Consider the following 137,312-nt stretch of genomic DNA (forward strand, 5'->3'; position numbering starts at 1 on the left):
TTTATTGGCTGTCCTTGTATAATACAAATCTGCAAGTTTAGATACAAAAAAAATCTGGAAATAAAAGATAGAAAAGTACCCGCCAGGCACCCCCTTCCTCTTCTCCTGGGACCCCCTCCCCAGCGGGCACCGACATGAGGTAACAGAGCGTCTTCATCCCTCCCCCCTCCCCCTCTCCTGGGCCCCCAATCAGGCCCCACCCCGTGAGACCTTGGCCCTCCGGAAGACACGGCCCCCAATGGGGGAGGGGGGCAGGACAAGCACAGCATTGGCAGTGAACACAGCGTGGGCAGAGAGGAAGCCCTTAGCTTGTGCTGTGTGGGGGGACGGTCCAGGCTTGAGGTGGGCCCAGGAGTGCCCCTACGTGGACATCCCTCCTCCATCTTGCCCAATACTGGAAGGTGGAAGGGCACAACAGAAACTGGGGGAAGTAGCTTGAACAGAGGGCATTCCGTGACTGGGGCTTGGGAAGGGGTTTCACCAGCCTAAGTCCGGCAGTGAAATGGTTCCCTTAGCCAGGCTGGGTCCATCCCTGAATTCCATCTTGACAAAACCTAGGCATCACAATATTGGTTCCGTAGTGGTTTGTGAGGGGTAGTGGAGAGAAGGGCTTAGAGGGACCGTTGAGGGGCGCAGCTCAGGGAGCAACACCAGGGAAGAGGCTGGGCCTCCCCTCCTGAGTGTGGTACACCTGGGTCTGATGGAGTGGGGGCAGGGCAATTTGGGCTACAGTTCAATCTCAAAAGTCTTCTGCAAGTCACCAGAGAAGGGGTTGGAGGGTTTTTCCACGGCGGGTTTGCCTTCTAACGCTGCCCACTGTGCCTCAAAGGGGTCCAACTCAGGGGCAGGGGCAGGCGCTGGGTCTGGGGGCCAGGGAGCCCCGTTGGGGCGTGGACGGGCCTGGCCCCCAGGGGCACTGGGTGCAGTAGGTGGGGGGAAGGCCCCGGCTTTTCCAAGCAGTGTGGCAGGTTGGGGCTGGAGCTGAGCGGCTGAGCAGAAGGCGTTGGCCACCATCTGTGAAGGTGTGATACCCACCACAGGCACTCGGGGCATGGGTGGGTACCCCAGGCCTGGGTAGGCGGGCACAAACGGAGGTTGCATGTGTGTGGGTGGCAGAAACACAGCCACCTGGGCAGCTGCAGTGTCAAAGGGCCCCACTGGGGCAGAAAAGGGTTGAAGGGTGGGGGCCATGGTGGGCATTGGTGGCACGGAGGTGGCTTGTTGCTGCTGCTGTTGCTGCTGCTGCTGTTGCTGTTGCTGCTGCTGCTGGGCCTTAGCCACCTGGGACACTTCCTCCAACCACCGTTCGGCCTCTGAAGGTGTCCGTTTGTGCCCAGGCTGGAAGGCAGCTGCCGCGGGTACGGAGGGCTCACCCCAGGCAGAAGTCCCTGGAAAGAGGGTAATGAAGGGCACAGGTTATCATGAAGAGTCCCAGGCTAGGAGTAAGAGTGGGACCAGAGCCAAGGTTCTTTCTGCGAGGCCAGTGTCTCTGAATCCAAGCCCTCACCCACTGTCCTGACCTTGGGCAGATAACGTAACTCATAACAGGCTTGTGGTGGGGAGATCGTATAGGTCTGAGTCCCCACAGCCCTTGATGAAAAGGTGTAACTGGATCAATGTTTAACACTCACAGTCTTCTGCCCTGCACCGGCCAGTGCTGTGTCTCATGGTAGAAATTCTAAGTACAACCTTAATTCTAATGTTTCTTAAAAAAAAAAAAAAAAAAAAAAAAAAACTACGTATTTATTAAACTTTATCTTCAAACACGCCAGAAGAGGGCATCAGATCCCATTACAGATGGTTGTGAGCCACCATGTAGTTGCTGGGATTTGAACTCAGGACCTCTGGAAGAGCAGTCAGTGCTCTAACCACTGGGCCATCTCTTCAGCCCTGTTATTTTATATGCATTGGCGTTTTTTTGCCTGCATGTGTGTCACTGTGAAGGTGTTGGCTGAAGTTAAAGACAGTTATAAGCTACCCTATGGATGCTGGGAACTTGAACCCAGATCCCCTGGAAGACTAGGCAGTACACTTAGTCGCTGAGCCGTCCCTCCTGCCTCCGTTCTACTGTTCCTCGTATTGTTGTCAGCGGCTGAGACCCTATGACAGCACGTGCCTTCCTCAGACCGCACCGATGCAGGAAGATCCTCCTGCCTCAGGTTTGGACTTTGCTAAGTAAGGTTCTGGGGTCACTTTTTTCCTTTAAAGATCTGTCTATTTGTTGTATGTGAGCACACTGCTGCTGTCTTCTGACACCAGAAGAGGGCGCCAGATCCCATTACCGATGGTGCTCTTAACCACTGAGCCATGGCTCCAGCCCCCTGGGGGGCCACATGTTTAAAGTTTAAGACTTTGAGAAACTCCAGTGGAGAAACACATGTCTCTCAGGTGACCCGTCGCTCTTAAACAATCTTGCAGGGCTGTGGTGACCCCATGGCTCCAAAACGACATGGCAGTATGGAGTCACAGGGTTTCTAAGTTGACCTTGGGTCTGGCGTGGTCCTGCAGCTTCAGCAGGATTTCTACTTCCACATCGACCCCCAAGTCCCAAGGCGATATAGCGGTTCCAAATCGGTCCCACACCTCTGAGACAATCCGCAGGTCCAAGGTTCTAACCCTGGGGCATTCCAGATTCCCGGGATTCCCAAGATGGCCTTTCACAGGCAAGGGATTGCAAGAGAGCCAGCGGAGAGCGGCTCCGCGGAGGGGCTTACCTGTGGTGGCAGATGGTGGCCCTGGCGCTGGCGCTCCAGCACTGGCGAAAGACGAGCTGATCTGCGTGCACAGAGCATTGATGCTGTCACTGTCACCCGAGCCAGGAGGCTCCATCTCAGGCACTGTGAGGTCACAGAACAGTGGAGGTGAGCAAACAGCCTTGGCTGCGACCCCGCCTCTACTACCCATGTGACCCACACTCCTTCTCTTCTGGCGGATGTGGGTCACTAGGCAACTGCGTCACTAAGATAATGGTACACATGGATGTGGGTGACGGGAGAGCAGGTGAAACAGTGAGAGCCCATGTGGCATCTGGTAAGTGATGGTCACGGGAACCCCAAACCAGGATCTCAAGATCTAAGTGACTCCAAGCTGAAGAGACTCTGAAAATTATCAACAGTGTGCATTAACCAAATAGGGTATTCTACCACACGCACAGCAAGGGCATGGACCTGAAGGGATGGATGCTGGCCACGCGGATGCTCACAGGCCAGGATCATATATCCTACTTGTGGTAAAGGAACGAGCCCCTGGCCACCTCCTAGCCTAACACATACATCATCATGGTGGAGATGAAATTATGCCAGCAAGAGACCTAGAACAGGCAAGGGGGTCTCAGAGAGCCTTGGAGGAACAGAGACACCATTCAAATAAGCCACAGCCTAGCATGTATGTGGTGTGCAACAGACTTCGGTGGTGTCTTCAAGGGCACAAAGTACGTGTGAAGTGGGGACCCAAGCGGTGGCATTTGTAGCTTCGTGACAGTGTCTAGGATAACTAACTGCATGAACGCGTGCAGATTCAGATGTGTGGTGTCTCCTGAGGGTCTACTTACGCAATGCGGATATGTTTGTGTGAATCTGCATGTAGGGGTCTTCTGGTTTTTTTTTTTTTTAAGATTTATTTTATGTATGTCAGACACACCAGAAGAGGGCATCAGATCCCATTACAGATGATTGTGAGCCACCATGTGGTTGCTGGGAATTGAACTCAGGACCTCTGGAAGAGCAGTCAGTGCTCTAACCACTGAGCAACCTCTCCAGCTCCAGGTTTTCTGGGTTTGTGTGAAGCTGAGAGTATGGCAGTTTAAGTGTATAAATCTGGGCACAGGACTTCTGAGTACATACTCTGGTATATGTGTGACGTCAGAGTGCACGTGATTTCTGCGCACACGTAACTCTGAGTCTGTGACTTCCAGTGTCTGTGGAGGGTATGGCAGAATGTGAATTTTCTGTGTGAGCTTGGGAAACGATCTCAAGCACATGCTTGGCAACCGAATGTGTGTGTGTGTGTGTGTGTGTGTGTGTGTGTGTGTGTGTGCGTGATGTCAGGCTGTGTGCAGACAGCAAATATGCAGGTATGTATGACAGCCGTGGAGAGCTGCCGGACATGGGAGATGTCAGTATGCACTGTCACCCTCCCACACCCATCTCCACAGCCACGAGAGCCGAGTTCCACAGGTGGCTTTGGGAGCAAGGATCAGACTCACGGCCTTCAAGACCTTTGCACAGCCCTCTTGTCTGTTTCCCTATGGCAGCAGCGTGGCATTGTACCAAGCCTTTCATCACCCTGGCCCACAGCACACATTTCTTCCACAGACATGATCTTGCTAGGTAGCCCAGGCTGGCCTTGAACTCATGACCCTTCTGCCTTTGGGGTGCTGGCATGTACCCACATACTTCACTCAGATATTGCTTTTAGATTATAACACAGAACACCTCTTTCCGTTCCCTGGCCCATGACAGACATCAATAATCAAACACAATGCTCCCCACCCTCCCACCTCCATGATGCCCTTTGCTTACTGTGCCCATTACTTGGACAGATCTTCTAAATCCATTGTCCAAAATCTGGAAGGTTCCTTTAGGCAAACACAGAACGTACTGTAGCTTTCTTTCCTGCCCAGCCCATGGCAAATGTGCTAATCCACGGTGTAGCCCACTACTGGACTCCTTAGGATCTCTTTGTTCACAGCACAAATCAGGATATTATGATGTATGCTATCCCTCTACTCTCCCTGACCAAGCCAGACATTGTTAATCTATTCCAATCCTCTCTTTTTCTGAGCCAGAGCGATCCTTCTAACATTCATTTGATACATGTTATAAATCTATTGACCAAATGTTTGGAAAGGTTACTAAATGATGGTGCTTTCATCCTGAACCAAAAAAAAAAAAAAAAAAAAAAAAAAAAGGCATCCACGTTGCCTCTCTTCGTGTCTTTAAAGATTTATCCATTTTATGTACATGAGCATTCTATCTGCATGTACATCAACACGCCAGAAGAGGGCACCAGATTATAGATGGTTGTGAGCCACCTTGTGGTTGCTGAGACTTGAACTCAGGACCTCTGGAACTCAGGACCCCTGCGCTCTTAACTGCTGAGCCATCTTTCCCTTGCCCATGGTAGACTTGCCTGCCTGAGGCAGATTAAAATGTGTGCCACCTCGCCTGCTTCCCTTAATAACAGCAGACATTATTAGCTGATCTCGACTATACTACATTTCCATTTCTATCCTTCACCCACAGCAGACATGACTTATCATCAATCATGATTCGTGCTAGCGCTCTTTTATGTTTTTTGTGCATGACCGACATTGTTAATGATCAGATGTTCCACATGTTTAACCTTTTGCCCCCGGGCAGACAGTACTAATCAATCACAGTGTATACTTTGATGCTCCTTCCTGCTGACCCCAGGGCTCACCTGTGCCCTTCACCTGGAAGTCCGTACGACGCTGCAGTGTTGATGGCAGCTCATTCAACCGTAGGCTCAGCTGACGTTTGAAAGGTGAGTTCTTCTGGCTGAGGGCAGGAAACCCACGAAAGGAGCCCTGGCGAACCAGCTGCTCCAGAGGTGCGTGGCGCCGGGGGATGGCAGCAGCAGTGGTGCCTGCAGCCACTGGGGTGCCCGCCTCTCCCTTCTCACCAGGGGATGTGGTGGCCGGCGTCGGAGAAACGTGCCCAGGCTGGGCAGGGCCAGGAGCCGCAGCAGGAGCAGCTGCTGCCTCTGCTAAAGACATAAGGGACACATTTGCTAGTTTCCTTAACTAAGGCATTGAAACTAGGCCCAACAGGCCTTGTGTTTGGAGTGCTGTGGATGGAACCCAGGGTACTGTTGTCTATACTAGTTGAGCAGTATAGACATATGGGGAGCTACAGCCCAGACCCAGACTGGTGGATTCCAAGAAGGTTCTTTGCTTTTACTTTCTTCCCTAACACCCACTGGGACAAGGTTTCTCTGGGCAGGCCTGGCTGTCCTGGAACTCAATCTGTAGACCTGGACAGTCGAGAACTCGGAGATCTGCCTGCCTCTGCTGGGATTACAATGCACCACCCATACCTGGCTAAGAAAGTACTTTAACACTGAGCCACGCCTCTGGGCATGTGTTCTACACTAGCCACGCCCACAACCCATCCACCGGGCATTCTAGGCAGGGGCTCCACCACTGAGCCACGCCCCCAACCCCTCCCTGGGGGATTCTACCCAACCACTGAACGGCCCCACCTAGCCCTCTTAGTCCCGCCCCAGTGCTGCTTGTCACCCCACACATCCTGTCCTCAAAACAGAATATTCACGACCCTGAAAAGTTCATGATTCCCACCAAGCCAGGACCACTTCCTCAGGAGGCCACCGGGGAACCGTCCTCTAGCCTGGCTCTCCATGTCTAGCTTTCTATCCGGCTCCATCTCCCTGGGCTGCTCTCATTCCCCCTTAGCCTCTCTCCTTTCCGCATGAGTGACCTGGCGCCAAGGCAGCATCTCGGGACAGACTGGAAACAGGAAACGACCTCCTTCCCATCTCAGTGCTGTGTGACTTTAAGAAGTCCCCTGCCCTCTCTGGGCTCCTGTATCCCTGGGCTACCTCCCAGAGGCTCCCCTGAAAGGTCAGTGAAGCTCTGTGTGCGTGACGGGTTCTTCTGCCAAGCTAGGTGTGCTAATCGTGAAAGATGGCGCTCGGTCCGGGAGTCGGCCGGTAGCACCATGAGGGTGAGAGTCAGCAAGGCGGACCTCACTGTAAACTCCCCTCTGGCTCAGTGAAGTGCTTTCTACAGCGCAGAGTCCCTAGAGACCGGAACTGCTTTTTCCTACAGTTCCCTTCGTAAATTCAGAGGCGCGCCACAACAACTATGGCATCTGACAACATTTGCCATGCCTTCTTAAAGAGTTACTTCTTTTTTAATCTTACTGTTATTTTATTTTATGTGTATGGGTGTTTTGCCTGTGTGTCACGTGTATGCAGTGTCCTGGAAGGCCAGGAAGGGGTACTGGATACCCTGGGACTGGAATTAGAGACGCTCGTGAGCCAACGTGTTTGCCTTGAGAATGGTACCTCGGTCCAAGAGATAGAGGTTACAAGACCCGAGTTTTTGGTATTTTTTTTAGACAGGGTCTCACTATGTAGCCCTGGCTGTCCTGGAACTCGCTCTAGATCAGCCTGGCTCTGCCTCTGAGTGTGGGGTTAAGGGCTTGAGCCAGCGCATCAACTGGTTCATTGACTCCCTAACTTAGTTAACATAACGTGCTATGGCGAGCGCCCCGCCCCCATCTCCATCTACCTGCAGAATGCGGTCCCGAGAATTCCTAAAACTGAGATTTGCTCTGCAAACGTTACCCATCTTGGCCGCTGGCGCCCTAACTACAGCTCCTCTGCAGGGATCCCTAGATGCACACCTGCGCCCCCTGCTGGCGCGCAGCACCCACCTTTCTTCTTGTCCCCAGCCTCGCGCTCCGCAGGCCGCCCGCCCCCCGACAGGCGGAAGGAGCCCTCGCGGGCAAAGCTGGTGCGGCTGGCGTCGAAGGCGGCGGTGACCCCGCACTCTTTCTCCCGTCGCTGCTTCCTCTCCAGGCAGGCAGCGAACGCGCAACCCACGGCGTGGCTCAGCCTCTCACCCTGCAGGAGAGGTGGCCTGGTTAGAAATGTTGGCCAGACGTGGGCGGGGGGAGAGAGATGTCCGCCCCCTGCAGGCTACAGCCAGGGGACCCCAGCTGAATCCGAGAGGCGGATGGATCTCTGTGAGTTTGAGGCCAGCCTGGTCTACAACGCTAGTTCCAGGACAGCCTGGGCTACACAGTGGGCCCCGTCTCTACAAACAAACCAAAAAAAAAAAAAAAAAAAAAAAAAAAGATATAAAGTGATGAGATCTCCCATGCTGACCCCTAGCCTCTACATATTTGTACACACACACACAATATAACCACAGAGGTACAACGTACCTATCCTGGAAATACAAAACATTGCTAAAAAGAAACTAAAAACTGCCTACAGAAAGATATCCTGTGTTCCTAGACCAGAAGAGTTAATATGGGTAAGAGGATAACATTCCCAAGAATGAGATACAATTAATAAAATCTCTATCAAAACCCAGTGGTGTCTTTGCAGAAATGGAAAGGCTGGTTTGGAAATTCACATGGAATTCTGAAGGATCTAGGACAGCCGTGCCAACCTTGAAAATAAACTGTCTGTCGTGGCTCATGCCTTTAATCCCAGTATTTGGGAGGCAGAGGCAGGTGGATCTCTGTGAGGTTAAGGCCAGCCTAGTCTATGTAATGGGACCCTATCCAAACCAACAGGCAAACAAAAACAAAACCCAGAATGTCTCCACAGATAAAAATCTATCTATCTATCTATCTATCTATCTATCTATCTATCTAATCTATCTATCTTAAAGACAGGATCTTAATAGGTATCCCAGAGTGGTCTGGAAGTCAGTAAGTAGCTCAGGGTAGTCTTATAGTCCCAAGTTTCTTGAACCATGCCAGGCTTAACTGTACAAATTGAAGGGGCAAATTTTATGTATTTGGCTTTTTTAAAAAAGATTTATTTATTTATTATATGTAAGTACACTGTAGCTGTCTTCAGACGCACCAGAGGAGGGCATCAGATCCCATTACAGATGGTTGTGAGCCACCATGTGGTTGCTGGGATTTGAACTCAGGACCTTTGGAAGAGCAGCCAGTGCTCTTAACCGCTGAGCCATCTCTCCAGCCCCCATGTTTGGCTTTTTAAAAAATTTAAAAGTTAAGCTAAAGAAGTTCTAAGAATTTCCTTAATAATATTTTTAAAATCTGCTGCACCTGGTGCTTTATGACTGAAATCCCAGCATTTGTTCGAGGCTATCTTCAGCTACATAGGGCATTTGAGGCCAGCCCGGGCTATATGAGACTCTCTTTAAAACTCAAAAGCAGGCTTCTCGCTGAGCCTCACAACACGGTGTTCTGGTCTTTTGTGGCGCTTGGCCAGGTGGCCTCCGTCTCCTTTGGGTCCCAATCGGGAAAGCCAGTGGCCACTGTAGATGTTATTGATTAGAACAGGGCTTTAGTGGACAGACCCTGCCCTCGGGTGAGGACACAGGCCATGACTCTCCTAAGTAATGCAGCTCACCGGCCCCATCCTCAAGACCCCACACAGTGCCCGCCAGACGGACGTACAAGAAGCTTGAGAGATGGCAGATGCCAATACAAAACGGGCAGCCACAGGATGGGCGGGGAAAATCGATGCCAGAGAAAAGGAAGCCAAGATGACAGACGCTGGCCGCTTCAGAGTCATGAAGGCAAAGACAACGGGGAACAGATCAAGACTGAAGAGCAGAAACTTCAAAGAGTGGCTATCCTGAAAGCCTCGCCCACAAGAAGCGGCTGTTGCTGAAGCTACCATGGTGGTGGCGGTGACTCTGCTAAAGCCAAAGTGCCGTTGAAGGAGGCAGCAGGACCAGGCCTGAAGCCTGCAGCCCCGGAAGCTCCTGCACAGAAGGCTGCAGGCTTGAAGGCAGCGCCTCCCGCTAAAGGTCAGAAAGGTCAGGTGACCCCAGCCGAGAAAACACCTTCCCTAAAGGCCGAGGGCAAGAAAGCGTGAGACTATACAAAGAGTAAAGGTACCTCCTGACACACTGGTAAATCTCACGTGTGGGCTCTAAACTTGTCACCAAGCAGGCAGTAGTACAGTGGTGTGAACATAGACAGATCAGCTACATAAACTCTACTCACGCTGTACTTAGCATACAGGAGTCAAACTGACCCTGTCTACACTGGCACCATGACAGTTACCACACTGTGACTGACACTTGTACAAATAACAGGTAAATTCCATCAAAAACAAACAAACAAACCTCAAAGGCAGGGCTGGAGGGATGGCTCAGTGGTTAAGAGCGGCTGCTCTTCCAGAGGACCTGGTTTCTATTCCTATAGCACCCATAAGACAGCTCACAACTGTCTGTAACTTCAGCTCCAGGGGATCTGGTGCCCTCTTCTGGACTGTGCAGGTACTGCATGCACATGTGTCACAGATGTGCACGCAGGCAAAAATAGTCATATACAGAAAATAAAAAGAAAATTTAAAAAGAAAAAAAAAATGAAAAAGCAAGTGGGGCATGTTCGACAGACACTGAGGACCTGAGTTTGAATCCTGGTACCCACATAAAAAGCCAGGCATGGCTCCTATAATCCCAACACTGAGGGGCAGAGACAGGTGGGTTCTGAACAGTTGCTCAATCAGCAAGCGTCTGGCTCAGTGAGAGACACTGTATTAAGGCAATGAGGAAGAGAACAGAGAAATGCTATCAAAACTGAAGGTCACAACCTGTGCCCTAGATGAGGTCCAGATGCCTGTTATCAAGCCAACTAAAAGAGCCAAATTAAGCGGGGCTAGAGAGGTGGCTCACTGGTTAAGAGCACTGGCTGCTCTTCCAGAGGTCCTGAGTTCAATTCCCAGCAACCACATGGTGGCTCACAGCCATCTGTAATGAGATCTGATGCCCTCTTCTGGTGTGTCGGAAGACAGCTACAGGGTGCTTATATACATAAAATAAATAAATGGATAAATCTTAAAATCTTATTTAAAAACAGAAGAGCCAAATTAAGTGGCAAGCGGGGGGGGGGGGGGAAGTACTTCATGTGGCCACATTGGGAGGAGGGGACTGTGGGACTATATTGAAACCTTGGCTGTGTGTGATCACTACAGTTATCATCCCACATAGCCAGGAGGTAGCTAGACATTGAATCCGTACCACCAACCACGGACAGCAAGCACATTTCCCAAAAATAGCCACAGTGAATTTCTCACCCCATGTGCTCTTCCAAAACATCTCAGTTCCACCACCTTAACCTGCAAGACCTCTGTGGCTCCCTGGGCACACAGTTCCATGAGGGCCAGGCTAGGTGATATCAAGACCACGTCCTAAAAGCTAATGTCTGCCTAGGTAGGGGGGAGACGGACCTATCCAATCTCCCAACATATGTCTTTGGGGCACAATGGAATGAGAGACCCTGGAACCAGAACTCGCAGCCAGGCCTTCCTCAATTTCTTAAAGCACCCGCAGAGAGGGCTGATGCATAGGCAAGAACTTGTGGTGCTGCTGAGCTTGGGGATGAATACCTTCTGTAATCCTAACTTTTAGCATCACACCAGAAGTTTGAGGGCAAGGGTTAGAGAGAGGGCTCAGTGGCTAAAAGCACTGTCTGCTCTGTGACTCCAGCCTAGGGATCTGGCGCCCTCTTATGGCCTCTACAGGTATCTTCAGGCACATGGTGCACATAACATAGAATCAGGCCTGCAAGTGCATACACATGCATGCACACGTGTGCACACACATACTATTAATACTGATAAGAGGGTGATGATAACCAATATTTTTTTTCTTGATGTTTCATATGCCTGTACTGATCTACTCACATCCCAGAATTCTCCACATTAGAAACTATTAGAATTTCCTTCTTTGGTTTTTGTTGTTGTTCTCTCTCTCTCTCTCTCTCTCTCTCTCTCTCTCTCTCTCTCTCTCTCTCTCTCTCTCTCTCTCCCTCCCTCTTTCCCCCTACCTCCCCCCCCGTGTGTGTTTTGAAACAGGTTTCTCTATGTAGCCCTTGCTGTCCCGGAACTCACTCTGTATACCAGGCTGGCCTGGAACTCAGAGACCCGCCTGAATTGGGGCCTCCCAAGTGCTAGGATTAAAGGTGTGTGCCGCTACCACCCAGCTGTTGCTTGGTCATTTAGGACAGGGTTTCACTGTGTAGTTTTGGATAGCTTGGAGCTCACTGTGTAGACCCCAGGGTGTCTTCAAACTCATAGAGATCCACCTGTCTCAGCCTCCAGAATGCTGGCATTAAAGGTACTACCATAACTTGCAGGCACTCCCTTCTCAAGATGTATTGTGGTTTGCATTAGCTTGGCCCATGGGAAGTGGCACTATTAGGAGGTGTGGCCTTGCTAAAGAAAGTTCATCACTGTGGGGGTAGGCTTTGAGGTCCCATTTTCAAGCTCTACCCAGTGTAAATGGGAAGCCCCTCCTGGCTGCCTGCAGAAGACAGTCTCCTGGCTGCCTTCAGATCAAGATGTAGAACTCCAGCCCCTCCAGCTACCTACATTGCAGCTGCATGCTTCCCACCATGATGATGATAATGGACTGAACCTCTCAAACTGTAAGCCATCTCCAATTAAATGTTGTCCTTTATGAGAGTTGTCTTGGTCACGGTGTCTGTTCACAGCAATGAAACCCAAACTAAGACAAGATGAGAAGACCAGGCACAGAGAGACCAAGGACCTGACCCCAAGGCGTGCTGATGAGGGTGAGAACCCCAGCTGCTTGCGGAACTCACAGAGTCCTTGAGGGCCAGGAAGCAGTGGCAAATCCATCGTCGTGTGGTGCCGTCACGGCATATGTAGGAAAAAGCCTTGTCCAGGTTGCGGTCAGGAGCACAGAAGGAGACCTTCTCGATGGTCTGGTCTACCAGCAGGTCCTAGGAAGAGTTGAGGCAGTGAAAACCATCTCTCCTGCCTGCAGGCAAAACACGATCTCATCCTGAGTCAAATGTGGACCCGGTTGTCATGGACATAGCCATAGGCCAGCCTGCTCTAGGGTCATGATTCAGTCCCTTGGAAACATCTGAGATGGAGGACACAGCCGAGAGGTACAGCCAAGCTATAAGGAGAAAGACTCAAGGGCTTTCAGGAGCCAAGAAGTGGCACTTAACCCAGCCAAGCAGGGATTTCTGCAGGAAGAATTAACCAGGCAGAAAGCAGGAAACAGCACTCAGGCAAGGATGGCCTGCGCAAAGGAAACTGAACACCCACAGCATGTAATGGGTAACGCCTGGAAGGTGTGGTCTGTTACTGTCTAGAGTCAGGAAACGCAAAGGGGAACAAACATACCCAGGGCCTATCAGAGAGAGAGCTGTTTGCCTAGCACATACAAGGCCCCTGCTACTGCTGGCCTCCCTCCCCTGCATTAAAAAAAGACCCAGACCCTGGAATTCAGGGATCTTGTCTAAACACAAAACAGGGCTGCGGATGTTGTGGTAGGTGGTTTGAATAGGTAGGGCCTCCATAAACTCCTGTGTCTAAATGCTTGGCCTAGGGGGAGTGGCACTATTCGGAGGTGTGGCCTTGACGGAGAAAGTGTGGCTTTGTTGGAGTGGGTGTGGCCTTGTTGGAGGAAGTGTGTCACTGTGGAGGCGGGATTTGAGGCCTCCTATGCTCAAGCTACAACCGGTGTGGCGCAGAGACTCCTTCTGCCGCCTGCAGATGAAGATGTAGAACTCTCAGCTCCTCTTCCTGCACCGTGTCTGCCTGGACATGGCCACGCTTGCCGCCATGATGATAATGGACTGAACCTTTGAACTGTGAGCCAGCCCCAGTGACATGCTGTCCTCTGTAAGGGTCTGTGTGGTCATGGTGTCTGTTCACAGTAATAAAAGCCTGCCTGTGACAGATGTGTTCAAGTGGTAAGGCACTTGCCTAGTATACAGGAAACGCTCAGCCATATCCTCAGCAGTGCATGAACTAGGCATGGGGGAGGAGGGAGGCCCTCAATCCTAGCACTTGGGAAGTATAGACAAGGGGACTAGCTTTGGACTTGGAATCCTCCTGCCTCAACACCCGTACTACCACACACGCCAGCTCCTAGCAGAGGTGTTTGCTTCGTCTCCCCCTTTTCTACTGTGTGTCGGGGCACATGTGCGTGTACATGCATCTGGAGGGGCCGAGGCTGGAACTAGTAATCACCCTTAGGCCCTCTTCCAACTTAATCATTGAGACAGGCTCTCTCAATCAAACCCAGAGCTCACCGATGTTGCTAGCCTTGCTATCCTGCAGGACTAGCAAGCTAGTGCTAGGTGGGACACTTAGCACTCATGTGGATTTCTGAGACTCTGAGCTCACTTCCTCATGCCTGCTTTAACCACTGCACAATTCTTGCAGGCCTACTTTAAACAATTCATACACGTAGACTTTTTGCTCTGATGATAGGGCCTGTTACCAGTCCTTTTCTTTCTTTCTTTCTTTCTTTCTTTCTTTCTTTCTTTCTTTTTTTTTTTTAAAGAAGATGAGGCAACGGGAGCCCAGAGGGGCTAAATCTCATGCCCAGGGTTTCCCAGTTGGTGAGGGGGTGACTGGGATTGGCGCTGAGGTAGCTGCTCCAGTTCGTGCACTCAACCCACCCACTCTCTGAAACAGCTTGCAAATAACCATAGTCCTCATTCCTGAATTAGGTCTCTGCAGCCAGCCAAACCGAGGCAGGAACACATGGCAGAGATGAGAGGGCCCCCTCGGGAGAAACATCCCATGGCGGGTGGCAGGTGGGAAGCCTTCCTCCACCCCCACATACTGGCCTCCTACCTTGGTCTTGTCATCCACCACTCGGAGTCCATCAGCTGACACCCACAGGACAGACTTCACGGACTTCCGGCCCATCTGGGATGGGGGCAGGGAAGAGAGGAGCCTGATCAGGATTGGCTCTTTCAGACGGCGCTTGCCCACTCTCTGGATCCAGCCCCTCACTCACCGCCTTCAGCTTCTTCACGGCATCTTCACAAACGTGCATCCCCCGGGACTCCTCCACTTCCACGTGGCCCAGGTACTTGGGTGGAGGAAGGGAGGGAACGGGAGACGCAGAGTAATTAGCCATCGCTGAGCAACCCCAGGCTTGGGGGCCACCGTTCTCAGCCAGTCACAGCCGGTCTTCACTCATTCTCTCTGGGAACCCCATTCCCAGCCCAGACACACAGCTGAGAAAAATGTTCTACAGAGATCTGTGTCCTGTCTGTATTGCTGAGCCTTCAACACCACTCTTGGCCTTCTGAGGGCCAGTATGTTTCTGTGTCCCAGCAGACATGATATAGGCCACAAGGCTGTTCTCACCCACTGTGACATCAGTTCAGAAGAGCACAGGCCAGTACTGGAAGGGCAGCTCAGTGGTGACTGCTTTCCTTGCATGCACATGGCCATCGGTCTAATCCCTAATGTGCACACGTGAAAACACACACACACACACATACACACACACACACACACACACACACAAATCAGTGTGCAGGTGCAATGACTCCAGAATTTCCACTGAGACTGAGCTCCATCCGTTGCTCAGAGTTGTAATTTTAAGTTGCTGGATGTTTCCTCATACCCTCCCCTCCTCATACTAGGGATGGAACCCAGGGCCTTACACATCTACCACCAAGTCACATCCTCAGGTCCAATGGGAGATTCCACTACACAGGGGCTCTACCACTGAGCCACGCCCCCAGCCCCTCATTGGAGGATTCTAGGCAAGGGCTCTACCACTGAGCCACGCCCCCAGCCCCTCACTGGGGGATTCTAGGCAGGGACTCTACCACTGAGCCACGCCCCCAGCCCTTCGCTGGGGAATTCTAGGTAAGTATGTCCTGCGAAGCCAAGCCCCAGACTTGCTGTACAAAAGTGATAAGACCTTCCACTTAACAGATGCCTTCCTATCAGCTGGCACTTGGCACACTTTCACTAGCATTACCCACCAGTACCTGTCACATAAACCCCTCACTTCTTGGGTCCACTTTCAGGGAAGAGACAATCAAGTTGAGGATCCTAGCCTTAGCCTCCTAGATGAGAAGGGTTGAATCCCACACCTCAGAGAGTAGATGTGTTGTCAACCAGAATGCCAATAAAAGGAACGGAGCTTTACGAACACTGCCAATTTTTCGTGACCTTCTAGTGCAGGTCATCTGCGAGCCCCTAGAAAATTGGGTGACAGTTCTCTACTCCTCAAGATTATCTCCAAAGAAATATTTTTCTGGTATAAGACAGACGAGTTAGGAGTGCTGAACAAGGCTGAAGGGATGGCTCAGCGGTTAAGAGCACTGACTGCTCTTCCAGAGGTCCTGAGTTCAAAATCCACCACCCACATGGTGGCTCACAGCCATCTGTAATGGGCTCTGATGCCCTCTTCTGGTGTGTCTGAAGGCAGCTACAGTGTACAAAAGAGAGTAAGGCATGTTTGACATGCAAAAGCGAGTAAGGCATGTTTGACCATGTCACGATGGAGGTGTGTTTTAGTACCAACATGGACAGTCTGGAGATTCCAGCACACACGGCTCATGACACACGGCCCCATAGCACGGATCTCACAACTCTTCTGCTGGGTGCCCCAGGACCAACAGGCACACAGGTAAACACACAACAGGTGATGTAGTTTCCCACCCACCCGGCGCACTCACCCTAACTGGGAAGCTGCATGTGCCCTTACGCACCGCATCCTCATCTGCCTGCCACTGGTGTGGGCGTGACGCCTCAGGCACATAGGCTGGCTTCCTCCGCCGCAGACTCTGCCGTAACTTGTTCATGGTGCCCGCCCCGTCTAGTGACACAGGATAGGGGTATGGATCAAAGATGGAGGTCAGAAGGTATGGGGGTGGGGAGTTATGGCAGTAAGGACTTGCTGGATGAACGGGTATTGGGGTGAGTAGCTCCAGCCGGTGGGTATTGGTTATGTAGTGTTCCAGAGTCATGTGGGCAAGGGGCACGGAGATGGCGTCAGGATGGCAGGAATCATCATTGGTCATGGGATTGGGGGTTTTAGATGTCTAGGGTTTGCCATGTTTCTATGAGAGGGTAAAATTTATGGCTGTTGTATATGACGTAACTGTAATATGGTGCCTATGTCCAAGAGGGCAGCTGTTAATGAGCCTGGATGTGGGTGGTTTTTGCTTTCCAGTTTGTGCCTGCTGGATGTTTTGCTTCTGGTTTTTCAATACAGGGTTTCCCTGTGTAGCCCTGGCTGTCCTGGAACTCACTCTGTAGACCAGGCTGACCTCTGAGATCTGCCTGCTTCTGCCTCCCAAGTACTGGGATCAAAGGCGTGTGCCACCACCGCGTGGCCTCACTATATACATTTAATAAACTCACTGATTCCAAACCAAAAGCAGGGCTATCCCAGGTTCTTCTCTGGGCTGGGAGCATTGTCTGCAGAGCAATGCAGTGTCCATGAGGGTGTGTAGGTGGACTGAGACCAGTCAGCAGTGTGACTTCTGACCGAGTGGCTGTCTGTGAGAGAGCTGAGCACTGCTGGTGAGGCTGTAGCTCTTTGGGGGTTCTCGGGTGCGGTGGGTGAGGGTGTTTGTCTGCTGAAGTGCAGCTGTCAGGACTGACATCAGAGATCAGGTGATAGCGTGTTTGTCTAACATGCTGTAAGCTCGGAGTGCCATCACCAGCCCTGTATAAACAAGGCATGGTGGCACATGCCTGCCGTTTGAGCACTCGGGAGAGGTGGAGGCAAGAGTATCAGAGCAAGGACTTCCTTAGTAACAGAGTTCGAAGCTAGCCTGGGAAAGGGAGGCACTGTTGTCTGACCCTGTGAGTCCACACATACTGGGTGGCAATCTGGCTGGCTTAGAAGTCACCACATAGACCAGGCTGATAACAAACTCAAAAGAGTTGTGCCTACCTCTGCTTCCTGGCTGTTGGGATTACTGGCAAGCACCAACGTCTCATAGCTTTGGAGATGGGTCTCATGTGGTCCGTGTTGGATGCAGGCTTGCTATGTAGCTAAGGCTGAACTTGAACTCCTCATCCTCATGCCTCAGCCTCCCACGTGCTGGGTTTATAGGGCTGCAACCATCATATCTGGCCACGTACGTATATCTCTGGAGTGTGTGTCTAAGAATGCGTGTAGAGTTGATGCCGGTGTCTGCTTGTGTGAATCTAGGAGGGTCTTCTTGAACATGTGTCTCCTGTGTAAGTGTGAATAAGCAGCTAGTTAACGCATCTGGAAGTGTGCTTGACAATGCATTTTGACATGTGAAGAGAGCATCTGTGTGTGCAGGTTAGGCTGCACGTTCATGGATGAACAAGGCTCAGCCTGTGTGTATCTGCAAGGGTTTGACCTGCACGTAATCACTGTTGTCGGGGAGACTGCTGGTGTCTGTAGGTGAGAGTTTAGGATGTGTGTCTGTGACCGAGGGGGCTCTGACAGTCACCAAGTATGGAAGCCTGTGTGGCAGTGCTTGGTAGCTCTTCCGGTCACACTAGTAATGACCATCATCCATGTACAATGCAGCCCCCGTCCTTTGTCAAGCTGGCCACTCACCTGACTCCGTCCTGAAGGTTTCAGGGGGCCCCGAGGCCCCACAGGGGGCTGGGGACAAATGCTGATCAGGTCTCCTGGGTCCGCCCTGCTCAAGGGAGTGAGACGATGAGAAGTTTGTTGGGGCGGGGAATTTGGTCCCCTATGCAACCCCCTCCATCTTAGGCTCCCTAGCAGGAACCCTGGTAGTCATAGCAACTGTTACTAGGGAGACCAGCCACCTGGTTCTAAGGGCCCAGAAAATAGTAGGTGTGTTGGGGGGACACTAATCGGGGCCCTCAACACCCAAGGTGATGATGTGAACCGAGTGGCTTTGCCATCCAGTGTAATGTCCAGGATTGTACACAAACACACAACCATACACACCTGACAGCCAAGGGCTTTTCTTGGCCCATGGGTCACAGTTCAGCACACTCTGTCACACAGACATCATAACAGCTATGTTCCTCAGGTCCCAAGATACAACCGCCATTAAACATTTGGCCTCATGTTCACTGACGTACAGCTGTAGCAGGGTCATTTGTCCACATGCTTGTAGCTCATCCCAGCCCACCATCCACACCTCCTGCTGCCAACAGCTGATACCGTCCACTCATTTTCTTAGCTGTGCACAATGACTTGGGCCAGGCACACACACACACACACACAAGGGTGATACATGTCCAGCTATGCTTCATGACAGCTGTGACTCCTCAGACAGCCACCCTAGTAGAAACACATCCAGAGGGGTCACCTATTTGGTCACCCATAAGCATTCGGCCACGGTGACACAATCTCATGCCTACCTGGACTGAGGCACGCTGGTCGTAGTAAGCACCCCACCTCCCATCCCAGCACACACGGGATAGCTGTACAAGGACCATTCAGCCTCAAGCTGTAGCAGTGGCGACAACAAACCTTTCTTCATACCACACATTCAGAGTCATGGAACGCTAGTGACACACATCTGGTCGTTCCATCCGTTACCTAGTCCTCTGTGACAACCACTCTGTGTTCCCACCAGTCTTTATACACAGTTACGTAGTCTAGATGCTAACGGCCACAGCCCGAGCATTACAGACATAGCATACAAACAGCCAAAGACGGGAGGGGGAGAAGGAAGGACGGCTGCCCTCACACGACAGCCACATACATTCCAGAAACAGTTGTGTATATGGTCACTCAGCATCAGTGCCCACGGTGCCTGGCCATCTGTCACGTCGGTGTCCCACACACAGCACTACCGCGTCACCCTAACACAGAGAAACAGTCTCCATGAGGATTCACGTCATGTAGACAAGAACGTGGCCGCATATAATCAATCACTACGGCACGTGGACAGATATACAAAGTCACAGCCCCACTGACACTCGAAATCTCACACACAGAAACTTAAAACACATGGTTCAGTTCCCCACACCACAAGGGCACACAGTTGGGCGTACACATAAATGCAGTGGCTTGGATGCAGCATTTAGAGCATCGGAGCATTTATACAGGAAAGCATGGTCCCAGACTGGGCCATGTGCACAGTCATGCCATCACCAAATCACATAGACACATACATACGCACACACACTTTCATGGTCCAGGACACCAGCATGGGGTCACCCAGGGTAACAGACAAGTGGGTCACACACACACACAGAGGAAATAGAAGCACGTCCCATACACACTCCTAGCCTGCACAGGCAAACATCCGTAGCTTGAGCCCCACACAATTAACCTTTTGTAATAGGCAAGAGTTTCAGATAAGAAGTCAAAATCACAACTCAAATCACACACACACACACACACACTTGGTGTCACACAATTAGGTGGACACTCACTTATGCAACTCCAGTCACATACACAGACAAGGCGAGGGACACCCAACCACCGCCGTACATACTGCCACCCCACAGACCCAGTTCCATAGGCACAATGTGACTTCAAATACAATGGCAGCCGCACACCCAGAGTTGCACCGAACGCAGTACAAAATCAGACATAAGCACAATATTGTGTCACACATGGCCGGGGTCACAGTCACAATTCTACTTACACACAGTCCCAGCTCCACCCACATCTTCACTCAGCCTATATAAGTCCAACCTCAAACCCAACATGGATGTTGACACATTCCAAGGTACATGCATACACGCAGGGTCTCACAAAAGACATAGGTATCTGTCTAAGCAGTCTGAAAAGTCCAGGAGTCTGCACAGCGAACGGCTGCCATCACAACCACGGTCACACACACACCACCACCAGACAGACAACGCAGGCTACCTCATCCTCGTCAGCTGTAATGCAAGCACACACACAGATACAGACACACAAACACCAGGTCACACTTCAGCCACATCCCCAACCCACACACACACACCAATCACACACAAAGCCGATGGTCACCAAAGAGGCTGCAGACAGGTTTCCACCCGTCTCTTGGGAGCCGCCCCCAGCCCAGGCTGAATCCTGGAGTCTGGGGGGGCAAGGGAAGGCTGAGCATTGTCTCCGGGTGGGGCCTCTTAGACACTGAGCAGCCCTAGGGACAAAAGGGGTGGCCTAGGAGACCGATGTCTTGAGACCCCTGACTAAGCATGGGTTGGAGGTGGGGGTAGGGGAATGCCTGAAATTCTCCTTATTTTATTCACGCTGGGGTGGAGTTTCAGACACAGGGACCTTGTTCTGAGAAGGGGATTTGCCTGGGACACCGCCCAAGGGCTTGGGGGGACAGGCTGGATCCAGGACCCCTGGGAGTAGACAGTACTTGGAAACCGCCCCCCCATCCCCCAGAGGCTTAGCCTTGGCAGCTCTATCCAGGGACCTCATCTTCAAGACATCGCCCAGGGGGGTGTTGTGCTCAAAGAAACCCTCTGGCAGGGAAGAGTACTGATTTTGTCTGGAATCGGCTCAGTTAAGGCCTTAGCTTGATAAAGGGGACTGTGTCCCGGACCCTGAACGCCAAACCATACCCAGGGAGTTGTACCTAGAATGTATGTAGCCCTGTCCTTGATTTAGGGGGAATCTGTATTCCAGGATTCCTATTTTCAGGGCCTTCGCAGAAACGGCCTGTGCTGGACCAGACCCCAGTCTGGCAGGTTTGGGATTGCCGGAAACCTGTTACCGGACCCCCACCCAGGACCACCCTCTCCAGCCTTGGCATCTTCACTCCATCCGGGCGCTGCTGCCGCCTCCCACCCTCCGCCACATCAGCAGCGGCGCCGCCCCCGGCCCGAGCCCCCCGAGCCCGCCCTTCTCACGCTGGCCGCCGCGCTGCGGGACATCCAGGGCCCGGGCGCCCCCGCCTCCCGCGGCCCCCGTTGGGCCCGGCTTCCCGAGTGCTGCTGCTGCTGCTGTGGTGGCGGCGGCTCGGTCTGACGCGGGCCCGGCCCGGGGCCGGCGGCTGGTGCGGGATGCAAGCGCGCGAGCCAGCTCGGCTCCCGGGAGGATTCCGTTCCGGGGGCGGGGGAGCATCCCTCCCTCGGCGCCCCGCCCCGACCCCGCCCATTGGCCCGCCGCCTGCTGTATATGCAAAAGTAGCCCCGCCCTCCCTCGGGCCACGCCCCCGCACTAACACAACCCGGCCTCCTCCCGTGCAAAGGCTGGCCCACCCCGCCCCTTGGCCTGGCCTTGCGGGAACCTGCACGCATCCCTAGAGGAGTGCCTCACTGGTTCAGGCGCAGGTTCTATTTGCTTCCATAACCCCTGACCTCAGATCCCCTATGGTTCTGCTTCTGAAGAATTGCTTTGGGAGACGCTTTGACGTCCTCAAATCTTGCTTAACCCCACGGTTCTCCCAGCTCGGCGGGGGCGGGCAGAAGCGGTGACGAGGCACTTTTTGCAGGCGAGGGGAGGGGAGGGGAAGGAAAAGAAACAGACCCTGGAGTCCTGGAGGGAGATTACTCCGGCTTGCGGGAAGAGGGCGTTGGGTTACACCAGGTCCTGGTTCTGGACTCAGCTGCACCCCTACCCCTGTCCTGTAGGCTTGGCAAAGCAGCTGGTAGGGGCATTGGGGTCCATTAGCAAAGGCGAGGTCGGCAGGAACAGGAGGGAGCCTGAAGCTGGGGGTGGGGGGCGAGTATGTGATAGAAGGGTACTTCTCAGCTGCCACAGCCCTTGGAGCAGGTGGTCAGCACGTGGCGGGGGGGAGCGGTGGAGGTTCCCCGCAACAGATGGCCCTAGACAAGAGGGGGGGTCTGGCCATCTGCACCTGGAGCTGCCTGTGAGCTCCTCCCCCTTAGCACAGAGAGAAAAGAGCTGGGGGGAGGGAAAGGGTGCCTTTTATTCGGAGGGAAGGATCAGCACCCACCCCCGTCCTCCAATACACAGGCTGGAACCCGGGAAGAAGGCAGCTGGTAGAGCAAGGGAGGCAAAGGTGAGGACCGCCTCCAGCAGCCGGCTCCCCTTTCGCCTGCGGATCCTGGAAGACCTGGGAGCCGAGGGGCGCCTCCTCCACCAAGGGCTTACTTAGATGGTGGTAGAATTCTGCTGACTCTCGGCCTCAGAATTCAAGGATGCTCTCTTTGGATCAGGGGGCTAACTCCAGGGGCCCCGAAGATCCAAGGCAAGAAACTAGACTCTGGGACCAGGACTGAGGAGGAGGGGACCACCCGCTGTGGAGCTGGTATCCCCGGATGGAATCTGTCACGGTGGGGTCGGCAGGGAGGTCCCTAGTCAGGAGGCTGCTGGCAGTGGCTGTGTCTGGCGACTGGCCCAGTAGCGGTGGTAGGTATCTTGGAAGAGGTCCCGGCAGGCGATGTGGGCGTGGAGACGGGCACAGGCTAAGAAAGCCCCGGCTAGCTTGCGGTGTAGAGCATAGGTCTCCTCAGGCGGTGGGCGCAGCCGGTGCCGAAGCATTACTGGGATGAGGCCCTGAATTCGGCGAGCCGTCTCTCCAGCGCCGAAGTCGTAGGTGCCTGAGGCAGCAAAGGGCTCCCCGAGAATCATCACTGCCTCGACGTGGGCGTCAGAGAATGCCTAGGGTGGGGATGGCAGATGCATCCAGACGGACATAATGTCCTCTGATTACTTCTGAGGAGGCAAGCTGCAAGGGCTGGGGCGTGACTCACTGGTAGAGCTTGCTTAGAATCCACCAGTGAGGGGCTGGGGGAGTGGCTCAGTGGGGGAAGGTTTGCATTGCCCGCCCAAGATCCCCTAAGAGTAGTAAGAAGTCACCCCCTAGCCACAGCACCCCTGTCCCCAAGAGCTCCAGCTTTCTACAGGCAAGTAACCCTTCTATTCCTCAAACCCAGGATCCCCAAAATAGATAGTGCTCCCCCCACCCCCTACTTAGTCGGGGCACCTCCATTTCACCCTGGGGCTCCTCAGTATAAGCTAGTGCATTTAGTAATCTCACTGCCCTGGAATAGATAGAAGTCTCTACCTCCCCCAAGCCTCCCCCCCCCATACTTTCTCCAGTTGCTCAGTAGAGCTACGCTGCTCCACTATTCCCCAAAGAAACTAGGCCCCTAAAGAAAACAGCCACCAACACACCAGCTCCCTTCTGCCCAGGGGTAACCAACCTTGGTTTCAAAGCCTGTCAGGAATTTGAGGTCCTGGGATTTCTGTAGAACTCGATCTCTGTCTCCCTCTGCTGCAGCCTTCACCACCTGGAATGCCGGAGGACCAAGGGCAGCGTGGGTCAAGGGAGGCTTTGGGGCAGAGTCGGATACAGCCCTACACTCTAACCGTGAACTCCTGATCTTCCTGCCCGCAGCAGCTGGGAGCTGAGGGGTTAGGGGTCTGTACCATCACACCAGGCTACACGGGACGTTCTAGATAATAGGAAATACCAGCCAACCTGGATTACCTCCATTTCCTCTTCCTGGGTACACTCTTCACCCACAAGCTTCCCCTCTCTCCTCTGTCCCTGCTCTACCTCAGGAGAGCCTGCAGGGGGAGATGCTCAGGGGCTCTGCCATCCCTTGGGAAGCTGTCACACGAGTGGCCCAGAGGAGAGTGTCACATCTGTTGATGGCTCCAGACACTGCACAAGGATGGGACGGCATCCTAGGTTGCCTGAGGGTCATCTTCCCTATTAGACTTTGAGCCCCTTGGGTGAATCCCCAGCTGGGTGCAGTAGCAGCTCTGGTCCCAAGACAAGGAACTCAGGATGCTGGCGCAGAGCTCAGTTCCTGTGCAGTCCTGCAGGGGGAGACATTGAGGCACCTGCACCAGCTCCCTTGGCTCTAAGAGGACTCTAGAGAGACTGTAGCGGGGCCTCTGCCTTCTCATCTGTGGAATGGGTTCTGCATGGGGTCACTGTGTGGGGCTCAGCACTGAGCTGCAGAGGCAGACTCAGAAGAGGGAGAGGAGCCTGTCCAGCCCCAACCCACTGCACCACCCTTTGGGAGGATGGCCTGGGACGAACCTAGTAATTCTGTAATGGATCCTTCTGCCTGTGACTTGTCTGGTCATCTGTTAGGGCTCCAAATACATGGGATGGGTTTTTTTTTTTCCTTCTTTTTTTAAAGGCAGTTCAGCTGATAAAGGTACGGACAAGTCAGATGACCTGAATTTGATCCTCAGGCTCTACAGGTTCCACATGGGGTAAAGACAGAACTGATTCTGGCAGGTTTTCCTCTGGCATCCCCATGTGTCCCACTGGTGCATGAGAGCATGTGTGTACACGTGTGTGTACACATATATGCACATATATGTACACACACTTAAAAGCAACCAAACAAATACATGAATAGGGTCTCAATATGAAGCCTGGGTTGGTCTTGAACTCATGATTTTCCTGTCCTGTTTGAGCGTCCCAAGTCCTCTGATTATAGGCCACAACATCCACCCAACAGGTTTGTTTTTGTTTTAATTGGAAAAGATTAAGGTGGCCCAAGTTTTGGGAAGGCAATGTTGATGAGAAATAGGATGGCTAAAGTACTCGTGGAGGCCTTGGCTTTGTGCCTCAAAAGGCCTGTGTGGGTGAGTGTGTGGGGTGTGGGCGTGGTGGAGTCTTCATCCTTGTCAACAGTTGGATTGGTCTTAAAAGTTCTCAGGCCAGAGCCTTCAGCCTCGTCACAGACATTTTTTTCCTGTCATCAAGGAAGTTTCATTGTGGCCCTATATCTACGGGGTCTCCTTCCCAGAGGGCTCCTCTGTAACTTCTCACAGCTCCCCTGGGCTCAGTCCCCGTCCTGAGGCTCTTTGCTACTCGGGGAAAATGTCAACTCCCTTGCTTTTCCTCTCCTCAAATCTCCTGAAGCACCTCAGGAGGTAAGAGTATCTACTGTGGAGGGGCCCAAGGCAGGACCCAGGATGTCTTGGCTCTATCCAGCTCCTTCCTGTCCAATCAGAACATGAGTTCCCTTCAGGTTCCTGTCTGGAGGACAGAAATGGGCTCTTGATGTCATCCTTGCTGATGAATATGAGCCCTTATGGGTGGGTGTTGGGTGCTGGGTGCTGAGGCTCGGTGTGGCAGTTTGGATGATCATGGCTGCATAGGCTTCTGTACTGGCTGGTTTTGTGTCAACTTGACACAAGCTGGAGTTATCACACAGAAAGGAGCCTCAGTTGAGGAAATGCCTCCATGAGATCCAGCTGTAAGGCATTTTCTCAACTAGTGATCAAGGGGGGAGGGCCCAGCCCATTGTGGGTGGTGCCATCCCTGGGCTGGTAGACCTGGGTTCTATAAGAAAGCAGGCTGAGCAAGCCAGGGGAAGCAAGCCAGTAAGTAACATCCCTCCATGGCCTCTGCATCAGCTCCTGCTTCCTGACCTGCTTGAGTTCCAGTCCCGACTTCCTCTGGTGATGAACAGCATGTGGAAGTATAAGCTGAATAAACTCTTTCCTCCCCAACTTGCTTCTCAGTCATGATGTTTGCGCAGGAAGAGAAACCCTGACTAAGACAGCTTATATGTCTGAATACTGATCTGTATTGGTCTATACAAGAGCTGCCTTGGTCACGGAAACCCTAAGACACTGTCCCACTGCCTGAACTCTGCAATGGGGAGACAACTGTCACCAGTATCATCCAGAACAGAGCTGGGCACCAGGAGGTTGTCGGACACCGGAAGCGACAACTAGATGAATGCAAAGCCCAGTCTGTGGAGACACAAGGGCGTGGTCTGTGCAGCAGCTGCCACTGACTGACTTGGGAGGAAGAAAGGGAAGGACAAAGCAGGTGAGGAAGCATCCCCTGAAGAGATTTCTTCCTCCATAGCCTCTACATCAGCATCCTGCTTCCTGGGAGGTGCAGGCTGGATGCTGAGACCCTGGATAGGGCCATCTCTGTCCCTTCTCTCAGAAAGGGGCTGAGCAAGGGCTGGGACCCAGACTCTGGACCCAGGCTACAGGCCTGCTGAGATCTTGGGCAATCTGTCTCTAAGCCCAGTTATATTGCCTGTGATGGGGCTCTGAGTGGCCCTGGCCGCTTTCAGCCAGTATTTGTAGTATTAATGACTGGGGGGGAGTCACCAGCTGTCACTACTTTACTGGAATAGAGTCTCACCATGTAGCCCTGGCTGGCCTGGAGCTCACCGAGAGTCACCGGCCTCTGCCTCCTGAGAGCATGGCAGCCTGGGCTCTGATCCATCGTAAATTCTTAGCTGCGGTTCGCTTTTCCTTCTTCTCCTGTCCTCCCTACCTGGCTTGAGCCCTGACCCTTCAGAAGCCACAGGGTTTGTGCTCACCTCAATGTAGTGGTCCGTGAACTCTGTTCCAAAGGCCCGGCTTGCACCGAAGTCCAGCAGAGTCACCTGGGAACGACAGATGACAGACCGTGAGGAGCTGTTAGCATACCCACTGCCGACTGCATTGGCTGGGACCCCTCTTCCTCTTTCCTGCAGCCCCACCCCTGCTCCTGAGCCAGACCTTGATGGGTGATCACAGGCAAACACAGCATCAGTGAGCCACACCCCCAGCCTCTGTGTGCAGATAAGAGGCCAGGCCTCTGGGGTTGAGCTACATCCCCGACCACCCACTGGTATAATCTAGGCAGGGGCTTTAAGGCTGAAGTTTAGTGCTAGCTTTCTTTTTCTTTTTTTTTTTTTTTCCAGGCTGCCTCTGCCTCTGGGGTATGAGGATTAAAAGTGGGTACCTCCACACCTAAGCTTATTGCCTTTAATATAAATCTTGGGCCTGTAAGAAACCCCAGAGAATGTGACATCTGAGAGATTAAATGAATACCCACAAATCCTACTGATCGGCTTAAAATATGAATACCACCCCATACAGGTTTATTCCCCCCTCACCCGTATACTCCCAGGACCCTCTCCAAGGTTACACTTGCCAGAAACTAATATTATTAAATAATTTCCTCAGGACTGCAGAGATGGCTCAGTGGTTAAGAGCACTGGCTGGTCTTCCAGAGGTCCTGAGTTCAAATCCCAGCAACCACACGGTGGCTGACAGCCATCTGTAATTACAGTTCCAGGGGAACCCAATACCCTCTTCTCAGTCACTGCACACACATGGTCCACAGACACAAACCCATACACATGAAATACTAAAATAATAATTTTAAAGATTAATTTTTCCCGAAATTCCCACACATATCTTCTACATCTATATGTAGGCACAGAATGTATCTGATAATAGTTCCATAAATTATAGTTTTGTATATTCAGAGAAGCCAGGCCTGGAGATAAATGTCTGCAATTCCAGGTGAAGCAGGGTTAGGAATTCAGCACCAACCTGGGCTACACAGCAAGACCCGACTCCCCAGACCTTCCCATAGTGTTTACTCTAACTGCCCTGTAATTTCTACTCTGGACCTACATGATGGTTTGTTTCCCTATCATGGTGTTAATTCAGGTTCATCTCTGCGGTCTATCTGTATTTTTAAGAAGATTCATATATGTGGATGGATGTTCTGCCTGCATGTACTTTCTGTGCACCATTGCATGCCTGGAGTCACAGAGGCAGAAGAGGGTATCGGAATCCCCAGGAACTGGAGTTACAGATGGTTGTGAGCCACCGTGTGGATTCTGGGAAGTGACTCAGGTCCCTCTGTAAGGTAACCACTGAGCCATCCCTCTAGCCCCATTTTTCCCCATTTGTTATGCATTATGTCATTATGTGTTATATTATGTGTGGCACATGTGCGATTATCCCTCCGCACCCCTCCCCCCTTCCTGGGGACTGACGTTAGGGTCATCAGGCTTGGTAGCAAGCACCTTTACCCATAGGGCCATCTCTCTGGTCCCTGGGAAAATGCTCTCTATAGCAGCTAACAATGTACTCTGATCCGTATCATACAGAACCAACCTGGTGGCTGGAGGCGTCATACAGGAAGTTGGCCCAGTTGGGATCTGTCTGCATGAATCGGAACTCAAACAGCTCCCGCAGACACAACCTGAGGAGCTGAAAGCAGATCTGGAGGAACAAGAAGACAAGCCAGTGAGGTGTCCTGCCTGTCCTCCTGGCCAGGAGGGAAACTGAACGCCTGGCTCTTCCCGGTCCCGTTCCACAAGATGTACCTGGTTCCGGACGTCCTGGCTCAGGCCCTGGCACTGGTCTAGAGGGATTCCCCCAGCCAGCTCCATGCCCAGCACTCGTGCAGTGCATAGCTCCTGTATCACGGCTGGCACTCGGAAGAAGGGGTCGTCGGCCAAGAGCTTCCTGGGACAGGAGAGGGCAAGGAATGAGAGACTTCATGCCTCAGAACCCAGAGGCTCCAACTGGCCGTTTTACTGAGGAGCCCTTCGGGCCATCTCCCCGTAGGCTTTCCTCCACCACCCTCCCCAAGCGCCTTCTCTGGCTCGGCTGCCTTGTGTGTCGGCCAATCCCTGGCTGGGCTGGCATTTAACAGACACTGTAGTACTGTGCAGTCTTAACTGGGTGCAGCTGGAAACCCAGTTACCACTTCCCTCCTACTAACCCTTCCCCGATCTTCTGGTCACTTGACGATGAGCTCAGAGTATTTACTTCACACATCATTTAAAAAAAAAAAAACTATTTTATGGCCAGGGAGATGGCTTAGAGGCTAAAGGCATGAGTCCCAAAACATAGGACCTGAGTTTGACCCCAGGGCCCACACATTCTCAAAAGTTGTCCTCTGATTCCCACATGCGTGCTATAGCATTTGTACACCGGCGTGCACACACATGTACACACACACACACTAAATATTAAATATTACAAATTCTTTTTAAAGGGACGTTACTCTGGCTCTACCGTGACAATCACTGGTCACTGGGACCACTAGAGAATCATTTCAGTTACTTGTGGTGAACCTCGGTCTGAAAATACTAAATGGAGAATTCTAAGCTGGACATGGCGGTGTGTGTCTATAAACCCAGCACTGGAGAGTGGAGGAGGGAGGTCTGGGCCTCCTGTGACACAGCATGTTCCAGGCCAGCCAGGGTACCTAGACTCTGCTTCAAAAAGCAATCAAGAGAAAAGGGGGAGGGAGTCAGACGGGCTGGAGAGATGGCCTAGTGGTTAAGAGCACTGGCTGTTCTTCCGGAGAACCTGGTTTCCATTCCCAGTACCCGCAATGGTGGCTCACAGTCTGTTAACTTCAGTTCCAGGGGATCTGATGCCCTCTTCTGGCATCTGAGAGTACTGCATGTCCACAGTACACACACACACACACACACACACACACACACACACACAAGCAAAACATCCATATAATAAAAAGAAATCTCAATTAAAGAAGAAGAGGGAGAAGAGGAGGAGGAGAAAGAGGAAGAAGAATAAAAAGAAGAAGAAAATTCCAGAAGTAAGTTAAAACTGAGTACCACTCAGAGCAGTACAGTAATCCAGCTCCACCCTGTCCGGAACGCACTCGCCCAGTGTACGAAGGGCACGCACGGTGTCCTACGCTTCCCTGCTAAGACTGCTTAGCCGTTCCAGCGGCATGACTGTTGTGGTGTTCCACTGGCAGTGTCCAAGTCACCTTTATTTTACTTAATGATGGCCCCAAAGCAGGAGCAGGGATGCTGGCATCTCAGATATGCCAATCAAGAGCATAAAACACCTTTTCCTCTTCTTAAGAAGTGTTTTGTCTTTCCAGTTAATATGTATCAGCCATATACAATGGACTTCGTTACGGCATTTTCACATACACCACACACCCAGGCACACACAGATGTGTTTTAGTCAGTTCACTGTCACCCTCTCTTGTCCCCGCTGGTCCCCACTTCACAACTCATCCTTCTACTTTCTGTTTCTTTCAAAGGTTTATTTAGGGCTGGAGAGATGGCTCAGTGGTTAAGAGCACTGGCTGCTCTTCCAGAGGTCCTGAGTTCAAATCCCAGCAACCACATGGTGGCTCACAACCATCTATAATGGGATCTGATGCCCTCTTCTGTGTGTCTGAAGACAGAGACAGTGTACTTATATATAATAAATAAATCTTTCAAAGAAAGAAAGAAAAGGGCTCACCACATAAGCATGAGGACTTGTGTTTGACCACCAGATCCTATAAAAGTTAGGAGGGGCACACATTTGTGTCCCAGTCATGGGGAAGCAGCAAGAGCTGGACCCCTGGGGCTCGACGGCCAGCCCAGTCTATGTGTCCAGTCCTGGGCCAGAGAGAGGTCTGTCTCGAAGAACAGACGGACACCTAAGTAAGGCTGTTCTCTGGCCTCCACATGGCTTGCCCGTGTGGAGAAGTTGAGTGGGCGCCTGTGTGGACACTAGGAAGAAGGGGATGGGCAGGCAGCAGAGGCAAAGGAAGGTTTTAGGGGATCCTGGGACACTCCTCAGATCCCGCATGGGGCTGCTCTGGCCTGTCACCCGGAGTCATTCTGCCTTGCTGGGTCCTATGCTGGGTTGGACCTATGCAGTCCTAGTTTATGAGGTCTCTGGTCCTGGCCCTACTTCCCAAAAGCCAGGCCTGTACTAAGAAGCACTAATCAGCACACCTCCCCTGGGAGAACACTCTCCTGAGGCTACTGAATGGAATCAGGCCACACAGCCTCGGAAGGGCTGACCCGAGACTGAAGCCCACACTCACCAGGGTCCAGGACACGGACCTTGTACGGCTGTTGCCGGGACTGTCCCCTCCCATCACCTGAGCTTGGCACGCTGGGAGACACAGCCGACTTGTGAGCCTTGCTGTGCAGTTTCTTCTCTAGCTGTCCCTTTCGTTTGTTTTGTTTTGCTTTTTTGAGATGGTATCTCATGTAGCCCAGGCTGGCCTCAAACTCAGCTACATTCCTTGGACTCCTTCTGGCTTCTACCTCTTGAGTGCCAGGGTTATACGCATGAGCCACCATACCAGGCTTATGGGGGTGCTGAGGACCGGCCTCGGAGCGGGATTGATGTGTGTGTGCTACGCAAGCGCCAGCTAAGCTGCATCCTCAGACTTGAGAGGTCCTTAATTGTTGCGCACGGCCATAACCCCAAGATGTGGCCCCACTGTTCTCTATTAGCTGTAGTCTGTTCATTTGCCCTGCCATAAAATATTCCGGCATCAAGACCCAGATGTGGCGGCACACGCTTGTAATCCTAGCAGTGGAGAGGCAGAGGCGGCAGAGGCGGCAGAAAGCTAACGCAGCCACAGAGCGAGTCTGAGACCAGCTGGGGAGCATGTCTGCTCTTCTTCTAGAGGACGCCAGTTCTGTCCCCAGCACCCAGACTGGGTGGCTCACAACTGCCTGTAATTCCAGCTCTGGGAGAGTCCAGAGTCTCACATATATTTAAAATAATTAAAATAAATAAAAACGTTTTTAAGAAAAAAAAGAGAGATTCAACCAGTAGCATTGAAAACACCACAATAGCCAAGTCTGGGACACACCTGTAATCCCAGCATGTGGGGGACACAAGCTCCAGGTCAGCCAGGGAAACCCAGTGAGACCCATCTCAAAAACAAGAACAAAAACCCCCACAGTGGGGCTGGAGAGACAGCTCAGGGGTTAAGAGCACTGGCTGCTCTTCCAGAGGTCCTGAGTTCAAATCTCAGCAACCACATGGTGGCTCACAACCATCTGTAATGGGATTCGATACCCTCTTCTGGTGTGTCCTAAGACAGTGACAGTGCCCTCATATAATAAAGTAAATAAATAATTAAAAACATTGCAACATGTTTATCCACCTTGCTGAACAGATTTCATAGATTTGGGTTTCCAAGTTGGGACTTCCACACACACTGGTGCCCTGAGCATTCTAGAAAATTCTGATGCATCCACTATAAATGTCCATACAGAAGAAGGCCAGTGGTGGGGTTGCTGGTTATGCAAGCACAGACGTTCTCCTGAGGGCGGAGGACCTGGCTCAGCAGGTAAGCGGTTTGCCACACAGTATAAGGATTAGAGTTCGAGCCCCAGCACCATGTAAAACAGCCACGAATGGAAGCAAGTCCTGTAATCCCAGCACCAAGGAGGACCCCTGGGGTTTGCCGGCTAGCCCAGTCTAGCAAAATCAGAGCTCTGGGTTCAGCAAGAAATGGTATCACCCGTGGTGGCTCATAGCCATTTGTAAATCCAACACCCTCTTCTGGTCTCTGTGGGTACTGCATGCATGTGGTGCACAGACATATATGCAAGCAAAAAATCAATACAGAAAATAAACTTTAAAAAAATGGGGTGGGGGGCGGAGGCTAGAGAGATGGCTCAGTGGTTAAGAGCACTGACTGCTCTTCCAGAGGTCCTGAGTTCAAATCCCAGCAACCACATGGTGGCTCCCAACCATCTGTAATGGGATCTGATGCCCTCTTCTGGTGTGCCTTTAGACAGCAATGGTGTACTCACATATAAAATAAATAAATCAAGAAAAAAATTCTTTTTTTTTTAGAACATTGGGGGGGTGTTGTTATTGTTATTTTGAAACAGGGTTTCACTATGTAGCCATGAGTCCAGAATTCCCTAGTAGCTTGAACTCACAGAAATTCACTTGCCTCTGCTTGCCAAGTGGTGTAGAGCACCATTCTTGGTTTAAATAGAACTGCAAAAGTAAATTAAGGTTGAGCTGGCATGGTGACAAGTGCCTTTAATCTCAGCTCTTGGGGGACACAGGCAGGTGGATCTCTCCGAGTTCATGCTAGCCAGAGCTACAGAGTGAGACCCTGGCTTCCCAGATGTTAACACTGTTTCTCCGTCTGGAGTGCAGGAGGAACAGTCTGGAGCTGGTGCTCTCCTGCCCTACTGCTGCAGGATGCTGATCCCCCCCCCCCCCCCCCCCGTGAGCAGGTCTACCCATGGTGCAGCTGAGCCCCTCAGACCACAGCAGATACGCATTTGACAGAGGCCATGCAAGAATAAGGAAGTCCGCCGTCCCATATGAGGATTCTGACTGCAGAGTCTGAGAGCAGAACATCCACCCCAGCCCAGAGAGGGAAGGAATCCCCAGGAGCTGGCTGGGGTGTCAGCTTACCTGAAGGTCTGGGCACAGGCGGCCTCTCTGCGGTAGTCACATTCCCAAGCCAGCTCTTGCTGTAAGGTCTGCAGGCTCTGCTCAGCAAACAGGCCTGGGAGAGGAGAGGACAAGCCATGGCGTCTGAGAATGGCTGCCTGCCCCAGCCTGAACCCTCGGGCTCCCTACCTAGGTCTTCAGTGGTCCCATCACCTCTGTTCAGACTTCTACCCCACCCTTTTTCATTCCTCCTCCTCTTTTTTTTCCTTAAGGACTGGCTCTTATGTAGTCCAGGCCGGCCTCCAGCTGAATGAGTAGCCAAAGCTGACCGTGACCTCCTGATCCTCCAGTTCCCACCTCCAAATCCTGGGCCACAGGCTTGCTCCAACACTTGGCTTTGCGTTTGAGGTAAGAGTCTCTCTGCGGCAATCCTCCTGTCTCAGATTCCCCAGTGCTAAGTGTGAGCCCCAGACCCAGTTTACCTACACCTCATATGAGACTCACCTTCCCTCTGCCTTTCCCAGAACTGTGGTCTCTGTGGAAGTCTGTCTCCTGGGCTTGGCTCTTCCACAGCCCCTGGCCTGAAACAGCTTTTTTCACTGACCAATCGGCTAATGACCTTGAACTTCTGATCTTCCTACCTTCCCCTCTGAGCATCGGGGTCCTGTGTGTGCCCTCTTTGGTACCAGAGATCAACCCTGGGCCTCCCACCCCTTCCCCCCCCATGAGCACTCAGGTAAGCACTCTCTACAGAACATTTTCGCCTGCCACTGTCCTCTGCCTCTCACCGGCCTCCTGGCCTGCCTTTGTCTCTCTACTTCCTTTCCTCCCACAAACACACCTTGCTATGTCTTCCTGTGACCCAACAACACAGGCGTACTGCCTACCAAGTTGTCTCCTCTGCTTCTGTGGTTCCCCTGCACACTGCACACCTGTCTGTCTGTCTGTCTGTGCATCTGACCTGGGCTTGTTTCTTTGTAGCTATGTCACATACGCTCATTCCCTCTGGACTCCTGCTTGGCACCCTCCTGTCACCAGTGTGATGTGTGCACACCTACGATGCTGTCTCTCCTCTGTCTAGCCCCGCTTGCTCCCTTTAAAAGTACCCTTCCCTCAGTGGGGACAGAGGGGGCACCTTACCCTCTGGAAGGCCCACACTCATCTTGAGCAGGGCCAGCAGGTTCTGCACGTCACTCTGGATGCTCTGGGCAACACCTGGGTACTGTCAGGAGGGAGCAGAGAGGGGTCAGGAGTCACCCATGCCTTGGGGACCGGACAGTGCCCACCCCCAGCCCTGCCCAACCCCCACTGCTCACCTGGATCTTCACAGCCACCTCAGTCCCATCCTTTAGCACGCCTTGGTGTACCTGCCCAATGGAGGCCGCAGCAAAGGGCACGTCCTCGAGTGAGGCCACCTTGTCCTGCCAGCCCTTACCCAGCTCCTCCTCCAGAACTCTCTGGAAGGAGCAAGCATGAGGGTTACCATCACGGTTCTCAGCAGTGGACCTTCAGGCCCTGTACTGGTGTGCGTGTTAACAACCCCAGGGGTTCACTGTTGGCTGATATATCATTTTACAGATGTGGAAACTGAGGCCCAGGTGCCCAACCTGCCAGGCGTGTTGCGGGATATTCCATCATACGGTGAACTTTGCCCAGTTGTGGTGTGGCCCAGCCTCAGCATACACCTTTAATCCCTCTCTGACTGGAATACAGACAGGCCCTTAGTACTCACCTTTAATCCCAAACAGTGAAGGTAAAGTTAGAGCTTGTAGAAGAAAGCACCCATGTTTGAAAGTGATGTCTAATCGAGCGGCAGACAAAGTGACAAATCAGAGAAAGATTTGACAGAATAGGATCTGCCCAGCCCTCACAAAAAGAGAGTGGGAAGGAAGCTACGTAAGGGAGAGACAGACAGACAGACAGCACAGGAGAAGAGTAGAGAACAGGACCAAGAGGGAGTTTATTCAGCAGCAAGTCTGGGAGGCTCAACATTCTAGGTCCAGATTAGATCGTACCGAGGCTGGAAGGAAGCGTCAGGACTAGGCCTCCGTTAGCAGACAGAGGCAGTAAGCCTCTCAGACAACAATTATAACAGGAGAATAAAAGTTACAGTTACACCAGATGCCACTGTCCCATGTTGTCCTTGAGTGAAGGAAATCAGAGTAGATCTCACTAGAAAAATGAGAACCAATTCCTAACACTCAGAGGAGTCTCACTGACGGAACACCTTTGCTGGTTCTGTTTGTTTGTTTGTTCAGGCAGGGTCTGATCACTGTGAGGTCCTGACTGGCTTGGAATACACTATATTGGCTGTCTCCAAAATCCCAAGAGATCCACCCTCCACTGCCTCCTGAGGGCTGGTATTAATGGTTTGCACCCAGGGAGATTGTTAATGAGGATTGATAACATTTCTTGTTAGAGTCCCATGTTATTAAGGCATAAAAAAAGAAAACCCACGAAACATGATGAAGAGGGGCTTCCTTTTGGTTCCGGCATGTTTATAGAGTGGCTCAGAGAGCCATGGTGACTGCCTGGGTCATTCGTGAGGCAAGGAGCAGAACCCAGATGGAAGGCAGGTAGGCAGCTGGAGCCTAGGTCTTTATACAGTTACAGAGCAGCTCCTGTCGCCTTAGTACCAGGTTCCAGGTTCGATGCATCCTTCAACTTTGCTTGTTTGCTTGAGATCGGCTCTAAGGTAGCCCAGGCTAGCCTTGGAGTCTCTATGTAGCTTGGGGTGACCTTGAACTCCTGATCGAACTGCTGAGACTATATAGGTGTGTGTCATATATCCTGCCATGATCATTGTCAGAAACAGGGAGTGACAGGAATAGGTCTAAGAACTTTATGTTATATAAACTGTTTTTGCAGATTACATGCTGAGCTACGTAATCCCATGTCACCATCCATCCAAACGGGGTACTCACCATCATCTGCCAGCGGGGCATGAAGTCAGCACTCTGTCGGACCCTCTCGAAGATTCGCTGGAGCTGGGGGCTGATAAGGCTGTTGTCTTGGGAGACAGTGGGATGAAGGGATTAGTGAAGGGGATGAGGAGGGGTTCCACGTGAACACCTGGAACCAGGGGTTGCTGCTGGCTGGGTGGGGTGAGTGGGGAATGAGGTCATAGGTCAAGTGTTGAGGGTCATGCTGTACCCTGGATGCTGAGCATTTGGCCGATCTTGAGGGCAGCCCCCCGCACTGTACATAAGGTCTGCACGATCCTCTCAGCATTGGCCTCGGAGAGGAAGGGACTGGAGCTCAATCCAGAGACGCCCTCTACGGTGAGAAGTGAGAATCAGTATTGCATGCACAGAAAGAGCCTTCCTGTGTACCCTTGGCTGACAGAACTCTGCAGACCAGGCTGGCCTCAAACTCCTGAAACTCATCTGTCTCTGTCTCCCAAGTGTTGGGATTAAATGCATGCAAGAACTTTTACACCATTCCCAATTTAACTTTTTTATCTTAAAAACTTACAATGTAGCCCAGGATAGCCTCAAACTCATGAAAATCCTCCTGCCTCTGCTTCCCAAATGCTGACATTACAGCCCCCCCCAAAAAAAATAAGAAGTTGGGCATGAAGGATTCATACCTGAAATCCCAGTAATTAGTAGGCAAGAGGCAGGAGAGGGGGCTGGAGAGATGGCTCAGTGGTTAGGAGCACTGACTGCTCTTCCAGAGGTCCCGAGTTCAATTCCCAGCAACCACATGGTGGCTCACAACCATCTGTAATGGGATCTGGTGCCCTCTTCTGGTGTCTGAAGACAGCTACAGTGTACTTATATATAATAAATTAATTTTTAAAAAAGAGGGAGGGGAGGGTCTCTGTAAATTAAAGACCTAACTATATCACCTCTGCACAGCCACCAGGGGGCGAACATAGAAATGCTAAGATCAAGGGTTGGCAAATTTGGAGTGGCAACACGAACATCAGACAGGTCTGATGAGAATGTGCTTGCACAGCCAGCCCTCTGACCGAGAGGCGGTTTCTAGAAAAGCACAGCTCCAGGACGGTGCAATTCCTCGCCCAGGTGTAAACTCCGGGGAGAGAGACAGAGTGACTCCGCAGTTCTGAACGCACAGAAGTCAGACGTGCTCACAGCGGTGGGAGGGGAAACCCCGAACCGCAGCACTTATGCAGCCTGAGCAAAAGGTTCAAGAGTCCAAGAACGCTGGAGGTGGAGGCAGGTGGAGCTTTGTGAGTTCAAGACCAGCCTGGTCAATATAGCAAGTTCTAGGACAGCCAGGGCTACACACAGTCTCAGTAAGTAAGTAAGCAAGGAAGTATGTAAATAAATAAGTAAGCAAGTAAATTTATTTTAAGGAGTTAAATTTGCATGTATAATCGCTCTAATAAAGTACCAATAAATAAAAGCCACATGAATGCTGTCTCACTGTATTTTGTGGCACTGGGGCTTGAACTTGGAAACATGTATGAGTTTGTACATGCTGGGTACCACTGAGCAGCCCAGATTTGTTGAGTCTTCAAAAAATTTAGTCACAAACTCGGCATAGTGGCACATGCCTTTAATCCCAATACTCAGGAGGCAGAGGCAGACAGATCTCTGTGAGTTTGAGGCTAGCCTGGTCTACAGAGCAAGTTCCAGAACAGCCAGAGCTACAGAGAAACTCTATCCCAAAAACCAAACAATTTTTGCTTATATTTATGTATATGTACGTACATATACACATACATATATTTATGTATATGTGCGAGCATTCGTCTGTGTGTGTGTGTGTGTGTGTGTGTATAAATGCATTTCACGTATGCACAAAATCTGGAGTGGCCACAAGAGGGCGCTGGATTCCCTGCAGCTGGAATTCCAAGGAGTTATGAGCCACCTGGTGTGCGTCCTGGGAATTAGCCAGTGCGTAACTTCTGTGTGCCAAACAATTTACTTTATACATGCACACAAACGCACACATACATACAATCACTAGTAAGCAAAATCCTACCACAACCCGAGCCCTTCATGGCCAGAAGTTGAATGGACCCAGATACCGCTACTCACCGTGTTGCAGACCTGGCAGGGACTTCTTGGTGGCCTCAGCCAGCGCTCCCAGGCCCAGGCCCACAGCCAGCCCTGAAGAGCAAGAAAGGAAGTTGAGAGCCCGCTTACCTGGGACCTTCTCTTAGACTCTCACTTCCTCTCAATGCTGTCTAGGGAGCCGCGGTGGCTCAGTTTGTTGGCAAGCACTCTCCTAACTGAGCTGCATCCCGCTTTGTTTTTTTTTTTTTTTCCTCTTCTTTTGGGACTCCGGGTGGAACACGGGGTCTCACGCGCTACCCAAACTCTTCAATCTAGCATCTTTAAAAAATAATAATAATAATAATTAAGACTAAGTTGGCCAGCCCGGCCTAGAACTGGCTACGTGGTTTAGGTTAGCCTTGAACTTGTAACCCTGCTGAAGCTTTCCTAATAGACGGGGCTACTATCAGAGATGACTCGCACCTAACTTTCCTTTCTTCTGACATGCTTATGTAGCCAGGCTATGCTCGAACACCGGATTCTCAAGTGCTGAGACTTTAGGTGTCTGTCATCGTCCCCACCCTTGATTTTCTACTCATTACACATATATTTTTACTGTGGTTCTGGGGACAGAACCCAGGGCCTCAGCAATGTCCAGGACACGTATCCCCCCCATGTCTTCCTCTCGCTGAAATCCGGCATAGCCGACCAGCCAGGCCTCCTTTTCGCCCCCTCCTTTCTCTTCTGCTTCCATCCTCCTCTTGTATACTCCTTGGCGACAAGCATTCGCTGTGCAGCCCTGGTTGGCTTGGAACTGGCTGTGTAGACCAGGTTGGCCTGGAACTCACAGAGCTCCGCCTGCTTCGGCCCAAGGGCTGGGATCAGAGGCCTGTGCCACCATTCCAGGCTTCGTCTCTGTCACCGTCACCAGCTCTAGCCTGCAGCCGGCATCTGCCAAGTGTGCAACGCGCTCCTGCACCACTGCCGCTGTGCCAAGTGTGCTTGTCATGGTCTGACCCCCACCTCCACCACAGCTGTACCCATTCTGTCCCATGCCTGCAACCATCTCATATTGTTGCTCTAACATGCCTGCCAGTCACTGACACAAAAGTGACTTGGCTCCAAGCAAGGACATGTTGACCACATGTCCTGCTTTGTTCTATGTGACGTTTGCTAATCTTAAGAAATTCCACAAAGCTTTATGTAAGACCTATCAAATCAAAGGTCAGTAGGAATGGTTAGGTCTAAAGTAGAGTCGGAGCTAACCACTGGGCGGCACTTCCTGTACTTGCATGTGAACTCACTGTGTTTTTGTTTTTCCCTTATAAGCTGACAGAAAAAGATATCCATTGTCAGATAATTCGGAGCTATGTCCCTGGTCTGACCAGTATTAGGGTCCAACAAACTAATCTTGCTTAAGGAGATCAGCGTTCATACAGTTTGTGTGGCGAGCCCTGAACCAACAGTGCTAATGCGATTCTCTCTCACACCTCTGTGAAGCCTGTTTGACAGGAAAGCTCACATCTTGCAGAAAGGGAAACAGAAGCTCAGAGAAGTTAAGTAAACTGCCCAATCCTAATATGAGGCTATCCCTCTCCTCTGGAACCCTGGTTTCATACACCTGCCCAGGTCCTACCCAGGGCACGAAAATGCACTTATCTCTGACCTTTAACCTGTGAGGAAGGAGAGATCTACGCTTGATAACCAACAGACACCAGGGCCTGTTAGCCGAACACTTGCAGAGTCAGGATTTGACGCCAGGAGAGATTACAGGAGACATCATCACAAAAAGCATTTGTGTGCTGGGGTGTGTTGGGAGTGTATGTGGCACAGGCCTTTTATCCCAGCCCTTGGGAGACCGAGGCAGGGGGATCTCTGAGTTCCAGGCCAGCTAGGGCTGCACCGTGAGACTCTGCTTCAAAAACAAAACATCTATGTATCCATACCCAGTATTTATATTTTCTTACATGCTATTTTCTTTTTCCTCTTTCTTTCCTAGACAAGGTCTGTGATGCCAGGCTGGCCTTGAATTTGTGGGTGCCCTTGAATTTGTGGGTGCAAGCAGGTCCTACAATAGCCTAGCAGGCAGCTGGGCCTCCAGCCATGCGCTACCAGACTTGGCTCTCCAATTCTTTGGCCTTTCTCTCCTTCTCTCTGCCCTTCCTTCTTTTCCTTTCTCTCCTTTAGTGCAGGTGGCCTCAAACTCACTGTGTAGCCAGTAATGAGTTTGAGCTCCCTGTGCCTGCCTACCTACACCCCAACTGCTGAAACTACAGGAGGGTGTCCTGGCTGCCTCCTTTCCTTTTTTAAAGCGTTGGTTTGCAACCTACTCCTTTTCTTTCATGCGTGCTTAAACAATGCTGCGGGGACCTAAAGTCCAGTCCCCTCACCTCTCAGCCCCCACTCCTCCACCAGCGGAAGAAATAAACTCACGCCTACACGGCCTTGCTCACTACAGGTTCCCAATAAACATTGAGGTTTACATCCTGTTTCTCTGGGATTCGCAGGTCTTTGCCTCCATCCCTCTTTCCTTGTCTCTCTCTTCCTCCTAACCCTGTCTTTGACCCACCCTTCCCCTTGCTTCACGCGTAAATGTTTCTGACCCAGGTCACCGAAGATCACCTACCCCCAAAGCTGGCCAAACGACTGATGCGGGAGGCAGGCACCTTGCGTTCTCGAGAGCGATCACTCAGCTGAGAAAGAGCAGAGGTGTGAGGTAGGGAAGGTGGACAGAATAGCAGGAAAGCCCTGCGGAGTGGGGGGGGGGGGGGTGAGAAGGGGCAGGGGGAAGGGGGAGGGGGGAAGGGGAAAGGGACACACAAGACTAAGTGATACCTGGGGCCGGGGTGCCTTCCTAAGCCGGGCCTCCCGGGCCCTGCGAACTTCATCTTCATTTAGACCTCTTCCTGGCTGGTCTTGATGAACACTTTGGGCCAAACAATTCCTACATGGCCCCTGCAGAGAAGTGGATTTTAATAGAGTAAGGTCTGGTCCTCCTTTTTGGACCCATCTCCATCATTTCACGCGTGCACACACACACACACACACACACACACACACACACACACACACACACACACACGCACGCACGCACACAAGCTTCCCTCAACCTTTTTCTTGGAGGCCCCCTCCCCAGCCTCTTACCCACCAGTGGGGCCTAGGTCCCAGGGCCCCCCCACAGTGCAGACGAACAGCCCTGCCCAGCGGTCCACAGGTCGTGCGGAGCGTCGCACCTAGCTCCAGCCACATTGCCTAAGAAATAATAAAGATTACAGGACTGGGCCTCCTGTTTTGCGCCCTTGTTTGAAAGCTCCCCGCCCTCCTATCGTCTCCCCTTTTAATTGATTTCTAAGTTTCTCCTAGTTAACCCCCATACGCGTTGCTAAGAACTCATGTTTTTCCCTAAGCGCCTTCCCAAACCCCCCAAAACTCCTCGCGGTTGCTAAGGTTCTCTCTCGTTGCTAGATGTCCACAGATCCTCCAGGACTCCTCTCTACTTCTCAGCGCCCCTCTCGTTGCTAGGCATCGCCTTACCCTGGGTTGTTAAGCATCCGCAATTCCTGTGCTGCCCGCCTCCCAAACACCCCGTTACGACCCCGTTACAGGGCACCTCCCCCGTTGCTAAGCACCCAGTCCACCGGGTTTAGGCTCCAGGTCGAGCACGCGCTGGGCCCCTTAAGCTTCCGGGAACGTCCGTACACCCGCCCCCTTTGATCAACTAGCCAATGGTAGCACAGCACCTCGCCGACGTTTACAAAAACACACCCGGCTGAGGAGGCGTGGCAAGGGGTGGGACCCAGGCAAAGGCGCTGTGGGTCTTCTGTGTCAGTCGGCTCGCACGTGAGCTCGTTATATTGACCGTCTTACTGACAGAAGCTCTCTACCCTCCTCTCTGCCCCAGTCCTCTCTCTTCCCCTCCCTCCCTCTCTCCCCTCCTCTCTCATTTTTTCTTTTTTCCCCTTCTCTCTCATTCCTGTCCTCTCTCTCTCTCTCTCTCTCTCTCTCTCTCTCTCTTCTTCTTCTTCTTCTCTCTCTCTCCCCCCCCTCCCTCTCTCCCCTCCTCTCTCATTTTTTCATTTTTCCCCTTCTCTCTCATTCCTGTCTCCCCCCCTCTCCCCCCCTCCCTCTCTCCCTCTCTTGTAGGCTATGAGGAACCCCTGATCTTGCCTCCACTTCCCACCTACTAAAACTGCAGGTCTTTACCATTACATCCACTTAGATTTCCGCTGGGCGAGCTCAAACTCTATCCTATGTATTTGGATACCCCCCACCCCGCCACGGATTTACAAATTCAGGGCCTTGTGCATTCCATAAAAGATTCTCAGCCACTGAGCCATACCCCTAGCAATCTTTAAACACGTATTCTTCCAAACAAACATTTCCCTTGCACATGAAGCCTATCCACTTTGCACCAACACCCACGTCCTGGCACCCAGCCTCCTTCCTTGCACACACATATAAATCCACACTTCCTTGCTTATGAACTGTTTCCCGCTCGGGCCTTCCACAGAACTCCCCCTGGCGGCATACTGTGCCCGAGTTCCCTCCTGCATCCTACTCTCCATCCCCCATCCACTTAGGAGATGGCCCTCAGTGGGAGCCCTCTGTTTCCTGAGGACCTGACATTTCCCAGAACATTCTCGGTCAAGATTCCCAGCGCTGAGTCAGGAGCTTTGGTATGGTAGAAAATTGACTCACTCCTCTTGTTGTCAAGAATAGAAACAGCTGGCAGCTGGGACGTCTTTCCCACAGCTGAAGAGAGGGAGAACCACAGATGTGTTCCTCCTAGCACAGCACGCTACTGTGGATGTCTAGCCCCACCCCCCTTTGTCGGGAATTAGGCCTCCTTGAGGCTGTCTCTTTACTGTGTGACGTCAGAAGAGCCCTCCTCCGCCTCTGGACCTCCTGTTCTCTAATTTGTATGATGTATGTATGAGGCGGGTTCCTGTATCTGACTTCTCATTAGCCTATGAAGACATGACTCATCCTGGAGCCTTGGGCCTGTGCTCTGTGTCCATTCAATGGGTGACTCAATTTCAAGATCGAAAGCACCTCTAGTCCTCTTCCAAAGGTGAGGGAGGGCCTGACTCAGGAGCTGCAGGCTGCTTGCCATAAAGGATAGGCTGAAAAATCACCTCAGACGATAAAAATCCCCCAGGGCCATGGCTCACAGTGACTTTTTACCACAAACTTCATGTACCTGAGTTTATATTTTTGCCCCCCCCCCAAAAAAAAAGGCAAGGAAAGGGTATAACTTGAACTCAAAGCCCTCCCTGGGATTTGTGAAGGCAATTATGGTAGTAGATGTCTATAATCCCAGCATTTGGAAGACAGAAGTAGCAGAAGCAAGAACTTAAGGTTATCCTTGGTTTTGAGGCTAGCCTGGGCTACATGAGACCCTATCTCAAAATAAATAAAAGAGGAAAGTATGGAGCTGGAGGTATATCTCAGTGATACAGCGTGTGAGCCTCAGCATTAAAAAAAACAAGAGGTGCCAGGAGGTGGTGGCACTCAGGAGGCAGAGGCAGGAGGATCTCTGTGAGTTCCAAGGATACAGAAAAACCCTGTCTCAAAACAAACAACCAAAACCAGAAGAAATGAAACGAACTGCTGGAGAGGGCTCAGCAGTTAAGAATGCTTGCTTGCTTTTCTTCCAAAGGATCTGGGTCCCCAGTTCCGAGCATCCACCTGGGAAGCTTAAACCATCTGTAACCCCAACTCCAGACCTGAATACCTCTTCCTGGCCTCCAAAGGCACCTGAATGCACGCACCTGCACAGGTTACACACATACACAGAGGTAATCAAAGAACAAACCAACACAGAGGTAATGATCTAGTGTCAGAGCCTAGAACCTAATTCCTCTAGAATGAGATCATCTTTATTACTTATTTAAAACTCCAAGGTCCTGTGCCCATGCCCTGCCACAAAAGTAAATCCTCAGGCTCGGGCTATTTGAAACAGGCTCTTACCATGTATGCCAGGCTGGTGTTGGGCTAGTGAAACACGGGAACATCTTGTCTCGGCCTCCCGTGTGGTATGATCACAGAACATCACCCATGGTTTAGACATGAGATTTCGTCATTGTTTTAAACACTGGAATTCTTTTCTGAAAAGGACTTACCTATTTATTATTATTCGAGACAGGGCTTCTATATGTAGCTCTGGCTGACTTGGAACGGGCATAAATTTGGAGATCTGTCTGCCTCTGCCTCCTCAGTACTGGGGATTAAAAGCATGCCAGACTTATAAAGATTTAATTTTACGTGTGTGGGTAATTTTATATGTGCGAGTATGTCTGTGGATGCTAAGCATGCCCCGAAGAAACCAGAAGAGGGTGTGCAATGCTCTAGAACTGTAGTTACAGATGACTGTGACTCCCATACAATGTGTCGGAAATCAAACTCCTAGTTCAACTAAGGGCTCTTAACTGCAGATCCATCTCTCCAGCCCTGGAACTGTTGCTTTTTTTTTTTTTTTTCAATACACCGTTTCTCAGTGTAATAGAACCTGGCTGTCCTAGAACTCACTTTGTGAACCAGGCTGGCCTTGAACTCACAGAGATCCACCTGCCTTTGACCCCTTAGTGCAGTAATTAAAGGTGTGCAGCACATACCGGGCTAGCCCCGGAATTCTTTGGAAACAAACAAACATAGTAAATTTATTTATGCACAAATGTTGCAGGAGGTAGTCCTGGGATCGAACCCCTGACTAGGGACTGGCTATGGAGCTAAGAATGACCTCGAACTCCTGAACCTCCAACCTCCATCTCCCAAGTGTTGGGATTACAGATTCCCACTGTGCCCACCTAGACATCAGGTTCTCACGGGACATTTAGTGGAAGGGAAAGACACTGAAGGTAACTGAGAAGCGACAGCACTCTAACTTCGCCCATGGGGATGTCTCAAGTCCTTGGAAAGTCCATCATGTCTCTGAACGTTGAGTGGGTGCATGGTTGAACTTGTTACTGGGGTGGGGTAAGCGAGGTAGGGAAAGGCAGCGGGGGCGCACGACTTAGACCCGGGCCAGCACCAGACACGCGGGGCCACCCGAGGCTCCGCCCCACACTCGTCACTCGTCACATCCGGCAAGGGCCGTGTTTTGGGCTTTCCCTGGGAGGTGGAGTATCGGTTAACCCCTGCATCTCCGGGCGGCCTGGAGCTCAGCGGGCCGGAACCCACGAGTTGGGGCTCCCCAGCCACACCCCTCGTAGGATTTAAAGGGGAAGGAGGAGCCGGACGGGCCGAAGCCCGAGCCGAGGGAGCGGGCATGAGGCGCTGCCCGTGCCGGGGGAGCCTGAGCGAGGCGGAGGCCGACGCACTGCCAGCCGAGGCCCGCATGGGGCTGGAGGCGCTGCGAGGTGGGCGGCGGCGACAGCCGGGACTGCAGCGACCTGGGCCGGGAGCAGGTGGCCCGACGGGACGGCCGGAGGGGGGCGGTCCTCGGGCCTGGATTGAGGGGTCCAGCCTGCACTCCGAGGCGGAGAGGAACGACCTCGGGCCTGCGCCGTGTCCGGACGGTCCACAGGGAGAATCGCGTGGAGTCGGACACGAGGGGTGCGAAGCAGCCGGCCTAGGAGTTGCGTCGGAGAAGCCCAGCCAAAATAAGAAGCCAGACGGGTTCAACCTCCAGAAACATCCAAAAGGGAACAGTCCCCAGGCTGAGATGGAGATGGCCGGTTCCTGGACAGATGGCTTTCGAACTGATCTTCACAGATCTGACCTCCAGTCTCGGCCAAAGAGAGCCAGCCTCTGTACCCAACCAGGGTTTGATGAGTCCTGGACCGAACTGGACAGTTCCGAGCTGTGTCAGACTCCGCCAGAGAGGGGCAAGCCCTGGGTTGATCACCTCCGGACCCACCAAGGCATGTCCAAACTCCAAACTCACCCAGTCTGCCCCCCACCAGAGGTACCGAGTGCTGGAACCTCCTGCAAAGAATTGTCTGCAGATGGTTCCAGGACGCCACATGACGCCGACGGCTTCTGGATAGAGTCCCAAACTGATGGCTCCGTCCTAGGACCTAGTACTGCCTGCAGACAGCCTGGAAGTGGTGGTTTTCCAGCGCAAGACACTGACGGTGTCTTGACTCAACCTGGCCCTAGTGGCCCCTGGGCTGACAGCATTTTGGGGGAGTCCAGTGGAGATGATCTATTAGTGGAACCAGATCCTGGGGAGTTGGTGACTAACCTGTGCTCCCACCTGGAGTGCAGCTCCCTGTGCCCTGTGCCCCGCCTTATCATCACCCCAGAGACTCCTGAGCCTGAGGCCCAGCCGGTGGAACCCCGATCCCGGATTGAGGGGGGCACCGGCGGCTTCTCTTCTGCCTCCTCTTTTGATGAATCTGAGGATGATTTGGTGGCCGGGAGTGGAGGTACCAGCGATCCTGAGGACAAATCTGGAGTGAGTAGGACCCATTCTTCCCCAGAGCATGCCCCATCACCCCAAATCTCATGTCCTCACATCCTTGGCTTAGAAAGCCCTCTTCCAGGTTACTCTTAGCTGCCTGCCAATAATTTCATCCCTAGCTCTCTTCCATTCACTGACCACCTCCCTGTGACAGCGAGGTTATTAACCCATTTCATGAGCGCCCCCCCTTTGCTCTTTCATATCCGTCTCCCCCCATCCCCCGTCACCAGTTCTTGGGAGCTATCTGCAGTGGAGACTCACATAATCATGCCTAGGAACCCCTGAGATTGTACCCGAGTGTGAGTCTAGGTGGACACATAATTTTACATAAAAGATCCGTGACTTTTGTTGAATCCTCCGGAGGGGGTCTGGTGCACAGCTCTTAAGAATATCATAATAAGGGGCTGGAGAGATGGCTCAGTGGTTAAGAGCACTGGCTGTTCTTCCTAAAGGACCCAGGTTCAAATCCCACCCACACAGCAGTTCACCAACTGTCTGTAACTTCAGTTCCAGGGGATCTGATGCCCTCAGGCAGACATATGGAGGCAAAACACACCAATTTATATATATACGTTCTCAGATGTATTGATTTAACCCTTGGCCTATTTGGTCCCCTCCCCCCTTTTTTAAAATCTCTTTTAGACATTTTTCTGTGGCCCATACTGGCCTCAGACTTACTATGTTACTGAGGCTGGCCTTGAACTGATCATCCAACTTCTAGGATTACAGGCATGTTCCACTGCACTGTATCCCATCTCCTATAAGATAGATTTGCTGTGTAGACCAGGCTGGCTTGCAGACCAGACTCCAGCTTGCTAAGATCACCGTGCCTCTGCCTTTCAGGAATTACAGACAGGGGTGTGCCACCATGCCCACTCATGTGTCCACACTTACTATGAAGCAAGGCTTGCTTTGAACTTGCAGCCACCCTGATGCCGTAAGCCTTTTTTAAAAAAAAGTATTTATTTATTTATTTTTACTTAGATTTATTTATTTTACATGTATGTGTGCTTTGCTTGCACATATATGTGTGTGTACTACCTGTATGGATGCCTGCTGCCCAGGAAGGTCAGAAGAGGGAGTCAGACCTAGAACTGGTGTTACAGATGGTGTGAGCCACCATTTAAGTGCTGGGAATCAGACCTCAGCCCTCTTTAAGAGCAGCAAGTATTTCAAGCCATCTCTCCAGCTCCTTGCCCCCAACCCTTTATCAAGGCTGAGCTTACAGGCCTGAACCAACACAAACTGCTCCCTCCAGCTTCTATTAGCTGTTCCAAGGGCCAACTGGTAACAGTTTTGTTACTTTGGGCTTTCCAAAGACTGGGATGACAGGAGGCAAGAGGCCCAGCTTCCTCCAGCTTCCTTTAGCTATTCAAAGGTGGGGAGGGGGCTGCAGAGATGGTTCAGCAGTTAAACCAACGGACTGCGCTTGCAGAAGACCAAATTGATTTCCAGCACCGTGGGGCTGCTCCTGACTGCCTGTAACTCCGTTTCCAAGGGATCCAAAGCCTCTGACCTTTGTGTATACTCGAAGTTACTTACAGCTGCCCACACCCACACACATATCATTAAAAAAAAAAAAAAAAAAACCTTCAAAAAAAAAAAGTTCAGAGGGCAAAACTGTTCAAGGACCCTCAGCCAGGCCATGCAGTCGCCATTTATTTACCCAGGCTAGCCTTGAACTTGTGATAACAATCTTGCTGCCTGGGTCCTCCCTAGCGCTGGGATTACAGTCACGGGCCGACTGTAAGGCCTGCTGTCTCTAGCTTTTCTTTAGATGCTCAGGGACCCTCAGCCTATCCAGGTACCCACCTAATCCCCTGTACTGGGTTTCCCTAGGGGCCCCTTCAGACTCTTATTTATTCCCACTGTTGCCCCCAGCCTGGGTGCGGTTCTACCCGGGTGAATCAGAGGAGCAGGCCGGGCAGGTTCAGGGAGGGAGGGGCAGTGCAGACACAGGTGTGGAAAAGAGCCTCGGGTGAGGTGCAGAGTTCATCTGGTTGCCAGCTTGTCTGTGGAGTCTCCCCATTGGGCTTCAGGCCTTAGAATCTACCGTGATCTCACACACCCCCCGCCCCCCTTAGCTTGTGTACCTCCCTCTGGGATGTGTTCACACATGTGGTCCCAGCTGTGAGAAACAGACGTGCCTAGACGTGTTAAAGAGCCAACCCTCCAGGGCTTGCTGCCATGGCTCTTTCCTGTGCCCGCCCCTCTCCTCCTGACGTCTCTGCACAGCTGACTTGGACCTGCACAACAAAGAGCCACAGTAACACGGAGGACCGCAACTGTGCCGCTATTTTGTCACTCTGCATGGTAGTCCTGTGACACACACTGTTGTCCCTTCTTCCAGATGAAGAAATCAGGGCACAGATCACTCATCCTATCCAAAGTTGTCACACACTTAAGGTTTAACCCCTAGGGAGCCACGTGCCATAGGCAGAGGCAGATAGGTCTGGTCTACACAGTGAATTCCAGGCCTTCCAGAGCCATGACACAGTGAGATCCTGTCTATAAACAACAATTTAACCCCTAGGCCTGGTGCTCACACATGTAATCCCAGCATTTGAGAGGCGGAGGCAAAAGATTAACCTAGATTTGAAATGCGCCTGGGCTGCAGTATGAAACCTCCCTCCCCAAAATAAATACATTCAAACCCTTTGCAAACAGGAACTGGAAGTGTCTGCCTAGATTCCTACACCCCTTCTCTCCCCGCCCCGCCCCCCCCCATCTTCTGTCCTCTGTCTTTGAGACTTACTGAGTAGTCTTGTTAAGTGGTGCAGAGAGGCTTGGAACTTGCTGTGCAGATGTAGCCCTGGCTGGTCTTGAACTTAAGGCAGCACTGTCGCCTCAAGCTCTTGAATGCTTGGATTACAACTGTGCTCTACCGTGCTGTGGAGCTTTATTTATTTTTCCTTCACTGTTTCTATGTATGTATGTATGTATGTATGTATGTGTATATGTATGTATGTGTGTATGTATGTATGTATGTGTGTATGTATATATGTGTGTGTGTATGTATGTATGTATGTGTGTATGTATATATATGTGTGTATGTGTGTGTATGAATGTGTGTGTATATATGTATGTATGTACGTATGTGTGTATGTATGTATGTGTGTATGTATGTATGTGTGTATGTATGTATGTATGTACGTATGTGTGTATGTATGTATGTGTGTATGTGTGTATGTATGTATGTATGTGTGTATGTATGTATGTATGTGTGTATGTATATATGTGTGTGTATGTGTGTGTATGAATGTGTGTGTATGTATGTATGTATGTATGTATGTGTGTATGTATGTATGTGTGTATGTATGTATGTATGTACGTATGTGTGTATGTATGTATGTGTGTATGTATGTATGTATGTGTGTATGTATGTATGTATGTGTGTATGTATATATGTGTGTGTATGTGTGTGTATGAATGTGTGTGTATGTATGTATGTATGTGTGTATGTGTGTATGTATGTGTATATGTATGTATGTGTGTATGTATGTATGTATGTGTGTATGTATATATATGTGTGTATGTGTGTGTATGTATGTGTGTGTATGTATGTATGTATTATGCTTATTTAGTGTGTGGATGTGCACATGCCACAGTGGGCTCATGAAGGCTCTTAAAGGCCACGAGACAACTTGGGGACGTTATTTCTCTCCATTGACCATGTAGGAGATCAAACACAGGTTGTCTGGTTTGGGAGCAAGTAACATTTATTTACCTGCTGAGCCATCTCACCAGCTCTGCTTTTGTTAGCATTATCCGTACATGTGTATGTATGTGCTCATGCATGCATGAGTGTGTGCATGTGTGTATGCCTGTGCTCGTGTGCATGTGTCATGGAACCTGAGGAACTGAATGGACCTAGCACTGCACTCCTGGTCTATGCTCACAACCCTCTTTTCCAGTGTTTACTTTGAGGCAGGTTTTTCCAACATTGCCCAGGCCTTGAACTCGGTGTGTATTCCTGTCAGGCTTGGCTCTGCCTTCTTCCTCTCTCAATCGGCCTCCTAAGTAGCTGGGATCACAAACCTGTACCTGGTGTTCACTTGCCTGCCCTCCCTCCCTTCCTCCCTCCCTTTCCCCCTTTTCTTTGTTTATAACCATTTGGTTTTTTGTTCTTGTTTTATTTGTTTGGCTTCTCAGACAAGGATTTCTCTGTATAGCTCTGGCTGTCCTGAAACTATGGTGACCTCGAACTCGAAAATCTGCCTGCCTCTGCCTCCCCAAGATCAAACAAAGGCATGTGCCGCCACCGCCCAGCCCAGTTGTTTTGACCTTGGGTCTCACTTTGTGGTGTAGGATGGCCTGGAACATTTGATCTTCCTGCCTCTGCCTCCCTAGTGGTCTGTGCCTTTGAGTGCCGGCAGTACTGGGAGGTTATCACTCTCCTCTCATCTTTGTCTTATAGATGGGGAAACTGAGGCACGGAAAGGCACCTTGTGCTCGGTATTGGCTAAGTAAAAGTCACAATTTTTGACTTACTCCTAGCTGGAGTTTCATTTCAAACTTTCCATTTTAAGCCCTTCGGCCTGGGGGTCCTGCTGACCTGCCTGCCTTATTCCCAGGCCTCTTTGTCTTTCCAGCCACGCTCTGCCAAACACTTCCTGAACCCACGGGGCACTCAGGCTGTGCTCATAATCTCCTGTCTCCAGGCTTCGCTCAGCCACCCTCTGCTGTCCTGACTGTCCTCCTGGCTTGCCACTTCACGCCTCCACATGTTCCTGCAGCTGACAGTTCCCCGTTTCCTTCTCTTTAATTTTGAAATCACATCTGACCAAAGTGGCCTGCTCCCTCCCACCCCTCCACCCCCATTTGTTTTTAAAACAAGGTCTCATAGCACTGGCTGGCCTTGAACTGTAGTTTAAAGTGACCTCGAACTCCTCATCCTCCACCTACAAGTGTGAACCAGTGCCTGGCCTTCTGTCCTTCGTTTTCATCTGGTTATAAACAGTATTTGTTTCCTAAGCTCCTGTGCTTTGCTGCCCCTGGTGATGGAGGGATGGCTCTTTATATGTGATCTTCTGACACCGGATCTTACCATGTAGTCCTCCTCGCTGGCATGGAACGTTCATGTAGACCAGATTGATCTTGAACTCACAGAGATCTGCCTTCCTCTAGACACTATTATGGGACTTCCAGGGTGGTGGGCGACCCAGATGAATCTCCAGACACTGGCAGCTTGAGAGGGCAGGGCTGGGGTGAGAGAAGCTTAGGGTTGTGAGAATCCATTGGATACAGTTAGGCAGATCTAAGGTATCAACGGAGAGCTTCCTAGAAGAGGGTGTGTGTGAGCTGCAACTATTCCCAGAAAGCACAGATTAAGATAAAGGGCTGGGGCTCAGTGGAAGAGCCCCTGCCTAGAATCCCCCAGGGAGGGACTGGGGGCGTGGCTCAGTGGTAGAGCCCCTGCCTAGAATCCCCCAGTGAGGGGCTGGGGGCGTGGCCCAGTGGTAATTCCTCTGCCTAGAATCCCCCAGTGAGGGGCTGGGAGTGTGGCTCAGTGGTAGAGCCCCTGCCTAGAATCCCCCAGTGAGGGGCTGGGAGTGTGGCTCAGTGGTAGAGCCCCTGCCTAGAATCCCCCAGTGAGAGGAGCTGGGGTTGAGGCTCAGTGGTAGAGCACTTGTGCTGATCTTGTCTAGCATGCTGGAGGTTTGGGGTGCCATTCCCAGTGTCGGTGAATGAGAGAGATATGGGGGCAGGTGTTTATGATAATCAAAGGCAGTGTCAGGTAGCCAGTGTTTCTGGACACCTGCTGTATCAGAGCAGGAACTAAGACATACTTGTAGCCCAGCAAGTCCACCTCCCTACATAAGCTTCAGTCCAACTGGAAGGCAGTGGGTTAGCCTGCGGGCAATGGAGTCAGAAACCCCAGAACCAGAAACCCAGCACTGTTCTGGTGATATTAGGCCAGTGGCTTCACCTCCTGTTTCCTCCCCTGTGACACAGACAAACATCTTCCTGGGGCTGTTTTTAGGATTAAATAGGGTATGGCACACAGAGTCTTTGTCATGGTGCCTGGAATGTTCCAGGTGCTTAGTAAACAGGAACCTTGAATTAATCATCTCCTCCCCATGGGAGAAAATAGCCCTTCCTGGATCCCATGCGGCCCAACACCCCGACTCCCTGCTTAGCATCTGGCTCCCTCCAGCTCGCTATCTGATGGGGAGCTGTGAGAAAACATACCCTTGACCCCGAGGGCAGCGCCGGGTGAGCGTGCTGCTGCCCTCTCTGCCTGTAACCCGCTCTCCCAGTTCATGCTAAGGGCCACAGGGGCCTGGGACGAGTGCGTGTATGCAGGCGCGCACGTGCCTGAGTCGGCTGTGAAGCAGCCTGAGTGAGGTGACCAAAGCCTGCTCTGCATTGGCTCCTTAGCGCTCACATCAGGTGCAGAGCCTGTGCCACTGCGACCGACCGCACACTTCTGCTGAGCTGCGCCCCAGCCCCTCCCTGGTTTTCTGTCCCCCCCCCCCGCCCCCACCTCTCCCTCCGCCCCTCTTCCCCCTCCCTTCCGTCTATCCTTTCCTTTCTGCTCTTCAGTAGTCTTTCAACAGGCACTGTTCGGGTCCCATGACAGCTTCTGGGAGTTGCCTCTCTCCTCCCCTGTGGGTTTCAGGGATTGAACTCAAGTCTTCAGCTTGGCAGCAAATACTTTTACCCCCTGAACCAGCATTAAGTTTTGTTACAGAAATGCTTGCCTGGCTTTCCATATTTTTCTTTTCTTTTCTTTCTTTCTTTCTTTCTTTCTTTCTTTCTTTCTTTCTTTCATTAACATTTTATGGGCTGGGCGTGGTGGTACAAACCTATAATCCCAGCACTCAGAAGGCAGAGGCAGGCAAATCTCTGAGTTCCAGTACAGCCAGAGCTACACAGAGAAACCCTGTCTACAAACAAACAAACAAACCAAAACCCACACATTAAGATTTATTGATTTATTCATTTGGCAGGGTCTCACTATGGTACTGTGACCAGCTATGTGGGTACTATATAAAGCAGGCTGGCCATGAATTCTAGGTGCACACCACAATGCCCTGCATGAGACTGTTTTTTAAAATGATTTCCATATGTGTGTAGGGGTGGGCTTTGCACACCAGTCTCATACCTATGGAGGCCAGAACAGGGTGTTGAGTCCTCTGGAACAGGAGTCAGAGGCAGTTGTGAACTGCCCCAGGGGGTACCAAATGTGGGTAACCGGGATCCTCTGTAAGGATATGTTTAACCCCTGAGCTTTCTCTCTAGCCCCTCTGTACTTCCTTCAAGTCTCCTTGCTTGTCTCGTTAGTCACAGTAAAGGCCGACTCGAGTGGGGCTGGAGAGATGGCTCAGGGTTCAGTTCCCAGCACCCACATGATGGTGCACAACCACCCACAAACTCCAGTTTCAGGGAAGCCAATGCTTTCTTCTGACCCATGGCCCCCAGGTATGCATGCATGTCCATACATACAAGCAAAACTTTGATACATATAAATAAATCTAATTAAAAAAAAGAAAAGATCTGCTATATGAACAGATTGTCCCCAAATGCGAATGACTTGGAGCCTCAGCACAAGTTTTGCTCACACTCCATGACAGATCCGCTATGGCTGGGGTGTCCTGCTCTGTGCTGTCCTCCTTTAGGGACCAGGGCCCATTCCGGCCCAGCTCCCTGCCAACAGGGAACTGAAAAGGGAGCTCCTGACTTGGTCTGCAGCTTCCGCCTGGAAGTGACATCACAGTTCACAGCCTTGCAAGTCAGTAACCTCAGTTCAGGAGGGCAAAGAGCTGCCTGAAAGGGACAAACCAGAGCCCTTGGCAACTCGCGTTCTATAACTCTAGAACAGTCTGTCTCTGACCCCCTCCCCCCAGTCAGCCTCCACTCCATCTCTATGGTTTGCCCAGACCTGACCTTATTGAGAGGCAGGAGGTTTGACTTCTGTGCTTTGGCTATTGCTACAGTAACCAAACCTAGCCTATCCTTCCTCCTATGACAAAGACATAGAGACAGACTCTTCCCCACTAGGTGGTCTCATCATCACCGGACTAAGTGGGGTGACATCACTCCCACTAGAGGGACCCACCAGGACAGTAATTCCCTGGCCTTAATCCATACCTGTGTTCACCCTCCCTACAGAGCAAGCCCTGGAAGAAGCTGAAGACAGTTCTGAAGTACTCACCCTTTGTGGTCTCCTTCCATAAGCACTACTACCCGTGGGTCCAGCTTTCCGGACATGCTGGTGAGATTGGGGGGCTCGGTTGACAGGTCGTCAGGGCTTGGCATAGGTATGCGGGCTAGGAAAGCCCTGCTCTGGATACTCTTACTGCCTTTAGCACTGGTTTGGTGACAAGTCCCTACCTACAGGGCTGCTCTGAGAAACATTTAGGCCTAGTTATTTATTTTGAGATAGGGTCCATATGGCCCTTTCTAGCCTAGAACTCATTCTGTGGACCAGGCTGGCCTTGATTTCAGAGACCCACCCACCTCTGCCCTCTGAGTGCCGGGATGGAAAGCTGCGCTGTCATGCCCGGCCAGGCCTCTGCTGGTGGGTTGAATCTCAGCTTCAGAGTGGGTGGGTACTTACTGCCTGTCACCCTACTTACTTAGGAGTGACCCTAGACAGGCTGGGATTCAGTTCCCCACATTAATGTAGAACACGTCTTACTGCCCTTACAGGATTAACTGAAGAGTTAAGAACAAAACACTAAGTGGGACAGGCTGGTGGGAAACACAGCCACCAGTCCCTGAAGTCTGCTTATGCATGGCCAACGTTCAGTAAACCAAAGCCAAATGGTGTTGTCCTGTGACTCAGCTGGAAGAAAAACAGGGCTTACCACATCACACAGCGAGATCTTAGGTAGAGCAGAGAACACTGTTGCCACCATCTTTGAAGAATGTCATCTGAAGGCTGGGCATGTCAGCACACACCTATTTTATTATCATTTGCTTGTTTGTTTGAGGCAGGGTCTCACTGTGTAGTCCTGACTGGTCTGGAACACACCGTGTAGACCAGGCTGGCTTCAAACTCACCGAGAGCTCAGACTCCTGTCTCTGCTTCCTAAATCCTGGGGTTAAAAGGGTTGTCTCACCAAGCTTGGTTTGCCACACATTTATAGTCCCAGCACTTGGAAGGCTGAAGCAGGGGGATTGTCAACTTTGAGGCCAGCCTGGGCTACAGAGCAAGACCTTATGTCAACAAAGCAAAGCAAAACTATCTTATTGCCTTTAAGAAAAGAAAGGGAAAAATTTGGAATTCTATCTTAGCTGTTTATGTGCTCCAGATAATTTCAGAATTATGAATTTATTTATTTTATACCTAGAGTATTGCCATATAATCTAGGTGTGCCTTGAATTCACTGTGTGTCCTGGACTGGGCTCAAACTCCCCAGTCCAGGTCTGTCCTCCTGCCTAAACCTTCTAATTGTTAACTGAGCGGTCACGGTTGCCTCAGAGACAAAAGCACTCATTAAAATCACAAAATGGGGCTGGCAGGATGGCTACCTGAGTAAAGGCATTTTCTGTGCAAGCCAGACCTCCTGAGCTTCATCTCTAGAATCCGGGGAAGCGCTGAAGTAGTTGAAGTGTTGAAGGTGAGAACTTCCTTCACAGGGTGGTCCTGACTCACATCCTCAATTACTTCTGCTCAGGTTCTCATGGAATAACAACAAAACTCTTTTAAATTATAAAAGTATCTGACAAGATGGCTCAGTGGTTAAGAGCATGCATTGCTCTTCTGGAAGGCATTGGGCAGCTCTCAATTGCCTGTAGCTCCAGCTTTAGAGGATCTAATGCCGTCTTCTGGCCTCTGTGAACACTCACACACACACACACACACATGTATATAAAAGTAAATATTATTTTAAGTTACAAAACAAATAATTGTATCTGTATGCTGTATGCAGGACCATGTGAGAACACAAAGTAGAAATAGGCCCATTTAAGACCAAGTGTTAGCTGAGAGTAGGAACCCATGACTTTAGTCCTAGCACTGGGTGGCAGGTGAGTTTTTATGAGTTTAAGTCTAGCTGTCTCCAAACAAACAAACAAGATGCCATGTCTCAGATCCACACACAGAGAGGAAGGGAGAGACAGAATGACAATGGCTGCTGTCTGATGCATGCAGAGAAATGGCAGGTGGCAGATCAGGCTCTGACCTCTTCTTGGTCTTGCTTCCCACAGGGAACTTCCAGGCTGGTGAGGATGGTCGGATTCTGAAACGTTTCTGTCAGTATGAGCAGCGCAGCCTGGAGTTGCTGATGGAAGACCCCCTGCGGCCTTTTGTGCCTGCTTATTTTGGCACGGTGCAACGGGATGGCCAGGCCTTCAACCAGATGGAAGATCTCCTGGCAGACTTTGAGGGCCCCTCTATCATGGACTGCAAGATGGGCAGCAGGTAAGATTGGGGCAGCCATGGGCCAGTCAGGGTAAGTTGTGAACAGTTATGAAACTAGGGCCAAGTAAATTCAGAGTAGCTGCACTGGTGTGTGCTCCTGCCAGTGGTCCATGAGGGTTCCAGGTGTGCTGACATGCTGTGAGGGTTCCAGGTGTGCCGACATGCTGTGAGGGTTCCAGGTGTGCTGACATGCTGTGAGGGTTCCAGGTGTGCTGACATGCTGTGAGGGTTCCAGGTGTGCCAGCCTGTTGCTCCATCTCGATATTCTTGGTTCTATCTTGATATCACCTGTTTTATTAATTTTTTTGGTTAGTTGTTTAAATATTCTGGATATAAACTTTTTGTTTTCCACGAGCATGTGCGCGCGAGCGCACACACACACACACACACACACACACTTGATACGTGCATATTTTCTAACTCCTTTCTCTCACTTTTCCTGGAACAAGGACCAAACTCATGGCCTTGCATTTGCCATTTCACTCTTTTAATTAAACATGAAACAACTCTAATACAGAATCTGGTGTTTTTCCCCCTTGGAACCTTTTCTAGTCATGAGGGGGTGGGGATCTTGCTTTCTTTTAATAAACCAACATTGTTTCCTCTTTGAAAATAATTCTGGGGCTGGAGAAATGACTTACTGGTTACAGGTAATGGCTGCTCTTCCAGAGGACCTGGGTTGGGTTCCCAGCACCCATGTGGTAATCATCATAGCATTTGTCACCCCAGATCTGAGGGAATCTAAGGCCTGCCGCTGGCCTCCGAGGGCTCCTTTATATACGACGTGATGTCCGTATATCCGCACAGACTCACATATAATGAATGAAAATAATAAAAATAAATAATTCTTATCTTTATATTTCGCTCTCAGGCGGCAGAGGCAGTTAAAATCCCTGAGTTTGGGGCTAACCTGGTCTGTATACTGTTCCAGATGAGGGTGGGAGGCTACATAGGGAGAACCTGTCTCAAAGTTCAGTAAACTTGTGAGATGGTTCATTGGATAAAAGCTCAGGGTATCCAACCTGACATCCTGAGTTCCACCGCCATGACCCCACACGGTGGAAAAGAACCAGCTGCTGCAGGTTGTCCCTCACCCCTTCATAAGCATTTTCCCGCTGCCAATAAATAGACACATGGTTTTAGAAACCTGAAATTGAAAATATACTGTGAAATTGGGAGCCTCATTCAGTAATTCTAAAATCTGAAAACTTCAAAGTCGGGCGCCTTTGGTTCCAAGTTTTATTTCCTTTTATTTATTTGTTTATTTAATTCTGTGTGTCTGGGGTGTTTTGCCTGATGCATGCTGGTCTACCACGTGTGTCCCTAGTGCCCAAGAAGTCCAGAAGGGGGCGTTAAATCTGGAACTGAATTACAGACAGTTGTAAACTGCCACGCGGGTGCTGGAAATTATTTTTTAATTATGTGTGCAAATTTTGTGCCTGCACGTATATTTGTGAGCCTGATGCCTGTGGAAGCCAGAATGAAGTGTTAGAATCCTTGGGACTAGAGTCACAGACACTTGAGAGCCACCTTTTGATGCTGGCATTGGAACTTAGGTCCTCTGGAAGAACCGACAGTGTTCTTAACCACTAAGCCATCTCTCCAGTTCCTGGTCCCAAGTATTTTAGGTAAGTAGAGGACAAACACCAAGGAGCTGAAGTACTTCTGTTTTGTCAAATGTAGTTTGTCTGTTATTGTTGTTATTAATGGCCTTGTGTTTGAAAAAAAAAAAAAAAATCTTAGCCAGGATGTGGTGGTGTATGCCTTTAATCCCAGCACCACGGAGGCAGAGTCAAGAGGATCTCTGTGAGGTCAAAGTCTACAGAGTAAGTTTCAGGACAGCCAGGGCCACATTAAAAACACCCTGTCTTGAGAAAAAAAGAAAAAAAGTCTTTGCTTACCTTAATATCATGAAACCATTCTCTTGTTTTCTTCTATAAATGTGTTGTTTAAACTTTTCTAGTGCACTGGGCTCTTGTTTGTTTTGAGACAGAGTCTACCTATACAGCTCTGGCTAACCTTGAACTCACAGAGGTCCACCAGCCTCTGTCCTCCAAGTGTTGGGATCAAACACCTGTGCCTTCATTCCCAGCAAAATGTGTCTTATTATCAGGAGACGTGAGCCCTCCAGCTCTGTGCTTAACGGTTTCCTTTGGTCTATCCTGTGTGCTCAGGACCTACCTGGAAGAGGAGCTGGTGAAGGCCCGGGAACGGCCTAAGCCCCGGAAAGATATGTATGAGAAGATGGTGGCAGTGGACCCAGGGGCTCCCACCCCAGAGGAGCATGCTCAGGGAGGGGTCACCAAACCCCGATATATGCAGTGGAGGGAAACCCTGAGTTCAACTTCTACCCTGGGCTTCCGTATTGAAGGCATCAAGGTGAGACCCAGGAGCTAGTCAGGTTTTTTTTTTGGGGGGGGGGGTGGTTTTTGTTTTTTTGACACTCAAGAGTTCTGGGACTGGAACAGGGGACTGGCTTCTTATGGGGTATTTGTGGCCTAGGGAAAGGAAGGCTTCTCACTCCAGCATGTACCAGAGGCAAGGTTTGTTTATCTGTCTGCTAGAACATCTTCCCTTTCCAGAGCCCCACTTTTTGTCTGTCCCAGCCTCCCTGGCCTCCCACGCCTGGTCCTCCTTCCATCTTGAAGTATAACAGCGGGAAGGATCGTTCACGGTTTTACTTTGTAAATTCAATATATTTAGAAAAACTGGATGTGGTAGCATAGATCTTTCATCCCCATGAGGACTGCAGACTCGGTCTGGGTTACAGAGTGAGTTCGAGACCAACCTGGGCAACTTAGAGATACCTTGTCTCAGGGGTGGGAAAAGAGGCCTGGGAGATGTGGCTCATTGTTAGAGGCCTGGCTGAGCATGTGTGAGGCTTCAGGTTCAATTCTCAGAAACACTAGACAAACAAATGGTAGAAACTAAGTAAAGATTAGAGCAGTGGTACAGAACACTAGCACATCCGAGGGAGACTGTGGACACAGTATCCCCGCCCCACGTCTGTGTGAATAATTAATCACACAGTAAGTTTAAATAGCCAGTTGTGGTGGCTCCTGTGTGAAATCCTAGCACTTAGGAGGTGGAAGCAGGAGACCAGGAGTTTGAATTCAGTTTAAGCATAAAGAAAAAAAAGCACATGCCCAGCCTCAGGCAACCACACACCAGCTCTCGGCAGTACATACACAAGTGTTCCCATTTTCCTGATGAGGCATTTGAGGCTGAGGCAGGGAATAGGACTTGTTTAAGCTAAATGAGGTAATGCACTTGGGAAATGGAGGCAGGATCAGGAGGCTAGCCTTAGCTACTAGCTACGTAGTGAATTTTTGGTGAGCCTCAGATACGTGGGACCCTGTCTCAAAAAGAGACAGACTTGCTTAAGCCCACACTGTTGGACAGTAGCAGAATCTCGACTGAAGCTAGACCCAGGCCCCCTAACAGCATGTTTTGCTGGTTGGGCTCAACTGTAACTGTGTTGTTAAAAGTGGAAGGACAGCTTACTTAAAAGTGTGCTGGTGGCTGGGTTGAGTTGGGCTAGGCAGGTGGACTGGTTCCCTGAATAGGGCTCATCAGGAGGGTCCTGAGGTTGCCCAGTGATGGAGGGGAAACAGCACACCTGGCAGCATTTCCCATCTTCCTTTGCAGAAGGTCGATGGGACCTGCAACACCAACTTCAAGAAGACACAGGCTCTGGAGCAGGTGACAAAGGTGTTGGAAGACTTTGTGAATGGGGACCTTGGAATCCTGGTAAGTGGAACCGCCTGAATCCTAAAATGTAGTAGATAAGCCAGCATTTATTGTTGCCTCTGCGGCTGGCTTCCTCCCTCTGGGCTGTGCTGGGCTAGACTGATCCTGGCCAGCTTTGCTCACGATCTGCCATCAGCTAGTGGCTTGGCTAAGAATAGCTTTAGTGTCTATCTTGGTTTACAGCCTTGTTCAGGACTTGGGTGTCTGCGTGTTCAATACAGCAGGCTTGTGCTGTTCTTACCATGGGAACAGGAAGCTGAGCTAGCGGCTTAAGTACACGGCCTCCTGGCGTCTAGGCACAGCATGGCAACCTTCTGTTGGGCAGGATAGACCAAGGCTCAGCTCAGGGAAAGGGGAAATTGACTCTCCCTCTCATGGGGGAGCTGTGGGGATAGGTGGGGGTTCATGTAATCTGTCTCACTCTTGGGGGTACCACCTTACTGGCTCCACCCCGTTACTATCTCTTCCTGCCATCTCCTTGGTTCCTTTTATTTCATCTTGCCTGTCTGTCTGGGCTGTCAGGGTGAGGTCTTGCTGTGTTTCTGTGCTAATGAAAGACCGTCTCTCTCACACACAGAGAAAGTACGTGGCACGACTGGAGGACCTCCGAGAGACTCTGGAGAATTCTCCCTTCTTCAAGACCCATGAGGTGCGCATCCTGGGTACCAATAGGTGTCTGTGGGCTCCAGTGTAGGACTTGGCGAAGGGGATTCGGGAAAGGAGGGACGGGAGCGTGGATTCAAGCCAGAGGGTCTGGATGCGGCTGGTGCTGCTCTATGTCCCTGGACTTGCTTTCTTGGGCCTCAGTCTCCTTTTTTATTTCCAGGGTAGGCGTCAAAACCAGGGTCTCTCATTCACTGCGTTGAGCACACTCAGTCCTTGTTTTTTCTTTGTGAGAGGCATTTTTTTTTTTTTTTGACGCCCCCATCCCATGTAGCGCAGGGTGGCCTGTACAATCTTCCTTCCACATGCAGGGATTACCGGGAACGCCTCCACACCCAGCCTTCTGGACCCGGCTGGTTTCAATTGCTCAGGCGGGGCAAAGGTGGTGGCACCCCACTCCCAGGACTGCTGAGGATTGAGAGTCACTAGAGAGTGACCTTTAGGGTGTGCAGAGACACTCATTCAGTTCTCCAGGTTCTTAGAATTAGTTTATGACTGCAGTGATGTGGCTCCAAGTACCGCCCTTTGCTGGGTGCTTCCTGCCCTTTCCTTCTAGCCTGTCTCTCAGGCTGGATTTTTTTCTGTGTGTTTTCATTTATTTGTAATGTGTGTGGGCTTGTGCACACTTGGAACACAGAGGACAAACATGAGAGAGCCAGTTTGCTCTTCCTAACATGTGAGTTCATGAGATGAAACTCAGGTCACCGGGCTTGGCAGCAAGTCCCCTGGGATCTTTTGTTTTTGTAGGTTTCATGTAGCCTAGGCTGGGGGAGAACTCTTCATCCTCCTGCCTCAGTGCTAGGATTATAGTGGTATGCCACTATGCTTGCTGTCACCCTCTGTCTCTTAGGAGACTTGGATCGTTCTGAGGCTGTTTGAAAGTCAGAGAAGTGATGGTTTCATATTGTCTTTTCTTCATTCCCTCCCCCTCCCCCTAGCCCTTTTCCCTTTCCTCAGTGGCACCTCTGACTTCCTAGCTGTTCAAGCTTCCTCAGCCCAGGCAGCCACCCCACGAGGCTTCAGTGTCTCTGGCACTTACAGTTAGACAGCAGCAGTCACGTGGGCCCAGAGGAAGGTTAATAAATAGGCTAATATCAGACCACCAGAGAATGCCAGCTGTCACTCATGTTTGCTTTGGGCAAATGTCACCATTGTCCCTCTTACTATCTTCAGGCTCTCCTTGTGTTTGGTTTTGCCTTCCTCCATTTAAAATACACAGGAGTAGGCATTGGCAGTTTCCCGTGACAACCGGAGAGACATAGCACCCCTGGATGCTTGCCATATGGTAACAGCATCTGCCCCTGGCTGGCATCTGTCTCTTCTTTTCTGTGTGGTAGGAGATTTGAACTCAGGATCTCACGTCTGCCAGGCAAGTGCTCTACCTCTGAGCTACATTCCTTCCTCACACACAAGACAGGGTCTCAGGGCTAGAGCGATAGCCCAGCGGTTAAGGGCACTGAGTTCAATTCCCAGCACCCACATGGTGGCTCACAGTAACGGGATCTCTTCTGCTGTATTAGCAACAGTGTATTCATATACATAAAATTAAAAAAAAAAAAAAGGTCTCATGTAGCCCAGGCTGACCTGTTACCACATAGCTCAGGATGACACTGGACTTTGATCAGCCTACCTCTACTTCCTGGGTGTGGGATAATGGGTGTGTGTTACATGCTTATAGGCAGACACCCTACCAACTGACCTGTAGCCCTAACTCTTCACCCTTTATTTTTATTTTTTTCTAGGCAGGGTCTGGAACTCACTATATAAAGCAGGTTAACTTCTGTGGGGTTTTATTTTGAGACAGGGTTTAAGTTGCCCATGCTACTCAAGTGACCGGGCCAGCTCAGTCAGTCAACAGGTTCTGGAGGGTAGATGGGGAGAGGATTAAAAAGAAAAAGACAATTGGGCAACACTGTAGCCCGACCTCAACCTGTTCTAAGGCTGAAGAGGGTTTATTTTTCTAATCTGCTTTCATACCATTTTAATGCAGATAATAAGGTCAGTTCTAGGTTAAGGAACACGCAAGGTAATAAAGTCCCATGATCGCTGTTTCTAGGGTCTGATCAGATGACCAGGATACCTGAGCCTACTTCCCAGTCCTAGCCCAAAGTCAGATTCCTGCCTGAGCCTACTTCCCAGTCCTAGCCCAAAGTCAGATTCCTGCCTGAGCCTACTTCCCAGTCCTAGCCCAAAGTCAGATTCCTGCCTGAGCCTTGTCTTGGTTCAAAGTCAGATTCCTGCCAAGCAAGTGGCCCCAAATCTCCCCACACTCAAGAGCTCACTCTGTAGGCTACAGGCCTTGGACTTTTAATCCTCCTGCCTCAGGTTAAGGCCTGCAATCACAAGGTCTAGCAGCATGTGGCTCTTTAGACAGACACCTGAATTTCCACCATGTGGGTCCCAGAAATCAAACTTACTTAGGTCATCAGGTTTGGTGGCAAGCACCTTTATGTGCTGAGCCATATCACTGGCCCATCTGTTCACTTTGTAGCCCAGGTTGGCCTGCCTCTGAGTGCTGGAGTTAAAGGCGTGTGTCACCGTGGCTGGGTTAGTGAGGCGAGTCTTCTCTCTTAGCTTCCGCAGGCCTGCAACTCACTATGCAGCCCAGGTTGACCTCAAGCTTGTGGCTGTAGGACTTCAAGGCAGACACTGGGAGGCACTTTAGAAGCCTGTGGCTTGTAGGGTGCTTCTGGTGACCCTAGGGGGTAGAGGGTTAATGACTTCTCCATTCTCCAGACTGGACACCAAGGCTGGAGGGAGGAAACCACTTGCCTAATGTCATCAGCCACAGTCCAGAAGTTCTCCAGGTCTTCTGTCGAGCCTGAGTTACTGAGTCGGTCAGGGCTGGGACTACATTTGAGTTTGTGCAGTAAATAACCCAGTGAACTGCTGGCTCACGCTGTTAGCACTAAGGAGAAGGAAGCAGGAGGGTTGGGAGGCAGGCCAGCCTGGCCTGTAGGAGGAAGCCTTGTTAATACAAACAAACCATAAGAGAAGCCAGGCATCTTGGTGTAGTCTGTAATCTCAGCACGTAGGAGGTAGAGGCAGGAGGATCTGGAGTTCAAGGACATCCTTGGCTCTCTGGGTAGCTCAGGACCATCTGGGACTAAGACCCTGTAGAACAAAGAAATAAGAGATAGGAAGTGAAGGTGACAGGGGTTAGCTCTGTAGCTCTCTGTGAACTCCTGCTTAGTTTATTGGAGTCTCTGGGACACACTCACACACACACACACACACACACACACACACACACACGATAATTGTAACATTTGTTGTGTTTCAGGAACCATTTGAAATGCTTTATGGCCACTATGTGTAAATTTTCCAATTATTCTCAGATGGTATATCTAGAAGCAGAGTCATAGAGAGAGTAAAATAGTTGCCCAAGCATCAGAGTTAGGATTTGAACTCGGGTAGCCTCATTCCAGAGTTTCTGCTGTCTACCACCCTGCTTTAATGCTCAATGGGGAATCATGGCTAGTGCTTGCTCCTCTGACTGCTTTTCTCTATCTGCCGCAGGTAGTGGGCAGTTCCCTTCTCTTTGTACATGACCACACTGGCCTGGCCAAGGTTTGGATGATTGACTTCGGCAAGACAGTGGCCCTGCCTGACCAGCAGACGCTCAGTCACAGGCTGCCTTGGGCTGAGGGCAACCGTGAGGATGGCTACCTCTGGGGTCTGGACAATTTGATCTCCCTCCTTCAGGAGCTGGCCCAGAGCTGACGTCATCTGCTACTGCTGGGCTCACTTGCAGGGTAGCACGTGTCTGGCTGGAAGAGGGCCTGGGGCTGCTGATGGAAGATGAAGTGTCTCAAGGTGTCACCAGACCAGTGTGGTCTGAGGAGCTTGGGGGTCCCTTATGATATGGAAAACAAGACAGGTGGAGGCATAGAGTTAGCAGAACATGAACGGGGAATCCTGACCAGCTAGGAAGCTTCTGAAGGAGTACCAGAGGCCACAGCTGGAAGAATGAACTCTTCCCTGACTTAGCTCTCTGAGCCTAGAGCCAACAGATTGGCTTTTGTTCCCCAGAGGACCAGGCATCATTTGTGAAGACCCGCAGGAGCTACTTGTCCACCTGGGCCCGTGACGGCCCCATCCAAGTGCTTAGAGGAGGGTGTGACATCCTGGGGTACTTGCAGATGCTACGAGACCTAATGCTCCTGTGGGGCCAGCTTTCTGTTCCTTTGTGGACTCTAAGCTGCTGCAGACCCGGACCACAGCCTTACCCACCCGCACTGTGACCATCTTCCTTCCTTGCTGCGTCAGCTCCAGCCTCAGGACGGAATCTTGTCTTAGAAGGGTCCAGTGCCAGGAAGGAGTTTCTGAGGCAGGGTTGGAGGCTTCTCCTTGGGAGCCAGACAGCTTCACACACAGAATGAAGTGCCAGGTTACCCAGAAGCACAAGTGGGTGGGGCTTTTGGCCCTAACCATGGACTGACTACCTGGTTCTAACCAAAGACTCTAGAACTCTGGGATGGGGTAGAACCACTCTGTCCCTGAGCTCCAGCACTGCTCCAGAACCTTGGCTTCCTGGCCCACACTCATGGGCTCGGCAAGGACAGGAACCTACCTCTTCTAAGCTGAGGCCCCGAGGTCTTCCTTTTTTACTGACTGACTTTATATATAAATATATATTTATACACGAGGTAGTTAGCTGGGGTGATGGTGTCAGGGAATTGAGGCAAAATGGCTTTACTGTGTCTCCCGTCTACAGTAGCACCCCAATAAACAGGACGAAATCAATGTTGTGGGTATTTTCTTGGCATCTGACATTCATACTCTGGGGTGTCAATCACCTTGGGAGAGTGAGCAGGCTGAGGAGGTTCATTACTCATTCAAGACTCAGAAATGCCATTATTCCTGGTTTTTTACATTTTAAAAGACTTATATCTGGGTGGTGAGGCTGCTTAAAAAACCCTAGCACCTGGGGGGAAGGAGGCAGAGGCAGGTGGATCTCTTGAGTTCAAGGCCAGCTTGGTCTAAGAATGAGTTCTAGGATAACCAGCACTACAGAGAAATAGTTTTGAAAACATACACAAGAGTTGTACGTTGTGTGTATGCACACTATGTGTATTTGGGTACCCAAGGAGGCCAGAAGAGCACGTGACACGCCCTGCCCTCAGACTTGCCTGATTTGGGTTCTGGATCCAAACTGTAAAATCAAGGAGTGGTTTTAATTGCTGAGCCATCTCCCCAACCTCTTTCTTAAAACTAAAAACTATTACACTGTGTAGCTCAAGTTGGTCTGGAACTTGAGGTCCTCTTGTGTAGCCTCCAGATGCTGGGTGACCCTGCGTGCCTTGGCACTGTCACCGTACAGCTCTCCTAGAATGGGACCTTTTGCAGGGGCTGGGAGCACTGCAGTGGCCCAGGTCGTTTGCCCCTTCTGCACTTCCTCTTTAGTACTGAAGAGTTGATGCTCGGGAAGACGCCCACGGGCTGCCCACGATCTACTTCAGTCTTTTACAGCTCAAGTTGGCCCTGAACTTGTCAGGCACCTGATGACGAGCTTGAACTGGCTTCTCTTCCAAATGCTGGGATTGTAGGCCTGGCCCACCACCCAGCATGACTGAGGTGGGCCTGGGCTGCAGAACATGACAAAATCTGCCTTAGAAAAAAAGACCCAACAAACATTCTCCTCATTATGTGGAAGGGGAGGCATCCTGGGGACTCCATGAAGAGGAAATGATATTGGAGCTGAGATGGAGAAGTTAGGGGGACTAAGGGTTAAAAAACATCTTTTTATTACATTTGAATTTATGTGAATGTACATGTACCACAGCAAGCAAATGGAAGTGAGAGCAACCTATGGGAATCAGTTCTTGTTCTGCTACATGCGGCCCTGGGTCATCAGGCTGGACAAGCACCTTTACCCATTAAGCCATCCTGCCAGCTCAAGGGAAGTGATCATACTCAGCTCAAGGCTGCTGCCGGTACCCACAGTATCTGAAAGGCCATCACAGCTGTCAGGTAGATGAGCAAGTCTTCATGTGCCAAGAAGGAAGTTGGGTTAACTCCTGTTCTGTGAACAAACTTGGGGATGGGAACAAGCAGGGGGTTCAGGCTCTTGAAGGAGCTCCGCCAACTGATAGTGTCTTAAAAATGCCCCCAAAGAAGGACCAATTGGGGGGCTGGAGAGATGGCTCAGTGGTTAAGAGCACTGACTGCTCTTCCAGAGATCCTGAGTTCAATTCCCAGCAACCACATGGTGGCTCACAACCATCTGTAAAGGGATCTGATGCCCTCTTCTGGTGTGTCTGAAGACAGCTACAGTGTATTCATATAAATAAATCTTAAAAAAAAAAAAAAAAAACAAAAGACCAATGGATGTCACATTTAGATGGGAGGGTCATGACTAGGGTCTGAGTTACTGCCAACCAAGAGTCTTCTATGCTGGGCATGTAGGAACATGCCTTTAATCCCAGTATGCAAGAAGCAGACAGAGCTCTGAGTTTGAGGCCAATCTGGTCTACCACATTGGGAGTTCTAGATCATCCAGGACTACATAGCAAGACTGCTGTTTTGCTTTTACGACAGACTCTCACTGTGTAGCCCTGACTGGCCTAGAGGTTGCTACGTAGACCAGGCTGGTTCTAAACTCACTGCTACCTCCACCTCAGTGCTTCTCAACCTTCCCAACGCTGCGGCCCTTTAATAAGTTCCTCAGGCTGTGTGACCCCAGCTACAACATTATTTTCACTATTTCATAGCTATAGTCTTGCTACTGTTATAAATCATGAAGTAAATGTATTTTCTGATGGTGTTAGGCAGACCCTATGAAAGGATCTTCTGACACCCAACGGGGTCACAACACAGGAGTGAGAATTTTGGTTTCTTTGAAAAAACACTGAAATATTGTAGGAGTATGTTTTCATTTTAATCCCAGCTGTGAGATTAAAATCCCAGCATGGGGCTGCTTCAGACTGTCCACAGCAGCTGTGATTTACCTCATGCTGCAGCAGGGGTAGGATTTTGTCATTTGCAAATAGGTTTTGATACTGTGACCTTTGAAATTCTGAGGACTTTTCAGAAGGAATATAAATGCCCAGGGCCGTGAGAGTTTATGGGTTGTGGTTTGTTAAGTAGTTGTGTGCAAAGAAGAAACAAGAAAAAAGTAGAGGGGCTGGAGAGATGGCTCAGTGGTTAAGAGCACTGACTGCTCTTCCAGAGGTCCTGAGTTCAAATCCCAGCAACCACATGGTGGCTCACAACCATCTGTAATGGGATCTGATGCCCTCTTCTTGTGTGTCTGAAGACAGCTACAGTGTCCTCACATACATTAAATAAATAAATCTAAAAAAAAAAAAAAAAAAAAAAAAAAAAAAAAAAGAGTTAAGTTAGATATCCTGACAGCAAAGATCAAACTTGCCCCAGGGAACTTGATGTCCCTAATCAGCAGGAAGTAGTGGAAGGATAAGATGGCCCCTCCCCTCCGTAGGGATTGAAAGGTGACAGAAGCTGCATAGTGGGGAAATGCAGCTGCAGGGCCCCCAGGCTGAGCCACTGCTGTGCCTCCTGCATGCAGCTTTAGAAGTGTGTGCTTCTACCCCACGCTCCGCAAAAACAAGTCTCCCTCTGCCAAAGGAATGCCTGATCCTGCAGGTCATTAGTTTAGACTTTGGACAGTGGTCAAGCTTGTGACTCCATATATGGGGTGATCTTGTGAAAGATTTCTGGGTAGGCAGACTTCAAGATACTCACTATCCTCAGACAAAACTAACTGAAAATGCCACATAAAGGGACGGAGCAGAAGCATTCTAACGATGGAGAAGTTCAAGGAAGGTGTCCTGGCCCCAGCTCATGGCTCCCCTCCTGTGATCTGAGCAGCAGCGCCTGGCCACAGAGGCCAGCCCGTACCCCACCAGCAGGCACCACGTACACCCGTCCATCGGCAGCCCTTGTGGGTGAGAAGTCTGTCAGCTGCAAGTTGCTGTCCCGGACTTGGCTGTAGTCCCACAGCTGGTAATGCCAACTCTTGCCCTGCTTGGAGAGAAGGAAGATGGCACCTGGGGAGCTTTCCTCGGGGAAGCATGGTGGTTGGTGGGGTGCACCAGGCACTGGGTGGAAGAGGCCTGGCAACTCAGAGTCTTCAATGTAGCCAGGGCTGGGCACACTCTGCACACCTATCAGGACCCCTGGGGGACAGGAAGAGGATGTGAGTTGCCTAGGTTACAGCCAGGGGCCAGGGCACCTCTCAAGGCTAGTTGCTTCCTTGCTACCACAAGGTTAGTAGGGTGCTGTGGCTTTACAGCAGGGCCTCTGGCTCCCATGCCTCTGGTGTTTTGAAGTCCTGCCTCTCATGGCACATTGAAGATGGAAACAGCATTGTAAGGAAAAAAAAAAAAAAGAACCCCAACATCTCCAGCTGCCCCAGAAAGAGCCCCCCACAGAGGCCAGACACACATCTGGAGGCCTGGCCTGATGTACAACCTGCCCTCCTTCCAGGCAGGTGAGCTGACAATAGTGCTGTGACAGACACACGTGCAGAGTCAGCCATGTCCTGTTCTGTGGGAGCGATGCTGACCAGGCAGCTCTAAGAGGAGGCAGTGTTGGCTGCGAGCTGTGGGGCTATTTTAGAGCTGGCAGAACCTCGCTGGAGGAAGTGCATCCCTGGGGTGAGGATGAAGTGCAAGTGCGAGCTACATTTCTGGGTGGTGCTCGCTGCTTCCTGATCGTCCCAGAACTCAGCTCTGTGTGCCCGAGGCTCCTGCCATACAGGCAGAGCTACCGGCTACTGTACTTGCCCTCCAATGAGGTATCCCCTGAACCAAGAGCTGCAGAAACCTCTCAGGTTGCTTCTGTGAGAAAAGCTAATATACCTCTCCAACTCCCTAATTTCCAGATGGGAAGAGCCCGGAGAGGGGAAGAAACCTAGGCAGAACTAAGTTTGAAGAGGCAGAAGCTGGGCTGCTCCTGGAGTTCTTTATTCCTCAGTCTATGAGCTGAACCTGTTTAGGGAACTCAATTTATTTATGAGTTCACTGTCACTGTCTTCAGACACACCACAAGAGGACATCGGATCCCATTACAGATGGTGGTGGTTGCTGGGATTTGAACTCAGGACCTCTGGAGGAGCAGTTAGTGCTCTTAACCACTGAACCATCTCTCCAGCCCTTGGGAACTCTTAATTGGTAATATTTGAAGGTCTAGATGCCTGCTGGGCTTTTTGCTAAATATGTATGGGAAAGAGGGCCAAGCTATTGTTTTCACCAGTGATACAATGTGAATGAGGTTAACAATGGGTGGAGAGCTCCAGGGACCAGCACCAAAGGGTCTGGGATGGGGACAACTTACCTGCACTCACTGCCCAGTGGGCCTTATGCCCTTTCTTTTGACATGGCTCATGGTTGAAATCCTCATCATAGCTAGAGCTAGTGTTAAGGTCCAAACTGTAGTGTGGCTCTGGGTGCCCCCCTTCACTACCCCCAACCCACTCCCTCCCAGGCCCTGGGATGCGGGATGAGCAGGGGATGTCCGGTGATGAGGTGCTGTAGAACTCGATCTCTGTTGGGACCACCCAGGCCACCACACAGGAGCTCAGCCTGGCAGCCCAAAGTCTCCTGGGCCAGTTTGGCCATGTCAGCCACTGGAGAAGGAAGAGAAAGAGAGAGAGGGAGAGAGTGTGCACAAACCAGTCAATAAATGTATGAATGAATCGTTTCAAAAGAGCTTATCGCTTGTGTGAGTGCAGATGAGATGCAAGCTGGGTCTGATGTCATAAACCTGTAATCCCAGTGATTTCAGAGGATGAATTAGGAGTATCAGTTGTTCAAAGTTGGCCCGGGCTACCCTACCCAGTGAGTTCTAGACCAGGCTGAGCAATTTGATGAGTCCATGGCTCAAAAGAAAAAAAAATGAAAGAAATACATTTACAGAGCTGGAAACAGAGCTCAGTGGTAGAGCCCCTGCCTAGAATCCTCCAGTGAGGGGCTGGGGGCGTGGCTCAGTGGTAGAGCCCCTGCCTAGAATCCCTAGTGAGGGGCTGGGGGCGTGGCTCAGTGGTAGAGCCCCTGCCTAGAATCCCCCAGTGAGGGGCTGGGGGTGTGGCTCAATGGTAGAGCCCCTGCCTAGAATCCCCCAGTGAGGGGCCGGGGGCGTGGCTCAGTGGTAGAGCCCTGGCCTAGCAAGTATTATGTTCCTGACTTCAATTCCCAGTAGTAAAAAAAAAAAAAAAAAAAGATACAAGGCACAAACATGATCAGATGCTTAACCACTTAACCATAATAGGTTTTCTCTGCCAACAAAATCAGCCAATTCAAGCCAAATTAAAGTATCAAGTCAAGTTTATTGGGGGCAGCTCTTAGGCGGGTTCACTGATCACAAGGAACAAGGCCAGTGAAGTTGTCAAGCAGACAGAATCAGAGAAGGGGAAGAACATAAGTGTGCACAGGGTGAGAGAAATGCAGTGTGTGTGTGTGTGTTGGGGAAGGGGACCCAAAGTGTCTGGATTATATAGTAAAGAACCTTTGGGGAGAGTTAGTTCAGGTAGGAACTGAGGGATGCTGGGAGAACCTGCAGGCCAGGTCCCCTTTTGGTACATCAGCAGTTAGCTTGTCTGGGTCTGATACACAACAAAGCACAGCGATGGGAGAGCCGAGGACCCAGGCCGTCTGGACTGACTCGCCGTGCTAACATCTGTAGTCTATTACTGTAAGCGGTAGGCCAGGAGATGGTAATGATACCTCCTCACTCACCTTGAGTGTCTCAGCTGGCCTCTTTGTCACCCTAGAGTAGAGCCAATGAAAAGGGCTCGAGGAATTTCCCAGCCAACTCACCAGAGAACATTTCTCCCTGTGCTGTGTAGCCTCTCTCCTTCGCCACCTGCACTAGTCTTTCCAGAGAGACGCTGTCAGGCGTTGAAAGAAGAGCTCCTGCCATCCACAGGGCCACCAAGCCACACCTGAGAGAGACAGGCCATTCTGTAGCATGTGCTCTGTATTTACCGAATTCCCGACCCCAACCGAGGGAGAGCTATGCTGCCTAGGGGACCTGCCTCCCCTCCCATGCCAGGTAGGGAGAATAGAATGAAGGTGGGGGTTAAACCTGGGAACCTGGGAAACACAAAATGGACACACACACACACACACACACACACAGCACACACACACAGATCCTGATGTGGAAAATACCCTGTACATTTGTTTATCCCTTCCAAGAATGCCTGGGGGTTGGGAGTTCTTGTCCCACAGTGCCAGCTTGGCCTGTGGGAGGGCCCCTCTCAAATCCAGGTGACTGGATCTTACTGAGGGCCTTCCTGGATGAGCGATGGCAGGTCAGCACAAAAGAGGATCCACTGCAGGTCACTTCGAAACCTGAGGGAGAGCAACCAGGCTCAGTCAGAAGGGAACAGCTCTGATATCACCTCCTGGAGACTGAGTTGTCTTAAGACTCCTGTCTGGACAACTCACTTCCTTCTCTCCTGTTGAGGCTCTCCCACCCCCATCCCTCCCCCTCCAAGCCTCAGTTTCTCCATCTGGTGTGGGGGGGGGGATCACTATTTTGGATGTTTCCTGCTGCTTCTCTCAGGTCTTGAAAGACAAAGAGCTAACAAAGAACCTATGCAACCAGGACTCATGATTTACCTGAAGAAATTTCTAGAAGGTGGTATGTTTTATAACCAATTTTTTTCCTTTTTCTTTTTGTAGACACTTTCCCCAAAAGTAGCCTAGGCTAGCCTCAAACAGTGGTAACTTTTCTGACTTAGTTTCCCCAGATTGGGGATTAAAGGTGTGCTCCCTGACTATTCTTCCCATCAGATATAAAAGGTAATGGTACAATGGCTTAGTGGATAAAAGTGCCTGCTGCTAAACCTGACAATCTGAGTTCAATTCCTCAGACCCACATGTTAGAAGGAGACAAGCACGTATGCACAATAAATAGATTTAACTCAGCCTGAGTAAAACCAAGTGGGAATATGCTTAAGGCCCAAGAGAACACCTTAACGAATCTTAGTCGACCTGCAGAGCTCTGCTCTGAGGCAGCCACCATTTCAGTAATCTCAGTCTGGTGTACTAATTATTTACCTACCACTCCTTAGATCATTCAGTTCCGAGATAAAAGACATAAAATTTCTATATTTACACTAAGCCTTAATCAGCACTAGAGCTGGCAGATAGCCACATTAATCTTAGCTATCAAGATCTACTTCCGTATCAATAGCCGAGTTATAACTTGCCATGTTCCATCTGTGGAGCTCTTAACTCAAACTGGCCAGCCCTCATGGCCATATTTTCATGATTTACCTATTCTATGGGGTCTTTTCCTCTCTCCACCATCTTCTTCCTCCTCATGGTTCCTGCCTCAGACCCCAAGCCTGGGAACTAAAACCTCATCTACTGCTCTTCTGTCCAGCTATAGGCTGTAGGCATCTTTATTCACCAATCAGGGATAATCAAGGTTACATAGTGTCAGTTGGTGTACAGAAGGATCTGTTCTTCCCTGAGGCAACAAGGGCCTAAGTATTACATTACATAGTGACAGAGGAAATCTCAACCCTTATAAATTAAGCTGCAAGGTTTGCACAACAAAGATTGGTAAACTCATAGACCTAAACCTAACATATAGAATTCAGCATTACAATACAAAGCAAAGAACCAAGCGTCTGCATGGGTCCCTCAGGCCATAGGCCAGTCGGAGGGCAAGCCAGAGATGGTGATGGGGATGCTCACACGTGAGGGATACACAAAGCTCCGGGTTCTCAATTTAAGATAACTCCCGACCATTGCAGGGTGCTTAGAAGCACCAAGTTCTCTCCTTGAGTTCGAATGGAGAACGTCCTTTGTAACGTTCTGAGTGGAAGCTTCAGCTGTCTTTGTATGGTACCCATAGAGGCCAGAAGGGCTGGATCTTTTAGAGCTAGTGCTATGGTTTTAAACCACATTATGTGGGTTCTGGGGACCCAACTTAGATTTTCTGCAAGAGCAGCGAGTGTTCTTAACCAGAGTCATCTTTCAATTCTTCAAAGAGGCCTGACTTTCTCATCCAGGACTTCCTCAACAGGAAAGTAACAGTTCCTATCCCAGGAAATTGCTGAGAACAAATATTTAAAAACTCAGCCAACCATGGTGACTCATGCCAGTAATATCAGCACTTTGGAAGCAGAGGCAGGACTGCCATGGGTTTCAGGCCAGCTTGGGCTACATAGAGAGACCCTGTGTCATACTACTACCACCATCAGCAACAACACCATCACCACCACCACCAATTCTAGGGATGCTCGTGGTAAGGAAGAAAGAACGAGGTAGTCTCAGCTACATAACAAGTTTGAGGTCAGCCTGGGCTATATGGGATCCTGTCTCAAACAAAAATAAAAACAAACAATAGCCCAAGAAATAAAGCAAAGTAAACAAATCCTTTAGAGTAGTGTCTAACACATACTTCTTTTATGGTGTAACAGGTTTTCTAAATTCCATTTTCATGATGGTGGCTGAGCCATTTGGTGTGTGTACCTTATAAATGTGGTTGGAGAGCTTAAGAACCCCCTTTCCTTCCTTCCAAGCCAGGGTCTCACTACGTAGCTCAGGCTAGCCTTGACCTAATCCCCTGCTTGGCTTCCTGAGCTCTGGGATTTCAGGCCTGCATCACTATGTCAGGCACTAGGAGTTTTTGTGTTTTTAATATTTTTGACTTATTTATTTATTGTATGTAACTACACTGTAGCTGTCTTTCGACACACCAGAAGATTTCAGATGGTTGTGAGCCACCATGTGGTTACTGGGATTTGAACTCAGGACCTCTGGAAGAGTAAACAGTGCTCCTAACCACTGAGCCATCTCTCCAGCCCAGGAGTTTCTTTATCAATCTGGACAAGGGCCTATGGTCTCTTCTCTATTCTCTTCCCTTACTGCCTGTGCCCCTAGGTGCACTCTCTTCCTAGGACCTTGGACTCAATTCATGACCTTCATTCTTAACAGTAGCTCTCCTCCCTTTGCAAATCCATTCCCTGGGTCACCAGACCTCAGGACAGTCCAAATCCCTCCATCCAACCTGCCACACTCCGTGTGCGATGCTGCTGACTACGTTCCCAGCTCCCCTTTGCTAGTTCTTTGAAAGATCTTTACTGTCTGCTCTCGTGGCACTGGCTTGCGTAACTTGCTCACTAGCATTTGTACCCGCGTCTTTTGCAGAAGCCAACACTGAGACCTGTCCTCTGAGCCCCATTATCATAACTCTGGCTACTCTGGGAGTCCTTGTCTGGAGGCACAGAGCCACTGGCTTCTGCTCAATACCAGGCAGGGGCAGAAGCTGCTCTCTCTTTTGCTGGAGGCCAACCGCTGAAGAGCTTAGTAGGGGACTTAAGGCATCTGGCTGTTTGAGATCAAGGAAACAGGAAAGCAAAGAGCAGGGTATGGCTGTGGTCTGTAAACAGGGTTGGGGGGCAGTGTGATGGAGACCCTACCTGTCCTTGTGCAGCTTCAGGAGCCTCTTCACATCATCTTTGCCTTTGGGGGCCGGGTCATCCTTCTCCAAGGCCTCCTTCAGGAACTGGCTGTTCTTCAGGCCATAGACAAGAGGAAGAACAGACTCTGCAGCAGAGGGTAGAGGGGGTGGGGGAGGGGGGAGGGGTGGAGGACCGGGTGGGGATGGAACAGAAGCCTGGAGACTACAAGGAGGGGATGATAAAGCTAAGTCAGGGGGATTTGGGGGTAAAGGAGGTACAATGTTGGTGTCTTGGGTCTCACAAATTATTGGGGGGATTGTGGGTTTTAGGGGGAAAGAGCATGGAGAAGTCATTTGGGGGTCTTCAGGAAGAGGATCCTCCCAAATCTCAAGGATGGAGATTTTCAGTTTTTAAAAGAACTGGACGAGAGATATTCAGGCCCGCACATTGAGATCTGTTAAAAAAAAAAAAAAATTAAAACCAGAGTCGAATTGCAGAATATGGTGCCTGGCCAGTTGGTCTGGAAGAACCTGGGTTAGTATTTAAAACAGTGGAAAGAGAAACTGGGCTAAATGAAGGATCCCGAACGGTGGGCTGTGCAATGGGGCTGGGGCTACATTAGGAGGGAAATTTTGTAAGCGTCTCATCTGCTGTAGCTGAGCTGGTTTTGGTCACTTCTGTAATAAGGAGGTTCAGATCTGTTGTGAGGTGTCTGAAGGATGTGACTTGCCTACCTCACATCGCGGGCCCGAGTCTGAGACCTTGTAGTTGAAGCAAGAGTCAAGAGGTTAAAAATAGACACGTGGGTGGGAAAACAGCCTAGTGGTGGACAGGGTCATGGAATCAGCCAGGAAGTATGAGAGTTGCAGGAGCTCAGCGATCAAAGGTCGACTAAGTTGGTCTGTACCGCTCCACTAGGGAATGGAATTTAGGAATTTAACAAGCGCGTCCCCGGGAGGAAATGGCGTAACCTTGCCAGCCTCCGTCAGTGCTTCCCCATCTCGCGAGTTAGAACTCCCAACCTGCACAACGCTCCTGGGTGGTCACGTGATACTGGCGGAAAAGGAAGAGGTGTGGCTTCCGAAAGGCAGTCTCGAAATGGCAGTAGAGCTCTAACCATGTTCCAATTGGCCAAAAGCTCATACTCGTCTCTGATTGGTCCGTTCCCGCTGGGCAAGGGGGCGGGGCTTATCGCTAAGGCGGGAACCCAAGTGTTCTTTTCCTGGGCAGGCACCGAGGCCGAGGAAGACTTATTCTGAACTTACCGAGTTTGCGAGCCGTGATTAGCTCTCGGAAGAGGGAAGCCGGAGCCAGGGAGGAGAGGAAGCTGTGTGTCTGTGCAGCGTAGCTTGGCGGGAGCGACTTCTCAGGTGGTGGGTTCTTGCGGGTGTAGACGCCGCGGCGGGGAAGCGGGTGGAGCACTTCGGGAGGCCTCTCCTTTTGAGAGACTAGGATGTCCCAAATTGGTCCCTAACTGGCTCTGACATCCGGGTTCTTTTTCCCTCCCGGGATGCCGTTCGCGTGCGTGGACTAATGGGAAGCTCTGCTCTGTGGGCTCCGTTTGCCGGGACTCGTAGAGCATTCTGGGATTTGTAGTTAACCTCTCTAGAGCTTCCTTAGCACGCGGGCTGGAGACGCGGAGTCCTATGGTGGCTTTGTTGCTAAGCTGTACCATCCTCCCCCAATTCCGGCCTTTCGGGTCCTCCTCTTGGAAGGAAGATCCCTGATCAGAGCTCATCAGACCTTTGGAACAAAGAATTTGGGAAACGTAGGACTAAAGTCGCTATTTCCTCTTTAAGCCGTACCTGAATGTCTCACACCATGGCAGTTCCCGAGACCCGTCCCAACCATACTATTTATATCAACAATCTCAATGAGAAGATCAAGAAAGATGGTGAGTTCTTGGGGTAGCCTGACTCAAGGTGATCTCACAAGAGTTGACTGATTTTCACCTCTAGCCTCCACATTTCTTTTTCTGCCTTCTCCCATCAGTCTGTTAAAAGTGAACTTTGGCCTTTGTACATACTGGTTCCTTGGTTTCAACACACGTTTTACACTCTACCCTTTAATTTGCGCTTTGTTAATGATCTTCAAGGTTTTATAGCTCACAGCTCCATTATTTCTGCAAAACATTCCAGGGTCGTTTTCTTCATCAGTCTGCTCTAATGAGACTGTTTCTGTCCACTGACCTCGGGGTGGGGGTCTCAGTGATTGGCTACAATGTGGATAACACACAGAAGGGATGGGCAGTGAATGACTCTGTAATGTGGTGGACATGTGCAGGGTTCTAAGTCTTGACTATTTTTAATTCTCACAAGCCTCTCAGATTAAGTAGTTGGAATTTGGGTGGTATAACTTGCCTGGGATCAAATAGCAAGAAAAATGAGACGGAAGTGTGGGATTCTAGTTAAGCAAATTCTTGGACTGGGCTGTTTGGCAGAAGGCTGTAATTCTGGAAGAAAGTCTGAAGCCATTTGTGACAACATGGTCAAATCAGGTAAACTACCAAAGACTAGTAGTTTCTTTTAAGATGAGGAGGTTACAGGGCTGTAATCGCAGGATGTAGGAGACTGAGGCAGGAGGATCTTGAGTTCCAGACCAGCCTGGGCTACATAGCAAGACTCTATCTCCAAAAGGATTGAGGAATGTAACTTGTGTAGATTTGCCTAGCATCAGTGAGGATCTGGGTTTACATCTCAGCAACTAAGAAAATCAACATGGCCTAGAGAGAAGGCTTCCTGGTTCAAGAATCGCTGCCTGGTTTTCCAGAGGATCTGGTTTTGATTCCTAGCACTCAAGGGAGATTCATAACAGTCTGTGACTCTGGAGTTCCAGGGGATACGACATCCTCTTCTGGCTTCTGCAGGCAAAATACACACAAATAAAAAAAAATGTTTTAAACAAAAATCCCCACAAATTAATTATGACCAACCAGAGAAAATTGTCTGGGGAGGACTAGAAAGGTGGTTCAGCGGCTACACATGCCTGCTGGTGAGCCTGACTTTCCCAGGTCCCACGGTGAGTGACTTCAGGTACCTGATGCTCCTGCCTCCAGCTCCCTGGTGTTAGGATTCCAGACTGGAACCATTGTGTCCAATTCTCAGGCTTGTAGCTGTTAGTGAGCGGTGGTCAGTTAGCGAACTTCTGCCATCAGCAGAAGACAGGGTAAGAAGGGGGACATATAGGCAGGTGCCGCAATGATGCCTAAGAAAAATCGGATTGCCGTCCATGAACTCCTTTTTAAGGAAGGAGTGATGGTTACCACAAAAGATGTCCACATGCCCAAACACCCTGAGCTGGCAGACAAGAATGTGCCCAACTTTCATGTCATGAAGGCCATGCAGTCTCTCAAGTCTCAAGGATATGTGGAGGAGCAGTTTGCCTGGAGACATTTCTACTAGTACCTTACGAACGAGGCCATCCAGTATCTCCGAGATTACCTGCCCCTACCTCTGGAGATCGTACCCGCCACCCTGCACCGCAGCCGTCCTGAGACTGGCAGGCCTCAGCCCAAAAGGTCCAGGGGGTGAGCGCTTTGCAAGATTCAAAAGAGGGGAGGCAGACAGAGACACCTACAGAAGGAATGCTGTTGCCCCCCCCCCCCCCCAAGCTGACAAGAAAGCTGAGACTGGCTCAGCAACCAAATTCCAGTTTAGAGGCAGCTTTGGTTGTGGATGTGGTCAGCCACCTCGGTGAAGTTGGAGATTGTGTTATATTGTGTAAACTTTAAAGAAGGGGGTTATGTAGACAGTGCAATTGGAGATGGCCTTCTGGAGGCCACAGATTGGTTCTGAGACTTGAGTGGCTAGAAGTGGCCAGTCGTGGAAGTGTCAGGAAAAGGACATTCCATGAAGAGGAAGGAGTACAGTGACTAGGAAGTCGTGCTTGTGATTCAGAGATCGAAGCAGGATTGCTCAGTTTTCAATGAGTGAGTGAATGAATGAATGAATGAATAAATGAATGGTGTGTCAGGGTTCAGTAAGGACTGGAAAGTTAGCTCAGCTGGAGTGAAAAGTGTTTATTTGAACAGCAGGTTTGTAGCAGGTATTATACCTATCCACATCTTGTAGGATGTGTAGACTTGTCCTTTGAGTGGTTCTTGGCTGTTTCTGTTACCATGGGTTCTTGATCTGTACCTTTTATGGATATTTGGTCAGTTGGCTGATGGCCCCCCATTTGGGCTGTTTTTTTTTTTTTCCTTCCTCCTCCCACCTCTAAGCCATGGGTTTCTTAGTGTGGCCAGCCCTGGCTGTTCTGGACTCAATTTGTAGACCAGGCTGGCCTCAGATTGTCAGAGATCTACCTGCTTTTTCGTCTCGAGTGCTGGGATAAAGGCACACCCCACCATGTCCAGTCAGGCTGTCCATTTCCTAGGGGTAGGGCAAGGGCAAGACACAGGCCCAGACCTTTGTCACAGTGTCTCGTCTTCTCTGAATGCAGAGCTCAAGAAGTCCCTGTATGCCATCTTCTCCCAGTTTGGCCAGATCTTGGATATCCTGGTGTCTCGGAGCCTGAAGATGAGGGGACAGGCCTTTGTCATCTTCAAGGAGGTCAGCAGCGCCACCAATGCCCTGCGTTCCATGCAGGGCTTCCCTTTCTATGACAAGCCCATGGTGAGTATCTCAAATATGAACTTTGTGTGTATGTGTAGATGTGTTTGTGGTGTGGGAGACTGGAAGGGTGTGCACCTTCTGTGGCCTGTAGTGTTCCCTAAGTATGCTGCTATGAACTTTGTGTGTGCGTGCAGATGTGTGTGGTGTGGGAGACTGGGAGGGTGTGCACCTTCTGTGGACTGCAGTGTTCTACAGTGTGCTGCTTTGTCTTGCTGGTTCTTTACATCCTGTGATCCTAATATGGGGGCTGTGGGACCACCCAGTGATCAAGTAGCTGAGTGTGGTAGCTTATGCCTACATGTAGGAGACTGAGGCAGGAGGATTGTCAAGAGTTGGAACCCAGTCTAAACTGCAGAGGTGGAGCCTGCCTAGGAACCAAAGTGAACAAAGGATTCTGAGCACCACCTTTCTTCTGTAGTCACAGGGACATTCTGCCACTGCATCCTCTGGCCTGAACTGCCTAGATCCACTGGGAGCCTTGTTCTAACCACTGCCTTGCTCGTAGCCCCACCCCCATGTGCTTCTCTATCCACCCAGCTTTGTCTCCACCACAGGTTCTCCTGAGAGCTCATGTCTCTCCTTACAACACTCTTTCAGCTTCCTAGAAAAGCAAAGAGTCCCCTTGTCCTTGTGACCTCACTGTAATCCCCAGTGTAGCAGGCAGAAGTGGTTCCTAGCATCCTTCCTCTCATGAGCAGCTAGGATCCCAGGTCCAGCTTTCTCCTTTAGCTTCCTGGTTGTTCCCTTGTATCCTCTTTCCTTTGTGTTTCTGCCTTTCCTGAACATTGTATCTGAAAAGCTTACTTTGTAATACTCTAGGGGCCAGGGCAGCCAGAGCTCCCTGATGAGACCCTCTCAAAGCATTTTGTATCTGAGCATGTGCTCTGGGTCCTTCCTGGGAGAGCTGGGAAGCTCCTCTTCTAGCTTACAGTTACAGCTGCTTCCAGGTACTTACTGATAGTTTCTATGATCATCCATATGCCAAGTGTAACATATACCCATTTTACAGATGAGGAAGTTGTCACCAAGCAGTTTCTAATTTTTCTTAGTAAGCTCCTTTCGATGTCTCATTTGAACCCTGGCAGTTTTCTAATTTTCATACTCTTGACCTTTCTGCTCTAAATTGGTAGCGTATCCAGTACGCAAAGACTGACTCAGACATCATTGCTAAGATGAAGGGCACCTTTGTGGAGAGAGATCGCAAACGAGAGAAGAGGAAGCCCAAGAGTCAGGAGACACCTGCTGCCAAAAAGGCTGTTCAGGGCGGAGCAGCTGCCCCCGTGGTAGGCGCTGTCCAGCCTGTACCGGTAAGCCAGGGTGCAGGGGAGTGTTCCTTCCCTGCCAAGACTTCGGCCTCGTGGCTTTGTGTGTGGGTAGTGTGAGGGGATTGTCCCATTGGGTTGGATAAGCCATATGTGTGGAACGGGCCTCTGTTCACCTGCGTACACTTGATTGTTTTCGAAGGTCTATCTCCTAGTTTTCCTTGAGCTTGTTTTGTGTGTGTGTGTGTATCGTTACTTCAGTGTATACTGGAGTCTATTTGTGCATTCTTGTTTGTGCATGCTCATGCTAAGCCCGGGTATTTGTAGAAAATTCACCAGCCTACAGTTGGAAACAGGCAAATTTCATTTAGAGAGACTATTGGATTATAAACTAAAATGTGACGTAGCCTGTGGGAGACCGCACATCTAGTCCCCAGCACTATAAGCAGGAGTGAAAAATCCCTTGTATCTGTCTGCGGTAAGCAAAGCTATCACTGCAGAAGTGCAAAGGTCAAGCTGCCTTTGCCTGGTAGGAAGCTTCCTGTGGTGCCCTGATAGGAGGATGTCAAGTGCCTGCACATGAATTAAGACAGATTTGACCGCTGCTATCTCTGCTGAGAAAAGTGCTTGCCAAGGAAGCCAGGGGACCTGAGTTCAGTCCTTGGGTCCCATGGAAAGAGAAGGGAACCGACTCTGGAGGGTTGTCTCTAGCGCTGAAGACAGCTTCTGGAGTTCTAGCCTTCAAGATGATCTGCTGAAGGCCCGTGGTAGAGAGATGGCTAGTAAGGCATGACAGGCTAGCCTGGTAGGGAATCTTTGTACATCTGATGCGCGGCAGTTGGAACTACAGGAGAAAGTACAGCCCTGCCTAGGACGAGATGTGCCTACTTCGCATAAGGTTCTGGGTTCAACCCCCAGCACCTGAAATGAAAGAAGGGAAATTGACCTTGTACTGTACATCAGAATTTAAGCATGCTCTGGGGGTGGTAGAGCAACTGGGATGTTGAGGTTATTCTAGGCCTCATTTTGGGAACAGTAACTCAAGCTGACTCATGGACCCAAGTGACAGACAGCTGACAATAAGAAGTGGCGTGTCATTCTGTGATAGACACCAGAAGCACTGTGCATAAAAGAAAAGTTGGCTGAAATGTGCCGCCTCCTTCGTCTCTGTCTGATGGTTCACACCGTAGCTCGTGGTGGCAGCCGTGTGTCTGCCTTGTTCTGCTGGTCATGTTTATTTAATATACATGAGTACACTGTAGCTGTCCTCAGACACACCAGAAGAGGACATCAGATCCCATTACAGATGGTTGTGAGCCACCATGTGGTTGCTGGGAATTGAACTCAGGACCTCTGGAAGAGCAGCCAGTGTTCTTAACCGCTGAGCCATCTCTCCAGTCCTTATTTTCATTTTTAAGTTACATTTTTGCTTATTGTGTGTGCTTATGAGTATTCATACCCAATGGACATGAGGCGGTCAGAAAACAACTGTGGCCAATTCTCTCCTGATTGACTGGAACCTGAGAGTGACCTCAGGTTGTCGGTTCTGGAGGTAGGTGCCTTTGCCTGCTGAGCCGTCTCTTTTGTTTTTAGTTTACATTTTAAAATGTTTATTTTTAATATATGTATAATTTTAATAAATATAGATATGTGTACATGTGGGTCTTTTTGACTGCATGCATGTGTGTGTCTCTGATCCCCTGGTTCTAGGAGTAGAAACAGTTGTGATCTGTCCTGTGTTTTCTGGTCCTCTTATAGAAATCTGAACTGCTGAGCCACCTTTCTTGTCTTCTCTTTTTTTTTTTTTTTTTTTTTTGTTTGTTTGTTTAAAGATCTAATATTTGGGCCATGTGTGGTGTTGCACACCTTAAGTCCCAGCACAAGGTAGGCATATCCTTGTGGGTATGAGGCAGCCAGGCTACATGGTACGAACTTTTAAAATTTGTGGCTGTGTATGTGCACATGCGGTCCCTGTGGAGGCCAGAAGAAGGCACTGTCCAGAGCTGGAATCACGGGGTGCTGGGGACCATGCTGTGGACCCCTGAGCCGTGCTCAGCCTCCCTAGGTCCTTATGTACATCTGAACAGAGTCAGGCCATACTGCAGTTATACCTTTTTTCTTCAATAAGCTGTTTGTGGTTTAGTATTTGATCCTAAGCCTTCATTTTTTCCATCTTTGGGGATCAACTGGGTGTTGTTTTTCATCTTTCCAAGTGTGGTTCTCTCTGTCTTGTGTCAGTGGCTGTGTTGTGTTGTGGGCACTGTGACCTTGCCTTCCAGGACCTATAACCCTGTGACGTCACTCTTGCTCCTGTTCTCCGCAGGGCATGCCACCAATGACTCAGGCACCCCGCATCATGCATCACATGCCAGGACAGCCTCCCTACATGCCACCACCAGGCATGATCCCGCCACCAGGCCTTGCTCCTGGCCAGATCCCCCCTGGGGCCATGCCCCCACAGCAGCTCATGCCTGGACAGATGCCACCAGCCCAGCCTGTAAGTGACCCTACCCCACCACAGTGTCTCCTAAGCATAATCTGCAAGAAGTGCAGCAGTTAGATGGGGCTTTTAGGTCAGTGAGGGGTGGTGCTGGGCCTGAGCTCTGTGGTGACCCGCCCTGAGACAGAGGGCAGTTGGTTTGTGAGTTGGTCTGGGAGAGCAGGGTGAAGTTAGCCAAGGTTTGCATCCAGGTTAGTGCACGTACTAAGGCCCAGTACAGTAGTGCAAGAGCTGAAAGGTCTGTGCTGCTGTCTTGGGCCTTTGGTGTCTGGGGAGAGGAGGGTGAGAATGTGTGCATTGGGGGACGTCTGAGAAAGACGGAATGGGTGGTAAGCTGAGGGCAGTGGTGGAACCCCCCTCAGGGTACCTCTGACCACGGGCTCCCATCTCTTCCACAGCTCTCCGAGAATCCACCCAATCACATCCTGTTCCTCACCAACCTGCCTGAGGAGACCAATGAGCTGATGCTCTCCATGCTTTTCAACCAGTGAGTGGGGCTCCTGGGCAGCGGGGTGGGAAGGGAAGATGGTTGGTACGTGATGCTGTGGGCTTCCACATGCCGGTAGTTTGGGTTCCAGGCTGCCTTTCTCAGTCGGAGTCATTGGGAGGCGCAGAACAAGAGAAAAGTGAAAGAATGGCAGAATGTTGAGCCAGTTTAGACTGGCAAGGGCACTGGGGATAGGAGGAACGCGGTGCCCTGCCAGTATGATGGAGCCTGTAGGCCCTGAGTGAGGGACCTGCAGGGTAGAGAAGGGTTGTGTGGTTTCCAGCACACACCGCACAGAAATGCCTTGTCAAGCCTGGGCGTATAGTGTTGTGTGCATGTGGTCTCGGGACTGGAAGGCTGAGGCAGGAGGATTGAGTTGAGGGTCATTTTCTTCTCTGCAGCCTAGGCTCTGTGGGGCCCTTGGTGGGAGTGTTGTGTGTAACCATGTATGAGGCTTTCAGCCTTGTCTGGTATGGAGGGATAGTCAGCCCTGGAATGTGCAAAGTTTTATTTGTTTGTGACCTACCTCCCTGCCTTTTTAAAGATTTTCTTAGTTTTACTTTTAATTATGCGTTTGCCTGTGTGTGGGTATGTGCCAGAAATGTTGGCTATCCCTGAGCTCGATTTTAGGCTGTTTGGAGTTCTCTGACATTGGTGTTGGGAACCAGACTTGGGTCTTGCAAGATCAGTTCTTGATCTTAACTGCTGAGCCCTCTCTTCAGCCTCTCCCTTCTTGTTTAAGATAAACAGACAGTTTATTAGGCAAACATGGACGTAGTTTTCATATGGCCAGGAGCTGGTAATCCTGTCTCCACCTCCCATGGATTCTGACCTTCCATACCTGGCTTGGATGAGTCTTTGGAATTATGCTGAAGGAAAAATTGAGAGACCAAATAAAGCTGGAAGCAGCCCAGCTCATGTGCCGTCTCCACGGAGCAGTGCGTGTTTGTGAGACGGCTCGGGGGAACAGCTGCCCACTGACCTGGAGGAAATGAGGGAAGTTAACAGCCACAATGGCATCTTGTAGTCCCAGTGCTCAGGCTGAGGACCTAAGGTCCAGCCTGAGATAGGGACCCTGTCTCAAAGCAAAAACCAGAGACTTGGGAGTAGGGATTGTGACAGTTTATGGGACCATGAGTGGCCTTTGGGGAATGAAGCTGTTCCAGTGCTGTTTGGTCCACATTGTGATTGTTACGGTTTTTCATCTGGTGGTGTTTACAGTGGGGCTCTGCATGTATTTTGTCCAGGTCGTTTCTTCTTATGGGGTCAGTGTTGTGCATTATGGGAAGCTTAGCCTCCCTGGCCTCTGTCACTTTCTTGCCAAAATATTACAGAAAAGCTGAGGTGGGACTCTGAGGTTTGCCATTCTCTCCTCCCAGGTTCCCTGGCTTCAAGGAGGTGCGTCTGGTCCCTGGGCGCCATGACATCGCCTTCGTGGAATTTGACAATGAAGTGCAGGCAGGGGCAGCAAGAGATGCCCTGCAAGGCTTTAAGATCACACAGAACAATGCTATGAAGATCTCTTTTGCCAAGAAATAGCGCCTTCCCCTCCAGAGTGCCCCAGTCCCCATTCTGGGGCTGCCCCTTTCCCCTTCCCTTGGTTCAGTCCCTGAAGGTAAGTCCCCCTTGGGGGCCTTCTCAGAGCTGTGTGTGAGTGTGTGGTTGCCACAGCATTGTACCCAGAGTCTGTCCACAGACATTGCACCTGGCGCTGTTAGGTTGTGATTAAAGTGAGTTTTTGAGGTTTGGTTTTTCACCAGTATTGTCTGCTTTATTTCTTGCCTTCCTTGGTTCCCTCCATATCAAGAGTTTGGATCTTGTGGCTTCTGTGGGTGGGCTCACAATCCAAGAAAACACTGAGTGTGACAGTATTAACCACATCTAAGGTCCACTGACAGCTTTGGCAATTTTTCCCCCCTCAAATCATTGTGCAATAACAAGACCACCATCCACCGTGTACTATTGGGAGGGCTGTGTACCACAGGGGGATGCTCCTTCAAGCACATCCTAAGGCTGCCTCTGCCCCTGCTTTTGCACTCTGCAGTAAGGAGGAGTGGCACAGTGAAGACTGTCCCTGAGGCATTTGAATGAGGAGGACAAAGCTGCTGCTTGCATCATTAAGGGACTCTTGTTCTTGCAGCCAGGGGAGAGAGGAAGCCTCTCTCCACACTGGTCTGGTGGCTGTGTCACATGGATGCTGTGGTCAGCCCCTTCAGGTTTGCAGTTTGGGATGTCTTTAGCTGTCATCCAGTGGGCATTTAGTGTCCCCAATGTGAGCTTTATTATCTTCCTGTGTGAAAAAGGAAGATTAGTTAATACCCTATTAATACCTCAATTTATGTTCCCACTGTCTCCACAAACACCTCCCAGGCACTTAGCACTCAGTAGATTCAGTTCATACTGATAAAACTGGGAAGTGAAAGTCACACGGGGATTCCCTGGCAGCCTGAGCTGCTGTGGTGGGTGCTGAGGAGCCAGGAGCAGTTAGGGAGATGAAGGTAAAGCAATGAGGTGTCCTAGGGTGGAGCGCTTCTGGTGCGGGGTGCTGAATAGTTGAGTTTTGTCTTCACCCCTAACTCTAACACTGATCAGTGACCTGGCCAGCTCTGAGGTCGGGGTACCTATCCTAAGTCACCTGCTGTGACCTTGTCAAGTGACTGAACTCTGGAACCAGTTTTCTCTTGAGCAAGGCCGAAAATGAGTCAAAGCTCAGCAGCGTAGAGTAGCCAGGAGTCCAGCGCTGCTGCTACAGTAGCTGCCGTGTTCTAATGGAGGCAGTGCAAAAGTCCTGAGGTGGGAGAGCTTCGGGGCTTGAGCACAAGGGGTTCTACCGTACCAGGTAGCTTTGTGCTCTGGTGAGATGGTGGTCACAGGAATCTTGAGTGAGGTTTGTATGTGCATAGTAACCTGTCCTGTAGCGTGTTGTGGGGTATGTGTGTGTGTTGGGCAGGGTTGGGGAATGCATACACACACAGCTTCTCTTGGCTGTCCTGGAACTTGCTCTAGAAACTACTGGCCCCTCAAACTCAGATCCACCTTGCCCCTGACTCCCAAGTGCTGGGATTAAAAGTGTGTGCCACCACCATCCAGCTTGTTGATGACTTTAAGTCCCCTTGTGTTTGAACTGGTGACCCACTTGAGAAACTGCCCAACCCCCGGCAGAGCATTTCTGACTGAATCTAGAGCTCAGGAACCTACAGTACTTCCCATCTTCATTTTTTTTTTTTTTGAGGTGGGGGTCTTAGGCTGTTCACCTAGCCCCCACCTCACTGTAGCCTGAACTGACCCCCCCTTGACTGGAGATGTTTATAAGCATCTGCCGTCATACCCAGCTCTTCTGTCTCAACTAGCCATTCATCACATTAATGACTTTGGCAGTTGGAGGTGTGATAGTAAAGCTAGCAACTTTCTTTTTACAATTAAAGTCTTATCCCCCTCATTCTTTGCAGAAAGCACAAAACCTCTTGGCTAATGTACTGCCCTGCCCCTTCCCAGGGTGGGGTAGAGAACGAAGAGTTCACTTGCTCTTTCTGAGGTCCCAAGTTTGTTCCCGGTGCCTACAACTCCAGGTGTTGGGGGTGGGGGGAGATCTGTTGCCCTCTTCTGACCACCACAGGCAACTGCACTCACATGCACATATACCCATCCCCTACCTGCCTACACAGAAGTAAACTCTTAAAAACATTTTCTCCCCCTGATGTGGTCTGCATTCTAGGCTGACTTAAATTCACAGTCCTGCTGCAGACTCCCAGATGCTGGGACTATAGGGATATGCCAGCACCCTTGGTTCTTCCACATTCAAGACGGGGCTGGAGAGCTGGCTCAGTGGTTAGAGAACTCACTGTTCTTCCAGAGGTCCTGAGTTCAATTCCCAGCAACCACATGGTGGCTCACAACCATCTGTAACAGGAATCCTATGCCTTCTGGTGTGTCTGAAGACAGCTACAGTGTCCTCACATACATTAAATAAATAAATCTTTTTTAAAAAATGTTCAAGAAGGGTGACTTGGGCACAGCAGTGAGAGCATCTTGGTCTGCTTACATGGTTGGTTGACACACAAAGTGGGTCCACTGGACAAAACTTTGCTGGAATGGAAGTGGGTAAGATTTCAGTGCAGTGTTCAAAATAACATGTAGTTTATAATTAAAATACACCTAGAAGGTTTCACTTAACATTTCCAGACTAGAGGGTATCTAACGATAGTAAGTTGAAGGGTGAATAAGCACAGAGAAGGGTCTCTGGATGGTAAACGAGATGTTAATGTGCATTATTAAAGACAAAAGGCTGCCTTTTGTTGGCTTTGGGGCATCGCAAGATGCAGGGGCAGGGGAATGACTCCTTTAAGAACACTGGCTGCTTTTCAGAAGATTCACACTTACATGTCAGTTCACTTGTTTCTGCACTCCGCGGGCATTCAGACAAAACCCACATACATAGACCATGTATACACACGCACACAAAAACACAAAGTAGGCTGGGGTGCTGGAGAGATGGCTCAGTGGCTAGAGCACTGGCTGCTCTTCCAGAGGTTCTGAGTTCAACTCCCAGCAACCACATGGTGGCTCACAACCATCTGCAATGGGATCTGGTGCCCTCTTGACCTGCTAGGATACATGAAGGCAGAACAATATACATAATAAGTAAATAAACCTTAGAAAAGAAGGCTGGGGAAAGACCCCTGAGTCACCTCTCCCCATAGTCCCGACAGTCAGTGCAGACATCTATCCACAGTCCGATTTCTATAAGCAATTGGGTGCTTCAGCGTTTACTGGGGCTTCGAGCAGACCTTCCTCAAGTCCAGTCATCAGATGAAAGTTCCACATTGTGAAGCATGTTGATAGCCTCAGACATCAAGTCAGATAAACTTGATTTCTCCAAGATTTCCGACCCACCAGAAACCTAATAGTAACTTTTTTTTTGCTGTTACGGGCACCAAACTTAAGCCCTCAGGTGTCGGGTAAGTATTTCAGCACCAAGTACATTGGAAGCAGAGTGGGTTTTAAGTAAATGAGTTTTGAGAAATAGAGGCATTTCTACAGTGAGACAGTATGGTGACTGTGCCTTCTAAATAACCTGCCTGTTTATTTTGTCCAGGCCTGATTCCTCATGCTTATGCAGACGACATATTCTTTGTATCTCTGAATTGCTTTCATGCTGAGCATCACGGTTCCCTATATTGGAAGCTTGCTTTTTAACTTTAGATTTATCTGCATGAGTATTTTGCTTTCACGGAAGTGTATACACCATGTGTAAACTCACAGAGGTCAGAAGAGCATCAGAATCCTTAGAGCAGTCGTGAGTCTCCACCATATTGGGTTAGGAACTTAATCTGCGTCCTCTGCAAGAGCAGCACATGTTAACCACTGAGCCATCTCTCCAGCCCCCGGAGTTTTATTTGCTTTTGTTTCGAGACAAGCCTCTGATTTTGAAGTCACTGTGTAACTGAATGTGACTTAGAGCTTCTGTCCTCTTACCCTGCATCAACGGTTCTGGGATGGTAAGTGGTACACTGCTGTGCACAGGTTACTTAGTGCTGTGGGTGGACCCCAGGGCCCGGTGGTTGCTAGGCCAAGGAGTCTACGAGTTGAGCTACGTCCTCAGTCCCTCTTTTTACTGGTTAGTCGTCTCTCAGAGGCCTTCAGATCTTCATTCCTTGATGAATCTTCACAGTCCCAAGACTTGAAACTAGTATTCACAGTGAAACACCTACTGCCTGGAGAAACACTTGGAAGTATTCTAAACTGGGGAATTCGCACATGAGGGCAGCATGCCATCTCAAGCTCTCTGCTACCAGCTTCATTTATTTACCAGCGTATGGCCAGAACTTTTCAAGGAAATCTCCACATCCTATGCTCTTATTTTACAATGGTCTTAACTTTGAATTTTTGTGGCACTGGGCATTGAACCCAGGGCTTTGTGCGTACTAGACAAGCTCCATCCTGGATCCCTTGTCATATATTTTAGTTATAGATTACCATACATTATTTTTCTGTCTTGAGAATCGAACTGAAGACTTAATCAGGCATTCAACCACCATATTCCTGTTCTGTTGCTGTGAAGAGACACCAGAACTGAAGTAACGTAAAAGGAACACGTTGACTTGAGGTCTTGCTTATATTTTAAGAAGATTATTAGTTCATGGTGGTTATGGCAGTAGGCAGCATGATGCTAAAGGAATAGCTGAGAGCTTACGTCTGATACGATGAGGCAGAGAGAGAAAGAGAGAGAGAGTCTGTATCTGAGCCTGGCTTGACCCTCACACCCAGTGACACAACTCCACAAACAAGGCCACACCTCTCAATCCTTCCCAAACAGTTCCACTAATTGGGGACCAAATACTCTATTAGCCTATTGGATCACTCTCATTCAAACTACCACAACCATTAAGCAATCGTTTCAGCCTCAGTCTGTTGATTGCACCTTGTGAGGTCACTAAACATGCTCTCCCTTCTGAGAGCCATGTCAAGTCAGGTAACTGATACTAAGAAACCCTGAGATAAATCTTGTTCCTCTTCCTGGTTCAGTTACCATAGACATACATTCTTTAGCTAAATTTCTTTGTGGGCTGGGCTTGTCAGGCCCACTCCTAAAGCAACGCAGACCATCCCTGATACATTATATATACATATGATTGTGTATATATATATATTTTAATTTTATACACATAAAATTTAATTTTATACATATATAAAATATATAAAATATATATTTTTTAATTTTTATACATACACACACATAAACACATATATGTATGATTTGCTGGTGCATGCCTTACCCAGGACTGAGAAGGCAGAGGCAAGTCGATCTCTTATGAGTTTGAGGCCAGCCTGGTCTTTATAGGGAGTTCCAGGCCAGCCAGGACTATGCAATAGAACCCTGTCTCAAGAAAAGAGTGGGCTGGAAAGACAGCTCAGCAGTTAAGAGCAGATTGCACTGGTGGGTCTTCCAGATGACTTCCAGGTTTGATGTCTAGCACACAGTTCTGTAGCTCTGGTTCCGAAAGACCCAATGTCCTCTTCTGGCCTTCAAAAATACCAGGCACACATGCAGCAGAAGAATCAAAACAAAACGACCAGAAAAGTCCCACCAATTGCAGCACTTAATATATTTTTTGTTTTCATTGCTTTCTTTGTGGATGAGGTAGTTGAAGCTCAGCTGCTAGAATAGCTTAGCTTCCAGTGAGGACGGAGCCTGCTAATGTGCACAATGGGCCAGATGGGACAGTGCCTAGCCTGAGGCCAGACACTAAGTGTTTGCTCAGTACCTGAGAACCATAGCTGTGGCTGCTAATCAAAGAACTGCCTTGTTCTCAAACCTCAGCACAGGAAATTCCAGGGTGGTTTTCTATACTGGCTTCTCTAGCTCGGTCTCTGGAGGGTCCAGGCACCTAAAATGACTTGAAAGTGGAATCAGATAGTCTAGCTTGCCTATCTGGGTCTCTGATTATTCAGGGGGTGGCTGCTAGTTGGAGTCACCTGGATTGCTTTGGGCTCAAGTGGGCATTTTCTTTGGCCCATAGCCCTTACCCTCTCTCTGAAATGGTAGGGGCTAGAGAACAACCTTGGGGAATGAGTGGGGGTGAAATTTGGTTTGGGGCGGAGACAGGATGGAGAACACTGGTCTCCTTGATATTCAGCCCAGAGGGAGGGCAGGAAGAGCCCGGAGACCTCGTTCCTCACTTGGTCATTCTCCATCCACGATGGTGTGGTCCCCAGTGCTCCTTGGCATCATCCTCTTGTCTATTTCTTCAGGGCCTAGCAGGGCTGATCGAGCTATGCCCAAGCTAGCTGACCGGAAGCTGTGTGCGGATGAAGAATGCAGCCGTAAGAGACAGGGAACAAGGGAAGGGGGCTGAAGGCTTGGACTGCTTGTCTGTTTCGAAGTTGCTGTCATTCCCTTGTCCCTCCCCAGATCCCATCTCCATGGCTGTAGCCCTTCAGGACTACGTGGCCCCTGATTGCCGCTTCTTGACTATATACAGAGGCCAAGTGGTGTATGTCTTCTCCAAGCTGAAAGGCCGCGGGCGGCTTTTCTGGGGAGGCAGTGTGAGTCTTCAGAGAGTGATAATGGGAAAGGGTATGGTATTGGATTGGATGTAAAGCCTGTTTTCCATCTGAAGAGAAAATTTGGGGAGAGAGGAAAACAAGATTTGGGGGAGGAAGGACATTGTATCACTTCCTGCATTTTTGCTTTGGAAATTACAGGGAAGCTTGGTGCCAAAGCTCTTTCTCAGACCTGAGCTACAACAGTGGATAATTCTAACGGGTAAAGGCAGGCAACCAGCAAGCCGCAGGAAAGTCCCAGCAAACAAGGCGTTGTGAGGATTAGTTAGGGTGGTTACATTGTATCCATGAGCAAAAGCATTTAAGCTGAGAATATTGCGCACAGGTGTTCAGCAGACATAAGTGCCTTTTCCCCAGACGGACTTTTAACTTCTCCTCCAGGTTCAGGGAGATTACTATGGAGACCTGGCAGCCCGCCTGGGCTATTTCCCCAGCAGCATTGTCCGGGAGGACCTGACTCTGAAGCCTGGCCGAATTGATTTGAAGACTGATGTGAGTGTCTTGGGGTAGGGGTGGGGGGAGGGGTAGGAGGAAGATGGCTCCTTCATTTTCTTACCTGTCTGTGAGAAGTAATTTTTTTTGATATTGTTATCAGTAATATATATATTTTTTTCTTGAGACAGACTATGTACCCAAACTGGGCTCAAAATCACTAGCCTCCAGTTTCAGCCTCTTGAGGGCTGCAGGGTTTACAGGCCTTGCTCGTTGCCGAGTGATTTCTAATTGGGAAATGGCAGAGTGTACAGGACTCGAAGCTAATTTGTTCGTTTTTGGGCGGTCACAAACCTAGTCCTTGCAGCTATAACTTTTGTTAGAACCACTAGATGCGTTGCAATGTGATCACTGGTTGGTTTTCTATCTACTCTTTTTCAGAAATGGGATTTCTACTGCCAGTGAGCTCAGCCTACCGTTATCCCTGCAGTTACCCTTCTGGCCCTATGCAAATACAGCAGCCAACTGCAAAATGTTTTGCCTTTTTGGTTTTTGGGGTTGGGTGGGCATGTACAAAAGAATGCTTCACCAGTTTCTGAATCTAGCCAATTAATGACCTGAATGTTGTAACGTCAGTGGTTACTAAGCAGAGTTTCACTTTACAAGTTCTTTGTTCCAAGGTAAGGTTTTGGACCCTCAAGCAAGGGAATAAACATTTCAATATAGGTACACTTTCCTCCCTTTAGAAGGCATTTGAACTATTGGTATGGGCAATTAGATCCTGAGAAGCGCATAGGTCACACAGACCTTTTTCCTTTCTTTCTTTTTTTCCTTCCTTTCTTTCTTCCTTCCTTCCTTCCTTCCTTCCTTCCTTCCTTCCTTCCTTTCTTTCTTTCTTTCTTTCTTTCTTTCCTTTCTTTCTTTTTGGAGACAGGGTTTCTCTATTGAAGCCCCTGACTGTTCTTAAACTCACTATATAGACCAGGCTGGCCTCGAACTCTGCGATGCATCTGCCTCTGCCTCCAAAACCCTGAGTACTGGGGTTGAAAGCATGCATCACCATGCCTGACCAGCAGAGGTTTTCTAGCAGATTGGGGATCAATGTGCGTGTGTCCTCTTAGATTTCCTCTTTGCGGCCTGTGGGGTTAGAAATTACACTCAATAGCTTGAGATCCGTTCTTCCAACTCTGTCCATCCTGCCCTTGCCTCTTCTTGGCATTCGTGTCCCCGCCCCCATGCCTACGTCTAACCAATCCAGAGTCTTGCCCCTGCTCCCCGATTTTTGACCAAATCCGTTCCCCCGTCGGGTGCAGTATCTCTTCCTCCTCCCTCTCCCACTTGCTCTACCAATCGCTCTTCTAAGTCACGCCCCTTTGACTCGGCCCCTCTCGTGCTGCCAATCCGCGCTCCTAGTCCCGCCCACTGCCTCCTGAATCCACCAATCCCTGCGTTGGGCAAGCGTGGCCTGGTATCCGCAGCTCCAGAGGCTCGCGCGCGAGTGTGGGGGGGGTGAAGGCGGAAGTGGCGGCGCCGGGTCCGGGAGTGGAAAGGAGCTGAGGCTGCAGCCCGAGAGGAGCGGCTGCCAGCCGAGGAACAGGCGCGGCCGCGGCGCCATATTGCGGCCCTCAGCGGTCGCCACCGAGCCATGGCCGAGACCTACGGTGAGGCTGGTGGGCCGAAGCGGGGGGGCTGGGCCCCTAGTGGATGTGGAAGTGGGGCGGGGCTTTCTGTTCAGGTGGGCGGGGTCTGCCGGGATACGGGGCAGGGCTAAGTGGGTCTGAGGCTGAGCTTAATCGATTTGGGTGGAGTTTGAAGAGACCGCTTTGCGGGGTTAAAAAGATCTAGGCGGGATTTGAGGGACCTAGTCGCGGTAGATTAGGGTAGGGGGTAGGCCTTGAAGAGGGAAGCAAGCCTTTCTGGGCGGAGCCTGAGTGGATAGGGCGGGGCTGACGGTAACTAGCTAGGGTCAGGTTTTATGGACTCCAGAGAGAGATGCTGTGGACCCTGGACACCCTGTGGGGCTGATCTGGCTTGAGAGGGCTGGAGTGATGTTTTTTGAGTTATAGATTTGAAGCTTAGCGCCAAAGGATGCGGCTTAAGTTTAAGGATAGAGGCCAGGTGTTATGGACAGAGGATGGGGACAAGAGGTTCAGAGTTAGGTAGTCAGTATGGATGTACAGTATCAGGTGGGTAGAGGGAGGTTGGAGGGCAGTAGAAAGCTCGGACAACAATCAGAGAGAGCTCCATTCATTCAACACTCATAGAGAAGCCAAATCGGTGCACAGTTACCTGAGGAGGTAGCCAGTTAAGGAAAGAGGCCTTGACAGCAAGTGAGTGGATGGAGGTGAAGTGAAGAGGAATGGAGGCCAGGTTTTAATTCTTGTTGAGATGGCTTTTGAAATGCACTAGCTAAGGTCTTGTATTGACCTTTAGTTTGGGTTTGTATCTGAGCTGTACCTACCTGTGTGGTCTTGGGTAGGTCAGTTAACCTCTCTGGCCTCATTTCCCTAGTCTGGAAAGTAGAAGAACTTAGTATACTCCCCCCCCCCAAAGTATTTATTTAACGTATATGAGCACACTGTAGCTATCCTCAGACACACCAGAAGAGGGCATCAGATCTCATTACAGATGGTTGTGAGCCACTATGTGGTTGCTGGGAATTGAACTCAGGACCTCTGGAAGAGCAGCCAGTGCTCTTAACCACTGAGCCATCCCTCCAGCCCCTGAGTGTGCTGGCACACCCTGTAATCCCAGCAGTGGGGAGGCTGAGGTAGGAGGATTAGAGTTCAAGAACAGGGAGTGCTACACAGTGAGTACCTGAGTGGGAAAAGGAAGAAATACAGGGGACACAGCAGTAGAGGCTGAGGCAGAGGGATGCTTGGAGTTTGAGGACAGCTAGGTCAGTCTGGAACACATAGTGAAACTTTGTTTCAAACATCAGTAATAATAATAAAGATAATAATAAAGAAGGAAAGAGTCATCTTGAGCCCAGTCTTGCACACCTTTAATTGTATTGCAGCACTCCAGTAGGTGGGAGAGGCAGGGGAATCTTTGAGTTTCAGGCCGGTCTGGTCTGCAGAGTGAGTTTCAGGACAGACAGGGCTAGACAGAGAAACCCTGTCTGAAAAAAAAAATCATCTCCAGTTACGTTGGCTAGCACGCACGGTGTCCCGAGTTTTATCCACAGCACTGTAGACTTAAAAACGTTTTCTTGTTTTTGTTGTCGTTGTTTTAAATGCATGGCTGTAACTCTACTTTTGTGTGCATCTTTCCTTCCAACTTTCTGTTTCTTCTCTTATTCCCTTTGTGTTTCTCTCCCCCCTGGATATCTTTGGCACCGTCCGCTCAGACTTCCTCTTCAAATTCCTGGTGATTGGCAGCGCCGGAACTGGCAAATCATGTCTCCTCCATCAGTTTATTGAGAATAAGTGTGAGTTTCTGGCAAGACCCTAGGCCAGTGGGCAGCAGGTGGGGTAGGTAGCAGGTACCACTGGATAAAGTCAGTACTATAGGTTTGCCTCTAGCTTTGGTGGATGGTCTTTGCTAAGATCTCTGCTAACTCAGCAGTAAGAATTGGGGTACAAAAATGGAGGCGGAGGTCTGCATGGTGGGGGGATTCGAGGAGCCCCTGCACTGCCTCCCGTTTCCCTCCTACTCTCAGTCAAACAGGACTCCAACCACACCATCGGCGTGGAGTTTGGATCCAGGGTGGTCAACGTTGGGGGGAAGACTGTGAAACTACAGATTTGGGACACTGCTGGTCAGGAGCGGTTTCGGTAGGTAGCCTGGGTTCCCAAGGAGGGAAGAGGGAGGGAGGGAGAGAGGGAAAGGTGTGTAGAGTCTCTCAGAGATGCTTAGCAGGGCAGGCACGTGGAGAGAGATGGAACGGAGGGAGTGGGGGGCAGAGAGACCTTTCACAGGGTATATCTGAGGAGAGAGGAAGCCCTGGAGAGAAAAGGCTGAATGTGGTGGTTTATAAGCCTAAATACACAGGCAGCTGAAGCAGGAGTACTACTGTGAGTTGGAGGTGACAGTGAAAATGAAAGAAACGTTGGAGTTGTAGCTTAGGGGGAGAGTACTAGTCTAACTAGTGTAAGGTACACACACACACATACACAACACACACACACACAGAGAGAGAGAGAGAGAGAGAGAGAGAGAGAAAGAGAGAGAGGACAGAAGGGAAGCTTGGTATATGGTAGTGCTCAGACCTAGCTCCCATGTCTAGAATCCCCCAGGGAGGGGCTGGGGGTGTGGCTCAGTGGTAGAGCCCCTACCTAACTTGTGCAAGACCCTTTATGCCTCTTCTAGGCCTAGAAAGAAGAAGGGCTTAAGGGTGTGAGGAGTAGAGTTTTATTTATTTATTTATTTATTTATTTATTTATTTATTTATTTTTAAGATTTATTTATTTATTATATATGTGAGTACACTGTAGCTGTCTTCAGACACACCAGAAGAGGGCATCAGATCCCATTGCAGATGGTTGTGAGCCACCATGTGGTTGCTGGGATTTGAACTCAGGACCTCTGGAAGAGCAGTCAGTGCTCTTCACTGCTGAGCCATCTCTCCAGCCCCGGAGTTTTATTTTTTAATTGCTTAATTAATTGTCTATGTGTTTATGCCTAAGTATATGTATGTGTACCATATATGTGCAGGAGCCCCCAGAGATTAGAATAGAGTATCGGATACCCTGGGACTGGAATTACAGGTACTTGTGAACTGCCATTTTGGTGCTGAGTAACAGAGCCCATGTCCTCTCCAAGAGCAGTTACCATTATTAACCAGCCACTGGGCCATCTCTCCAGCCCCAAGGAGTAGCATTTGACGAGGGATCTTAAAACAGACGGTCACTGAAGCCTCAAGGAGCTACAGCCTCAGAGGGAGTGAGATAGACAGAGATGCAGATGACACGGGGATTAAGGGGAATGGGCGCAGAAGGAGCAGGTCAGAAGCAGGGCAGGGCTGGGAAGGGATGGCCCCGTATAGCTGAGGAGGACAGGGTAGTGTATAGGGTAGTATATCGTGTAGTGGAAAATGTTTAAGCTAGGGCACCTAGTAGGTCTGCAGAAACAGAAAGCCTGAGGGTGAGAAACAGAGCAGGAAGGAGGGAATTAGAGGGAAAGAGGGAGAAGGGGAAAGAGAGAGATAAACAGAGAGACAGTGAGAGACAGGCAGGCAGACAGACAGACAGACAGACAGACAGAAGATGAGAATGAGACTATTCAGCCCATGGAGAATCTACTCTCAGCACATAGAGGCTATTGATTAAGTCACAGGCAGACTGACTATGTGAGGTATGTAGAACCCAGAGGCAGAGAGAGGGCGAAGGAGACAGGTGTGTGACAAGGCCTACGTTCACAGTAACTGTGTACATCTCATAGGGATCCACATTGGTGACAAAGGGAGTTGGCCACACAGGAAAGGCGGCCTGCATCAGACAGCAGGGAGGGACAAGTAGAGGTTGCATAGCACTTGGTCAGGACAGGCAGATGGGAGATAATCAGAAAATGTTCACTGAGTAAATGAATGAATGAAGGAGGGAAGGCAAAGGCGAGCATGAGGGAGGCACAGGGAGACTGACAGGAAAAGAGAGTATGGGCAGTGAAGCTGGCATGGTGGTAGATGCCGTCTCAGTTCCTTGAAAGGCTAAGGAAGAAGGTTGGGAAGTTTTTGACAGTCTTGCAAGATGGCTCAGTAGGTAAAAGTGCTTGCTGCTATCCCGAGAACCTAAGTTTGAACTCCTGAGCCCACGTGGGGAAAGGAGAGAAGCAGTTCCTATGCGTCCTGTGACCTCCACACACACACTGTGGAGCGTGTATACTCCCCACACCTACATAAAAGGAACAAATGAAGTGCCAGGCTCGCCTAGGATACTGGACTGGAGTCAGCCTGGGTAAGAAAGCAATGACCTTGAATTTAACCAAGATAAAGGGCTGGAGTGTAGCTCTGTGTGGAGCACTAACTCAGCATGTGCCAGGCCTTTGGCTCCCATCCTAAGCACCCCTGGGTGTGGTGGCTGAGGCAGGGGAGGTGCCTCAATCATGAGGCCAGGTGGGCTACTTAATTTCAGGCCAGCTTGGACTATAGAGTCAGACTCTCAAAAAGCCAACCCAGATAATAATCATTTGAGAAAGACTCTGAGGCTAATAAATCATATCTCAAGAAGATGGAGGCCAGGTTTTAGGGAACGGGCCAACAGTAAAGGGGGGCCTCCAAACCACTAGCCTCTCTCCACAGAGGGGGGCAATCCCAGGGCAAATCCCAGCCTTGGGGGTGACCAGGTCTCCCTGGCCTCACAGGTCGGTGACACGGAGTTATTACCGAGGGGCAGCTGGAGCCCTGCTGGTGTACGACATCACCAGGTGGGTGCAGGGCCTGGGTGGCGTGGGAGAGGCTGGGCATGGATGGTCCCACTCCTAGGCTGCCTCCCTCTTCTGTCCAACCTTCACAGCCGGGAGACATACAACTCGCTAGCTGCTTGGCTGACAGACGCACGGACACTGGCCAGCCCCAACATCGTGGTCATCCTCTGTGGCAACAAGAAGGACCTGGATCCTGAGCGTGAGGTCACTTTCCTAGAGGCTTCCCGCTTTGCTCAGGAGAATGGTGAGGGCTGTGCTGTGGGTCAGAGGATGGATGGAGGGATGGCCAGTCCATTGTGGCCCATGTGCCTCTTAGCTTTCGCTGGATAATTGTACCTTAAACACGGAGGCTTCAGCGGGCCTGCTTTGACTCTAAGTGCTGGGTCATGTGACTGCTGTGGTCTTCAGGGTCAGCCGGAAGGGGAATGAACAGTCTGCTAGCCTAGGGGTCTGCTCTTCCTACCCTCAGCTCTTCCTGGTACAGAGTAGCTGCTGATAGATTTGCACCACAGTGGGGAGGCAGCATAGAGAAGCTGTTTGTGTACCGAAAACTCAGGTGGCCATCAAGATAGATACCTTTGAAAATAAAGGAGATGAACCAGGTTGGGACCCAAGGGTACAGGCCCTGAAGAGAGGACGGAAACTGACCTGCTCCGCCAGAAGTTTTGCAAGCCCGGCTGGGGATGTGATCTGTAGTAGATCACTTTCTTAGAATCCACCAGTGAAGGAATGGGAGGTGTCACTCAGCCTAGCATGGCCGAGGCTCTCTGTTTTCAGTCCCTAGCACCGGGATGCTGGAAGAAAAGGTTATTTATAAACCCATTTGAGAACATGGGCTGTCTAGACTGCTCAGATCTGCTGACTTGGGATCTGTCTTTGTCCCATTTTTCTTTCCTTCTCTCTTATTTTTAAGTTTAGCTGTCGGTCATCTTTGAGCTGGAGCTCTGTGTAGCCTAGGTTTGCCTCAAGCTCTCTATACCTGAGGATGACCTTGAATTCCTAATTCTCCCATCTCTCTAGTGCTGGGATTGTAGGATGAACTACCATGCCAGGGTTTTACGGTATTATGAGTCAACTAGGTCCGTCTGCAGCTCTTTTTAAAAGTTTAGTATTCATCTAGTTATTTATGAGGCTAGCTTAAGACTCACTACGTTGCCCAGGCTGACCCAGTACTCCTGACCATCTGTGTTGTGTCTCTGCCTCCTTTAGGATTGTAGAGGGTGCACAAGCATACCCTACTCATGCCCTCCTGGTTTTCAGACCCCAAGTTTAAGAGAGGTTTCGCTGCCAGGCAGATGTTCGAATCCTGAGTACAGCTTGCCCAGTGGGAGGCCTGTCATGTGACCTCTGGTGGGCTTGAGGCTGTATGGGGACCCTGAGTGACTCCTGAGGCTCACAGTGCTGTGCTAGAAGCAGGGAGGCAAACCCATTTGCTGACAGTGACATCAGAGAGAAGTGTCTGTTAAGACAGGGGAGACACAGGAGGCTGGCAGAGCCCAGAGGGAGCTCCTGACTCAGGTTGGGTCCTCAGTGGGGTGTTTCTGGGGAAGGGCCTTGGGAACAGAGTCTCAGAGGAAGAGCTGGGTGAGTGTGAGGTAGGGAGACAGCATTCCCTGGAGGGGAGTCTAGTGTCCTGGCCTGAGGGGAAGGCAAGCATGAAGGGAACTTTCAAAGGGCCCAGAGTTGGAGTGGATGTCGGGAACTGATAGACGCCCTTCCCCTCCAGAGCTCATGTTCCTGGAGACCAGCGCTCTCACGGGTGAGAATGTGGAGGAAGCTTTCCTGAAGTGTGCGCGCACCATCCTCAACAAGATCGACTCAGGTGAGGCCTACCTGCTCCATGTGAGAGATGGGGGAGTGGGGTGAAAGTTGGGGCCCCATAGGCTCCGAGGAACACGCCTGACCTCTCCCCCTCCGACAGGTGAACTAGACCCGGAGAGGATGGGCTCAGGCATTCAGTATGGTGACATATCCCTTCGCCAGCTGCGGCAGCCTCGCAGTGCCCAGGCCGTGGCCCCTCAGCCCTGTGGCTGCTGAGACCTGCAAATCCAGGTGGGATGCTAGGGGCTCCAGAGGCAAGCAGGCTTCCTGTATTGGGTGGGGTGGGACATAGGACAGCCACCAAAACTTGGAAAATATTACAAGAGAAACTGACAAAGACACAAAAACCCACGAACCAAAGGAGCCATCTTCCCAGTCCCGGGGAACCCTTGGGCCCTGTGCACCCCAGACTTCTACCAGGCTCAGTCTGCACCTGACCCCTGTATTCATGGTTCTTACTGCTGCCACGAACCTCTGTTATGTGCCGAGCCGAGCCCCGAAGCTCTGGGGAGACAGCAGTGGGTAAAACAGACCAAAACCAACCAAACAAAAATTCCTGTTTGCTCGGTACCTACATTGTCTTGGGAGAAGACAGACCGTAGACGAAATACTTATATAAATGATACAGTAGTTGGGGGAGAAGGAGCTGTGGAGAAAAACAGTCTGAGAAGGATAGGATAAGGAGTGCCCTTTCCAACAGGGCACCGGAGAAGGTGACATTTGAGCAGACACTTAGAGCAGGGGAGTCAGAGAGCAGGTGAAAACTGTGAGTGCAGAGACCCCGGCAGAGGGTCCTGCACAGTGTGGTCAGAGAGTGTGCACTAGGGTACAGCATGGTGTGTGTGTGTGGGAGGGGGGACTGAGCAGTAAGTACTCACAGCCCGAGGCAGTCTCTCACTTACACTTGTGTAGTGGTCACAGGGAGCTACTGAGCGGAAGAGGATCAGTGCATCACAGGGTTCCTGTGCCTGCATAGAAGGAGGAGACTGGAGAGCAGGGGGTTGCTGGGCGCCAGTGAAGGAGCTGCTGGGGGGGTAGGGATGGAGCACACGCTCCCATACTGAGCACTGGGTAGACCGGTGGTGATGGTGGTAGTGTGAATCCAGGGGCAGGTAGAGGTGGGTGCTGAGAAGCGACTGGTTTGTCTCTTCCCTTATCTCTCTCTCCAGGCTTGCTCCCTTTAGTGGCAGTCAGTGGCTCTGTCTAAGGCTCAGATCTGACCATGGCTCGTGGGGTCTGTGGGACTGTGCTGAAGCTGCTGCCCCTCTGCAGGGCCTGGGTCCTGTCACCCTGCCCCCCAGGGACCCTTACATTATTCCCTATTCCTTTGACTGTTCCAGTCACAGAAAGTTTTTTTTCTGTTTCCTTGGCTTTTTTTTTTTTTTTTTTTTTTTTTTCTTTTTCTGGAGGCCATATTTTTTTCCCCTTTGCCCTGGTAACCCCCAGAATCTTTGTTGGCTTTTCCATGCATGGTCCAGACCCCAGGACAGACCTGCAGGACCCTGCAGGGTTTGGTCCCGTCCTCCCCTCTTGTGACTGTAGGTGTCCTTGCTAATTCCCCCCTCCCCACCCCCAGCTACTGGCATGTCTCAGGTGGCTGGGGGCAGGAAAGTCCTTAGGCTTGGATTCGTCAGCATGGTTCTTGAGGGAATGCCTGTAAGATCTGGATGTGAGAAAAGGCCAGGGTGAGCTCTTTAGCCAGTGGTCTTCCTTCCTGGCCTCTGCACTTGCTGGTCTGAACCTATTTCCTCCTCTGTAGAATGGGTTCGGTGGTGGTCCCTGATGAGTGTGGAGGAGTGCAAATGAAGGAGCTCTAGAGTACGGAGAGGGAAGCCTAACATTTGCTGGAAGTTCCACTAGGGTGCTGCCCACTGCTTTCCTTCCTGCCCATCTTAGAGACCCTGGGGCATTACGTGTGCTACTCTGAAGCTTTATGTAGTAGGCTGTTTGCTCCACATGCTGGTGGCCTTCTTAGGTTACCACAGGATACCAAACCAAAGCAGAAGGAACATTTGGCTGTGTGGGAGAGACAGGTGTGCACCTTGGAGCTTATCGTAGAGTTTTTCCAGAGTTTGCTCTCAATGGGTCTTGTGCGACCAGTGCTTGTCCAGACGCATTAACCACTGTCATGTATTATCTAGTATAGTCATGCCTATAGAGAAAACCTTTGTTTTTTACTTTTTAAAAACTATTTTTTTGGGGGGTGCCTGGCTGTGTAGCTCAGGCTAGTACAGAACATGCTGTATAGCCTCAGACTTGTACCATCCTCTTGCCTTAACCTAAGTGCTGAGATTATAAGTGTTTACCACGACACCTGCTTACCAACCAGTCTTTTATTATTATTATTATTATTATTACTATTATTGAGACAGGTTCTCTCTACATAGCCTTGGCTGTCTGGAACTTGCTCTGTAGACCAGGCTGGCCTTGAACTTGCAGAGACCCAACTGCCTCTGCCTCCCCAGTGCAGGGATGGAAGGTGTGTGATCAATCCAGCCTGATAATTTCTTTTATTCTAAAACTTTTATGAGAATATCACCTCCTCTGCCTTTTTCTTTCTGTTTTTTCTTTTTTTCCCAGACTGGCCTCAGACTTACTGTGTAGTCAGAAGTGACCTTGGATTTCAGATTCTCTATCTCCTCCCTAGTATTGGAATTATAGAACTACCCCCAATGCATGCATTTATGGGGTGCTGAGGATGGAACCCAAGGCTCATGCAGGCCAAGCAAGAAGGATCAACTGACCTACTATTTCCTTTTTTTTTTTTAAGATTTATTTATTTATTATATACAAGTACACTGTAGCTATCCTCAGACACACCAGAAGAGGGCATCAGATCCCATTACAGATGGTTGTGAGCCACCATGTGGTTGCTGGGATTTGAACTCAGGACCTCTGGAAGAGCAGTCAGGGCTCTAAACCCTGAGCCATCTCTCCAGCCCTCCTTCCCTTTTCTTTCTTTTCCTTTCTTTCTTCCTTTCTTTCCCCCTAGACTATATAGCATAGGTTTATAACTTGAGGCCTCTAATTTACAAGTGTTGGGATTACAGGCATGAACCACCACACCCTCTGATTTGCCTTCACTTGGACAAAAAGTTAGGGCCTAACAACACTTCCCTCTTTCGAAATAGTGCCCATTAGAGTAAGTCGGGAAGCTTTGCAACATACTGATGCCCAGGATTAACCTTTGGTAATGAATGTCTAGAAACATCTGGGTGATGCTGTGAGCAGTCCAAGCAGTGACAGCTATTCTGTTCTATCTCCTGTTTGAAAAGCTCTGGAACGAGGCCTAGCCCGGACCACTGGGTAAAAAGGGACACAGAAATTTAGAAACATGTATTTAGTTACCTTTATTTGTTTGTTTATTTATTTCATGTTATGTGCGTTCAGGACAGGATCTCACTTTGTAGCTCAGGCTGGCCTTAAACTCACCACCCTCTTGCCTGTACCTCTCCAGTCCTGGAATATCATGTGTGAGTCACCACCTGGCAAGGGTCATGGTAGTTAGGTACTGAAATGCTCCTTTACAGATGCAGACTGATAGGAATATAATCAGAGAATGAGTCCCCCACATAACGGGCAGAGGGGTAACAAAGTCAGACAGGGCACAGGCTGGAAAAACAGGGTCCAGGCAGATACAGGTCATGAATATACCTAGTAATGAGATGAACTTCTTACTTCAGGACTGGACCCCTCCAGGTCATAATACCCTTCTCTTTCAGCTTACCTGTTCTTCTGGACCAGCCCTGCCCGAAGGCTGGGGCTCAGAACCAGGCCCCAAGAGGCCAGGCCCCAATCTGCCCCAGTCCCAGAGAAGTTACTCCATCACCCATCTCCCTTCCCTGGCCTGGTGGGGCCTGGCTTTGGGGCAAGATTGAGCCACAGGGGAAAGGGGACCCCATACCTGCTGCTGCTTCCTCTGTCTTGGCTAACTCTAGTACCCCTGAGCCCCTAACCACACCTGAAGAACTCCCAAAGCTTGAAACCAGGGCCATTTGGCCCCAACTTCCTGCCTGGCCCTGCTGTTGCAAGTCTGTGTTATTTATTACCTGGAGGCCTGTTCCATCCCGTCCCGGTCCTCCATAAAGCATTGTTTACACCTGTGTTTCGGCCTCTGTCATTCTGAGATGAAACAGAAGCGCCGTCTCTAATGGAAGTTATGGGCCTTTGCGTGAGGGCCATGTTTCTGGGTGGGACTTGGTTTGTGGATATATCGGGGTACATCCTGTCTTACATACTCACTGAGGACAGAGTTTGTCTTTGGTTTTTCCTACACCCTCTCCCCCTTTATTGACACAGGGCTTTGTTCTATCTAGCCTAGACTAACCTGGAATATGAGGTCTCCCCGCCTCAGCCTCCTATGGGCTGGGATTACAAGTGTGCCCATGCCTAATTTGTATACATATTTCATGGCAGAGTGTGACCCATCAAAGCTGGTGTGTGCAGCAATGACACTCTGTGTGTGACATGTATGAGTCTTTCCAAGACTTGTGTATGGGGCAGTGTCGGTACGAACATGTGATGCTGTGGCATGTGAGTAGCCTCTGGCCTGGTGACTGTGTTGGTGAGGCTGCTGTTGTGTGAAAATCAAGACCAAGGAATTGGGAATCTAAGGGGGCCTTGATGCCGTGCCTGGTTTGACTTAGTGTATGCCTCATGTGTGCAAACTAGGACGGTGGCTCACTGTGTGTTCCTAAGAACACATGCTCCTGAGCTTTGTTTGCTTGTGTGTGTCTGTGTGCCCGTGAACATGAACATTCTTCTCCACGTACTACTGTAGTTCGATGTTTATCTCCTTGTACCCTGATGTCTTTATATGGCCTTCTGGAGACAGGTGCAGCCCCCTCAGGACAGCTGCTCTCACGGAATGTCAGCGAGTAGCCAACCCCAGTGATTGCCCACTTGGTAGGCCCAGGAGTTGGTGGGAAGGGTGGGGCATTCAAATAGCCCTAACCACACAGCCCTCCCAGGATGGATGTCAGGAGTAGCTTAGAGGTAGAGCGCTTGCATCGAGCGTAGGAACCTCTGAATTCAGTCCCCAGCACTACATAAGCAAAAAATCCGCCTGGGCTAGAAGGAGCTGGGTTCTGCAAATGTCTTCTCTGTGAGTCTGTCCCAGGTTGCTTTAATCTGATTTCCCACAGTTGCCCTGAGGGAGCGTCGAGGAGCGGGTCATGTAAATAGTACACCTTTGCTCATTTGTTCTGCCGGGTTTCACTTCTCTAGGGACATCCCGTACTCACCGTTATTTTTTTTTTTTTTTAAGTGCTTATGTAAAGTACTGACGTAGGAATTTACATACACTTTCTCACTAACTGGGTCATTTCTCAATATCCTCTTGGGTTGAGTGCTGGAGCGGCCCATGTAAATGAGATATTTGCATGGCAAATGCCAAGAACCCAGCTGCTAGCCATTCACTGACACTTTTGGCCCTGAGGGGTGGGCCTTTCTGTGTGAAACTGCTCATTTGTGACCCCCCTCCAAGGGGCCGTCATAAGAACGCACAGAACGCCTTTCCCTGACCCCGACGGTTACCTTTCAAGTGGAAGGGGCGGGGCACGGAATGCAAATGAGCCTCGCGTCCCGGACCAGCTTACTCTTTCCTGTCGGTGTGCGGTTCGCGCACGCGCAGTCTCCTCGGGCCCGGCCGTGGTCACGTGCCCGCCGGGCGAGGCGGGGGCGGGGCGTCGCGGGCGGTGGGGGGCGGGGTATGGCGCGCTGCGAAGCGCAGGGCGGCTGGCATAAACGGCGGCGCCGAGGCCGGAGGAAAAAGCTTGGTGAGGAGGTCGCGCGAAGGGGAAGACCTGGGGAGGAGAAGGAGCCCGAGGCCCGGTGGCCGGGCGCGGGCGACGCGGCTGGAGGCAGGAGGCCGGAGTGCGCGCGCGCGCGCGCGGGCGGCAGCGACCCGGCGCTAGGGGGCTGGGGGTGGGGAGGGAGGCGCGCGCCCGGCGAGGCGGGGCGGACCTTGGGGGCGGCGGGAGCGCGCAGCAGCCACCGAGGGGGAGGGGCCGGGCGGACGCGGCCCCGCCTCAGTCCCGTGGGTCGCCCTAGAGGGGGCTGGGGGAAGGTAGTCCGGTCGGACCCTCCTCTCGGGTTCCCTTCCGTCAGTCCGTCCGTCTGGCAGGACCTCCCTTCCGGCTGGGTGTGTGTCGGGCCCCAGTTGGCTTCCTCCCGTAGGGCGCAGGTCGACCCCCCCACTCCTGCTCCCCTGCCGTCTTGTTTTTTTCCCTGTTCTCTTTGTCCCTGGACTCCCGGTTTTCCCCGCCTGCCCTGGCTCGTGGCCTAACACCCAGGCGACTTGGTTCCCGCGAATGTCCCGCGGTGGCATTGCCCGCTGGTTCCCCACAACCCCGACTTTACCCTAGATTCCACATTCGAGTTTTCTGTGTCATCCTCCCTCCTTATCTCTCTGAGTGTCTAAAGAAACCTCAGGCAGGTACCTCATATTTCCCACTTCTATCGTTTCTTCCTCAGATTTCTCCGTCTTCCTTTTGCCTTCCTTTGGGCCATCCATGCAGCGTTCTCTGCACTTTTCCCCTCTATTACTCTATTACTCTATTAATGCCAGACATTCCCTCTCAACCCTCTCAAATTCCCAAGATATATATGCCCCATCTTGACTAGGCGCGTGTGCGTGTGCGTGTGTGTGTGTGTGTGTGTGTTTGCCGTGGCCCTGTCAGTCTGTTATCTACACTGCTGGTACCAGTCTCACCCCTTCTACCTGCTTGTCTCTGACTCCTCTTAAGTTCTTCCTTTTCTCTCTTCCAGCCAACCCCATCAGCCCCTTCTCAAGCTCCTAGGGACAGCTGTGGACTTGGGGACCAGCCAGCACCCCCAGAACACTAGAGGAGCCCCTGCTGCCTGCCCTGCCTCTCCCTGCCCTACCCGAGGTCCAGCGGCCCCGGGCTGCATCAAGTGGAGGAGGAGGAGGAGGAGGAGGGTGGCACCATGGGCCAGGGTCGTGCCCTCCATACCCGGGGGATGAAGACACTGCTGCCATGGACAGCCCGTGCCAGCCGCAGGCCCTGAATCAAGCTGTCCCTCAGTTGCCAGGGTCTGTGTCAGAATCCTTGGAGCCTAGCCGAGCCAGAATGGGGGTGGAGAGTTACCTGCCCTGCCCTCTGCTCCCCTCCTACCACCGTCCAGGAGCATCTGGGGAGGCCTCGGCTGGCAACGGGACCCCCAGAACCACAACCACTGCTACTACCACCACTGCCAGCCCCCTGCGGGAGGGCTTTGGTGGGCAGGATGGTGGTGAGCTGTGGCCCCTGCAGAGTGAAGGCGCTGCTGCGCTGGTCACCAAGGAGTGCCAGCGACTGGCGGCCCAGGGTGCCCGACCTGAGGCCCCCAAACGGAAGTGGGCCAAGGATGGTGGGGATGTCCCTTCACCCAGCAAGCGACCGTGGGCCAGGCAAGAGAACCGGGAGGCCAAGGGGGAAAGTGGTGTGGGCTGTGACAGCGGCAGCAGCAGCAGCACTACCAGTGGCAATGAGGAGTCAAGCCCTAGGCGGAGGGAGGAAGCCCAGCCCTCTGCTCCTGAGCGCCTGGCCCTGGACTATATTGTGCCTTGCATGCGGTACTATGGTATCTGCGTCAAGGACAACTTCCTGGGGGCAGCACTGGGTGGCCGCGTGCTGGCTGAGGTGGAAGCCTTGAAGTGGGGCGGGCGTCTACGTGATGGGCAACTAGTGAGCCAGCGGGCCATCCCACCGCGCAGCATTCGTGGGGACCAGATTGCCTGGGTAGAAGGCCACGAGCCAGGCTGCCGGAGCATCGGTGCCCTCATGGCTCATGTGGACACAGTTATCCGCCACTGTGCAGGGCGGCTGGGCAACTATGTCATCAATGGGCGCACCAAGGTAAGGCACTTTTCCGGTGAGTACCCTATGCTTTGGCATGTGGGTTTGGAGACAAGCTTCTGGGGTTATGTAGTAGGGTGTAGGCAGCTCCACCAGAGGGGCTACATTACCTCCCTCTAGGCTTCGATTTTTGTACTTGAATGGTTCTTGACCTTGGAAGACCAAGAGCTCCTGACTGTGTTAACCCTCCTTAGATCAAGGGTAATTAAGCTGGCCTGTAGATGGCGGAGCAGAAGGTGGAGGGAGGCTGGCAGTGTCGAGATAGCCTAGGCTGAGGATGGGGTGCCGCCTGTCTAGTTGAGCACCTGGCCTGGCCTCCGTTCTGTCCTGTAAGCCTACTCTTGGCATCTGCACCAAGAGCAGCTTCCCAGCGGTGACACTGGGTGACAGTGTGCTGGCCCAGGTAGAGCATTTGTCAGCATCTTCCCCACTCCTCCCTGCCCCAGTCCCTGTCCTTCGTCCCCCGACCATTTGCCACTTCCTGCCTGCTTTTCCATGATCTCTTTCCTTGACCCTCTGCCTTTATATTTTTCTTTTCCATTCCTCCTTGTCGCAGAACAGTAGTTCTTAATGTTCTGAAGTCAAGGTTCTTTGGATAAATCTGCTGAAACCCAGACTTCTCGGGAAAGGCATACATTTGGTTGGAGTTTGTGGACAGTTGTCAGGAGCCCTGACTGGACAGTGACCTCCATGCCTTTTCGGTCTGTTGACATGTCCGTTTCTTCACTGAAGAGTATGTGAGTCTGAGGCTCGGTGTCATTTGAATGCAGTCTGTTGAGAGTACCTGCTGCTGGCCAGCAGTGCTTCCTGGCTGGTGATCTTAACAGGATGTGTTCCTAATGGTGCCCTCCCTCGTCTGTGGGGTCCTGTCATGGGTTCCGCCTCAGTACAGCTTTCTTTTCAGGCTGGAACTGACTCGGGGACCATGGTCCCTGCCCCGCCACCCCCAGGCCCAAGCCTATTTCCTCCCCACCCCAGCTGGAACGTGTCCTACTTCCATCTCCCTCCTGTTACTTGATAGCTGAAGAGCCAGAGCTGGCCCCTCCCTGGGGTTGGCTTCTGTTCAGGCAAGATCGGCAGCTGTGCAGGGGGGAGTCAGGAGGAGCACCAAGAGAGCTGAGCACCCAGGCTTGGGACATAGCTCTGTGACCTCAGGATGGGAAAGCAATGTAAGGGACTAGGTTGTTTCCCCTGGGCCTCCTCCCACCTGTGTTAGTGACAGGACCTGAGCTAGGACTGCACTCTACATGGCAAAGGAAGAGCCACACGTAACCTTCCTGTGCTCTAGACTGAGACTGTGCGGTATCGAGGTGATCTGAGGCAGTGGCAGTGAGGACAGCGGCCAGAAGTGTGGCCTTGACCAGCAGTAACCTAGCCTCAGTCATTCCTGAGCAGGGCTCTGCCTCTGCCATTCCCTTCCCTTTTGTCCCTGTCTCTTCTCTGTGGACTTGTAGCTGGAGGAGTTGACTCTGGTACCAAGGATGAGCAGAGGGACCCCCAGGGAGGGTCCAGCTGGTTTGGTTTGCCCTCTGAGAGCAGCTTGGAGGCTGGGCCTGCTGTCTCGCTGAGTCACTGGTTTCTGATATGGCGTGTGTGTGGCATGATAGGGTCCTTGGCACATTATTACAATAGTGGTGATTCCAGCAACCTGGAGAGGAAGCTCCTTTGTCACTCTACTGCTTTCCCTCAAGGGGGTGCTGTTCAGGGTGTGCTTGGATTTATATTGCAGGCTTGGACAGCCACCTAGATGCTTGAGTCTTGAGCAGTAGTGTTGTTAGGTAACCCCACCAGAGACCATCACATGGGTATTCTTTTTATTCTTATTTTTTAAAGATTTGTTTCTTTTTCTTTTTTTCTTCTTTTTTAAACTTATCTTATGTATATGAGTACGTTGTTGCTGTCTTCAGACACACCAGGAGAGGGCGTTGGATCCCATTACAGATGGTTGTGAGCCACCATGTGGTTGCTGGGAATTGAACTCAGGACCTCTGGAAGGGCAGTCAGTGCTCTAACCACTCTCTCCAGCCCCACATGGACACTCTTAAAGCCAGGAAGGAAGTATTGCTGGCTGTCGGCTGCATGGAGAACTTGCCCAGATCATGCAGTCCTGAGCTTTATAGTTTTTTATCTTTTATGCATAAAAAAGCATATTCTGGTTGGCACATTTCAGTTACCAAGAAGCAGAACTACAGAAGAGCAAGGTTGGTTCAGTTAGGGACTTCTGGAACTATAGACTACATCTTTGTTCCCGCTTTGACAGGTATGGGGCCATATATGTTCGGTTTTAAGCTTAGGACAGCGCCTCTAACATGGGGCAGCTGTGCCAAAGTCTGGGGACCTGTTAAAATAACACAGGCAGGGTTGCAGGCTGTGAGGTGGGGAGAAGGTAAGTGTGTTGAGGCTTGGAGCAGGGGAGGTTCAGGACTTGCAGGTTGGTGGTCTTGGCGCCTGGGTGTGTAGTGCTGTGTGTTGATTGGCTAGAGGCAGTAAGCACTGCCTGCTGTCCCCCTCAGCTCCAAGAACCTGCTTGAGCCCTGATTGGATTTCCAGCTCAGGAGAACTTGCCCATCTCTAACCAGTGACTCATTGATTCCAAGCCACCAGGCCACAGCCACATGCTTTCCTCCCAGTGAGTGGTTGCTTAGCGTGCCATCTCATCTGCAGAAGCCATGCAGAGAAGACCTTTCCTCCTGAGTTCAGAGGCCAGATTTTCCCTGGCGGCCTTCTCCCTGTGCCCTGGTGCTGACGCTCATTGTTGCTGTGCAGCCTTAACGAAGGCTCTTGCCCGAAGTTGGGTCTGTGCTGGGTCAGGTGTATAGATGGGATGCAGAGGACTTAGATATCCAGTGGGGTGAACCCTGGGCTTAGTGGGTAGAGACAGGCCTTGAGAGGAGGATATAGGGCTGAATTAACCTTCATGGAGTGCTGGGTAAGCCTCCTGTTTCAGCAGTAGACATTGCTGTGTCTGATTCTGACTGTTTTTCTATGGCTGTCTTGCTGGGCTAGTCTGGACCCAAAAGTATAGCTGAACATTGTCAGGGAGCCCCAGCTTGCAGAGTACCTGAGAGGCAGGGTCAAGACAGAGGTTGCTGACTGGGCAAAAGCCAAAGGGTTCTCATGCCAACTCCATCTTGCTTACTATGAACTCTCCCAGCGGAGTTGCGCAGGGGTGACCGACTTTGGTAACGTGTCAGCCTGTGCTAGGGTTCTCTGTCCTGTAGCAGCGGGCACTGTGTCCTGACAGATGCTCATAATCTCACCTAGTTCTCAGCATCCTGTGAAGTAGTATTACCACAGCTCAGTCGTCTCCAGAGACTTGACCCTATAGATTGGGTCTGCAGAGGTGGCTGGACCTTGTCCTGTTAGCTCCCTGGTAACAAATGTCCTCAGGCCCTGGCTGTCTGGTTGAGAGACAGGGAGATCTGAAATCCTAGACAGCCCTGTGCCCACAGAGATGAAGCCCAGTGGAGGCCTGCCTCTGAGATGTCCCAGGAGTTAATGGAAGGTGTTTATCAAGCCCATTTTACAGTAGTTGAGGCCTCTTGGGGCATCGGGCTGCCAGCAGGGGGCAGCATGCTTGGAGCTGAAATTCTAGGTCAGTTCCTAGCCTGTGTACATGGGACAGGTCATACAGCTGGAGACTCTGTAGTCAGCTGTGGGCAGATCAGCTCCACTTCACATTAGAATTACCTGAGGGAACCTTGAAAAACAATCTAGGCTGTACCTTCTAAGAACCCTAACAGAACTTCTAACTCGAAGAGGGCTGCAGACTCAAGGAATCTCTGTATCTCAAAAGTTATTAGAGACTGTGCTCTCAACTGAGTACTTGATGCCGGTGTGTTTAGTGCTGGAGCACATATGGCTAACGTCAGGATCTCTCTAAAGCGCACAAGCCATCATTTACACTGGAGTCAGTCCCTCTGGCTCTGGGGTGGGGATGGAGGTGGGAGTGTGGATTGTTGAGGCTAAAGAGCATAGGTTTCTGTGGACTTGAGGATGGAATCTTGGGCTGGAACTCCCATAACCTAAGATGAAGGACAGACCTGGGGCAGGAACGGTTAGCCTGCTTCCTCAGGGCGTCCTGCCTGGTCTCAGTAAACCACCTTCCTCCGTTTCTACCAGGCCATGGTGGCGTGTTACCCAGGCAACGGGCTCGGGTACGTGAGGCATGTTGACAATCCCCACGGCGATGGGCGCTGCATCACCTGTATCTATTACCTGAATCAGAACTGGGATGTCAAGGTAGGGTGTCGGGGTTGGGATGGTCTGCCTACGTTCCAGCCGGGATCCTGTCCTCCACTCCTCTCCGCTCACCGGGCACTGAGACCTGCAGGCTCCGCTTTAGCTGACTGGGGGCCCTCCCTCTTTTCCGGGAATGGTGCCATCTGCTTAGCCCCACCCAGACGTGTACATTCTCCCCCTTTTCCTGTCTTTAGTAGCTTCCTGCCCATCTCCATGGCAATGTAGACTCTGGGCTGTCAATCATTTTAAGTGCCTGAGTGGTGGGAGGGAGGGATGTGTGCTGGCGCTGCGCCCCCTGGTGGGCACATGGGTGCAGTATGACAGGCAACAGGCTTCACCAGCAGCCTCATCTGGCCTGCCCCCAGGTGCATGGTGGCCTGCTGCAAATCTTCCCTGAGGGTCGGCCAGTGGTAGCCAACATCGAGCCACTCTTTGACCGGTTGCTCGTTTTCTGGTCTGACCGACGGAATCCACATGAGGTGAAGCCGGCCTATGCCACCAGGTATGACCTGTACTTTAGGGAAGTGCCCAGCTGCTTCCCCTGTGCCCAAATAGTTTTTAGATTGCCCCCAGTCCCCAGGGTTGACGGGAGTGATGAGATGTTGAGAGGGCCTAAGTGGGACCTGCAAGGGTGGAGGTGTGTCACCAGCGGTGGCTGTAGAAGCGCAGAAAACTCATTCTGACTGTCCAATCTCCCAGGTACGCCATCACTGTCTGGTATTTTGATGCCAAGGAGCGGGCAGCAGCCAGAGACAAGTATCAGCTAGGTACCTGCCTTCTTCCTTTGTTCTTCCTAGTCCTGTGTGCTGCCAGGGCCTTTGCCACACCAGGCCAGCACTGCGGCCAGCCCACTCCACCGGCCTCCCTGCAGTCCCTTAGACCCAGTTCTTGCCTACTTTCCTGGTGATTCACAGTTTCTCATCTTCCTCCCATCCTCAGCATCGGGACAGAAGAAAGGTGTGCAAGTACCTGTGTCACAGCCGACTACACCCACCTAGTGGCCGGCCCCAGAGCTGCATGGACCAGCAGCTCCCTGCCACAGTGCCCGCTCCTTCCCTGCCACTGCTGCTGCTTCTGGCTTGCCTCAGTACTGTGTGGTGTGGAGGGCACCAAGAGTCACCGAGGAGCAACCAGGAGAGACCCCTGCTGCCCTGCGAGCGGTGCGGGGTCTGACCTAGGCAGTGGCCAGTATGGCTGGTGGCCTCTGTCCTGCCATGTCTGGTCCATTGCGTGTTGAGCTGAGAGGAGGCAGGATTTGGGGTTGAGGTGAGTCATGGCCTCTTGCTGGCAAAGGTCTGTTGGGGAGGGGTGTCATTTCACCCCTTTCCCACTCCTCCAGCCTGGAATGTGAAGTGACTCCCCAACCCCTTTGCCTGTGGCACTTTATGAGCTGGGCTGCCGCTGTTTGGGCAGAGTAGGGTGCCATGGGGAGCGTGGGTATGGAGGTCCTGCCAGCCAAGAAATAAAGTTTACCTCAGAGCTGCACACACCTGTATTCCTCTCTGTGAAGAGATCTACACATGCAGTTAGGGCCGGCAAGGCTATCCGGACCCCTGGGATCAGTCTCAGCGGGCCACTAAGCGGAGCTGGAAGGCTGGGGGCACGTTGCCCAGACCAGTGCACTGTGGAGTAAGGTTGATGTTGGCAGGGCTTCCCACAGGGAGCAGGGAGAACTTCTGCAGGATAGCCGTCATGAAGAGGAAGATCTCCGAGCGGGCCAGGCCAGCACCCAGGCACATCCGTTTTCCTGTGGATATGGGTGGGTGTGGCATGAGCAAGAACCTCCTGCCAGCTCCCCAGTGCCCACCACTCAGGTCTCCTCCCTCCTAACCCAGACCTGGGGCAAAGGGCATGAAGGCATCGTTGTTCTTGAACTCGCCATGGTCATCCAGGAAATTGGTGGGATTGAAATGGTCAGGGTCCTTGAATTGGGTGGGGTCCCGGTGTGCAGACACAAGCAGGGGAATCACGAATGTGCCCTGGAGGACACAGACTGAGCGTTAGCACCTCGCCCAGACCCTTTCTGTTGGGCAAGTGCTCTCACATAGCTATGCCCCAGCCCCTAAGGAGCTAGTAAGAGCCTGGGAGGGGAGCCCCCCAGGTACTGATTGTGTTAGCCCTCACTGAACCTAGTGTCTGAATTGTCCCCTTCCCCCCAGTTGAGAATTCCCAGGCTCCCTGTGTACCTTATGCAGGAAGTGGCTCCTGAGGGTTACATCTTTGGTGAGGGCCCGAGGCAGTCCCAGCGGCAGCACGCTGATAAAGCGCTGGATCTCATGCAGCACTGCGTTGGTATAGGGCAGGCGAACTCGGTCCTCTAGTCTCGGGGCACGGGCCCGACCTACAGTGGCGTCCAGCTCCTCCTGCACCTTGGCTGAGGTCATTAGACTGTAAGTGTGCTTCACTGAGGTCCCGCCCCAGCCACCCTCTTCACTTAGGGGTGGGGTAGGGAAGGGGTGGCCCAGTTCTCAAACCTGCCACCTCAGGGTACTTGAGCATAATGAGGAGCCCGTAACGTAGAGTGGTGCTTGTGGTCTCAGTGCCACCAAAGAAAAGATTGTGAGTAGTCATCACCAGGGTTTCATCCTGGAAGTGACTTTCCAGGTCCCGCTGTTCCTGGGGACAGACAGGTGCTCTGATGCCTGCTGGTGGGCAGGGTGGGTATGATCAAGGGCAGCAGGGACTGATACCTTATCCATTTGGTCAAGGAAACGATCAATGAAATCACGGGGTTCCCCAATCTGTCGTGACTGCCGGTGCCACTGTATTTGCTCAGAGATGAAGAGTCGAAGCTCTTGGAAATTTCTGAAGATTCGGTGGTGGGGACCAGGGATCCAGTCCATGAAGGATGGGAACATATTGTATGTCTAGAGAGACAGGGTTTCTTTCTTTCCTTCCTTCCTTCCTTCCTTCCTTCCTTTCTTTTCTTCATTTCCTTCCTTCCTTCCTTCCTTTACTTCCTTCCTTCCTTCCTTTTTTCCTTTTATCCTTGGCTAACCTGGAACTCTATGTAGACCAAGCTGGCCTCAAATTAGAGCTCTTCCTGCCTCTGCCTTCCCAGTCCTGGGATCAAAGGCGTGTGCTGCCAAACCCCTCTGAAATAGTCTTAATAGGGCCCTGGACAAGGCCATGGTTTCTCAGTGGGGAAATTAAATCAGGATTTTGTGGGTTGTAGAATGTTGTTAAATCCACAGCCACTGTAGGTAGGACTATGCCCTTGGAATTTGGCACAAGGCTGCATGTAAAATGGAGAAATTGGAGCCCATCTTACCTCGCCCCATCGGGAACTCATGATACGGAAATTGTCACTGAAGAGGTCCAGTAGCCTCAGGAACTCTGGGTCCCAATAGTTATAGCGCTTTCCGAAGACCACAGTACAAATGACATTGGACACAGCGTTATCCAGTAGCTGCCGGGGGTCAAATGGAGCTCCTGGGGGTGAGAACAGCTCTGAGTAATAAAGCTGTGGTCCTCTCAAAGTGACCCTCACCCTCAAGCCTCTGAATAAGATGGTTTGGCACCCTCACACAGAAGCTATGGTCCCTCCACATAGTTCCCTTGGATTTGCGTTGTACTCAAAGCATTTTGGCAGTCCATCAGTTATCCCCAAAACCAGGTGCTCACGCTTTCCCTGCCAGACCGCACCCTTGGTGGCTTGAAATTCTTCCAACACACATGCCGCCTCCTCCATGATGCGATCCTCAATGGTACTTGTACCCATGCCAAGCTCCCTCAGCGCTCCAAGTGCAAAGTTGCGAAGTGTGCGCCAGCGCGGCCCGTTAGAAAATGCTATGCCTGCGGTGGGAACCAAAACTCATGAATTGGCCACGCTGGGTCAAGTCGCTTCCTTACCACTCTAAGGATGGCTTCTTATTGCTTGTGCTTCCCAGACCATGTGCCAACCGTCTCAGCCAAGATCTTTGATGAGGTCAGGTAGGATCCCTGACCAGCTCTTAGGGCTCAGGAACTTAGGCTGCTATTGGTTGCCTTGTGAACCCCTAGTTCGTCCTCATTGGCACCATTCTTTATTAGGCCCCGCCCATTTTACTAGGCTCCACCAGTCCTTAGATCAAATTGAGTGGTCTAGTACTCATTTCCACCCACCCTGGGCCTCACCGTTTCCGTGGGTGAAGCGTTCGAAGACTGCCACGGACCCGCGTCCGGAGAATGCATCCGCCTGCAGTACTAAGGCATCCCGCAGCGCCGCATAGCCGCACAGCACCACTGCAGGGCGCGGGCCCAGCCACACGGTGAACACTGGGCCCCAGTGGCTGGAGAGCTATGGGATATGCCATATGGGAAGAAACCTCAGCGCTCTCATCTTCCTCAGACCCAAAATTTTCCATCTCACCCCCTCATTCCACAGGTCCAGGAGTTCTAAACTCCCTTATCAGACCCACCCTGGCGTCTAGGCACCAATCTCTTAGACACAGGGGTCCAGACTCTAGCCTTCCTTCCCCAGACACGGATCCAGGCTCCCAATCCCATCTCTTCAGTGAACTAGGATTTCTACCCTCTTCTGGGCACAACAGCACCTTCACAAATCCAGAGTTCTGCTGTCCCAAACCACCGTAGGAGCTACCTCCATGAGCACACGGTCCAGGTGTCCAGACTGTAACTGCAGCAAGTTCCCCAGCAACGGGAGTGGTGCAGGCCCAGGGGGTAAGTCCTTCTGCATCTGAGCTCGGTGGACCAACCAGCCCCGCCACATAAGCATCAGCATTAGAATCAGCAGTAGCAGCGTTGCCACACAGACCATCCTGTCTGAGATCGTCAATGTGTGCCACCGGTTTCGTTGGCAGGGAATTTTAAGGGGGAGAAAAGCGGGGCGGAGACTTTTGTGGGAGGCGCAGGAGTTTGGGGCTTCCCTGTTCCTTGAATGCTTAACCCCACATCCTTACTCAGCTTCTAGCTCTCCTCATGTCTATTCTCCCTGAGTGTGTGTGTGTGTGTGTGTGTGTGTGTGTACACGTGTGCACACACATGTTCAAACGCTGATCCCCCTAAGAACTCTGTACCTGTAGACCTGTTCTCAGTTCCCCAGCTGTTTCTGGGGGACTGTTCTGGACAGCACTTTCAAATACCAGACAGGTGTATTTCCTGTATCCTGCATACACTCCTGACTCATAAAGACACCACTAACATACTAATAACACGTCACTAACATACTAACACCACTGGTCTGGCACTCCTGGGCTCTGTGCCTTTGGTTCCTAGGAACTCACACCTGGGGCTTCTGTTACTCCTTTATTTTTGTGAATAACTTTGCCTACTTGTAAATGTAGTTACCACATGTGTTCCTAGTACTCAGAGAAGCCAGAGGAAGGCATCAGATCCCCTGAAACTGGAGTAACAAATGATTCCAAGCTGCAACATGGCGTTGGGGGTTGAACGTGGGTCCTCTGGAAGAACAGCAAATGGCCTGAATCACCAGCCACTCTATCCAGACCCTTAAAAAGACTGGGTCTGGTCAGGTGGTCCTGACCCACATCTTTAATCCCAACACACAGGAGGCAAAGGCAGGAGGGTCTCTGAGTTCCAGGCCAGCCTGGTCTACAGAGTGAGTTCTAGGACAACCAGGGCAATACAGAGAAACCCTGTCTTGGAGAGACAAAAAAGAGATTGTACCCTACCCACCATGCCTGGCTCTTTCCATTGCTCCCAGAAGCCTGTATGCTGTCTGCTCATGAACCCGCCTCCCTTCCCCAGGGTCCTGGTGCCTGCCAGGCTTGCTTCTCTCTGCTTACACCCTGCTCCAGACCAGGTCAGCTCTATCCGCAGGCTTTGGTTTTCATGCCCCGTCAAGGCCCCAAGTCTGTTACTCTGCCACCTGGCCTCCATAGCCGTCGGGGAGGAGGGGGACCCCTTCTGGGACTAGGTCAAGTCAGCAGACTTGCTCGAGGGGCACAGGCTGGAAAGGGGCCATTCAGGCCTGCAGCAGCCCCTGGGTGTGACTGTCAGTTCTTAAGCACGGGCTGTTTGGGAATGTGGTCCACCTTCCTGCCTCTCCCTTGCCTGTTGGATCCAGTTTTCCTGCCTGGCAGGGAGCCCAGACCTGGGGGTAAGGTAGGGGACCCTGGAAGAAGCTGGGGTTGATTTGTTTCTGGGAGTGTGTCAGCATCTCTCTCTCTCTCTCTCTCTCTCTCTCTCTGTGTGTGTGTGTGTTTCTTCACACTCTCCAATCTCTGTTCCTCTGTTCTCTGTTTATGTGTGTGAGCACTTCGCTTGCACGTGCATCTCTGTGAACCACGCGTGTGCCCGGTGCCTCGGGAGGTCAGAAGAGGTTGTCATGTCCCGTGGGGCTGGAGATATGGATGGTTTGTGAGCCACCATGTGAATGACAGGATCTTTTAAAATTTTATCTTTTCACGTATTTATTTTACATCCGGCTCACTGCCCCCTCCTGGTCACCCCTTCCCACAATCTTTTCCCCTCCCTTCCTCCCCCCCCCCCCCCCGCTGATCAGGTAGGGTCCCCTGGGTTCCCCGCACCCTGGCACTTTAAGTCTGAGGCTAGGCTCTTCCTCCCACATTGAGGCCAGACAAGGCAGCCCACCTAGAAGAACACATCCCACGTATAGGCAGCAGCTTTTGGGATAGCCTGGAACCCACCCTGTAGACCAGGCTGGCCTTGAACTCAGAGATCCACCTGCCTCTGCCTCACAAGTGCTGGGATTAAAGTTTCGCGCCACCACTGCCTGGTCTCACCGTGTAAGGCGGCCTGGCCTTCAGTTCTCCATCCTCCTGTTGTAGCCTTTCGAGTGCCGGGTTTGTGTTGCCCATTTCTGAACCCCAAGCACCTAAAAGAGCAGCTTTCGCTCCGTGAAAGTTTTCCGTGATCGTAGTTCACACTCATTGCTCGGCTCCAGACCACCCGCGTTCCTTCCCTTCTCCTGTTAAGCCTCTGTCTGTGTCAAGTTGCTTCTGTTCCTGGGATGTAACACCACCACAGAAGAGTTAACTGGGACTTAGTGTTCCGAAAGGACAAGAAGCCATCTTTGCAGGGAAGCATGGCAGCAACCTGGCATCTGGAGCAGGCACTGAGGATGCACGGCTCGAACTGCAAGCAGGAACTGAGAGCTCACCGGAACTGGTGCCGGTCTTTGAACACTCAGAGCCCACCCCCAGTGGCATACTTATTCCAAAAGGCCCTCAACGCCTAAGCTTTGTCCACCACCACCACCACCACCACCACCACCATCACCAGTGGAGGAACCAAACACGCGGATGCTCGACACTATGGGGAGCCATCTCATTCAAACCACCACACTATGTCGGGGTCCTTCTCAGAATCTGCTCTCTGTTTTAGAATGTCTATGGCCCCCTCTCTGTGGGCACCCTGGTCTCCCTTTTCCCTGGCACCTTTCTTTGTCCGCTGGCTGCCCTTTTCCTTCAGCTCACACCCAGTGTAACAGGGCAGCAGTCTTGGGAAGCGTTTTTGGCAGAGACCTCTAAGGCTGTTGCTCCTCACTAAGCCCTTAGTTGACAGGGGGGCCGACTTGGATGTTTAAGATGTTAACTGCTAAATCCTCAGATCTTTAGAGTTACTAATCCCAGAATTTCTGGCATTCTTCATAACCCTTTGTATCCTTAGTGTTTTCTTCCCATACTGAAGATACAGCCTTGGGCTTTGTATCTTTCCCCTATTCCCCCAGAGTTTATGGGGCTGGGCATGTGGCTTAAGAGGTTAAGAACACTTGCTACTCTTGCAAAGGACCCAGGTTTGGTTCCCAGCATACTCCTGGTGGGTCACAGCCGTCTGCAACGTTAGTTTCAGGGGATCTGACTCCCTCGTCTCCCTTCTGTAGGCATCAGGTCTGCACGTGGTGCACATAAACATATGCAGACAAAATAGTCATAACACTCCGTCTTTAACTTAAGCACCTATAAAATAAAATTTAAACAACTGGGGGCAGGCAGGGTGCGGTCTTTAGAATCTGGAATCCCCCAGAACCCACACAGATGCTTGGTGGATGTGGGGACTCATGTATACACACACATGAAAGCATGCATACACATACATGTACAGCACACACACAGATGCATGCCAAACATGTTTTTTTTTTTTTAAACTCAAGATATATGCTTTCAATATGCCATGGCATATATAAGACATTCACCATTTGGGGAGGGAAATAAAGGGCATCAGTGAGAGGAGGCTGGACCAAAGCAAGACCGGAACCCATCAGAAAACCACTAAAGCCCTGAAATTCCATGGTCACCATCTAGAGTAGGGCTTCTCAATTTGGGAATTTGGTGGCTCTGATCTCTTTAAGAATTACCAGTGCGGGCTGGAGAGATGGCTCAGTGGCTAAGAGCACTGACTGCTCTTCCAGAGGTCCTGAGTTCAATTCCCAGCAACCACATGGTGGCTCACAACCATCTGTAATGGGACCTGATGCCTGCTTCTGGTTTGTCTGAAGACAGCGACAGTGTAATTATAATAAATAAATAAATAAATATTAAAAAAAAAAAGAATTACCAGTGCTTTGTCTGCACTCTCCTTGTGGACTATAACCTCTCTCATTCTTTTCTTCTACCAAACTACACATTTCTCCCCATATATCTTAGTCTTTCCTATTGTACATATAAGGAAATGCAGTCCTCACACTACAGCTGAACGTTAACACTATCCTAGAATTTCCTTCACTAACGTAGTGTATTACTTAAAAAAAAAGAAAGGTACTTATTCACTCATTTGTTTGTTTCGAGACAGGCTCTCACTGTGTAGACCATACTAGCCTTGAACTTAGATACCATTTGTCTCAGCCTCCTGATTGCTGAGATTAAAGGCACGAACCCCTTGGCTATTTTTATTTTTATATATAGGTATGGTTGTGTGTCTGTGAGCATGTACGTCATGTGTGTGCAGTACCTAATGTGGCCAGGAGAGGGCACTAGAACCTCTGTAGCTGGAGCCACAGGAGGTCAGCCATCGACGCGGGTGCTAGGAACCGAACTTGGGTCTTCTGCAGGATCAGTACAAACTGGTAGCCACTGAACTGTTTCTCCAGCCCAAGTCTATTACTTTTCAATTCAGCCTCATCCAAAAATTTAAGGTCTGGGTAGAATCCAGTTAGATTCTTAGATGGAATGGGTCTTAGGCTAATGCTGATGAAACACTATGACCCAAAACAGCCTGGGAAGGAAAGGAAAGGGTTTCTTTGGATTACATATCCAGAGTCACAGTCCACTGAGGGAAGCCAGTGGACTCAAACTGAGTGGGTGCCTGGAAGGAGAAGCTGGTGCAGAGGCCATGGAGGGGGGGCTGCTTACTAGCCTGCTTATCATGACTTGCTCAGCCTGCTTTCTTACAGAACCCAGGACCACCTGCCCAGGCACAGCACCACACACTCTGGGTTGGGCCCTCCTCTGTCAATCACTAGTTAAGAAAATGTCCTACAGTCAAACCTTATGGAGACATTTTCTCAGCAGAGGCTCCCTCCGCTCAGATGACTTGAGCTTGTGTCAAGTTGACTTCAGACACTACCCAGCACAGAACGGAACAAACGCTTCCTAGCCAGGTCCTCAGTAGATCCCCTGTTCCCCTCCAAAACAAGAACAGGCCACAGAGAAGCTGCTCTCACTGAGACCTGCGAACTCTTCAGCTTGGCCTGCGGGGGATGGGAACTGGGCCTCGCTGTCTCCCTGCCTTTCACGTCTGCCTGCGATGTTGCTCTCTTTCAGCTTTCCTCGGGAGTTAACTTGGTCGTCGGGAGTTAACTTGGCACCCTTGCCACACAGATCATCCCTCAGGCGACAGCGATTGTTCCTGAGGGCGAGGCTGCACCTGGAGCCTGAATCGGGAGTGATTTTTTTTTTTTTTGTAGGTTTCAGAGCCCTCCTGTCAAGGATGACAGAGATAAAGACTTCTTTAGAGAACTGAAGCAGTGGGGAGCTGGACCACACCCTGGCTTCATTCTTTGTGCTAACTGAGCCAATATTTTGCCTCCGTCACTGTTTTTTTTTCTCAATATTTTGCCTCGTCACTGTTTTTTTTTTTTTTTTTTTTTCTCCCTCATTTATTTAAATCTAAAGTTAATGTCAGTGCCCCAGCGATGAGCAAGGGCTTAGGGATTATTTGATGCCTCTACTTGTTCCTTTTTCCACATGTGGCCACACTAGATAAATTTCTACTATCTCGTCTTCAATTGACCCACAGTGGAAGAGCGGCTGAGCCTAACTTCTCTTGTGTGTGTTTGAGACAGGGTCTCAGTATGTAGACCCGGCTGGACTCATAGAGATCCACTTGCCCCTGTCTCCCGAACGTGTGCCTTTAATAGGTTCCCAGCATCCATGTGGCAGCTCACAACCACCCGGGACTCTAGTTCCAAGGGGATCCGATAGTCTTTCCTGGCATCCATGGGAACCGGGTGTATGTGTGGTACACAGGCACACGAAGGCGAAACACTCAAACAGAAAACAGATCAGATATGATAAAAGCAAACAATCCGAACCAAACTTTGTGAGCCTGACATCTATCACTGTCTGCATTTTTTCTTTTCTTTCTTTTTTTTTTCAGCATTTTGGTCTTTCAAACTCCCTCTAAGACGGCCCACCTCCACATTTCCACAAACCCGTTCACAAGGCTATCGAGCCACATGTCCTTGAGTCACAGAGTCTACCATGCTCCACGTGACTCAGTTTCCCTATTGTGCTTCTTGTTCCTGTGACCAGACATCTGGAGGAAGCAGCTTAAAGAAGAAAGGGGGCTTTGCCCCGGATAGAATGACAAGTGTGGAGAGAACAGGACCCAAAGAGGCCTCAAATCTTAAAGAAATAGCACAGGCCAGGCGGTGGCAGCGCACCCCTTTAATCCCAGCACCCGGGAAGCAGAGGCAGGTGGATCTCTGAGTTTGAGGCCAGTGAGTTCCAGTCTGGTCTATAGAGTGAGTTCTAGGACAACCAGGGGTACATAGAGAAACAGCAGCAACAACAACAACAACAACAAAAAAATGAAACCAAAATCAACCAAACAACAAAAACCAAACCCCAAAATTCAGTTTCCTTGAAGGGAGGGGGATGGCTGTTGGGTATCAGGGAGGGGGATGGCTGTTGGGTATCAGGGAGGGGGATGGCTGTTGGGTATCAGGAAGGGGGATGGCTGTTGGGTATCAGGAAGGGGGATGGCTGTTGGGTATCAGGGAGGGGGATGGCTGTTGGGAAGCAGTGAGAGGATGGCAGCCTGTCATTTTCCTCTGTCCTTTAGTGTGCCAATGGCCAGAATGATCTTAGAACAGAATGTGTTTCTTTCTCAGCCCAGGTTGTCGGCTTAGTCCACAGTTTGTGGGGTGCGGTCTGTCACACTGGTGGGAACATGGTATGAGCTGCATTCACAGGCAGGAAGCAGGGAGACGTGAATGCTGGCGCCCTGTTCGCTTTCTTCCCCCTGTATTCAGTGTAGGACCCCAGCCCATGGGGGTGCGCCTCACTTTTAAGAGGGTCTCATTTAATCCCCATTTGGAAACACCCAGGACTGTGTCTCCTGGGGGATTATAAATCTCATCAAGTTGACAATTGTGGTTTGAATGTGAAATGTCCCTCATGGGCTTCCGTATTTGAATATTTAGCCGTCAGCTGGTGGTGCTCTGTGGGAAGGTGGTGGGAAGGTGGTGGATGGAGCCTTGCTGGAAGAAGTGGGTCACTGGGGGGAGGCCTTGAGCTTCTCTAGGCTGACCCCATTTTCTGTTTGTTCCTTGCTTCTTCACCAATGATGCATTATCAACAGCTGAACCCCCATTCTTGCCACCCCTCTTCACCCAAGACAGAACGTATCCCTTCAAACTGTAAGCCAGAGGAAACCCTCTCTCCCTTTAGTTGCTTCTTAGTGACTAATACCCCAACCAAGATTTGGTGATGATGACTACATCAGAGCCAAGCATGGTGGCACAGACCTTTTACCCCAGCACTCAGGAGGCAGAGGCAGGCAGATCTCTCAGTTCAAGGCCAGCCTGGGCTACATAGTGAAACCTTTTCTCCAAAAAAAAAAAAAAAAAAAAAAAAAAAAAAAAAAAAAAAAATCCCAAAATAAACAACTAAATAAAAATTACTAATGTTAGCTATGATAGTGCCCTTAGTCTTCTTGCGTTTTGGAGAAGAAAAAGAGAGACCCAGGCCTGGATGGCTAGGACTTACCTCAGCAATAAAGTCTTCCTTTTGTACCTCCCTGACCCTCTACAAAACCCTTTGTGTCTTCGAGCTCCTCAAGATGGAGCTTCGAGGCAACCTCTTCACTTCTCCGTACTGCTGGCCCTTGAGTAGACTTGTCTCCTGCCACGAACTTTCTCCTCCTGAATATTGGCCCTGGTGTGGCGGGTAGTCAGACTTCTATTTCCAGGATAGCAGACTTTGGTAGCCAAGGTCTCTCTCTGATGCTCCCGTGACTTCTTGTCTTCCTCTTTTTAGTGTCCCCCCCCCCCACTCCCAGGTGACGTGGAACTTTCTGGTTCCTTTGGAGACTCAGCAGTGCCATGTGATGCTTTTCTGGAAGCTGTCTTATGAGAGGATGTTTTGCTGAGGCAGACACTTGAGAGGGGGCACGGCGTTCAGAAAAAGCGTAACTATGGCCTCGCAGCGAGGGGGATGCTCGCTTGCATTGCTTTGCCTTACAATGCTTGGCTGGCCTTCGCTTGTCGTGACTCTGAAGAGAGAAAGACCCTAGAGAACTTCTCGTGGTATTTTCTGACTACTATTTGTCACTTCCACGGACTCACGCCGACTGGCGGAACCTTGTGTCGTGCCGCTGCTACTGATTAGTGTTTGGTGCTTTGGACTGGACTGCTGATAGCTTGACAATGAAGATTGGAATCGCCCTAAAGAACTCCTTCCAAACAGGTCCCCTGTTTCCTTTCAACCTTTCTTTCCCCTTACCTCTGGTAGGTGGGCTAGAAGGGAGGTTGAAGCGTTTAAGAGCCCTTATTAAAGTAGGTTTTGATAAATAAACCCCAACAGAGGTACAGGGCATTGAACCTAAAGCCTGCACAAGCTAGACAAATGCTTTATTATGTAGTTACCCAACTCCTCACTGATAAACTCTTGGCACATACTCTAGCACTGAGTCATGCCTGGGCCCCTCACTGGTAAATTTTAGTTAAGTGCTCTTCCTCTACACCCCTAACTGATCTTACATAATCACTAAGCCCTCCTTCCAGCCCCTCACTGCTGGCTTGTAGACAAGAGATTTTCCACGGAGCCACGCCCCCAGCGCCACGGAGCCACGCCCCCAGCACCACGGAGCCACTCCCCCATCCCCTCACTGGGGGATTCTAGGCAGGGGCTCCACTACTGGGCCACGCCCCTAGCACCTCACTGGGGGCTTCTAGTCAGGGGCTCTACCACTGAGCCACGCCCCCAGCCCCTCACTGGGAGACTCTAGCCAGAAGCTCAGCTTTTTTGTTTGTTTTCGCTTTTGTTTTGAGGCAAGATCTCCCAAATATCTGGGACTGTAGGCTTTCACCAACAGACCTGGCTTCTGAGACCCAGCCTCTCTCACTATCGTAGCCCATGCTGACTCTGAGATCAGAACCACTTGCGTCTGCCTCTCAAGTGCTGAGATTCTGGATCTGCATCACCACGCCTCATTTTCTTCTAAGTATCCCCATATATTTCTCTTCGTCATCTCTCCCTGGGCCTCTTCATGCCTCTTCAGGTTCTGAAGCAGATCCTGTGATCTCCGTATAGGGATTAGGAAATCAATACCCCATGTCAGGATTATCTATAGCCCCGACACAGGCTGGCATCAGGCTCTGCAGAGCATGTCCCAACTTCTGATGGCTTTAGAGAGACTCTTTTCAAGGCAGGCTTCTCCACCTCAGTGCTGCCTGTGGCCGGGAGCCAGACACACTGTGCCTGCAGCTTGGGAGGAAGGCTGTTGTCAGCAGAATGTCGGAGTTGTTAGGGTCAGTATTAAGCTTTGAAGCTCCATGACTGAGTCCACACCCTACAGGGAGGGATTGCGGAGCCAAGGAGGTGGCCCGCGAGAGGATGGGGAGCGACAGTCTGCCCCCCTTCCCCACTTTCACCGCTTCCATACATGGTTCTTTCTTTTCTCCTTTTTATTGTCTCGTGCACTATCTCCGGACCGCAGTTTCCCCTTCCTCTGCCCCTCTCAAATTTGCCCTCCACAAATACCCCCCTTCTCCCCATCCACATCTTTTCCTTTTTTCTTCAAAACACAGAGCATGTCCTCCACTGATATGAACTGAGCACAACATAACAAGTTACAGTAAGACTAGTGGTACGAAAAGGGTCCCAAGGACTTGAACTCAGAGCATTGCACATGCTAGGTAGGGGCTCTACCACTGAGCAACACCCCCAGCCCCTCACTGGGGGATTCTAGGCAGGGGCTCTACCACTGAGCAACACCTCCAGCCCCTCACTGGGGGATTCTAGGCAGGGACTCTACCACTGAGCCACGCCCCCAACCCCTCACTGGGGAATTCTAGGCAGAGGCTCTACCACTGAGCCACGCCCCCAGCCCCTCACTGGGGGATTCTAGGCAGGGGCTCTACCACTGAGCCACGCCCCTAGCCCCTCACTGGGGGATTCTAGGCAGGGGTTCTACCACTGAGCCACGCCCCCAGCCCCTCACTGGGGGATTCTAGGCAGGGGCTCTACCACTGAGCCACGCCCCCAGCCCCTCACTGGGGGATTCTAGGCAGGGGCTCTACTGCAGAGTCATGCCTCCAGCCCCCTAGTGGTGGATTCTTGCTATGTTCTTGGCAATTTCAAGCCTCTCCTCCTGCCCTCTCTACCCACATGGGGGTTGGGGGCCAGGATCTAATTATATAGGCTTGGTTAGTCTGAAACTCACTATGTAGAGTATCCTGGCCTTGAAGTCATCTGCCTGTGTCTGCCTCTCAAACTCTGGGATTTAAGATGCATGGGTCACTACACTGAGCTTCCAAAGCCCCTTTTCCTTTCGGACGGATCTCACTAAGTTGTCCAGGATGGCTTTTGAACTCACTCCATAGCAGAGCAGGTTTTGAATTAGTGATTTTTTTTTTTTTTTTTTTTTTTTTGCCTCAGCCTCTGGAGTAATTGAGTTGCAGACCTTCATTACCTGGTGGAGAGGCTCTAACAGGACCAAGTATGGCAAACAGGGCTGGCTCTAGAAGGCTTTGCCCTTCTCCCCCATTCCCTCTCCTTGCTAGAAACCATTAGATTACATCCTAAAACCAGCCACCAAGGTCTGTTCCCTTATTGGACCACTTTTTCCTCCTGAGGCTGACCACTAAGGTCCAGCTCTCAAAGTATCTAAGTCCATTGATCAAAAGTTCCCTTTGGACAAAAGGGCTTCCCCCCACCCACTTTACCTTTATAAGTCACCCTTTATCTATGGGCCATGTCTGTCTCCTCTCTATTCAGTGGCTTGAGGACAAATACCCCTTCTCCCTCTCCCTCATCCTCTATCTCCTGTCTGTGCCTCTTATTCCCCATCCTTGTCTCTCTGGGGCAAATAAATGTTGAGAACTTGGTCTTGGGTTTCTTGAGCCAATACAGGTTCTTTCAACAGGTTTATTTTCCCTTCTCTCTCTCCCTCCCTCCCTCCCATTTCTTTCTTTTTAACCTTTACGTTATATACCTTTATATATAACATATATATATATATATATATATATATATATATATATATATATATAACCTTTAGGTATGGGTGACTTGCTTGTACTTATGTCTGTGTGACACATGAAGGGCTGGAGCCTGTGGTGGCCAAAAGAGGCATCAGGTCCCCTGGAATTGGAGTGAACAGTTGTGAGCTACCATGTGGGTGCTGGGACTCAAACCCAGGACCTTTGGAATAGCAGGAAGTGCTCTTAACTCCCATTTTCCCTCATCTCTGTGCTCTTCCGTTTCTGACAATGTTTTCTTTTTCCTTTTTCTTTCTCCTCTCCCCTCTCTGCAGCCTCTGGTTTATGAAAAGGCGGTGGTTAGACCTGCAGCGTGTGTGGTGAGTGCTCTAGTGTTAAAGGTTTCAGCTCTGCTCATTTCTGACAGTGGGCTCTGGGGGGGGTGTTGGAGGGGGTAGGGGTGGGGTTGGGGGGGAGGGTGGGGGTTGGAGGGAGGGTGGGGGAGCCATCTTTCTTAGTCTCAGTTTGGTCTGTAAACACCGGGTAACTTCTTTGTAACAATACTTCTAACAACAGGAAGAATTAAAGGAGCCCTCTAGAGCCTTTTCCTTGGGAAGCACAGTTTTGTAACCGTTTCTCTCAGGTTCTCCAGCTTCCTTCCCACAGGCTCCCTGCTTGGCGTCTCTCCTGGTGATCTTCGGTTTCTCTGCCTCTCTGTCCTTAAGCTCTCAGCTGTTTTCCAGAAAACACTGGCTCCCTCCCCTCCCTTCGTTTGCGGTACTGAAGACTGGACCACGGGCATCCCATATGTTTTCGAGAACTCGCTCAGTAAACTCTGTCTTCAGCACTTTCAAAAATTAACTGAGACAGTTAATTTAGGCTGGCTTCGAACTCATTCCGTAGCCCAGACAAGTCTTTGACTTTGCATCTGGTAACTCCAGGAGGGGCTTGGGATGAGCACCCCCTCCACCCCCTCTGCATCCAGACCTTCTCCCTCCTCACCGCAAAGCAGCGGTTCTCAACCTTCCTAATGCTGCGGGCCCCTAATAATTCCTCAAGTTGCGGTGACCCTAAACATACAACTATTTTTTTTTTGTTGCTACTTTATAACTGTGATGTGGCTGTTGTGAATCATAATGTAAATATCTGACATGCAGAGTGTGTTATGAATGAGTCTTGTGGATTCGATCCACAGTTCGAAGAGCGCATCTCTTCCATGAATTCAGCCAAGTCAGACGCACACCTATTACCAAGACGTTTACTAGGAAAGACACAAACAGCCGGGAAAAGGGTGCGTCATAGACCAGGTTCTGTGCATAGAAGAGGGGCGTTTCCCCTTTGTCATTCTTTCCATGAAGATGGGCTTGGGGTAGACAGGAGGGATCAAGTGCCCATCCGTGGCAGGCCCGGGGTTTAGGGAAGGGAATGTGAGGGAGACATCGGTGGAGGCCAACCGGAAGAGGGACAGAGCCATCCCTGGGCGCAGTACTCAGCGAATGCGCATGCACAACTGGAAAGGCCTTGGCAAATTGCCCAGCCCTGAGCTGAGCGGGGTCAGGTCGATGTCCTCAGGCTCCACCAGCGGATGCAGCGTGAAGTTCTGCAGGATGGAGGTGAGGTAAATGAACAGCTCCATGCGCGCCAGCGGTTCTCCCAGACACAGTCGGCGTCCTGCGTGGGCGGGAGGGCCGAGAGCAGTGGTGAGGTGAGGTTGCGTGGGCTGCACCCCCATATTCTTAGAGGAAAATGTGTGGGTTTGAAGGTAATGATTGGGGATATCACCGACTCAGGAGGGAACGAAGCCGAGGTCGCTGCCAATAGGAATGCAACTGCCTAGGTTCAAATCTTGTATCAGAATTGTTCCTACAACTGGGACAAAAACTGGCGTGCAAACCATTGTGATCTGGCTACGGAGCCCAGCTCTCAGCCGCTGCCCCTTCTCAGAGGCAGCATCTGGCACACAAAAGGCAACGTATCTGACTCTTTAGCCCTCATTTCCTCCTCCCTGGATTGAGTTATTAGAATTCCCGCCTCCTTGAAGCTTCCTGGTCCCCTTCCCTCGCCCGCATCGCAAGGTAGAAAAACCAGAGCCAGCCGCGCCACCTAGTGGAGAATCTGATAATAACCGATAATAATCATTCTTACATTAAGTGGCTACCACTTTGGTGTTATTGGCCAAATTGGAAAAGGGAAATTTCTGTCTGCCAAGTCAAGGATGGGATGGGATAGGTGAAGACGGTTTGAAGAGTAGGGTTAGAATTAAAGTTCACTCCATGTCTTACCAGCCGAAAATGGCATGAAGGCAGGGCTCTTCTTGAAGGATTGATTGGCGTCCAGAAAATGCTCAGGATTGAACTCCTGAGGCGTCTTGAACTGTTCCGAGTCATAGTGCACGGTGTTAAGGAGTGTGATGACGTCTGTGCCCTGTGTGTGCAGAGACACAGCGATGTACGCTCACCAAGGATTCACAAAGTGTTACCTGATGTGTATGAGTATTTGCCTACGTGTGTGTGTGTGTGTGTGTGTGTGTGTGTGTGTGTGTGTGTGTGTGTGTGTGTGTGTGTGTGGAAAGGCCAAGGGTGTCAGAAGAGGGAGGCAGGCTTCCTGGAACTGGCGGCTGTGCTTTGCTATAAGGATGCTGGGAATCCGACCTGGGTCCCCGGAAGTGCACTGAACTGCTGGGACATCTTTCCATTCTGGAAGAAGGTTTGTGTGTCTGTTTGTTTGTTTTCCCCAAACTCGGGTTTCTGTGCTGCAAAGATGAAATGCTAGGGATTGGAAAAGGAACCCAGGTGGGAGTCCATCTAGGTCTCCTAGAGATGGGGGCTAGGAGCTGTTGCTGAGGTCTGAGATGGGGGCCACACTTGGCCCTGAGCTATGTAGAAGCAGATATAGGGTTTCTGAGTGAAGGTGTGTGTGTGTGGGTGCAAGGTGGGGCAGGGTGGGAGGTGGGGGTGTGTGTTTGGAGGGGGTGTCCTCCAAGAATGGTATTTTGCTTCAGGAGATGTTCAGATAAAATTCCAGACCCCAGTCATTCTGGAGAGGGGACCAAGGAAGGGGCTTGAGGTAGGAAGGCATATGGAGTTCCAATCCCTTCCCGAATGAAGGAACTCTGTTTTTAAGAATCTAAGTTGGCTAAGGCAGGGGTGGTAGAATTCCAATACACTGGAGGAGGAGGCGGGAGGATCAGGAGTTCAAGTCCAGCCTCAGTCATATAGGGAGTTCAAGGCCAACCAGGGTACAAGAGACTTCAACATCATCATCATCATCAACAACAACAACAACAACAACAGGCTGGAGAGACAGCTCAGGTGTTAAGGGCACTGGCTGCTCTTGCTGAGAACCTGGGTTCGAATCCCAGAACCCTCTTAGTGTCTCCCAACCATCTGTAACGTCAGTTCCAGAGGCCACAGCGCCCTCCTCTGGCCTCCTTGGGCTCTGCATGTATACGGTACACAGACATTTAGGTAAAACACCATATGTGTAAACAATAAAATTAAAAATTGGAAAAAAGTTTCCAACTTCCCACCTCTGCAGCTTGGCACTCTGTGAGCTGATTACTACGGTCTAAGGACATCCCTTACTTAATTCGGAAAGCCTGAGATACCTCTTCCTAGGTTACCCCCCCACGTAGTTTCAGGAGTCTTGCGCACCTTGGGTATCAGGAAGCCCCGGAAAGGTGTGTCCCGAATGACACGGTGGGGCAGGTTCATGGGGATGACGTCCGCAAAGCGCTGCACTTCGTGGATCACCGCGTCTGTGTAAGGCATGGAGGTACGGTCCTCCAGCGTCGGCATCCGCGAGCGCCCCACCACGTGATCAATCTCTTCCTGCACGCGGGCTGGAGGTGGAAGGGAAAGGTGTGGATGATGGCTCCCAAGGAACGGCTGGGACTGGAACAGGTTTGTGGGAGTGCACGGGCCAGGATCAAGTCAGAGCTTTTCGAGCTGTAGGCTGTGGCCTGTAATCATCGCACGCGGGAAGCTGAGGCAGGAGGATAGCTGCGAGTTTTGGTTAGTCTGGGTTTCGAAGCATTTGTTTTCGAGAGAGGGGAAATGGTGACTGTTGGAAGAGTTTCTGGGTGTGGGTTTGGGTAGGTGGGCTTTAGGGTGGTTTGGGTCCTAGGACCCTCATTTGATTTCTAGAAGGGCTTTGAGGCTCATGGAACAACTCATGGCACGCAGGAGAGCTGTCTCCCACAAAGCCAGGAAGGCACCCGGGAGGCGGAGTCTGGAGAGGGGGAGGCTCATATGCTAGAGGCAGGCCACGTTATTCAGAAGAGGTTAATGTCCTTAGCAGACCTTGTGGCTGGGGCTTAGGGGCGGGGTTTTGAGAGGACAGAGGGAGAAGTCAAATGTGTTGTGGGCAGGGACAAGAGTACACAGGCACGATCCGAATGGCACTGTGTGGACCCTGACGGCCAAGTGGCTGGGGTCAGCCTCTCAGTTGGTTTGACGTGTATGAGAGGGTTGTTAATGGAAGGCTCGACTAGATCCTCTGGACGGGGTGGGGTGGAGGTGAAGGGAGGGAGGGGGGATGCAGAGAGGGCTTTGCTTTCCCTGTACCTTGCACTTTGGGGTACTTCATAAGAATAAGGAAGGCGTGGCGCAGAGTGGTGCCCACGGTCTCCGTGCCACCGAAGAGCAGGTTGTGTGTGGTCATCAGCAGGGTATCCATATTGAAGTGGCTCAGTGGGTCTTGCTTCTCCTGGGGTTGACGGGAGGTAATGAGTCAGGGACTGGGAAAATCGTATACTTTGGAGCCTGTTGTGACCCTCTCTTGAGCTTTTTTTTTTTTTTTTTTTGGTGGGAGCCGGGGTGAAGGGAGAGATAAAAAGTGACAAGGCCCAAGGCGTAATGATTTGTTGGTTGGTAATCGCCCCGGGCAGACATCCAGCAGGACCAGGTGCCCAAGCTGAGATCGCTGCAGGGTTGAGGCTGGGGCGGGGGGGGGGGTAACAGGAGGGCATCGCACAAGCCCAGAGGGAGATTCTTCATCTCAAGGCTACCTGTGCCATCTTTGTGAGGAAGCAGTCGATGAAGTCTCGGGGATTGTTGGGGTCCAGAGAATCCTGGTGTTCGCGGACGCTGCGGGCAATGAGCTCTTTCATGCCTCCAAAGTTCCGGAACATGCGTCTGTGCGGCCCAGGCACCCAGTCCAGGAGACTCGGGAAGATGTTGTACATCTGGAGACCAGAATTGGAGGGGTTTCATGAAGCCTGTTTGGGCGTTGATGGACTAAGTATGGCAAACAGATTAAATCGACTCTGACCCGGTCTTGGCAGGGGCAGCCAAGTTCTGCGTGAGTGGAAAGAGAGTGGGAGGGAGGGGGGCGGGACAGAGGAGGATGGGTGGACTGTGTGAGTAGGGGTGGGGTTATAAGGTAAGGAGTGGGTGCGGGGCGGGCCAGCTACATCTCTGTTGGTTTTACGAATTTTTCTGAGACATAACTCCTTCAGCCCCGGCTGGAGGAGTTCTTTCTATTTATTCTAGGTCGCTCAGGAATCTGTGATAATCCTCTAGCCTCGGTCTCCTTACTGTGATATAAGCATGTATCACCTCGCCAGCCCCTGGCGCTTTTTTGGACCTTGTGGGCTCACTACGCCATCTGGTTGACTTCAGAGTGCTTACCTCGCCCCAGGGGCTGCTCATAATCTGGAAGTTGTCATTGATGAAGCGGATGATAGTGAGCAGACGTTCGTCGTCATAGTCGAAGCGGCTTCCGAAGATGACCGAGCAGATGATGTTGGACACGGAGCGGCTCAGGATAAACACGGGGTCAAAGGGCTTGCCTGAGGTGGAGAGGTGAAGAGAGGTGAAGCGGTCAGTGCGAAGCCCTACCAATTACACGTGCAGCCGCCAGATGGCGTGCTGCCACGGTTTCCGGTTGCTCCCTGTTCCCCCAACCATGAAACCACGTCTTGCGGTCCAAATCGAGCTCACGTGGCCATTCAATGTGCAATCTGACAGCACTCTCAAATACTTTGGCAATGTCACGTACAAGAAAATTCACCTTATCCTGCAGAACAAGAATACTCAATCAAAGGACTGGCTGTTCTTGGATACAGTACCCTGCCCACAACACGGCACACAGGTATCACAGCAAACAGCCGCCCACAAAAAATCACCAGGAAGTTCTGCCGAGCGTCTCTTGGGTGGCTAGCACTTGTAACCTCAGCCGAGGGGCTGAGGCAGGAAGATTGCTGCAAGTTTGAGGTCAGCCTGGGTCATAAGGCTCAAAACGGTCTCAAAATCAGACAGTTGGGGAGCAGAGGTTTGGCTTGGAGAGGCTACCTCAGGCCATTGGTGGCTGCCTTTAACTCCAGGAGATCTGACTCTTTCTCCTGGCCTTGTCAGGCACCCCCACACACTGGGCACACATCAACACAAACACATACACACACATGAATGAATACTAAATTAAAAACAAAATAGACCTTTAGTCATAGTGGTTGACTTTCTGCAACCTCGGCAGGTTGGGAGGCAGAGGCAGGGATTCGGAGTTCCTGGTTATCCTTGGCTGCACAGAGAGTTTGAGATTACCCTGTGTCACGAGAGACCTTGTCTCGGTGAAAGAAAAACCCAATAAACCAACCAAACACAAAATATGCCAGCACAGACAGCCCACGGACATCCCAAGGCTCATTCACAATATCCTGCCTCATGATGTCAGTACACTCCAACATCTGGCTGCCCAGCGCACATCTGGTTATCCCAGTCCCAGCAGCTCAGCCCATGGGATAGCACAGAACACACTGTGCCGTCCTAAGACATACAACCAGACAGCAGAAGAGGTTTTATATATATATATATATAGTCTAAGCTCTAATCATCCAACAGCCAAACACACTGTGGGGTACAATAAAAGTAAACCCCAGCCAGGTCAGGTGGTACAGGCCTGCAATCCCAGCATTTGGGAGGCTGAGGTAGGAGCCTGGGCTACAAAGTTTCTGTTTTGAAAACAAACAAAGCCCATATTTCAACACAAACATCTAAGCCGTGAGAGAACAGTGGATAAAAACAGTATCTGAAGGTAGGACTTTGCTTCGACTCAGTCTCATGCCTTTTCTTTGTCTGAACCTCAGTTCTCAGCTGTAAAATGGGTGTGGTGACCATCCCCTCCTCATGGAGCTCTTAGAGTCAGGGAAGTTCATAGTTGAGTTCTAATCCATCACGGAGCTGCCACAAAGCAAACTGCTTTGTAGGTAGAGTAATGGATTCCACAGGTAACCGTACCCCCAGAATCTTACCTTAGAGTTCTGTAAGATGGTGCCTGGAGGGATGGCTCAGTGGTTAGGAACATGCATTGCTCTTGCAGAGCACATGGGTTTGGTATTTAGTGCCTACACTGGGAAGCTCACAGTTGTCTGTACCAACCGTGAGGACCCAATGCCCCTGGACTCTTTAGACAGCTGTATTCAGGTACACACGCCTCCCCCAGACACATAATTTAAAAAGATTATACAGTCTCCAAAATAAATCTTATAATAGGAAAAATATTCTGAATCACATGGATGGACCTCGGTAAGGTCCTTATAAAGAAGAGTTTAGTGTATAAACAGTATATGAGGTGGGTTGGTGGTGGCGCACACCTTTAATCCCAGCACTTGGGAGGCAGAGGCAGGTAGAGCTTTGAGTCTGAGGCCAGCCTGCCTGGTCTACAGGCAAGTTCCAGGACAGCCAGGGCTACACAGAGAAACCCTGTATTTAAAAAAAAAAAAAAAAAAGTGTGCTTGGGGAAAACGAGGAAGAGGAAGAAGAGAGAGAGAGAGAGAGCATTCTACTGACCTGTTAGTACTTCAAACCTATAAAGCCATGTAAGATAACGAATCTGAATCTGGCTGGCTGGGCGTGGTGTCTCACGCCTGTAACTGAAGCACTTGGGAGACTGAGGCAGAAGAATTGCTAGGAGTCCTAAGCTAGGTTGGGCTACAGAGTGACTACGTAGGTAAAACAAGCAAGCGAACAATTTGGGCTATATTAACATAAGATATTTGTGGCTATCGAGAGAATACATTTTTATGCATTGGGTATGTGTGTGCAATGACATGAAAATGGAGGTCAGAGGTCATGCTTTCTTGTTCAGCTGTGTCGGCCAGGCTTGGCAGCGGAGTACCTTCGTCTGCTGAGACATCCCAGTGGTCCCATTTGTGAACTGCACAGAGCGTTAAAAAGCTAACATAAGCAGTTATTTCCTCTTTTCCCCAAAGCTAGTAAGATTTGGGGAAGAGCTGTGTGTGTGCGTGTGTGTGTGTATGTGTGTGTGTGTGTATATATGTGTGTGTGCGTGCGTGTCCGCGCATACCGTATGCATGCTTG

General features: G+C 50.8%; 10 protein-coding genes and 1 pseudogene across 17 annotated transcripts in view; 6 read left to right on the plus strand and 5 right to left on the minus strand.

Moving 5' to 3' along the window:
- Positions 1–208: 208 nt before the first annotated feature.
- NUMBL (NUMB like endocytic adaptor protein) lies at positions 209–21,364 on the minus strand. Of its 2 annotated transcripts, none has more exons than XM_080908156.1 (10): positions 21,262–21,364; positions 18,041–18,125; positions 16,173–16,312; positions 14,489–14,563; positions 14,323–14,397; positions 12,306–12,446; positions 7,419–7,608; positions 5,422–5,724; positions 2,715–2,837; positions 209–1,388 (listed from the first exon to the last, which is right to left on the minus strand). In XM_080908156.1, the coding sequence occupies exons 1-10, from the start codon at positions 21,283–21,285 to the stop codon at positions 727–729; spliced, it is 1,818 nt and encodes a 605-aa protein (XP_080764282.1). In that variant the 5' UTR covers positions 21,286–21,364; the 3' UTR covers positions 209–726. The 2 variants fall into 2 exon arrangements, with proteins under 2 accessions (XP_080764282.1, XP_080764281.1); XM_080908155.1 differs by having other exon boundaries at positions 5,422–5,727.
- Positions 21,365–22,297: 933 nt separating this feature from the next.
- Positions 22,298–42,974, minus strand: COQ8B (coenzyme Q8B). Of its 2 annotated transcripts, none has more exons than XM_080908158.1 (15): positions 42,910–42,974; positions 41,356–41,463; positions 41,047–41,166; positions 40,838–40,904; positions 38,254–38,325; positions 36,398–36,520; positions 36,169–36,254; positions 34,561–34,701; positions 34,385–34,466; positions 33,266–33,359; positions 28,423–28,564; positions 28,211–28,318; positions 26,635–26,700; positions 23,524–23,610; positions 22,298–22,978 (listed from the first exon to the last, which is right to left on the minus strand). In XM_080908158.1, the coding sequence occupies exons 2-15, from the start codon at positions 41,458–41,460 to the stop codon at positions 22,676–22,678; spliced, it is 1,596 nt and encodes a 531-aa protein (XP_080764284.1). In that variant the 5' UTR covers positions 41,461–41,463; positions 42,910–42,974; the 3' UTR covers positions 22,298–22,675. The 2 variants fall into 2 exon arrangements, with proteins under 2 accessions (XP_080764284.1, XP_080764283.1); XM_080908157.1 differs by lacking the exon at positions 42,910–42,974 and adding an exon at positions 41,746–41,879.
- A 2,464-nt stretch (positions 42,975–45,438) lies between these two features.
- ITPKC (inositol-trisphosphate 3-kinase C) lies at positions 45,439–66,114 on the plus strand. The gene is made up of 7 exons (XM_080908307.1): positions 45,439–46,609; positions 54,731–54,833; positions 56,774–56,987; positions 59,162–59,366; positions 60,636–60,737; positions 61,315–61,386; positions 64,920–66,114. Exons 1-7 carry the CDS (start codon positions 45,479–45,481, stop codon positions 65,121–65,123), a joined length of 2,031 nt encoding a protein of 676 aa, XP_080764433.1. The 5' UTR covers positions 45,439–45,478; the 3' UTR covers positions 65,124–66,114.
- Positions 66,115–68,761: 2,647 nt separating this feature from the next.
- On the minus strand, positions 68,762–77,164 carry ACTMAP (actin maturation protease). Of its 3 annotated transcripts, none has more exons than XM_080908310.1 (7): positions 77,049–77,164; positions 75,802–76,237; positions 72,647–72,715; positions 72,179–72,303; positions 70,860–70,989; positions 70,698–70,768; positions 68,762–69,386 (listed from the first exon to the last, which is right to left on the minus strand). In XM_080908310.1, exons 2-7 carry the CDS (start codon positions 76,134–76,136, stop codon positions 69,202–69,204), a joined length of 915 nt encoding a protein of 304 aa, XP_080764436.1. In that variant the 5' UTR covers positions 76,137–76,237; positions 77,049–77,164; the 3' UTR covers positions 68,762–69,201. The 3 variants fall into 3 exon arrangements, with proteins under 3 accessions (XP_080764436.1, XP_080764434.1, XP_080764435.1); XM_080908308.1 differs by having other exon boundaries at positions 68,762–69,538; XM_080908309.1 differs by lacking the exon at positions 77,049–77,164 and adding an exon at positions 76,518–76,650 and having other exon boundaries at positions 68,762–69,538.
- SNRPA (small nuclear ribonucleoprotein polypeptide A) lies at positions 77,006–86,394 on the plus strand. 2 transcript variants are annotated; one of them, XM_080908312.1, is made up of 7 exons: positions 77,006–77,156; positions 77,583–77,677; positions 80,224–80,396; positions 81,527–81,703; positions 83,982–84,155; positions 84,557–84,645; positions 86,025–86,394. In XM_080908312.1, exons 2-7 carry the CDS (start codon positions 77,593–77,595, stop codon positions 86,182–86,184), a joined length of 858 nt encoding a protein of 285 aa, XP_080764438.1. In that variant the 5' UTR covers positions 77,006–77,156; positions 77,583–77,592; the 3' UTR covers positions 86,185–86,394. The 2 variants fall into 2 exon arrangements, with proteins under 2 accessions (XP_080764438.1, XP_080764439.1); XM_080908313.1 differs by having other exon boundaries at positions 77,006–77,153.
- On the plus strand, positions 78,981–79,479 carry LOC308414006 (small ribosomal subunit protein eS10-like; annotated as a pseudogene). Its single transcript has one exon. The product of its transcript is annotated as a small ribosomal subunit protein eS10-like (transcript).
- Positions 86,395–92,345: 5,951 nt separating the features above from the next.
- Positions 92,346–93,606, plus strand: MIA (MIA SH3 domain containing; the record flags this gene model as incomplete). Its single annotated transcript, XM_080908386.1, has 4 exons — positions 92,346–92,469; positions 92,558–92,691; positions 93,091–93,201; positions 93,583–93,606. 4 exons carry the CDS (start codon positions 92,346–92,348, stop codon positions 93,604–93,606), a joined length of 393 nt encoding a protein of 130 aa, XP_080764512.1.
- A 1,056-nt stretch (positions 93,607–94,662) lies between these two features.
- On the plus strand, positions 94,663–105,424 carry RAB4B (RAB4B, member RAS oncogene family). Its single transcript, XM_080909063.1, has 8 exons — positions 94,663–94,802; positions 96,491–96,571; positions 96,803–96,917; positions 99,442–99,504; positions 99,594–99,748; positions 101,231–101,326; positions 101,426–101,556; positions 105,048–105,424. Exons 1-7 carry the CDS (start codon positions 94,787–94,789, stop codon positions 101,539–101,541), a joined length of 642 nt encoding a protein of 213 aa, XP_080765189.1. The 5' UTR covers positions 94,663–94,786; the 3' UTR covers positions 101,542–101,556; positions 105,048–105,424.
- Positions 105,425–107,016: 1,592 nt separating this feature from the next.
- On the plus strand, positions 107,017–114,911 carry EGLN2 (egl-9 family hypoxia inducible factor 2). Its single transcript, XM_080908338.1, has 6 exons — positions 107,017–107,102; positions 108,094–109,184; positions 113,307–113,426; positions 113,792–113,928; positions 114,126–114,193; positions 114,366–114,911. The coding sequence occupies exons 2-6, from the start codon at positions 108,324–108,326 to the stop codon at positions 114,422–114,424; spliced, it is 1,245 nt and encodes a 414-aa protein (XP_080764464.1). The 5' UTR covers positions 107,017–107,102; positions 108,094–108,323; the 3' UTR covers positions 114,425–114,911.
- An 80-nt stretch (positions 114,912–114,991) lies between these two features.
- Positions 114,992–119,082, minus strand: LOC308413795 (cytochrome P450 2F3-like; the record flags this gene model as incomplete). The annotated part of the gene is made up of 10 exons (XM_080908872.1): positions 114,992–115,173; positions 115,264–115,405; positions 115,613–115,800; positions 115,901–116,042; positions 116,117–116,293; positions 116,698–116,858; positions 117,072–117,221; positions 117,543–117,705; positions 118,009–118,190; positions 119,064–119,082. 10 exons carry the CDS (start codon positions 119,080–119,082, stop codon positions 114,992–114,994), a joined length of 1,506 nt encoding a protein of 501 aa, XP_080764998.1.
- Positions 119,083–130,244: 11,162 nt separating this feature from the next.
- Positions 130,245–137,312, minus strand: part of LOC308413794 (cytochrome P450 2F2) — a 12,188-nt gene continuing 5,120 nt past the window's right edge. For both annotated transcript variants that reach the window (XM_080908871.1, XM_080908870.1), the window contains exons 5-10: positions 134,625–134,785; positions 134,003–134,179; positions 133,560–133,701; positions 132,648–132,835; positions 131,277–131,418; positions 130,245–130,665 (exon numbers count right to left, since the gene is read on the minus strand). In XM_080908871.1, coding sequence (XP_080764997.1) covers positions 130,484–130,665; positions 131,277–131,418; positions 132,648–132,835; positions 133,560–133,701; positions 134,003–134,179; positions 134,625–134,785 — 992 coding nt within the window. In that variant the 3' untranslated portion in view covers positions 130,245–130,483. The remainder of the gene's footprint in view (positions 130,666–131,276; positions 131,419–132,647; positions 132,836–133,559; positions 133,702–134,002; positions 134,180–134,624; positions 134,786–137,312) is intronic.

The sequence above is a fragment of the Micromys minutus genome, assembly GCF_963924665.1.
Source record: "Micromys minutus genome assembly, chromosome: 32".
In the NCBI taxonomy this organism is placed as follows: domain Eukaryota; kingdom Metazoa; phylum Chordata; class Mammalia; order Rodentia; family Muridae; genus Micromys; species Micromys minutus.

Coding starts and splice junctions, on each gene's coding strand:
- NUMBL (XM_080908155.1), bottom strand. CDS start 21,285: ATGTCCCGCAGCGCGGCGGCCAGC. Junction 14,564..16,172: donor CATGCAGCTTCCCAGTTAGG/GTGAGTGCGCCG, acceptor CCTCCACCCAAG/TACCTGGGCCACGTGGAAGT. Junction 5,728..7,418: donor GGCTGGGGACAAGAAGAAAG/GTGGGTGCTGCG, acceptor TTATGTCTTTAG/CAGAGGCAGCAGCTGCTCCT.
- COQ8B (XM_080908158.1), bottom strand. CDS start 41,460: ATGTGGCTGGAGCTAGGTGCGACGCTCCGCACGACCTGTGGACCGCTG. Junction 23,611..26,634: donor TCACGGACCACTACATTGAG/GTGAGCACAAAC, acceptor CCGGCATTCCAG/GTGGTGAAGGCTGCAGCAGA. Junction 22,979..23,523: donor TGACAGGCTTTGAAACCAAG/GTTGGTTACCCC, acceptor TCCCCACCCTAG/GCATTCTCTGACGCCCACGT.
- ITPKC (XM_080908307.1), top strand. CDS start 45,479: ATGAGGCGCTGCCCGTGCCGGGGGAGCCTGAGCGAGGCGGAGGCCGAC. Junction 54,834..56,773: donor CCAGCTTTCCGGACATGCTG/GTGAGATTGGGG, acceptor TGCTTCCCACAG/GGAACTTCCAGGCTGGTGAG. Junction 61,387..64,919: donor CCTTCTTCAAGACCCATGAG/GTGCGCATCCTG, acceptor TATCTGCCGCAG/GTAGTGGGCAGTTCCCTTCT.
- ACTMAP (XM_080908308.1), bottom strand. CDS start 76,136: ATGACTTCTCCATGCTCTTTCCCCCTAAAACCCACAATCCCCCCAATA. Junction 72,304..72,646: donor CTCATCCAGGAAGGCCCTCA/GTAAGATCCAGT, acceptor TGTCTCTCTCAG/GTGTGGCTTGGTGGCCCTGT. Junction 69,539..70,697: donor CCACTGGGCAGTGAGTGCAG/GTAAGTTGTCCC, acceptor CCTGTCCCCCAG/GGGTCCTGATAGGTGTGCAG.
- SNRPA (XM_080908312.1), top strand. CDS start 77,593: ATGTCTCACACCATGGCAGTTCCCGAGACCCGTCCCAACCATACTATT. Junction 77,678..80,223: donor TGAGAAGATCAAGAAAGATG/GTGAGTTCTTGG, acceptor CTCTGAATGCAG/AGCTCAAGAAGTCCCTGTAT. Junction 80,397..81,526: donor CTTTCTATGACAAGCCCATG/GTGAGTATCTCA, acceptor CTAAATTGGTAG/CGTATCCAGTACGCAAAGAC.
- RAB4B (XM_080909063.1), top strand. Junction 99,749..101,230: donor CCGCTTTGCTCAGGAGAATG/GTGAGGGCTGTG, acceptor CTTCCCCTCCAG/AGCTCATGTTCCTGGAGACC. Junction 101,327..101,425: donor CCTCAACAAGATCGACTCAG/GTGAGGCCTACC, acceptor CCCCTCCGACAG/GTGAACTAGACCCGGAGAGG.
- EGLN2 (XM_080908338.1), top strand. CDS start 108,324: ATGGACAGCCCGTGCCAGCCGCAGGCCCTGAATCAAGCTGTCCCTCAG. Junction 113,427..113,791: donor ATCAGAACTGGGATGTCAAG/GTAGGGTGTCGG, acceptor GCCTGCCCCCAG/GTGCATGGTGGCCTGCTGCA. Junction 113,929..114,125: donor AAGCCGGCCTATGCCACCAG/GTATGACCTGTA, acceptor CCAATCTCCCAG/GTACGCCATCACTGTCTGGT.